Source organism: Halichoerus grypus, chromosome 14, assembly GCF_964656455.1.
Source record: "Halichoerus grypus chromosome 14, mHalGry1.hap1.1, whole genome shotgun sequence".
Lineage (NCBI taxonomy): Eukaryota > Metazoa > Chordata > Mammalia > Carnivora > Phocidae > Halichoerus > Halichoerus grypus.
In genome coordinates, this window is record NC_135725.1 from 24,411,841 (window position 1) to 24,537,627 (window position 125,787).

Consider the following 125,787-nt stretch of genomic DNA (forward strand, 5'->3'; position numbering starts at 1 on the left):
GGATTTGTAATTGCTTCTCTTTGACCTCTCAGATTACAGATGGTAACTGGTTTCTTTAAGAGGAAATGCCCATCTGTCTGTATTATAAAACAAACACATGCCAGACTTCCCAGTTTAAATGACTATGCTTTAAAATTTGTCATAAACTACTCTATCCTACCTCCAACATGTATCCTCAAATAGATACATCAAATGTGATGTTAGCTATGCTACATCAAATAATGGCTGTATATGTTCGAAATCTACATGAAAAACCTTAGGTATAACTTAAGTCAGCAATAATAGGGATTGCCTAGAGATCTGACAAATTGAAAATGAAGAGATTGCTTATAACTTAGAAAATGATGTACCATGTTATATACATAGGGACTCTGGAGTCAGATTGCTGGGGGTTGAATCATAACACCCATCTAAGGGGTTATTGTGAGGATAAGATATGTAATATATACAATATAGATAAGCGTTTAAAAGACTGGTTAGCACATATAAGCACTCGATAAAAGTTATAGTTATTCTATTATTGTACTATAATTCTTCTGGAATTGCCTATAACAATATTTTAGCTTTTTCTACTTAGAAGATATGTTCATTACATCTATACATGTTAAGACCTATTAATAAGGAGACTTCTGGTTAAATGTGGTGCATCAAACACACCTTTTTCTCTACTTCAGATACTTCATTAACAGGACAGTGAAGCAGGGGTGCCTGGCTGGCTCAGTCAGTAGAACATGCAACTCTTGATCTCAGGGTTGTAAGTTTGAGCCCCACATTGGATATAGAGATTACTTAAAAACCTAAAAAATAAAAAAATAAATAAATAATAAAATCTAAAAATTAAAAATAAAAAAATAAAATGAGGGGTGCCTGCGTGGCTTAGTCAGTTGAGCGTCTGACTCTTGATCTCGTCTCAGGTCTTGATCTTACAGTTGTGAGTTCAAGCCCCGTCTTGGGCTCCATGGCCAACATGCTCAGCATGGAGCCCACTTAAAAAAATAATAATAATAAAATAAAATGAAATGACAGTGAAGCAATAAAAAAAGTATAAACCCATAACATGAAGCAAAGAGGAAAAATCCCTGCTGAAGAAGGATGTCAACAAACCTTAGGAACAGGGAAAGCATATGGATGAGTGATAAGTGACTTACCAAAACTGAGAAAATTAATACCTAAGCCTTTGGGAGGGGGTAGAGCCAGCCAGAGTGGACCCATTCACATGACAAACTCTGATGTGTGAAGGCTCTGAAACTAGAGCTGCCATAACTCTGAAAGCAGAGGTGAAATGGGACTGAAAACCGGAATTCATTATGAAAGTTGAATAAAGAACAGTGGGATCCTTCCTTCCCCCGAATCCCTACCCCATTCCATGCTGCCTTACCTCAGTAGAAGATAGGATGTTTACTTTCTGAAGAGGTTGAGTCAGAGCTCATCTGGACCCCAGGCAGAGCTGAGGACAGGGGTGACTCACTCCACAGAAAAGCAGAATTAAATGAAGTTGTGCATATTGAATCACAAGACATATCCTGCCTGCTCTATTCTCAAATTCAGGTTCTAGGTATTTGAAGAAACCTCGCAGGAAAGATCTTCAGATGAACTAACAGAAGAAAGAAAGAGAGAGAAGGACAGAGAGGGATGTGGGAGGAAGGAAGAAAGAAGGAAGGAGGGAAGGAAGGAAGAAAAAAATAAGAAATAGAGGAAATAGAGCTAATGCAGGGAACAGAAAAAAATGTCAAAATGAAAAAAAAATCTCAAAAATTCTAACTCAGAAATTCTAACTCACATATGCTCAGGTGGCTACTGGAGGGAGGTACCTTACCAAGATCAGGGTGTAAACCAAGACACAGAAACACATAGGACCTGATAAAACAGGAGCTCCGACAAAAGGAGAAAACAGAGAATTCCTGAGATGAAGCTGAAGAAAAGGTCCAGGTTGACACCTGTGTAACAGCCTGGAGAGCAACCAGTCCATTTCAACACGGGAGGAGGGAGGGCTCCAGAAGGGATGTCACCAAGAAAACACAAAAACAAAAACACGGAACTGATCGATTACCTAATGTGCTCAAATCTTATGAACAAAATCTCAAAGCTCTGATGGAAGAGATGAAATGGTGACAAGTATGGAGAACAGTAAGCAACCCCAGAAAGAGGGGAGTATAAACTCCAGGGGAAACAAAAGATTTGTGGCGTACTGTGTGATGGTTTAAGAATATTCGATGTTACCTCCCTGGAGGAGAAGTATACTTCCCTGCCCCATCGTGAATTGCAGTGGCCAGTGAAATAGGAGCACAAGCGAATATGTGACTTCCAGCCTGAAGCTTAGGAGCCATGTCTCTGCCCCTGCCACAAGACAGGCACTGTTCGGAGGCCGCCTCTGACCGTCTAAGTCCTGAGTGAAGACACATGGGACAGAATTCCAAATGACCTGCCATTGGATAGGCAGTGTCAATGAGAAGTCAACCCTTATTGTCATAGGCCACTGAGGTTTTGGTGGTAGTTTGTTAATGTGGCATAATTAACCACTCCTGGCACAACACGGAGCAATGTGGACAACATATAATAGGCATTAAAATATATACGATAAATACTCAACAAGGTGATAGAAACATATTGAGCAATTAGTAAATGGCGTAAAGTGTCTAAAACTGAAAAACTAAGATGTGGCAGTAGAAATAAGATCTTTAGAAATGTGGAATTAAGTAGCAGAACAACTTTTTTGGGGGAAGCAGGCATCAGAGTGATGATAGATGGAGCAGGGACTTCTGTTCATCGTTATGAGCCTTGTAATCATTTGACTTTTAAACCATATACATTGTCACTTTGAAAAAAATAAAAATTACATTTATTTTTAAAAAATGAATTGGTAAGTGAAAGGAGGAAATGTTGTATTATTGTTTTTGATTCAGCCAGCTTAATAGACTGACCATTAATCATCCCACTGTAATACTAAGATTGTAAGTAGAACCTAATTCTTGGTTAGTGCTTTAAAAATACCTTTTTTCAAGAATATTGAATAAATTGAAGCACCAAAAGCTAAACTTTTTCATTGTACCTTCACACTGTCCACTGCAAAATAGAAATGTTCATGCTGCTTTCCTAGTATTTTGACTCAGCTACCTCCTTCCTGCACCCTTACTGTGGTGTTATTTATAGTGTACTATTTATATGAAGTCAAATGTCACTAACTTGAATTTAAAAAATGACCTACATGTATATGGAATTATCTTGTGAAAAACTATTTTATACTTTCAAAAATGATTATTTTTAAAAATACCCTTTGGTCTTACATTAGACCAAAAAAATTTTTTTCCTCAGATGCCTTGCAGTGATTAAAATTGATGTTATGTATAGTTACAGATATGTATATAGAGATCTATATCCTGCATATATATATATATATATATATATATATATATATAAATGTATGAGGTTCAGATGTATATCCATTATTCACCTATAAATTATTTGTAAACAATTTGTTCTACTTAATGGGTTTTTAACTCTCCTCTGATATTTTGTACACCATTTGTCTATGTCTAAAGGATCTGGAGCAGCAAAAGTAGGCTAGTCCAATTGCCATATAATAAATGCAGCAGGCTTTCCATAGCCTTTGGACTCTTTAGTGTGGCCCCTTTCTGATATGAGCTCTCTTCCTATCCTCATTCCCAGCCATCCCCTATACCCAGCACTAATTCAGTCAGTCATTCAACAGATACTTATTTGGGGTCCCCAGTGTACTAGCATGCAGTTCCCTGAGTATATGATGTCTCCCACTTCTTAGCCTTTGCAAAGGAGTTTCCTGATCTAAAATGCTATTCCTCCCATTCCTATACCTTCTAAAAGCCAACCTGTCCATTAAGACACAAGGGGCACCTTCCTGGGGAAGCCTTCCCTTAACTCTTGAAGTTAAAAGCCCTTCCTCTCTACTCCTATAGTACCCTCTATATTTTTACCAGAGCCATTATATTCTCCTTTATATTGTGAGACCCATTAAAGCAAGAACCTGGCCTGTTTTACTCACTGGTATGTCACTACAGTGCCAGATTCACTGTACACATTCAAATGGGCAAAATGTTATTGTCTGTCTTTTCTCAACGGACTATATGCTCCTTGATGAATGGGTCTGTGATTTATTCACCTTTGTTTCCTTTAGCATTTAGCACTCAGCACAAGACCTAGCACACAGAAATTTGTTGAATAAATTAGCTCTCTCTGCATTATCATTAATCTTTAAAATATATGCGTTGAGGGGGGTGCCTCAGTGGCTCAGTCGGTAAAGCATCTGCTTCTGGCTCAGGTCATGATCTCGGGGTCCTGGAATCGAGCCCCACATCAGGCTCCCTGCTTGGCGGGGAGCCTGCTTCTCCCTCTCTGCCCCTACCCCTGCTTGTGTGCTCTCTCTCTCAAATAAAATCTTTAAAAAACAAATATATATATATATATATATATATATGCATTGAAGAATATATACAAAGTATCTTCCTGATACAGAGAGACCATGTGCTGAGGATTATTCCTTTTGTGTTTTACTTAAATAGGAAAAGTACATGTGGAAGACCCAAAACTGGAGACCACAAATGCCAAATTACCCAGCTGTGCTCTATGATCTTACCACCCATAACCTAGATAAAAAAAAAAGAAAAAGAAATTCTTAAAGGAATAATCTTAAAATAACCAGCTAAAAATTTATCAACAACAGCAACAACAAGTTGGAATTTCTGCTCATTTAGTCAGTTTGTATGGGTAAACATTACCTACATTCCTTGATTCGTGGTATGGTATATTTCTAACCCAATTTACTATCAATCAAAACCAAATTATTATCAATATACAAAAATCAGTTATATTTCTATCCACTGGCAATGAACAATCTGAAAATGAAATTAAGAAAACAAGTCCACATATGATAATATCAAAAGGAATAAAATATTAAGGATCAAATTTAACCAAAGAAACATAAGACTTATAACTATAAAACATAGTTGAAAGAAAGTAAACAAGACCTAAAGAAATGGAAAGTTAGCCCATGTTCACGGACTGGAAGACATAATATTGTTGAGATGGCAGTACTCCCCAAATGCAGCTACAGATTCAAAGCAATTCCTATCAAAATTCCAGCAGCCTTTTTTTTTTTTTTTGCAGAAATGCATAAGCTGTTCCCAAAATTCATATGGAAACTCAAGGGACCCCCAAATAGCCAAAACAATATTGAAAGAGAACAAAGCTGGTGAATTGACACTTCAAAATTTACTATATAACTACAGTAATCAAGACAGTGTGGTATTAGCATAAGGAAAGACATAAGCCAAAGGAAAAGAATCAAGAGTCCAAAAAAACCCCAAACATCCGTGATCAGTTAGTTTTCAACAAAAGTGCCAAGACAACTCAATAAGCAAAAAATAGTTTTTCTCAACAAATGGTACTGGGACACCTGGATATTCAGATGCAAAAGAATGAAGCTGGATCCTTACCTCACATCATACACAAATATTAATTCAAAATATACCCAAGACATAGCCATAAGAGCTAAAAACTCTAAAACTCTTAAAAGAAACCATATGTGTAAATCTACACAATTTTGGATTAGGCAATGGTTTCTTAGATATGACAACTAAATCCCAAACAACGAAAGGAAAAAAATAAATTGGATTTCATCAAAAGTAAAAACTTTGTAATGCAAAGACCACCATCATGAAAGTGAAGACAACCCACAGAGTCGGAGAAAATATTTGCAAATCATATATTTGATAAGAGACTTATATCTAGAAGATATAAAGAACTCTTACAATTCAACATTGAAAAGACAAGTAATTTTATTTTATTTTTTTATTTTTTTAAAGATTTTACTTATTTATTTGACAGAGAGAGACACAGCGAAAGAAGGAACACAAGCAGGGGGAGTGGGAGAGGGAGAAGCAGGCTTCCCGTAGAGCAGGGAGCCGGATGCGGGGCTCGATCCCAGGACCCTGGGATCATGACCTGAGCCGAAGGCAGACGCTTAATGACTGAGCCACTCAGGTGCCCCGAAAAGACAAATAATTTTAAATGGGCAAAGAATTTGAATGGCCATTTCTCCAAAGATGATGCACAAATGGCCAATAAACACATGAAAAAATACTCAATGTCATTAGTCATTAGGGAAATGTGACCTAAAACTGCAATGAGAGGGGCACCTGGGTGGCTCAGTCAGTTAAGCATCTGCCTTTGGCTCAGGCCATGATTCTGGATTCTGGGGATTAAGCCCCACATCAGGCTCCCTGCTCAGTGGGGAGTCTGCTTCTCCCTCTGACTCTCCCCCATCTTGTGCTCTCTCTCTTTCACTCTCTTATTCTCAAATAAATAAAATCTTTAAAAAAAAACTGCAATGAGATACTACCTCATCCGCTAGGATGGCTATAATCCAAAAAAAGACAGACAATAACAAATGTTGATGAGCTGACCCTCACACACTCCTGATGGGAATGTAAGATGATATAGCTGCTGTTAAAAGTTAAACAGAATTATCATGTGACCTTGAAATTCCACTCGTAGGCATGTACCCAAGAGAATTGAAAACATTCACACAAAAACTTATACACAGATGTTCATAATAGCCAAAAAGTGGAAATAACCCACATGTCCATCAATTCATGAATGGATAAACAAAATGTGGCATATCCATACAATGGATTGCTATTCAGCCATAAAAAGGAATGATATACTGTTACATGCTGCATTAGTGAATCTTGAAAACATTATCCTAAAAACGAAAAGAAAAAAAACAAAACAAAACAAAAAAAGAAAACATTATCCTAAGAAGGCAAACACCAAAGGATACGTACTATATGATACCATTGCTATGAAATGTCGAGAATAGGCAGTGCCGAAGACAGACAGTAGACTGGAAGCTGCCAGGGGATGAGAGAAAGGGGAAATTGGGACTGATTGCTGATAGGGACAGATTTTCTTTTCCGGAGGGGGGGGATTCATGAAAATGCTCTGGAATTAGTATGATTGCACAACATAGTGGGTATACTAAGAACTACTGAACTGTGCACTTTAAGATGATAAATTTTGGTAAATTTTATGTGAATTATATCTCAATTAAAAAATTTTTTTATTTAAAAAAAAAGGGGAAGAATGAAGGGGGGTAAATCGGAGGGGGAACCATGAGAGACTATGGACTCTGAGAAACAAACTGAGGGTTCTAGAGAGAAGGGGGGTGAGGGGATGGGTTAGCCCGGTGATGGGTATTAAAGTGGGCACATACCGCATGGAGCACTGGGTGTTATATGCAAACAATGAATCATGGAACACTACATCAAAAACTAATGATGTAATGTATGGTGATTAACATAATAAAAAAATTTTAAGATTTTTATTTATTTATCTGAGAGAGAGAGGGAGAATGCACACAAGCGCACAAGCAGGGGGAATGACAGAGGGAGAGGGAGAAGCAGGCTCCCCGCTGAGCAGGGAGCCTGACGTGGGGCTCAATCCCAGGACCCTGAGATCATGACCTAAGCCAAAGGCAGACGCTTAACCATCTGAGCCACCCAGACACCCCGGCGACAGGGCTTTTAGTTCTCAGCTCTATCCTCAGTAATAAGAGGTTAATAGATAACACTAAGCAGGAAGAAAGCTTTATTTATAAAATAAATATCTATAGAAATTTTCAATCTGTTGTATATAGATGCCCTTTTTGTTATGTTCTTAGAATACAAGTAACTTAAGTTAGCAGCTCACCCTTTGCAAGAGGCACAGATTCTTCCCCACGTAAGAGCTAAGTCCTAGGGCACTGGCCCTGGCTCTGAAGGGTGTTTTGGTTTGCTGTGGCCTGGCCAGTTAAACTCACACAATCAGGTCCTTATGTCTAGTTTCCCTTCTCTTTACTGGGAGAGAGTAAACTTTGTAATAAACCTTACTGAGAAGACCTCAGTAACCCTGAAGATAACTCTTCCAGGAGAAGAACCCATTAGTATTCTTCCTTTCTGATTTATTTGTTCACAATCCACTAGAATACTTCTGATTGTAGGTTCCATTACTCTTGAAGTCTTGGCCTGTTCTTTGATTACTTGGCTGTGCAGATCATGGGTGCTCTGATCTAAATAGAGACAAAATATTCTGTAACACTGACAGATGCTTGCAAACTGAGGGGAATGAGCCTCCCTCAAAATGCCTGTGAAGGAAAGACCACCATGGTAATGTCAGATTTCATTCTAATATGTTTCTTGTATATAGTAGCTAGGAATATCAAAAGCCAAAGAATGAATGACTCTGCTGTTAATTTGATCACATACTTATACATGTCCCCAAAATTAACTTACATTTTTAGTTTCCTTGAGGGGAAAAATTAAGTTTAAAACATCTTTGTGACTACCAAATGGAAACCATTCTTCTCAGTTTTAAGAAGTTGTTTTCTACAGAATTCATCAATAACTCACAAATGTAATTGTTATTAAAGAAATAAGGAACAAATAGGCAAAAACCAGTGGTTAAAAACCCAGTAAAAACATACTCTTTAGGGGAACCTGTGTGGCTCAGATGGTTAAGTGTCTGCCTTTGGCTGGGGTCATGATCACAGGTCCTGGGATCGAGCCCCATGTCAGGCTCCCAGCACAGCAGGTAGTCTGCTTCTCCCTCTCCTTCTCTCTCCCGCTGCTTATGCTCTCTGTCTCTGTCTCTCTCTCAAACGAATAAATAAAACCTTAAAAAAAAACACCATGCTCTTTAATTCATAACTCAAATAGTCATGAAGCATTTCTTATGCCTATAAAATACTCAGCCAAGTCTTTATTTTCTTAGGAGTATAGTTTTCACATGAAACTTTTCCAGAGAGTACTATTATTCCCACTGTTGCTAACAAATATAACTAAAACTCAGAATTTGTTTAAAAATATTTTAGGATATATGTATAAAATAAGCAACCACATTTGTGCTAAAAGGTTATCCCATTTTGACAGCCAACTCTATGGAAAATCTACTTAAAATTCCATCATAAACATATATGTTTTAGTTTTCAAAGTGTTTTCATGCATTTATTTGATAAAGTAACAGACTATTTGCCTTGTAGAAAAATTAGCAATTTCCCTCCCAATTAATTTATTAAATAATTACTTTTAGTTGCATTTGAAAGATTAGATTTTTATTTAAAATGCCAGGGAGTGGGGGCACCTGGATGGCTGAGTTGGTTAAGCACCCAACTCTTTTTTTTTTTTTTTTTAAAGATTTCTTTGAGAGAAAAAGAGATAGAAAGCACGAGTGAGCACAAGCTGGGGGAGGATCAGAGGGAGAAGCAGACTCCCCACTGAGCAGGGAACCCAGGACCTTGGAATCATGACCTGAGCCAAAGACAGACGCTTAAATGACTGAGCCACCCAGACGTCCCAGCATCCGACTCTTGATCTCAGTTCAGGTCTTGATCTCAGGGCTGTGAGTTTAAGTCCTGCCATGCCCAGTGTAGAACCTACTTGAAAAGAAAGTGGGGGGGGAGGGGGAGGTGCCTGGGTGGCTCAGTCAGTTAAGCATCTGACTCTTGATCTCAGCTCAGGTCATGATCTCAGGGTCTGAGATGGAGCCTCATGTGGGGCTCCAGGCTGGGCATGGAGCCTGCTTAATCTCTCTCCCTCCCCCTCCCCTAAATTAAAAAAAAAAAAAAAAGTCCTATAAAATGCAAGGGAGTGACTCATAAATTGCTCCTTTTTTTTTTTTTTTTTTTTAAGGAAAGGCTCGTGTTTCAGAAAAATATAATTATTTAATGTACTCCCATTAAGATTATAACCTGGGTAATTCTGGTCGTGTTGTGGGCATGTTTTACAACTGGTGACACCTGGTGCTAGCTGGGAAAATGTCCAATGAAACAGACAGGCTTAGTTCCATTCCAGGCTTCAACTGGAACAATTCAGATGCTGCCCAACCCCCAGGTGATGGGCATTTCAAAAGGAGATTGGCCTCTCGGTATACAAATATGTTGCCCTGTTCCCGTTCTTTCCATCTAGAATAAAAAAATCCATGCTAGAGAGTAAAAACAAAACTTTGACCATTTTAATACTTATGCATCATTACATAAATCAGCCAAATTCAGATTAACTCCTCACTCCTTTTTATGGTGGACAGTGAAGTACCACTGCAGACAACAAACAGAAATGAATAACATCAATTCAGCCTCTCAGGCAGGCCAATCACTGCTGGTTTGTAATCATGAATGGAAGTCTTTTATCCAGGGGTCTTTCAGTAGAAAAATTCAGGGATATTTTAGCAGAGAGAAAAATTAAGCAAAATGGTTACGTATTGTATAAAGATAAATCCCAGTAAATTTGCCTACAGTGTTCGTTTTGGCATACTATTCATGGCTCTTCAATGGTAAAATCGCTTAAGTTTTATTTTCTTTGGTTTATGTATTGGTTGTTGGAATTTATCCAAAACTACTGTTTCTTGTAATTCTCTCTTGAATAGCTCCACAATTTCCATTCAAATTCTATCTAGGGTGGCTTCTTTTCATATAATTCTGAATTTTAGCAATCATAGGAAAAGGACCCGGTATAAAAACTAAGATGTGTATTTTCAAATGGCAAATCCAGTCATAAGTAGGAGTGTTCTTCCGGGTTTAGAGATAGCCAAAGATTGAGGTTAAGTTTTAGTGTTGTTGCCAGAGAAATAAAATATATTCTCTCAAAATATTTTTGAAAATCCTTTGCTGGTCTACAGAATGCTTTAAAATAAACCTTCTTATCTTCTGTTCTTATCAGAGCTATTTGAATCCCGGAACATGTGGGAAGTGAGAGGTAAGTAAGCCATAATTGTCATATAATTTGTTGTTGGTAATTGGGGAGGAGTGGGGAAGGTCCAAGAAGTGGTTCTTTTAAAAGACCTGTCAGATCAATTAAATTCTAACAGCATTTACCACTTTGGACTTGAACAGTTATACGTCCCTTTGTATATACTGTAGTAAACTTGAAAACACATTAATACCGTATAAAAACATTGTTTTTAAAATACATTTCTTTTGTGCTACTTTAATTATACAAGTATTAACTAAAAAATGGAGTTTTAAATTTCCAACAATCATAAATATGAATTTTTAAAAAATGTTTAAATAGTTTTCTACTCTGCGTGAATGATCTCGTTCTTTGGTCTATAAGGATCTTGCTCATAACAGTCTATGAGATTGTTGTATTTTTCTTTTAAAGTAATGTAGAGATAATTCAGTAGAAGTGTGTGTAATAATTTACCCATAGAACCTAAGAGTTAAGTCTAAGTCAATACATTTAGGTTCAATCATATTATACTGCTAGCATTTCACATACTGGCTATCCTCTTGATTCATTTTGGAAATTCCTAGGGAAAAATTATTTAAAGGAAAAAGAACTATGGAAAATACCAAAAGTCAATATTATAACATCAAGTTTTTCTGAGCTTTCTTTTCATAATTTCTCCTGTTCTGATTACTTCCATGTTGGGGTATTGTTGGAGTCATTATAAAAATCAACCGCCATTCTCCTATTTGGTGCCATGTATGCCCTGCGTCCCAACAGCAAGGAAGCAGTCACTCCTAGGGCAGGTGATGAAGGGGTGCATTGTTTGTAGAGGATTTAAAACATCAAAACTTATGAAAAGTCAGTTTGCTTTTTATTGTCAGCATCAAGGTAAACAATGACAGTGACCAAATATTCCTCCCCCTTGGGCAGATGTTTCTACTACTTTGAAAACACTACTGTCCATACAAGCTCAAAAATATTACAAATCCAATGCATTTGAGATGGTTACTGTGGAAGGATCTCATTCCCACCTTCATTTCCAATTGTCGAAAATATAAACGTAGAAGAATGAAGGCAACCTGAGGCCTGTTATAAATTTAAATGTAAAATATACATAATTAATATTTCTTAATATTCCAGCGAAGTTGAGAGAAGAATGGTGGACAAGTGGACACTGAACTTTCAGATACTGAAAGATACTCCAGTGTTTTAAACAGTCACAGATATGTGCCTAAAGAAATAACTGAAAGAGCAAAACATGTCATTCTTGCATTTGGTACATGAGAATTTATGTTGACTATAGAATCAAACTCCCAAAAAGGATCTGACTCCCTAGCAATTCACTCTAAGACTTAGTATAAGACTTTTATTAACTTCTTTCATATAAGACACCTATTCTTAAATGAGCACTTATCACGCTATTGACCTGAAAAAACCCATTAGCAGAAGAAAACAAACATTAAAGCACAAAATCACCTTCATTGATATTCTTGCCACCCATAGTTCCCATATTTATATAATTCTCCAACCCTGTTATCTTTAACACTCTGAAGTTAGGGAAGGAACCAGTACTTCACAGAGGCAAATATGTTTCCTTCCAAATGCTCCGTTGTAAGTGGGGGAAAAAACCCATAATGAACAAAAAAAAAACCACAGACGTATTTTATGTGCATACAAAAAGGCAAACATGGTGACAAAATGATTAGACTAAGAAAAGCACATGAAACAGAGGAAAATTTATTACTAGTATATGTAAAAAAAATAATTTTACTTGCCTTGAGGGAGGTGCCTTAATTTTTCTTTTCCTTTGTGAGGGCACTAAACTAGAATGATAAGAGGTTCACATCCAGAATGTATTTATTATTCAGGACATTACTTATATGTGTGTGTTTCTGTATGTACATGAAATCTATCATAGCCTATGGATATATGTTTAACCCAAAGGAAGAAAAAAATTGTACCTTTCTTATTTAGCAGTCAGTTCACATTTGCATTATCAAATCTAATCACTGTTGATTTGACATAAATTTTCTTGCTTTGTGAGTAGTGCTTTGGCTTTTAGAAAATTTATTTCTATTTCCACAGGTAAAACAAGTACGTGTCAATTTCTTAGGCAAACTAAGAATCCAGGGTTACAATATATTCTCTTTCTAAATTATTACTTAATTTTATAAGGAATTTATAATTAGGACCTTCATTAATAAATATGTATTCATTAATAAATATATCATTGTTGTGCTTTGTTAAGATACTGGCCTTTGCCATATCTATATATAGTATATACACACACATATTACATATGATATATACTAAGTATGTATCATACAAACTAGAGGCAAAAAGAAGAAACTAGCTTAAAACCAGAATCTGACCTGAAATAGTCTCTGCTAAAAATATATTTTCTGAATTAGTTTGTAAATTCCTTGTCTAAAGCAGTTTCTCATTGGGCCAATGCTTTACACTGTGGTTCAATTCCCAGCTAAGTCCATGGCAGTCTATTTAACCCACAATTTAAATAAATTTCAGTACCATGCTTAAGAGATACAGAAACTATTGACCGATTTAGAAGTTTGTTTTGGTTTGGTTTTCTTCTCCTCTAGGAACTGGTTTTTAGCAATGGGAACCAAGGAAGCCTACTCCCTAGGCACTAGAAACCGGAAAAAGGAAACCAGAAGTATTTGAGCGCAGAGTGGCAGTTGGGGTCTTAGGTAAGATGGGCAGGGTCAATAACAACAAAGGAAAAGGACGAAAGAAAAATATTAGTAGCAGCATCACCTAAGAAGACCTGGAGTCTGCAAGAATTGAGTAGACATCCGTAAGTCAGGGCGGCTTTACTACTGCCCCACCCAAACAGTAGTTAGTTTAAGAAACAACTTTATTTTACAAGTGAAAATTTGGAAAAGTGACAAAAATAACAACACAAGTAACAAAAAGTAACAGAATACCTCTGGTCATTATAAGGGGATGTTTTCTATGATTAAAAAGTATGATGAAAAAGTACAAACTATTTGTTGGGCAAATCAGTGTTTTAGTTCTTAATTCCAAACTGAAGTTTATATTATATAATAAGATTTAGACTGAAAAAATTCCATTTACATATTTACAGCCCCAGTGCAGTCTGGCCTGCCTGTGTGCAGGACCCAAGTAAGCAGGCTTTAAAGAAAAATCTCCGATTAGGCCCATCAGATTGTTAGCTAAAGAGCCTCTGGCGAGGCTTCAAGCTTTACAGGCGTACTCCATGTGACCAGATCTCTTTTCCTTGAAATGCTAGAATGCGTTACCATTATTCTGTTTCCCTGTGGCATGGAACCGCATCCTTTTCCCCTAGTCTAGTAGCCTAGGGAGAGACACATTGAATAGACAGGGTAGGAGTGAGATGAAAACTTATATTCCGTAATATTAGCAAACCAACAACATGACATTCTAAAAGCAATCCCAGAAAAAGAGCAGAGAACCGTGTTTAAAAAATCAAGACTGATCACTCAAGCTCTGTGGACTCTGAGGACCATAAATTAACTTCAACCCATAAATCTAGTTAGTTGCCTTAAACCCACAGACTGCATCTTGGCACAGATTTTCAGCTGTACCAAAAGATATGCAGCAGGTAACTCCCCCTCATACAAGCAATATTTAACTGGACCTCTTCGAAATAACAAATATATTTGATAACAGTATTATAAACTTATAAGGTGTAATTAATGTATTATAACATACTTCTACATTATATAGCAATATTACTATTCCACTCTTTGTTTTCTTCTTTATAAAATGCCTGGATTTTAAGCAAATTTGTAAGTGGAAATATTTAAATGTTCTATTACTTGACAGTATTAGAATACATGTTCTTTTGGTTATTATGGAAATATCTGCAAACAATTAAAACTCCCCAAATATACCGTAGAAGATATACACATCTACAGTATACAAAATGATTCCTTCCTCCCCTTCTTCATCCTGAAGGAAGAGCTAGTGAGCATCAACTTTCATTTCTAACAGGTTAGACAAAGGAATCTTACACCTCTACCAAATTAAAAGTTCTATTATTAAAGGTCTAAGTTTTTAAGTCACTCGGTTTCCTAGCTACTTCAATGGAATCAGCAGTCATAGATCCAACCCCAACTCCAAGACTGGAACGTCGTAATGATAGTTCCAAAGCAGAAATCTGACGTAACTCTTTACGACACAACTTTACAGACGTGACACCATGAAGCTTTCCCACATTTCCCGCCGGCTGGATTTGGGGTGATAGTCGACCGTGAGATTTTGTAAAATGATTTTCATCTATTTCTACTTTATCCTCGTTGTTTAACAAATGCCCACTAGTGGGTGCTAAAGAGCTACAGATCGAAGGTAATTCTGGGCCATCTTCCCAGAGCTTCTGAGGATTTGGTTGTGTTCTTAAACTGCTTGTTGAATTGTCCAATTCTCTTTCTCTTCCATTTAATTTCATACTTTCAGTTCTGGATGCCCATTTTAATTCTTCTGGAACCCTGCCTGCTTCTTCAGGGGTCGGAACTCTATCCCCAGCATCATGATCTAAAAATAATACAAAAAGAAAAAAATTAGAGATTTCCTCAAAAACAGGTATTTTGATCATGATATCCTAACATAACTATATTATTATCACTCAATATAAATGATGTCTTTCAGCTTTTTTTCTTCGTTAGGTGACTTAGACAAACAGAAGTTTCACTTATAGGCATTTTGCATGTCAATAACTGAGAACTTTTCATTCGAAGAACAAAGTTGAGAAAACAGTCATCTAGTGATTTTGTTTTTCCCTGGAACCGCAGGAGTGCTTTGGGCCTCTGGTGCCCTTCCACACCTGCCCCCCACTGCCTTGCCACTGGTGAACCACGGTCCACACCTTGGCTAAGTGAAGCCAGCACCAGAGAACACTGGCTCTATGTCTGGGCGATCTTTCGGGATGTGGCGTCATGTATGTGAAACTCTAGTGTTGGTTAGAACTCCCAGCATGACGGCAGGGTTCTGCTCCTTGAAGGTACTCTGGGGATCCACCATCAAAATGGAGATGACAGCCAACCCCCTCAGTGGGGATACCCTGCTGGAATGCTGGAATGAGTGAAGGAGGGAGTGAAGAGATCAAAGCTTGAGGTCTTCAAATCATAGAATTATCTAATATCAAAATTTACTTGAGAGGCGTCCATATAGGCCCGAGACCTAATATGATGAAAAATGCCAACTTTAACATACATTAGTTAATTAGATTAGCTAGTAATTAGTTAATTAGATTAGTACACTTCTAGTCCTATGAATACCAAGTTTAAAAAACAGAAGTTGCACACTGGCAATCCCTAGCCAAATCTGGCCTACAGACACGTTTTATTTAGCCTATGAAATAACACGTGACTGCCAATTTTTTAATTGGAAAGTTTCATATAAAAACATAGATTTCCATCTTTTCTAGAAAAAAAATGAGAACTGACAATTTCTGCCTGGCCACAGCAGCTGGAGCAGAGCTGGCCCTGCCTGTTTAGACAATTGCTACCTTCCCTCCGCTCACTCTGGCTCCCTGGTTCCTGAAGGCATTTCAGTTTGTGACCCCTGGTTGAAAACATAACTGGTTTTCTAACTTTTAACATACTCTCACAAACAAACCAGCTGAACTAACAAATGACAGCGATTCTCACATGGAACTAGCAGACATTCACAAAGTTGACCGTAGACAGTGGCTCCCAAACTTTGCCGCACATTAGTCACCGGAAGCTTTTAAGAATTGATGCTCAGGTCCCAGTGTCTGAGGAAGGGAGCCAGGCATCTTATTTTTGAAAGATCATATGCGAAAGAGCAGAGATGGGCTCACTGGAGAAGCTTACTCCCTACTCGACTTGGATATTTCACAGTGGAAAGTTTCCCTCTTCCAGAATTTTCCATTAGGGAACAAACCAGAGAAAGATTAGTTCACCTGAGGTCACAGAGTGAGGAAAAGAAGTTAGGATCCCTACCCCTCTTCTGACTCAAGTATCCTCACAGAGTTTTATAGTGATTTAAATTGATACAAGGATAGAGTTTTAAATATTTAAATAAGTACATCGACTGCATGTCCATATAAACTGATTTTATCCTTACATATTTTATCCTCACACCCTAATATATTTGTTAGAAAACAGATTCACTGTAACAGAGGCATGGCTAAGAGGTAACCAAGATATTTTAGTCCAAAGATTAATTTTTCTGCATTTGAAAATGCTAAAAATACTCAAGGTAAATATAAGTGTGGTATGCAGACAATGAAAAGACTACTATCAAAAACTAACGAACTGAATACCAAGACAGTTAAGTTTTAAGATCACTGATTATGAAGTGTATAATACTTTTTAGGGAACTCAGAATTTGATATATGTAAATTGCTATATTTATAAGTCAAACAAGTCTTGTTTAATGTCATTATATTAGAACAGCATTTTGAGATAGTATATACATAGTACAAGCTATATCTCTAATATGATTCCAACTGTAATATTTTTAAAGCATGGGGACAATAATGAAAAGAATTATGCTAAATGTTAATAGTTGTGGGTAGAATTATGGGTGATTTTTTTCCAGCTCTTTTCTATATTTTCAAATTTTTCTACAATGACTATTACTTTTATTACTTTTTATAGATGTTTCTAGGTGGGATTGCAAGTTAGCTGAAATAGTATCTTCAACATTAGTATCAAGACTAGATTTCCTGGGGGCACCTGGCTGGCTTAGTCGGTAGAGCATGCAACTCTTGATCTCAGGGTTGTGAGTTCGAGGCCCACGCTGGTGGTAGAGTTTACTTAAAAACAAACAAGACTAGGGCGCCTGGGTGGCTCAGTCGTTAAGCGTCTGCCTTCGGCTCAGGTCATGATCCCGGAGTCCCGGGATCGAGTCCCACATCGGGCTCCCTGCTCAGCGGGAAGCCTGCTTCTCCCTCTCCCACTCCCCCTGCTTGTGTTCCTGCTCTCGCTGTGTCTCTCTCTGTCAAATAAATAAAATCTTTAAAAAAAAAAAAAAACAAAAAAAAAAAACAAACAAGACTAGATTCCCAAGTAAGTTGGTCAGACAGGTGTCCTCATTTTACATAACTCCAAGATTACTTAACTTTTTCAGTTTTTTGCATTTGTCTCATTAAAGAGCAGGATGAAGATGCAGGACGAGGATGAAACCTCACCATCCCACACTGGCATTTTAAAAGATGTCTAGTTAACTCGTAATATAAACATGGGCCATTTAAACACTAGATATCTAATTTCGGATGTCTCAAGTTTGAAAGTGGGTTTTTTTTACAGCTAAAATGGTCTTATGCTGATTGTTCTGTTTGCTACTTAACGCCTGTTTACTTTTTAATTTTTTCTAAGTCGTGTTTCAAGTAAAAGGTTCAGCTATATAGTGCGGGCAGTATTTCAAGTATATGTTTTAATTACATTAGCACCTCTGCATCACTACGTTGAAAATCAGAAAATTTGGTGTCTCTGGCAGGATCTGTCTGTTTGTCTCACATCTCTGTCCTAAGACAAATTTTATCCTAGAATATTAAACCAGGAATCATAAGATGAAGGACCTTAGACCATGTTCTAATTACTGTTGTGTTTGTAAGTTACTTGACCTAAGTTTCAATTCTCTTTTCTAAAAATGGCATTAGCAGACACTGACCCACCTTGAGTTTGAGGGTTAAATAGAACTACTTTTGAAAATGTCTATAAATTATAAATATAAGTATAAGGTAGCATTAGAACCACTTTTCTAAGATATTACTGTTTTAAACTTTAAAGCTATGTTAATTCTGCTTACATTAGATATTCAGCATGTATCTTTTCATTATGCATACATATAGTTTTCACTAGTCTCTTTACAATTTTGTTCTACCCATCTTTAAATGGTCTTCTTTATAGGTACAGAATAGGTCTGTGCTCCTAAAAGGTTGTAAAGTCAACTTTGCATAAGCCATACTTGACTTAGTAGAAGAATACCTTCTCTAAAGGCAGGCGCCTTTAAATATAAATATATTAGGGCATCTGGGTGGCTCAGTCGGTTACGTAAGCGTGTGCTTTCAGCTCATGTCATGATCCCAGGGTCCTAGGATCAAGCCCCGCTTCGGGTTCCCTGCTCAGCAGGGAGCCTGCTTCTCCCTCTCCCTTTACCCCTCCTCCCTGCTTGTGTTCTCTCTCTCCTTTGCTCTCTCTCTCTCTCAAATAAATAAAATCTTTGAAAAAATGTAAAATATATTATTTTAGAAATATTGATTCTTCTCTAATTGGAAGACTTAAAGAGGGTATATTTTAACCATGGCACTTTCTAGTTTTAGTTATGTCACGTTTTAGGGTGAGGGTCAAGCAGACAACTATTTTTGTTTATAGAGACAAATACAAATTCAATATCTAATTCTAAATAACCAAATCAAAACATTTGTTTTGTTTCTTACATTCCACTTAGGGGTGAGATCATATGGTATTTGTCTTTCTCTGACTTATTTCACTTAGCATTATACCCTCTAGATCCATCCATGACCTTGCAAATGGCAAGGTTCCGTTCTTTTTATGGCTGAATTAATATTCCATTGTATGTATACACCACATCTTCTTTATCTTTTCATCTATCAGACACTTGGGTTGATTCCATAATTTGGCTGTTGTAAATAATGCTACAATAAACATAGGGATGCTCATATCTTTTCGAATTAGTGTTTTCACATTCTTTGGATAAATACCCAGTAGTGGAATTACTGGATCATATAGTAATCCTGTTTTTAATTTGAGGACCCTCCATACCGTTTTCCACAGTAGCTGCACCAGTTTGCATTCCCACCAACAGTGCACGAGGGTTCCTTTTTCTCCGCATCCCCGCCAACGCTGGTTGTCTCTTGTGTTGTTGGTTTTAGCCATTCTGACAGGTGGGAGGTGATGTCACATTGTGGTTTGATTTGCATTTCCCTGATGATTAGGACTTTAGACAACTATTTTTGTTTACAGAGACAAATACAAGTCCAATATCTAATTCTAAATAACCGAATCAATTGGGAAAGGCTAAACTATTAAGTCAGGCACAACTTCACCCAATACTAGATACATCAAATACTGTTAGCATGACAAGTAACACTAAAGGTCTTACGTCCAGATGGTACTAGTTGCTGCCGTACTGCTTCCCCTACCAATTCCTTAAGTTTCTTCTTAAGATCTCTGCTGGTTTTCTTATAGAAATAAAGATCTTTTTCCAGCTGCTGGATTTTATCTTCATATGTTTTTAACATTTCCATAAGGCCTTCGCCATCTTGCTCTATGAAACAGAGATTTGCATTTAAGATCGGTTTCAATTAAATGACTAAAAACTATGTTCTAACACAGTCTCCAGATTATGTTTAAAGGGTCAGAAGTATGTTACATGTATCTATTACCTGACTGGATTTGCTTTCAGCTACAGTTTGGATTCTTCTGCCCTAAGTCACCTTCTCTGCTCAACCCCCTATCAACTACCGCATCTTCATGATTCATAAGCACTTTTTGAGTAACATTAACTAGATTTATCCTTAGAACAGCAGAAATAAGGTGTTTTCTATAAAAAATTCACATTTGGAACTGTATCCATCAGTTGTATCAATATCTTATTTAAAGTTCATATCAGGGGGCGCCTGGGTGGCTCAGTCGGTTAAGTGTCTGCCTTCAGCTCAGGTCATGATCTCAGGGTCCTGGGATCGAGCCCCACGTCAGGCTTCCTGCTCAGTGGGGAGTCTGCTTCTCCCTCTCCCTCTGCGGCTCCCCCCCTCTTTGTGCTCATATGCTCTCTCTCTCTCTCTGTCAAATAAATAAATAAAATCTTTTAAAAAAATAAAAAATAAAGTTCACATCAGGAACTGTGGATATATGGAAAGTCATAGGCCCAGGTTTATAGGCCCAAGAAATCTACAGCCAAAAAACCCCAAATCCAAAAACCTGCCAAAAGAGGCTACAGAGATTAAATTACAAAAGAAAACACTCATACAAAAAGAGGGGAAATAGCAATAAATTGTAGCTTATGCTACCATATACCTTAAAGCTTCTAATTAATATTTATAAATGTATAAAACTGTCCCTATTGGGTGTTTTAGAACCAGTAAAACCTAGTTTATTGACCTTCTGAAAATACATACTCTCAGACCTACTCTTTCCTATTGGTATATTCATAAAATGATCCTACTGGGTTTTTTAATTTTTTAATTTTTTAAATTTATTTAAATTCAATTAGCCAACATATAGTACATCATTAGTTTCTGATGTAGTGTTCAGTGATTCATTAGTTGTGTATAACATGATCCTACTGGCTTTAATGTTGTTTTGTTGTAATTGGCTGTTTTTCCTGAAAAATTTGATCTAAGTATATTGGATATTTTATTTTATTTATTTACTTTTAAAGACTTTATTTATTTATTTGACAGAGAGAGAGAGAGAACACAAGTAGGCAGAGCAGCAGGCAGAGGGAGAGGCAGAAGCAGGCTCTCCACTGAGCAGGGAGCCCCTTTTGGGCTCAATCCCAGGACCCTGGGATCATGACCTGAGCCGAAGGCAGACGCTTAACTGATTGAGCCACCCAGGCAGTCCTGGATATTTTAAATTAACCCATTGTCTTGTATTTAAAAATACTTTAAGGGGTGCCTGGGTGGCTCAGTCGGTTAAGCATTGGGCTCTTGATTTTGGCTCAGGTCATGATCTCAGGGTTGTGGGATCAAGCCCCGTGTTGGGCTCCACGCTCAGTGGGGAGTCTTCTTGAGATTCTTTCTCCCTCTCCCCCTCCCCACCATACTCTCTCTCTCTCTAAAATAAATAAATAAATCTTTAAAAAATAAATAAAATAAATACTTTAATAACACAGTAAATTAGAATCCCCATAAAGAATATCATATATGTCAACTGAATTTTATACAACATATTCAGTTGAAATTAGAAAATTCATAATCATTTTTAGCTGTAACTTTGTTATGAAAAACTTATCCCAGGTATAGAAATGATTTTTAAAATGTTCTCATTTGGCTGTAGCATGAGCTTTTGTGGTGCAATGCCAATCACTTGAAAAATACATTAAAAATTCTTTGAAAATATCACTTTATAGAGACGCAAGGCAGAACTAAAAATAAGGAAAGGAGAGCATGTTTGAATGAAGTGATGTATAGGATCCTGTCAAGGAAATCCTGTCATCAGGCAACTGGTTGTTAATCGACTGGTTATAGAATTAACTTAGAAGCAAATTGCCTCAACACTCAAATTTATATATTTTCCGATTTTCTGCTTACTCAGGTTGTTTCTCCAGCTATAGACTCACAAGAATCAAGACTAAGCAGCTAAGCAGCCTGGATTGAAGCATTACCAGCACTGCTAGGCAGTGATTTTGTTGCCATAGCAACTCTTTGTGTACTGGCCAAATGCCCAGGTAACATGAGGACCAACTGCTCTGACAGCTCTTTCCACACCAGAGTTGACGGCTGAACTACTGTGCACTGATAACAGTATGTGTCCATCGGTGGTAGACTAATTTTGACCTAAGATATAACCTTAATGCATAAAATTTACAATCAACTGAAAATTATAACAAGAAATATAACTAGAAATCTGACAGGGCCTATCACTTCACTTATGTGAAGGGAAAGTAATTTAAATATCAAAGTACTCCATCCTTGAGAGAGAGACACTTCTCAACTGTACACCAGGAAGCCAGAAATCCCGCATTTGAACATAAAAAATAGACCAACAACCAACAGGTGGGAGTTCTTACGTGTGGCACTGGGGACAGGCAGAGGGCTGGCATTTCAAGCACCAAGAGCCCTACATCACAGTCAGCTATCCCCACGTACAGCAACCCAGACACGTAAAGCACAAAAACAAATATAAGTAGGAACTATTTATTCATGCTGGGCTTTCCTGTGATCAGATTCTGTCCTGTGTTCCTCTCCCAGCCCCTCCGACACATCACCTTTCTACAGCTGACCAGAAGGGGCAGGTACCTTGAAAATGATGTAACAGCAGCTGCATTTTTTGCTCATGTTCCTTTTGCTGAAGGGTCAGTCTCCGGTCGCACTGCAATTTCAGATGCTCCAGTGCAGACTCCAATTCACGAACCATATTATCCTGTTCCAGAACCTTCATTTTAATTTCTTCATTCTGTAACTGTAGCTTCCGTTCGGTTTCTCGCAAATTGACCACCTAGCAAAGACATTTTTTGACCTTTTAAGTGTGTCTTAAGATAGCCTAATGTAATAACCTACTTCTCTTAGGCTACAGGAACAACTTCCTTAGTCACCATGGTATAACTAAGCAAATGCTTTCTAACATACCCAACAAAATAACCTAACAGCCTTTTGAGTTTGTTGGGATTCTGAATTGGTAACAACTTCACTTTAAATATAATGTGGCTCTAACTATCACCCCTCCATCAGCTCTTAGACATGGTCGCCGCAATTTACATTTACAATCCTCTAACTCCATTTCTCTAGTCTAAGAAGAGAACGGGAACCTACAGACTCTTGTAACATCTAGATACCTCCCAGTTTTAACTCCAAAATGGATGTTATAAATAAGTAACAGACTTCTTAAAACTATACAGAGTTCAGTCTCAGATTGTGCATTTAGTCCAATGGGTTCTTCTCTGCACTGCTATGAAGTGAATATACTTCAAGGTATGTGTCACACAACTTGCTAATGGAATGACCTTCTCTCTAGAAAAATACTCATTTCTACAAAGGGTACCCAGGGTCAGAAAATCCACTGACCTTGGCCTGCGTGGTTTAGGTTAAGAACCCTTTCTCTAAAAACACCAGAAAAGAATTCTATCAAAGCTTCTGACAGCACCACACCATTTTTCTGCCATCCACACATGCAGTGATAGGATGCACTCTTATCAATAATAGTAGCTTACTACCACATTCATTACCCAAGAGGAGGGCTGTGTACAACATTTCCATTAAGTTTTTCATCTATATTTCACTTGTCTAACAGAATTGGGACTTTATTTTAAAACTCCAGGGTTTGATTTTTCATTAATTGTCTGATAGTCCCTTAAACTGAAGATATCTTTCAGAGAGAAGAGTTATTCCTTGCTTACCACTTCATAATATATACCTTAAGAGAAGACATTATTCACGTTTATGCTAAAATTTATTATTATCTTTGTCACTGATGCACAAGTTCATCTTCATTTAAATTCATAGGTATGATGATAAAGTACAGGTACCCCGACCTTATAGCAATGAAGGAAAGGGAGCCCGAACTTGGAAGGCCCTTGATTTTTCATGAATGCTGAGTAGCAACAACCAAATCTTGAAAATATCCAAGAAATAGTGATTGAGGAATATAACTTGAATCCTTGGGTTTTTAAAACTATTTCAAAAAGCCCTTCTTTCAAAAGGTCCTTCCAACTTTAAGAACCTCCCAAAGTGAGGCGTACATACTTGGATAAGCACACAGCTTTCAGATGACCACATTCAGTAGTGTAAGGAGAAATCATGCTTAAATCTGTAGTTACAACATCAGGCTTTTCAATTTCTGAAACGTGACATGTATAAGCATCTTGGCCCCCCTGTATAAGAAAATCCTCTGTCCCTCCGAAACAAACCTTATTGAAATATCTGAAAAGAATAGCTCTAATCTCAACAGGACTCAGGCAAATGAGTTTTTCCAAGACATTTGCTTCACTATGAGAGAGGTTTTGGAGTGAAGCTCTGAGCGAGTTCTGGCGACTCTGGATACTTTCATTCTTGTATTCAATTGCAGCTTCCAAAGCTTCAATCCCTTCTTCAAGTTGGAAAAGAACATGTTCTTCCTAGATATAATATAATAGAAATCATTCATTTCAAATGAAATAATATTACTTGGACTTTGTCATACACTAAGATCTCACTATGCTATCTAAGTCTAATGGACGTTACCATTCGTCTACTAAATTTTAAGAAAATGATGTTTACTGAGTGCTTGCAATGCTACACAGTACAATATGTGTATACACACACATATATAAAACATACAATCACTGAATCCTCGCACTAAACCTCATGTACGAAACGTCCCAAGGTCATTCAGCAAATGCTGATAACCAAGGAATACACTTGAACAAAGCCTCAGCCTCCAGGACCAGCACTATAGCCATGTATCTCCTTCCACAGCTCCTGAAATTCACATTATGTGTTAGAGAGATCTGGAGACTCCCTGGTGTCCCTTCAGGGATCTATTGAAACAATATACTGTCGGGAGGGAAAGAAGAAATAGATTTAGAATAAATTATTAAGAACTAGTCATCAGAAGAGGGTCTCTAGGGAAAAAAGAGTATGGCATAAAAAAAAGTAGGGAAGATTTAAGGACATGAAACATTTCATAAAATTCCTATGAGATATCATTAAAGAGCAAACAAAGGCATTAAAAATGTCGACGATGTAACATTTTTTTCATAAGCTAGAGGAGATTTTCTTTGTAGGGAGAAAAAAAAAAAAAAACTTGATGAATCCCTGTCAGAAAACCTAGCAGTTCTTTGAACTATCCAAACATCTTATTTGAGAGTGTCCAAATTTCTCGTAAGAAATTATTTCAACCTGGTGAGACTTGGATAGACATTTCTGTATACCTGTATGTGTGGTGGTGGTTACCACAACTTTAGGTTCCTTGAAGGCAGACCATCTTGTCCATACTCATGTCCTTATTGCCTAGTACAGTACATATCACATAGTTTAAACTCAGTAAGTATCTGCTGAATGGGTTAATGAGGGAAAAGGAGAAAAAAATATTTTCATATGTCTGATTAGATGACCCAAATACTTCTCTCCACTCCTTCCCCCAGCATTTCAAAGGAAAATTATGTTAATATATCTGATCTACCTAAAGAATAGTTAAAGTGACTTCCAGAACTCCTGTTTTGGAATTCAGGGAAAAGGTATGTAATAACCTATTCCAGGGGGAGGTTGAATAATACTTATTTTTAAAAGCTACTTTATATAAAAATCTCCTGAAAGAGCCATTTTGAAAAAAAAATATTTAACAGCCATTTTGTTAGTGCAATCACTAACCATCAAAAATTTGATGATTTGATCATCACTCCATCCGGAAGAAAATAATCACCTTTTTAAGAAAAACAAACTGGGGTGCCTGGGTGGCTCAGTTGGTTGGGCAACTGCCTTCGGCTTGGGTCATGGTTCCAGGGTCCTGGGATCGAGCCCCGCATTGGGCTCCCTCCCTGCTCAGTGGGAAGCCTGCTTCTCCCTCTCCCACTCCCCCTGCTTGTGTTCCCTCTCTCGCTGTCTCTCTCTTTCTGTCAAATAAATAAATAAAATCTTTAAAAAAAAAAAAAGAAAAACAAACAAAAGGTACATCAGTGAATGGATAAGAGGGACCAGAAAATAAAAGTGGATTATCCAAAGAACATATTTGACTTCTGAATAATGCATACTATGATATTTTACCAAAAACAAATGTGGAAAGAGTTTGCCTTTATATATGTGTGAGAACAATTTGGCAGAAATTTAGTTTCTATAGTTTTGGACCGAAGTTAGGGAAGTATTGCGATAGTATAAGGCAGTATGACTCCAGAACACTGAGGATGGCCCACTCCAGTGAGGCTGCAGCATGCAAATAATCCTGACGCCCTCTAATCAAGCAACAGCTGCGAGAAGATGAATGGCAATGAGAAACTGGTCCAGGATGAAAAATTTGCCACATGGCAAACAACAGATTATCGAGTTGACTATGCTTTATCAGAGAGCACTGCTTTTCACACATGCACCAGGGGTCTTGTTAAAATGCAGATTTCTCGGGCGCCTGGGTGGCTCAGTCATTAAGCGTCTGCCTTCGGCTCAGTCATGATCCCAGGGTCCTGGGATCGAGTCCCACATCAGGCTCCTTGCTTGGCGGGAAGCCTGCTTCTCCCTCCCCCTCTCCCGCTGCTTGTGTTCCTGCTCTCGCTATCTCTGTCTCTGTCAAATAAATAAATAAAATCTTTAAAAAAAGAAAAAGAAGAAGAAAGAAAAGAAAAACTGAGGTGCTAGACTATCCAATTAAAAAAAAAAAAAAGGCAGATTTCTCATTCAGCAGGTCTGGGTGGGGGGCCTGAGGCTCTGCATTTCTAACAGGCTCCCAGGTGATAGTTCTGTTGATCCAGAGACCTCACACTGTGAGCAACAAGGACCTAAAGCAGTGGTCTCCAAACAGTTTAGGTCATACATCCCTATCAGTAAAACAAACAAACAAGCAAAGCAAAAAATTTTAAGTAAGCACTGCATATATGCATATTTCTCCATAAATTATATGCATGTTCTAACGATAAAACATGAAATCGAAAGTGTAAAAGATGAAATAAACATAGATATAATAGTCTCATATTTTCTTCCTATATCCCACTTACTGAGCAACTGCTCTGCATTATTAGAAAAATGGAGTCGGGAGTATATTTTTTAAATTTGTTTATGGAGTTTTCCAAAAAAAAGGAAGTATTTGTCTATATTAAATTGTTGGGTAATCCTGTACTAGTATAGTGATCTAAAATCAGTCACTTCCCATTAAGTAGTATGATTATGAAACTGATTTTAATTTATTGTAGAAAGAGAAAATAATCCTAAACTAGTTTAAAGAGATCGAAGCAGCAGACTGTTCCACCTAGATGTTACTGATGTCTTGTGTCACATCAGAATCTCATGTTGCTGATCATCTGCTATTGGCAGATCTATCTGGTAAGAGTAATCTTGGCTTTAAGACAGTGATGAGAGCAGAGCCCACTGCAGAGTGAACTAAGAAGAACCAATCTTGTGGAAGAAGGCTGCAAGAAGCTCACATGGCTAATGGAACCCCACCAGTGGTAGGAGGCTCCCTCATTCCTCAAACCAATCCAGCCTGGCTGCTAAACAGGTATTATGCATGGTTTTCACCACAAACTACATCATGATTTGTAGTTACAGAATTCCACATGAAACAGAAAAGTCAATGTTTCTTGATGATAACAGGCCCTCTACCCTTCTGCAAACATCATTTGCTCATTCACTTCTTCATGCCTTATATAATGGTGTTCTAGCTGCAAAGGCCTTCTTTCTTATATCTACCAATATCATGGTTTTCATAATTCAGCTTGAGATTCCAATCCACCAAAGCTGCCTTGACGAATCTTCCCCCCCAAATGACCACTACATTGTTTTTTATAAATAATGTAACAAGTATAGTTTTAGTATATTATTATAACTTGTTTTTTTAAATGTTCTCCAGGGTTTAGAGTTTTCTTGTATCTGTCTCTTTTCCCCTGGTAGAGTATGAATTTCTCAAAAGAAGCATAATGCTTTTTACTTTTTTTTGTTTCTTCCATAGGGCCTAGTAACAGTCCTGGGCAGGCAAGAATTCCTTAAATACTCCTTTATTTTGCGGTATTTTAGGCTCTCATACCCTCAAATCTACAAGGCCAGGCTCTAATTTAACACCCTCGGGAGGACAGTCTGATTCTGTGATCCTCTGCACACCACTCAGGCTATGAAATGGGGCAGTGAGACTTATAATGCCATAGAGCCCCCAATCCAGTCAGTCTTCAGTTCATTTCATCCACACAGTGAACAACGATCTAATTTTATGAAATCCTTGCTCCTGTTCTTTCTTAACCAGCCCCCTTAACTTTCTCTCCCACTTGCTCCATTCTAAAACTATACAAGATTCAGCAAGGTGCATGATTCCCAACTACTCACTTTCTCTTAGCAGTTTTCTCTTGCTTTGGTCATGACAGGACATCCACAATAAATGTTTGCAGAGAAAATTCAGGCTCCAAAATTCATACTTGTCTGATAAAGTAAGGGACGGGATTGCCAACTGATGTAAAATTTTGAAAAAAGACAAAAGTCTGGGAGAATTTGACAATGATAAATGTACTATCTTTTACATAGTTTTAAAAAAGAAAGGTAAGAGGAGTCATATGCTCCTCATAAATGAGGACTCAAACTCAGAGGTATTTTTTTTATTTTTATATTGTTTTCATATTTTTTCTTTTTTTAATTTAAATTCAATTAGCCAACTTATAGTACATCATTAGTTTCAGATGTAGTGTTCAATAATTTATCAGTAACTGATAAATTATCAAAGGTATTTTTATTGGGATTTGAATTCCATGCATCTACTTGGCTGGAACATGCTCCCAAAGGCTGGGATTTTCTGAAAGAACTAACCGTGAATGCCCTAGCCATCCATAGTATGTGATAGATTACCTAGAATTGTTCGAGAAAGAAGCAGAGAGAAGGTAGGTACTCTCTTTGAAAGAACTGAGGAAGAGTCCCTTTCAAATCATCTTCTGTATTCTGTGATGTCAGGTGAGAAACCCCAGCTGAGAAAGGCCCTATTCAAGGGAAGTGTTAGTTTCCCAATCCCTGGCAATGCCAGCAAGGGGCCACGTTCATGGACCCGTGGGTGAGGATATCACAGTTTAGAGTCAAGCATGGCTTATGGCACCTAATAGGAGCCAGGTAAACTCAATACATCTGACAAAGCCTCAAGGAAACAAAACTTACCAGATTTCTCATTTTTATGTGTAAGTTAACAAAGACAGAGGAAATCATTCAAGTGACCCATCATAGAGCACTTCCAGTTCTAAGGAATACTGACTTACTTCAGGTGATAACACACTACCATTTTTAAGTTTCTCATCCACACTGTTCCTTCGTCTCTGTAGCTGATCCTTTTCTTTCTGGAGGGCTTGAACTCGTTCTGAAATCTTTACTTGCTCCTCAGCTGTGCTGCGTTGAAGCTCTACATTCTTTTCAGACAACTCTTGGTCCAACAAGTTCAGACGAGTTGATATTTTCAAACTATCTGTGTTTAAGACCTAAAAGACACAATCAACCAAACACCCCCAAAACAGTTACTTGAAATCCAGACGGCATATACATTAGAAAAATAGAGAAAATTACTAACTGAATATATTTTTAGCTTCCACATTGTTGTTTTCTCGTGGGGTTTTTGTTGGGGGTGGGGTTCATTTTCTAAACTCTTAAGTTGAATGTCTTTTTTTAAAAAATGGAGATTCAAGGGGCACCTGGGTGGCATTGTCGGTTAAGTGTCTGACTCTTGATTTCAGCTCAGGTCATGATCTCAGGGTGGTGAGATCAAGCCCTGTGTCAGGCTCTGCGCTGGGTGTGAAATCTGCTTAAGATTCTCTCTCTCCCTCTCCTCTCCCTCCCCCACCCCACTCATACTCTCTCGCAAAAAAAAAAAAAAAAATATGGAGATTTGAATGTTGAATTTATTGCCAAGTATTGCTTGGCCACACCAGACTAAAGAATATTGGTTTTGAGAGGTGGTATTTTTCTTTTTTATTATTTCCTAAATTAAACTTTCCTTCCTTGGCCTGTTACATGGTTATATGGCTTGTAACTAACTATATTATAATTTCCCTAAAGATTGAGATTTGGTTTGTTGCTGTTTAAATATATAATTTGTTTCTACTCTTATTTCATTCTGGTCAGAAAATATGGCCACTTAAAGTAATGGAGATCCTCATTATGGTGTAACCTAAGAGAATTTTTAAAATAGTTTTGCATCTAAGTTAATTATATGTATATATATTATATGTATATATATATTTTTTTAAAGCAGCCCCCTACCTCACCCTTTGACCTGAGTCCCACTCCCCAGAAACAATCATCTTCAACCTTTCTAGCCATTTCTCCTGGTGTTAATGTCCATGTTTCTAAATAACATGACCAATTTCAGGTACTACCTACGGACTGACTATTATGGAAGACAAAGACTTGGCACCATTATGCCTCCTCTACTTCCCTTCCTCTAGTCTCCCAATATGAGGTATATTGCAATTTTATGTTAAATCAATACTCTGTTGGGGTGCCTGGGTGGTTCAGGAGGCTAAGTGTCTGCCTTCGGCTCAGGTCATGATCTCAGTTCCTGGGATGGATCCCTGCATTGGCAGGGAGCCTGCTTCTCTCTCTCACTCTGCCCCTCCCCTGGCTTGTGCTCTATCTCGCTCACTCACTCTCTCAAATAAATGAATAAAATCTTTAAAAATCAATCAATCAATCAATACTCAGTTTGCATGGCTTTGTGAATATTATTCACAGCTGAACTATCTAGTATAAAATGACCCTTTTCCATAGGATATAACTTTTGGTACCATCTACTAATTCTTCCCCCATAGAACTATACAGTTCCTCTCAATACTGTTTTTTTCACTTGACCAAACTTAAATCAGGGGGTCTCTTTTTTTTTTATTATGTTATGTTAATCACCATACATTACATTATTAGTTTTTGATGTAGCGTTCCATGATTCATTGTTTGCGTATAACACCCAGTGCTCCATGCAGAACGTGCCTTCTTTAATACCCATCACCGGACTAACCCATCCCCCCACCCCCCTCCCCTCTAGAACCCTCAGTTTGTTTCTCAGAGTTCACGGAGTCTTTTTGTTTCATTCTTTTCTGGAAACGCTTTGCCTGAAGCCTCCATCCTCCTGCTCCAAACTAGTTGTTCTGGGACCTCCTTTTGGTGTTATCCTGGGAATTTCCATGTTGGATCACACTTTCAGGACCCTGAGTCTTCTTTCTTCATAGCTGATGCCCTCATGTTTGTGGAGCACATCCTCTAGTAGTTTTCTGAGACAGACTAGGTCGGAAACCACTTTTTCACCTGAAAATGTCCTTATTCTGCTTTCCTATTTATTCAGAATTAGGCTCAAGAGAGAAGTCTTGATTGGAAATCACTTTCCTTCTGAGTTGGAAGACTGCTGCAGGTCTCTTAGTTTGGACTGAAGAAGGTAGAGAAGTCCAATGTCATTCTGATTGTTGAGATTTGCAAGCGACTCATCTCTTCCGTCTGGTAGCTTTCGGGATCTTTCTTTCCCCTTAGCGTACTCAAAACTTCACAATGATAAGCCTTTGGCACTCATTTTGCTGGGCCCTTGATGACCTATTTCAATCTAGAGTCTCACGTCCTCAGTGCTGGGAAAATTTTGTATATTGTCTTCGATAATCCCCTCTCCCGTTTTCTCTGTTATATCTTTCTGAAATTCTTATTTCTTGGATGTTGGACTTCCTGGATTATAATCTGCCAATTAAATTTTTTTCTCCTATTTTCTATTTATCCTTTTATTTACTTTCTGGGATATTTCCTTAACGTTCTCCTCCAACCCTTAAAATTTCCAGCAGTTCCCATTTTATGGATAGAGCATCATCTTTCACCACCTTGAGGATATTAAAGTTTTGTTGGAAGTTTTTTCAGCTCCTTCCCCTATCTCTAATGTCTCTGGGCTGCTTTTCTTCTCAGTCTCTTTCATGTTAGTAGCATTCCTGAAATGGCCATCCCATGTAAGAGTCAGGTATGAAAATGCTGATATGCTGTGTGGTGGGTATGCTTTGTTACCATAGAATATATCTGGGGTCTGGCCACTTAGTTGGGGGTGCCCAAGGATGTTTTTAGGCCTTTTTTCAGGGACTGTTTCAGAAAATCTGCCAATGTCCTGCTGGGAGGTGTAAATCTGGCTGCCAGCATTCTGGGATCCAAGTCGGAGTTAGGAAATGGCTATCTCAGGATTCGTATGTAGACTGGACTTTCATTCATTCCCTGTTGTGAGTATTCTGACTTACCCCAACCCTCTGTTGTACCTGGTTCAACCTTCAGAAAATAAATTATCTAGTCTCAGAGTGGGAAAAGGATGGTTTCCTGATAATTCCCTGTTTTCATCCTTATGTCTCACTCCTGCTTTCTGAAAATCTTGGTCCATTCATTTCTGAGTCTTTTTTAAAAAAATTTTTACTTATTTATTTATTTAGACAGAGAGAATGCATGCATGAGCAGGGGGAGGGGCAGAGGAAGAGGGAGAGAGAATTCTGGGCAGACTCTGCGCTGAGCGTGGGGCCCCACATAGGGCTCGATCTCACAACTTTGAGATCATGACCTGAGCAGAAACCAAGAGTCAGACGCTTAATGAACTGAGCCACCAGGTGCCTCTCTGAGTCTTTTTTTTTACTTTATCTATGTGAATTCTATCTTATAAAGCTGTTATTACATTAAAAAAAAAAAAAGGCTAATACTACAGCCATGGCTCTCATTCATGTCCCTCTCAAGGCGCTTGGATTTCAGCCTCTTCTGCTACGTGAGTAACTACTTATCTATTGCTTTCCATTTTACACTTCCTGGTAATCTTTTGTCTTCTGTTGTCTTATCTTTTTTTTTTTCCCTTTATGGATATATAGCTTTTTTTGAGTAATAGCTTTATTGAGAGATAATTCACATACCATACAGTTCACCTATTTATTTTATTGATTGATCAAGATTTTATTTTTTAAGTAATCTCTACACCCAGTGTGGGGCTCAAGCTCACAACCCCAAGATCAAGAGTCATATACTCCACCAACGGAGCCAGCCAGGAGCCCTTAAGTCACCTATTTAAAGTGGTTTTTAGTATAGTCACAGAGTTGTGCAACCATCACCACAATCAGTTTTAGAATGTTTTCATTGCCCCCAAAAATGAAACCCCATGCCCATTCACAGTCATTCCTTTCTTCCCCAATCCCCAACCCAGCCTTAAGTAACCACTATTCTACTTTCTGTCTCTGGAATTGCCTCATCTGCAAATTGATATAAATGGAGCCATACAATACATGTTCTTTCGTGGCTGGCTTCTTTCCCTTAACACAATGTTTTGGGGTTTATCCATGTGGTAGCATGGATCAGAACTTCATTCCTTTCTATTGCTGAGTAATATTCCACAGTATGGATATACCACTTTCTGTTTATCCGTTTATCAGCTGATGGACATTTGAGTCTCCTGGATGTGTCCTACGAGTGGCATTGCTGAGTGATGCAGTAACTCTGTTTAACCTTTCGAGGACCTGCAAGATAGTTATCCAAGGCAACTGCACCACTTTACAATCCCACAAGTAGTGTATGAAAATTCCAATTCCTTCATATCATCACCAATACTTCTTACCTATTTTTCTGACCACATCTTAGTAAGTGTAAAGTAGGAGCTCATCTATGTTTTGATTTGCATTTCCCTGCTGGCTAGTGATGTTGAGCATCATTTCATGTTTCTTGGCCATTTGTATATCTTCTTTGAGAAATGTCTATTAGATTCTTTGTCTATTTTTTTTTTAATTTTTTTATTGTTATGTTAATCCCCATACATTACATCATTAGTTTTAGATTTAGTGTTCCATAGATTCTTTGTCTATTTTTTAATTGAGTTGTCTTTTTATTATTGAGTTAAGACTTCTTTATATATTCTAGATACTAGTCCTTTATCAGGTATATGATTTGCAAATATTTTTCCCCCATTCTGTGGGTTCAACACCCACTTTTTTGATGGGCCTTTGCATAACAAATGTTTTTAATTATGATTAAGACCAATTTATCTAATATTTTTTTGTTGCTTGTGCTTCAGGGGTAATATCAAAGAAACCATTGCTTAACCCAAGGTCACAAAGATTTACACCTTTGTTTTCTTTTAAGAGTTTTATAGTTTTATTTCTATATTTAGGTCTTTGACTTATTTTGAGTTGAAATTGTATATGGTATGAAAATAGTTTTTTTTAATATCACGTTCCTTGTCTGAAATGCATAGGATCGAACCTTGTATATTTCTTAAACACTGAAAAAAGATGTAATCTATTTATACTTTGTTCAGAAAAGAACCCAGCAATGTAACAGTCTCAAGTTTCTCTTCTGTTTCATTAAAACGATCTTCAAAGAATCCATTTTGCTTTGCTCTACTGGGGGTTTTATTTATTTGTACTCTCTCCTTATCTCAGTATGTTCTTGCTCCTAAATTTTACATTGTGTTGAAAGTGGAAAACTTCCTTCTTTTTTTTTTGCCTGGATCATGAAGTAAACTTATTTCAGGAAACAGATTTTCCTCCTTATTCCTTTTTCTTTTTTTTTTTCTTTTGTGATACACAACATATAATAAAGGTCCCAGTTTATTTTATTCTATTTACTCACTTGATATTTTAATTTGTTCATCTCCTTTGCTGTTATTGATGTGTTCTGAGGGATAGCTTTTAAAACTTGACCCTGACAGCCAGCAACTAGGCTGGTTGGAGGGGCTGCACCTACCCCTGTGTCCCACAGCCTGGTGCTAATAGCTATTCAACACGACTGGGGAATGGAGGACAGGGCAGAGGTAAGTACAGGTCTCCATGCTTGCCTACCTGCTATACTCAGGAGGAGAGGGTAAGAACACACCACCATCATCTCAGATCCTACTGGTCTAGACACTGGCTGAAAGGCAGGTCTAATAAGGAGGCAGGTCACTGATCCTCTCTGTTCCATTACTCAGTGTGTCCTTGGCTTGCTGGGTAAAAAGTCCTCTTCAAGTGTGGGGCAAGCCAGCTTCATTTTCAGATGCTGTTGGTGCTATTGTTGAAAATATCTATAGCTACATCCAAAAAAGCTATCTCCTGGTTCTTCTACTCCCACCACAATCATTCCTTTTTCAGAACTTGAAATTGAGGCAAACTCCTTCATAAAATCACTTTTTTTTTGGCTCACAAAACCTGAGTTCTCCAGCAAAAGTTCTTGTAAAGGTCCCCATGTCATTATAATTTGAAAAATGAACAAATCTTCATTACATAAAATCTTTCTTCTAAAGATACCCTGCAAACCCTAACTTTGGGTAGTAGTAGATCATTTTTAAGTCTATTTTTCCAAATTACCAGTGTTCTCTATACAGCATCAAACAGTACAATTTATTTCTTAAATATCCACCTATGTTATAATAGAGGTTGCCAGAGGAAATGAAGAGTTACGGCTTCATGGTTACAGACTTTCTGTCTGGGGTAATAAAACGGTTTGGAAATAGGATGATGGTTGTGTAATACTGTGCATGTGATTAAGGCCACTGAATCATACACTTAAAAATGGTCAAAATGGCAAGTTTTATGTTACATATATTTTACCATAATTTTTTAAATGCCAAAAAAAGTTAATAATAAATCATACTTGGCAGAACATTGAACATTTGATGTCAAAATTGCGATAGATTTTAGTGGTGGTCATTAAATAAGCACTAACATGCAAAATACACTGAAAACCGGAAGAGTTTTTCTTTGGGTTTTGAAGTTCACAGTGGTCTGATTTACTTCTTAGGGAAAAAAATCCTCATTCATTGGCTTACAACCACGATCAAAGAGCATAACAAAGAGAATACCTGACTTGATCTCAACTTCTTATTTTCTAGGTGGCTCTTCTCCTGTAACAGGGCCTCCTTCTTACAAACTATGGCCTCTCGCTTCTTTAAGTCTTCTTCCAGCTCCTCCAATTCTTGGCGTTGGTTCAGGACTTTCTCGACTTCTTCATCTAACCATTTCTTTTGCTCATCCAATTTCTACATTAAAATTCCAAAGAAATGTTACATCATTTGTTTTTCTTCTGCCATAAGACATATATGGTAATAGAACTTCTGATTGGCTAACACACCCTAAATGAACATTTTTAAACTCTCTGGAACACCTTAAGGGAACTTTTTTTTTTTTAAGATTTTATTTATTTGGCAGAGAGAGAGAGAGCACAAGCAGGGGGAGTGGCAGGCAGAGGGAGAAGCAGACTTCCTGCAGAGCGGGGAGCCTGATGTGGGACTCGATCCCAGGACCCTGGGATCATGACCTGAGCTGAAGGCAGATGCTTAACCGACTGAGCCACCCAGGTGCCCTTAAGTGAACTTTTATTTTTATTTATTTATTTATTTATTTATTTTTTAAGATTTTATTTATTTATTTGAGAGAGAGAGAATGAGAGACAGAGAGCACGAGAGGGAAGAGGGTCAGAGGGAGAAGCAGACCCCCCGCTGAGCAGGGAGCCCGACGTGGGACTCGATCCCAGGACCCTGGGATCATGACCTGAGCTGAAGGCAGATGCTTAACCGACTGAGCCACCCAGGCGCCCTTAAGTGAACTTTTAAAAACTTTCAGTGAAAATAATAAAACAATGTTCCTGTCTAAACCCACCAAGAAGTGGCTCCAGTTAACATCTTGCTGTGTTTTATAAGGAATTAAGATGTCTTCCCCAAATATGTTGGAGTCTGGGATTTTCTAGACTGACAAAGAAAGAGCTGACAATTTTCCACGTATATATTAAGAGTTAGTTCTGAGAACATGCTGGGATCTTCTCTGACATAGAGGAGCGTACCTTCATCACAGCACTTAGACTGCTGGCTGCCCTACAGTCTGCCTCCACTTCTTGAGCCCTTGATGGACTGCAGAGACTGTCTCTTCTTCCTCTCTATCCCCAGTGCCTGGTATACTTCCTAGCCTGTGACCGGCCTTCAATAAAATGTCAGATGACTAACTGAATGAATGCCTGATTCTATCAATTAATCAACAAAGTGAATAAATGAATCCATACAGTGGATGGCACATATGATGGAGCATGGGAATGCACTCTCACTGTAGCCTGTCAACATCAAGTAATTATAAAATAAACGGAGCTGGAAAGATTTCCAAAAGAAGCATCTTAGTATTCTCTTGAATTGAGGACACCCAGAAACAAAGAAAACAAAAATATGAATGGAATATGACTGTCCAAGATGAGCTCTACCAAGCGCCCATCTGCGCTGTGGACATAGTAACGAAGCAACGCCAGCTAACCAACAAGTAATAGGAAAACAAATCAATACAGTACTATTTCCCAGTTCTTCTCCAGCTTGATAAAAATGGTGCCTAGAAATCTATATTAAAACAATGAGATATAGTCGGTTGAGCGTCTGCTTTTGGCTCAGGTCATGATCCCAGAGTCCAGGGATGGAGCCCCACATCGGGCTCCCTGCTCAGCAGGGAGTCTGCTTCTGCCTCTCCCTCTGCTCCTCTCCCCCACCCTGCTCGCTCTCTCCCTCTCTCTCTCTCTTACTCTTCCTCTCAAATAAATACATAAAATCTTAAAAAAAAAAAATGGTTAAAAAAAAAAATGAGATAGTGAATACACATGAGAAAAAGAGAGCAAAATGGCCAAACCAAAGAAGATCCAGAGCTATGCAGTCCTCCATCCAGACCTACATAGCATGGTCCTATAAGCACTATCACATCCAAATAATACTGAAGCCTAAAATAGTAGCTCTACAATCAAAGGAACAGGAAGATATCCCAGAACAACTACAGAAATACTTTAGTTTTGTTATATCCAACTCTACCTTAGAAACTCCATATATGAGACCCTATGAAGTCTACCAATTAGCTGAAACACTCTACAAACACTCCTTGACTGTGAGTGGGGTTTGAAAGATGAGTAACAGATCTTTTGTAAGGTCCGTTCCAATAGGAGGGAAACCCGAAAAACTATGGTTATTGATAATAAATGCTATATACACCTAACTCCTAGGTACTGTGTCAGCAAAAATGGAGGGAGAGATTGGCTCTGTCTGAGAAATGGAAGAAATGTCAGTGCTGGCCTCACAGAGTAAGTAATATTTTAGTAGTGCTTTGAAGAATGCTACGGTAGGAGTACACATAATACAAGTTTTTTAGGGAAACTAATAAATGAGTAGATTTTTCTGCATTTGACATAATAAAGGTTATGATTTGTATAATTCACTGTATCTTAGTAAGTTTTCTGAAAATTTCTTGATTTGTTTTTTCTCTTTTAATAGCAAAGGTTCCTATCACACAGTTCCAATTTTAAATGCTTTCTTATAAAGGAGCTTCATGACAAATCAATGTCCTATTCTAAGCTCTTTGGATATTCATATGGATTACCTTATAATTTTGTTCTTATTTAGAGTCAAATTCTGGAAAGCGGGTTTTTGTTTTGCAGTATTGAAAAACATGAAGTTCTGTTTTTGTTTTATTAATATGTTTAACCCAACATAGTGCAAGCTGTGGGAATCTTTTTGTTATCATATTCATTTAAAATTTAGATCCTTAACATTTTGAAAAACAGGTCTCACTATTCTTTGCATTCCTACCTCTCCTACTCCCCAGCATACCCTTTCTGCCCAGAAATATTATTACCAAGCAGCACAGAATGTCAGAGTGACAGCACTTTAACCAATGTCTAAAACACACTAGTAAAATAAATAACTGGAGGGGTGCCTGAGTGGCTCAGTCGGTTGAGCATCTTGTCTGCCTTTGGCTCAGATCATGATCCTAGGGTCCTGGGATCATGCCCCCCATCGGGCTCCTACATCAGTGGGGAGCCTGCTTCTCCCTCTCCCTGTGCTCTCCTTCCTCTGGTGCTCACTCTCCCTCTCAGGTAAATAAATAAAAAATAATAAATAAATAACTAAATAAATAACTGGGAATACATTCATGTACTAAATTTTACTGTTAAGATACATAAAATTTAAGAAAGAGCAAATAAATTTTTCAGAATTAAGGTCATGTATTAGCTTTTGAGTGTAATTATAGTTTTCAGTGCTTGTTTTTCTTTCAGTAAGATTTTTAGAATGGCCATTTTGAATTTACATGAAACTAAGAGGTTGTTTCTTTGAAGAGATTAATTTATGGTTTTCTTTCTTTCTTTCTTTTTTTTTTTAGAGAAAGAGAGAGAGAGCAGGGGAGGGACGGGGCGGGGGGGAGAGAGAACGAATCCCAAGTAGGCCCCACACTCAGCACAGAGCCCGACATGGGGCTCAATCTCACGACCCTGAGATCATGACCTGAGCTGAAATGAGTCAGATGTTTAACTGACTGAGCCACCCAGGTGCCCCTGGATTTCATTTTTTTAAATGTGGCACTAATACAATAACTTTTTAATTCATCTTATATGGTGCATATATAATTTGGTTATGTAGGAATGGGGGGGCAGGGGCTCTGATTCTTAGACATATATTGTTTCCATGGGAATAAGCCAGCCTTTATTCCCATATTACCATATTACCAAGCAGCACAGACTTTAAAGACTGGTTTAGTCCCATGGAAACAATCTAGTGAAAACGGATTTCATGTTTACATTCTACAACATTCAAATAAATCCATTTCTACTGAAATAAGAACACAGCACATTTCTGGAGGAGAGAGTAATTTTTTAATGAGAGAAACGTTTCGGGAGAAATACTAGAAAATTTGTACTCAAGTGGCAAAGTCTAGTGTTTGCAGATTTTATTCAGAGTCCACCACTTTTTACCTCTATTTAGACCATCATCAGAGCAAAGAGAAAGCAGGAAACACTGAATAGAACAGACAAACCTGGAGCTGGTCTGTTCTTCCAAACGAATCTTTTCTCTTTTTCATCTTAAATGCATCGAGGTCCTCAGCTCTCAGTTTCAGAGCTTCTTCCTGTTCTGTTTTTAACTTTAGTTCCTGCAGAGAACAGAAATTGAAAACACCTTATTGCTTTTACTACCTGGCCATCATTAAATATTTATTTAATATTTTCTTAAATATTTTTGCAAAAGGAAAGAAAATAAGTAGATGAAGGCTGGGGCTATTTGACAAAAAAATAATGTCAGCCCCTCACTGAAGCAAAAATCAGGGTTTATTAACAAAACTAGGGGTTTTTTTCCCCCATGGTTTGCCAGTGTTACAAATCAGCATAACAGGGATAAGAGTCTGAAAATTACAAATGTGCTTTTCTAGTCTGCCTTTCTGAGCTCATGACCTTTAGTCGGGCTACCCAAGGCACCCATCTGCCATGGGGATATTAGAATTTATGACAGTAGAAATATGAAAAGTATTATTCCGTTTCTGGCATTCAGAAATAGGATTTTGCTGCATGAGAATAGCCTTTCAAGATAGATCGTGGTCCTATGAAGAGTATCTTCTAAATTCCTTCCGTTTCCATCCACATCTTAAGAGGCCCCAGGTGCTCTCCTAGGGGTTCAGAGAAGACGCTGCTGTCTACCACCAATGCTTAGCAGGACTAAGGAAGGAGGCCATGAACCAAAGTGGGCTGGTCCACATTACTGTCTCTTACTGGTCCGTGATGGGTAAGTATAGAAATTGAAAGTGTTTAGAAACCTTTAAAACAATTGGACAGAATAATTTTATGTCTGTTGAATATTAATAGTTATAATAATGAAAAGATGGACTTTTTTTTTTTAAGGATTTTATTTATTTATTTAACAGAAAGAGACACAGTGAGAGAGGGAACACAAGCAGGGGGAGTGGGAGAGGGAGAAGCAGGCTTCCCGCCGAGCAGGGAGCCCGATGCGGGGCTTGATCCCAGGACCCCGGGATCATGACCTGAGCCGAAGGCAGACGCTTAACGACTGAGGCACCCAGGCGCCCCTGGCCTTTTATTATATATTTTATTATTTCACTTTACGACTAGTTCATGTTTTACAAAAGTATTGGGCTGTGATGAACTAATAACAAGATTGAAAACTGCACCTTCTCCACAGGTAATTTCAGAAGTACCGATATAAAGAAAACAGAAGGAAACTCTACCATTTTCCAGCCGTGGGAAGGGCAGAAAGGAGAAAGAGATGGTAAGAAAGATGTGGGTCCCAATTTTCCTGAGATCTGGCCTTGTGAGTTTGGGCCCCGAAATGGGGTGATAAGGTATCACTGAGGACAGAGGGACAGAAAGCAGACTGAAGTGCAGAGGTCCCACACCCATATGGGACTGCCTGGCCTCACTGACAGAGCAGGGAAGTACAATCAATTAATTACAGACTCCTTGGCCTCAAGTGACATGGATCCTGACAGCCAATGGGAGTCTGTTATCCTGGGGCATTGACCCCAAAACTGAAGATGAGGACAGGCCACTGGGCTAGCAAGCTAGATAGAAGACCTAGTAGCCTCCATGAGGATTTATAATGCCACTGGGAGACGAGATGAAACCAAAGCACCTCCGTGCTCTAAACTGAAAGTGAGACCGGACTACAGTATACCAACTCTGGGCTTCATCATCAGGGCCCAACAAAGAAAGGTAGACAAAGGACAGTAGTCACACCCAAAAGACCAACTGAAATTCAGGAGGTCCCTTTCCCTATAACACCATACAATGTAGTAAAAGCTATATACCCAACCATGACATACACTGGACTCAACCTTAGGGAGAGAAGCACAGGGTGGAAGATGGAAGAGGCAAAGAAACTGAATATTCTTATTCAAGAGAGCCGGGAATTACTTAAAGAAAATGGTGAAATTACCAGGACAAGGTCTGAACAGATTGAGCATATGGTTAGTTCCTGTATTTCCAGCAATTATCATGATATGGGCTGGACAGGGCAAGAGGGGTGGTGGTGTCATAAAGAACATAGGTCTGCTATAGACTAAATAAAGACATTTTCTCTGCTCACCTGCATTGTATTACAAGTGAATTTGACCCCATTATATTGACCCATCAGTTCTTTCATGCTGCCCAGGCTCTGGTCCGTAGTTATAACTTAGCCCCTCTCACAGTCACAGCAACTACAAGATGCAGAAATAAAGACACCTTATAGCTACTGGGAGCAGACTCTCTGCTATTCCTCTCCCTCCACAAATGCTTTAAAAGTAACCGCAGTAGGTCTCACCCTCTCTGCTACATGTTGCTCCAGACATTATCGCCTTTACTTGTAATATAATCCCTGTTATAATATTAAAGTAACTGTTCACTGGTTATGACGCTAGGCTTTTCACATCTATTTAATTATCCCATTTAATCCTCACAATAATCTTATGAGACTGAGACTATTAAAAACTCCCATTTTGTAGATGGGGAAACTGGTATTTAGAGAAGTAAAAAGCTCAAGATCACACGATGGCCCACAATTTTGGGTTCCCGTACCTTTTCTTTATAGCTTATCCACAGACTTCAGTTAAGAACTGCTGCTCTAAGGAGAACCTATGCAGAAATCCTAGTATTCTCTGGAAATGGTTTAGTCAAATGGAGAATGGACAAACAGGAATGTTAGAAAGTTAGCTCCAAACAGAGGACTGTGAGCAGGTTTTCTATTTTTGCGTGAAGTAGTGGAAACTTCAATATATCTTTGGGGCAGACTGTTCCTTTTTCTGGATACTCGTTCTCCCTTTAAATAGGGTCGTTTCCCTAGAATGAGAGATATGGCTAAAAGAAGCAAAACTGCCCTAGATAAAAATGTAAAAAGTTTTAAGTTACAGGCAGATTTGCATTTCAGCACACTATGCATTATGCACTGTTTAGGGAAAAGAAAAAAACTCTTGTTTGGAGATTTAGAGAGTGCCATGTTTTGTTGGTTTAAACCATGGTCTATGAGATGAGAAGCTGAGACCCAAAGATCACATGACTGAGAGGCAGGCCTAATCCTCACATTGGAGGAAGGACCATAACAAGGAGACTAGGTTGTTGGCAGTAGTAAGGAGAAATGAACAGATCCAAGATATTCAGAAGATATCATCTATAGGACTTAGTGGTTCATGGGTAATAAGGAAGAAGACAGAGTCGAGGATGACTGCTAGTTTACCTATCCGAATGGATTGAAAGGTCTGGAAAAGCTCATGGAAAACTATATATTCTCTCCTAAGGGAGTAGGGAGAGGGAATTGTGGGGAGAGAAGTAAGGAAGATCATGAATTCATCTATAAGACAACTGCATGAAGATGTCAGTGGTTGGATACAGGAATCCAGAGCTCGAAGGCAAATCTGGGATTAAGGATTAAATTTGGAAGTTGTCAGAGTTTAACTGTAGCCATGGAAAAAGATGAAGTATCTAAGACAGTACAGAAGAGGCATAAAGCTAGAGCTTTGAGGAATTCTCATATGTGAAGGACTGATGGTGTAGGATGAGTTAGCAAAGACAGAGAACAAGCAATCAGAGAAAAAACAAAGGGCAAGGGGAAAATATTTCAAGATGGAGGGAGTGGTGAACTATGTTGGATGCAGCTGAGGTTTTAAGGACTTTAGTGACAGAGAGAGCACTAGTGAATTTCTCCAGAGCGTTGAAGTGGACGGTAAAACCAGGAGCCAGATGCCAGACTGGAGAGGATGAGAGAATGAATGGAAGCACAGGAAACAGAAACAGATGCAGTCAACTTTATAACGAACAAGTTTGGTTATAAAGGGGAGAAGAGAAAAAGAGAAAAGTATTAAGTTTAAAGAGGATAATTTTAAGATGGGAAAAATCGAAGATGTTAAAGAAAATCTAGGAGAAAAGAAAAAGTTGAAAATACTGGAGAAAAAAATTAATTAAATGAGATAAAGCATATAAGCGCTTAGAATAGTACTGACTGAAGATAAATGTTAACTACTGCTATAATAACTATTACATTATTAAGAATGAGTAGCTCAAGAAAATTAAGAAAATAATTCTGTTTACAATAACATCTAAAAGAATAAAATATCTGGAAATAAATTTAAGCAAGGAGGTAAAAAGACTGTGCACCGAAAATTAGAAAAGATTGCTGAAAGAGATTAAAGAAGACCTAAATAAAGGTTACCCCATGCTCAGGAGTAGGAAGACAATATTGTCATGATGTCAATACACCCTAAGAACTCTACAGATTCAGTGCAATCCATATCAAAATTCCAATGGCCTTTTTTGCATAAATGGAAAGGCTGATCCTTTAATTCATATGTAATTGCAAGGGACCTCAAATAACCAAAACCATCTTCAAAAAGAACAACAACAAAGTTGAAGGACTTATTTCCAATTTCAAAACTAACTGCAAAACAATGTGGTGCTAGCATAAGGATAGACATACAGACAAATGGAATAGAACTGAGTTTAGATATAAATCCATAAAGCTACAGCCAACTGATCTTTGACAAGGGTACCAAGTCCATTCAATGGGGAAAAAATAATGTCTTTAACAGATGGAACTGGCACAACTAGATTTCCACATGCAAAAGAATGAAGTTGGACCTCTACCTCACACTATAGGCAAAAATTAACTCAAAATCAATCAACAACCTAAATATAAGAGCTAAAACCATAAAACTCTCAGAAGAAAACAAAGGGGTAAATCTTTGTGACTTTACATTTGACAATGAATCTTTAAAAGACACCAAAAGCACAGGCAACAAAAGAAAAAATAGATAAATCATAAAAATTTAAATTTTGCTGCATCAAAGAATATTATCAAGAAAGTTTAAAGGGACGCCTGGGTGACTAAGTCGATTAAGCATCTGACTTTTGATTTTGGCTCAGATCATGATCTCAGGGTTGTGAAATCGAGCCCTCTGTTGGGCTCCACACTGGGAGTGGAGCCTGCTTAAGATTCTCTTGGGGCACCTGGGTGGCTCAGTTGGTTAAGTGTCCAACTCATGGCTTTGGCTCAGGTCATGATATCAGGGTCGTGAGATCGAGCCCCACATCAGGCTCTAGGCTGAGTGGGGAGTCTGCTTGAAGATTTTCTCTATCCCTCCCCTTCTACCCCTCCCCCCACTCACATGCTCACTCTCTCTCTCTAAAATAAATAAATCTTTAAAAAAAAAAAAAAAGATTCTCTCTCCCTCTCATTCTGCTCATAATAACTCCCCTAAAAAAAAGTTTAAAGACAACCTACAGAATGGGAAAAATATATGGAAGTCATGTATGTGAGAGAGTTTAATGTCTAGATTACATAAAGAACTCCTACGATTTAACAATAAAAAGATAATCCATTTAAAAAGTAGACAAAGAACTTGAACAGACATTTCTCCACAGAAGATATTGAAATGGCCAATAAGCACATGAAAAGATGCTCAACATCATTAGTCATTAGGGAAATGGAAATCAAAACCACCATGAGATACCACTTCACACACACTTGGATGACTGTAATAAAAAAGAAAGAGAAAATAACGTGTGTTGGCAAAAATATGGAGAAATTAAAACCCTCATACATTGTTGGGGGGAATGTAAAATGGTGCTGTTCTCTATTGAAAACAGTTGGTAATTCCTGAAGAAATGAAACAGAATTATATGACCCAGCAATTCCACTCCTAGGATTTGAACAGTTAACCTGTAGGCCAATTTTTACCACAGTATTATTTATGGTAGCCAAAAGGTGGAAGCAACTGGAGTGTCTACCAACAGATGAATGGATGGACCAAATGTGGTATATACACCCAATGGAATATTACTTGGCCACAAAAAATAATGAAGTTCTGATACATGCTACAACACGGATGAACCTTGAAAATGTTAAAGGAAGTGAAATAAGCCAGACACAGGATAAATATTGTAAGATTCCATTTTTATAAAATAGCTAGAATAGGCAAATTCAGAGAGACAGAAGTAGATCAGAAGTTACCAGGGGCTGGTGGCGGGGGGAGGGGAGGGAGAAACGGGAAATTACTGCCTAATGGTTACAGAGTGTCTGTTTAGAGTGATGAAAAAGTTTTGAAAATAGCTAGTGGTCTCAGTTGTACAACACGGTGAATGTAATCAATGCCATGGAACTGTACAGTTAAACTCGATTAAACTGGAACATTTTATGTTTATTTTACCAAAATTTACAAAAATAATGTAATATACCCAAACCCACTGAACTGTATATTTTATGTGAGTGAATTGTATGGTATGTCAAGAATACCTCAATATAGCTGTTAAAAAGAAGAATCAGTAACTTGGCTTAAATGGTATTTAACCTTTGTTCCATCACTAAATTCTATGTTCTGTTTTTTTTTTTAAGGTCTAAGAATAGACCATATTCCAAAGTTAAAAATCTAGAAACCAATTATGTTTCAAGCTTTCGGTTCAGCTTAACATTTCAATAGAAAAGAGCCTGGTACCTAGTGCCAGGTAAGTGTTTGTGATGGCTATCGCCCTCCTCTTTTCAAAAGAGCCCTGTGAGGTAAGTGTGATTAAGGCCATTTTCGAGGAGAATAAACAGACTCAGAGAGGGTAAGTGATTTTCTCAGTCAACGAGCCAGCCAGGACCTGAGAAAGCTGGGATCTGAACCCACGCTAGCCTGGCCCCGGGGCCCAGGTGGACAGCATCAGTTCTTCCCCAGACCAATCTGTTCTACACAGCTGCTGGCCAGATTGGTCTCATCATCCTTCTGCTCATTATGAACGAAATGGTACCATTTTACCTTGTGCTTTTTCCCATGCTGCCACACGCATGTTGAAGCACTTTGGAAATGGGAAATCCTATCAAATGTTAGATATTTTTTCAAAAGTCAGCTTTATATGTTTTTGACAGCCTCAGGTAAAGTTAAGGTCCTAGTTAGAGAAACCGTCTTCACTGTACCTTCTTTCATGAAGTCAAAGCCTTCAAGACAGTACTCAGAATTCAATAAATAGGTTTTACTATGTAGATGAACAAAGCTTTAAGCGAATGAGGACAGCAGCTGAGGACAGGCCGAGGGGAGATACCTCAGAAGCCAAGTGAATCGAGACCTTGGCTTCATCAGCCCTGAGCCATTTAACATTTCCTATTAGGCTTAGCAGGAAAGTAGGACAGTATTACTTTGATTTTTTGTTGATCCCGCTTGATCTCTGCATCCAGTTGCTTCCTTTTTTCATTTTCTTCGTGAAGTCTTTTTTGCAGCTGTACTTTTTGATATTTCATGTGATCTACATTCTGCTCTAGTTCATTAGCACGTTTCTCATTTTGGATTGACAGTGATGCCAATTTCTTACTATTCTGTTGCTTCTTCTGTAAGACCTGTGGATCATATGGAATATTTCAAAATGAAAAACTGCATCTCCAACAAATCTCGACTAAATTTAAACTATTCATTCTATGGCAAAGGTAGGCATTTTGCCTAGATTTTTGGCAGGTTCATAATTGCTTTCTACAGGTCTACTTTGACAATTGGGCCATCATAATTTTCACCAGATATCATGAATGATGAGACTCCCTGATACTAACAGCCAAACAGAACAAAACTAGTATCTTTGCTTTTTTACTGAGTGTTTTTAAAAATGATAAAAAATAAAATACAAAACTGTACTTCCATTTTATAAGACTTATCTCAGACCCCAAATCTACTGTCTGCTTCCTAACACCAAATTACCAATTTCTTAATTATTCTTCCAGAAATAATTAACACGCATGCAAATAACTTCATATATATTCTAAAGAGACTATTTTTCACTCACTTTTTTTTACTCATCTTAGAGATCTTTTCACAGAAATTTGTTCTATGTGATTGCAAAGTAGTCCACTGTGTTCCTCTTTTACATCCAGCTATAGCCTAAATAATTAATCCCTAAGTTAAGATGATCAGAACTGATACCAGTTTCCTTACAGTGACCACCGTTATCATTATCATTTTAATTATCTTAAAGCTTCTCCTCATCTTGCTAAAATTATCGATGAGTAGCATAAAAAATTTGTGAACATTTGCAAAGAGTTTATACTACTAATAGAAAATATCAGGTTCCAATTTAATCCTGATCAAACAAACATATATTAAACCTGTACTATATGGGGCGCCTGGGTGGCTCAGTCGTTAAGCGTCTGCCTTTGGCCCAGGTCATGGTCCCAGGGTCCTGGGATCAAGCCCCGCATCGGGCTCCCTGCTCAGCAGGAAGCCTGCTTCTCCCTCTCCCACTCTCCCTGCTTGTGTTCCCTCTCTCTCTGTGTTTCTCTGTCAAATAAATAAAAATAAATAAATAAATGAATGAATGAATAAATAAATAAATAAACAAACAAACAAACCTGTACTATGTGCTTTAGCATTGCACTGAGTACCTCTTATGTGACATAAAAAAGGTGGCCATTTGTAAATTATGCAGACTACAATTATCTCCCTTATCTTGGCAATAAATTGTTGGCAGAAACACATCTTGTTTTCATTAACCTAGGCATTCACAGAGGCGCTGACCCTTAGAGCAGACTAGAGTGTGGCCCCGGACCAGTACTGGCCGCAGATTGTCGTCAGCCTGTACCACTGACATCCTACTGGGTTCCGCTGACACTGTTGCATCAGGACCTTTCCGATGAAGGCAGCTGTGCTCCCATGTGCCTTTCTCTCGTCACAGACGCATAACGAACAATCTGCAGACAATGACTGAGCACCACCAGCCTGGAGGCCACAGGACTCTGCAGTTTCCCATTCCTAGATTTGGACACTAGCTTTGCCACTTACTTTTGATAGTAACTGCAATACTGGAGCAAAAATGATAATACTGGCATTTTAGTGTCTTTCCACATAATACTGAAAATCTCAGTAGAAGTACTGATAATCTTATTTAAAAGTGAGATAGGCTGCCATTGTCTTTTGCACTTATTCCACACATGCTCAAGAGTGCACGTTACTGGCAGCAGTAAAGTACTAATGCATTATGTAACTCTCTGTATATATGCAGATGTAAAGAATACAAATTTTAGATTTTTTAAATAAAAGAATTTAAGCTTTCAAAACTTTAAAAAAAATTCATTATACCAATAAAAACATTAGTATTTCAATACTGTAAAATGGCATGAGATGTCAGAGTACTGAAAACTGTTATTGTCACCTCAACTATGCGACTCTGAGTTACTTAACCTTTCTAAATCTTAGTTTTCTCATTTGTAAAACACAGTAAAAATACTCTCTAAAGGATTAAATAACACATATGAAACATCTGGTATGTAGACACTTAACTGGTAACTACCATGCTCCTCCCCTGCCCCGCCACCATCCCCATCCCCGTTGGGTGTGCCTGAATAGGTCAAAAGCACAGACATTTCTAAAACTACATGGGAATCCTGTGTCAGTCCCCTGCTGTGTGGATGTTTCTTTTGAGCTTAATTATGTTCTGTGTCTTCTTTCCTTTCCTTATCAATCTCCTTCGCAGAAAAGGATATGCAACAAGAAACATAGAAAGCAAAAGACCATGATAATTCTCAAACCCTATTAATAACCTTTCATTTAATCTTTTAATTCAATCATTGTATCTGTGTGAAATATAGAACATATAAAATAACCTTTGCTAATTCAGGCCTTCCTCAAAGCAAGAAAAGTCTCAAATACACAACCTAACCTTACACCTAAGGAACTGGAAAAAGAACAGCAAATAAAGCCTAAAACCAGCAGAAGAAGGGAAATAATAAAGATTAGAGCAGAAATAAATGATATAGAAATTAAAAAAAAAAAAAAAACAGTAGATCAGCGAAACTAGGAGCTGGTTCTTTGAAAGAATTAACAAAGTTGATAAACCCCTAGCCAGACTTATCAAGAAGAAAAGAGAAAGGACCCAAATAAATAAAATCACAAATGAAAGAAGGAGAGATCACAACCAACACCACAGAAATATAAACAATTAAAAGAGAATATTATTAAGACTTATATGTCAACAAATTGGGCAATATGAAAGAAATAAATTCCTAGAAACGTATAAACTACCAAAACTGAAACAGGAAGAAATAGAAAACTTGAACAGACCCATAACCAGCAAGGAATTTGAATCAGGAATCAAAAATCTCCCAACAAACAAGAGTCCAGGGCCGGATGGCTTCCCAGGGGAATTCTACCAAACATTTAAAGAAGAAATAATACCTATTCTTCTAAAACTGTTCCAAAAAATAGAAATGGAAGGAAAATTTCCAAACTCATTCTATGAGGCCAGCATTGCCTTGATCCCAAAACCAGACAGAGATCCCACTAAAAAGAATTAGAGCAATATCCCTGATGAACATGGATGCAAAAATTCTCAACAAGATACTAGCAAATTGAATCCAACAGTACATTAAAAGAATTATTCATCATGATCAAGTGGAATTTATTCCTGGGCTGCAGGGGTGGTTCATTATCTGCAAATCAATCAATCAGTGTGATACACCACATTAATAAAAGAAAGGATAAGAACCATAGAATCTTCTCAATAGATGCAGAAAAAGCATGTGCCAAAATACAGCATCCTTTCCTGATAAAAACCCTCAAGAAAGTAGGCATAGAAAGAACATACCTCAACATCATAAAGGCCATACACGAAAGTCCCACAGCTAATATCATCCTCAATGGGGAAAAGCTGAGAGCTTTTCTCCTGAGGTCAGGAACACGAGAGAGATGTCTACTCTCACCACTGTTGTTCAACATAGTACTGGAAGTCCTAGCCTCAGCTATCAGAAAACAAAAAGAAATAAAAGGCATCCAAATGGTGAGGAAGAAGTCAAACCTTCACTCCTCACAGATGACATGATACTCTATGTAGGAAACTCGAAAGATTCCACCAAAAAATTTCTAGAACTGAAACATGAATTCATCAAAGCTGCAGGATATAAAATCAATGTACAGAAATCTGTTGCATTTCTATACACCAATAATGAAGAAGAAAGAGAAATCAAGGAATAGATCCAATTTATAATTCCACCAAAAACATTAGATACCTAGGAATAAACCTAACCAAAGAGGTAAAAGATCTGTACTCTGAAAACTATACAACACTTATGAAAGAAATTGAAGAAGACACAAAGAAATGGAAAAACATTCCATGCTCATGGATTGGAAGAGCAAATATTGTTAAAATGTCTATACCACCCAAAGCAATCTACACACTCAATGCAATCCCTATCAAAATACCACCAGCATTTTTCACAGAGCTAGAACAAACAGTCCTAAAATTTGTATGGAACCAGAGAAGACCCCGAATAGCCAGAGGAATCTTGAAAAAGAAAAGCAAAGCTGGCGGCATCACAATTCCAGACCTCCAGCTCTACTACAAAGCTGTCATCATCAAGACAGTATGGTACTGGCACAAAAACAGACACACAGATCAATGGAACAGAATAAAGAACCCAGAGATGGACCCATAACTATATAGTCAATTAATCTTTGACAAAGCAGGAAAGAATATCCAATGGCAAAAAGACAGTCTCTTCAACAAATGGTGTTGGGAAAACTGGACAACAACATGCAGAAGAATGAAATTGGACCACTTTCTTACACCATACACAAAAATAAATTAAAAAAACAGGAGCCTGGGTGGCTTAGTTGGTTAAGCGACTGCCTTTGGCTCAGGTCACGATCCTGGAGTCCTGGGATCGAGTCAAACATCAGGCTTCCTGCTCAGCGGGGAGTCTGCTTCTCCCTCTGACCCTCCCCCTTCTCATGTTCTCTCTCTCTCATTCTCTCTCTCAAATAAATAAAATCTTAAAAAAAAAAAATTAAAAAAATAAATTCAAAATGGATGAAAGACCTAAATGTGAGACAGGAAACCATCATAATCCTGGAGGAGAACACTAACAGTAACCTCTTTGATCTCAGCCACAGCAACTTCTTACTAGACACATCACCAGAGGAAAAGCAAAAATGAACTATTGGGACTTCACCAAAATAAAAAACTTCTGCACAGCAAAGGATGGGAGAAGATATTTGCAAATGACATATCTGATAAAGGGTTAGTATAAAAAAAAAGGGTTAGTATCCAAAATCTATAAAGAACTTATCAAACTCAACACCCAAAAAAACAAATAATCCAGTTAAGAAATGGGTAGAAGAACAGACATTTTTCCATGAAAGACATCCAGGTGGCTAATAGACACATGAAAAGATGCTCATCATCACTCATCATCAGGGAAATTCAAATCAAAACCACACGGAGATACCACCTTACACCAGTTAGAATGGCAAAAATTGACAAGGCAAGAAACAACAAATGTTGGAGAGGTTGTGGAGAAAGGGGAACCCTCTTACACTGTTGGTGGGAGTGCAAGCTGGTACAGCCACTCTGGAAAACAGTGTGGGGTGCCTCAAAAAGTTAAAAATGGAGCTACTCTACAACCCAGCAATTGCACTACTACGTATTTACCTAAAGGCTACAAAAATACAGATTCGAAGGGGTACATGCACCCCGATGTTTACAGCAGCATTATCAACAATAGCCAAACTATTGAAAGAGTGTAAGTGTCCATCAACTGATGAATGGATAAAGAAGATGTGAGATATATATATATTATATATAAAATATTACTCAGCCATCAGAAAGAATGAAATCTTGCCATTTGCAACAATGTGGATGGAACTAGAGGGTATTATGCTAAGCAAAATAAATCAGTCAGAGAAAGACAAATACCATATGATCTCAACTCATATGTAGAATTTAAGAAACAAAACAGATGAACATAGGGGAAGGGAAGGAAAAATAAAATAAGATTAAAAAGAGACAGAGGCAAACCGTAAGAGACTCTTAATGTAGAGAACAAACTAAGGGTTGATGGAGAGGAGCGGGGTGGAGGGGAAGGGCTAAATGGGTGTTGGGTATTAAGGAGGGCACTTGTTATGTGAGCACTGGGTGCTGTGTGTAAGTGATGAATCACTAAATTCTACTCCTGAAAGCAATAAAACTCTATATGTTAACTAACTTGAATTTAAATAAAAACTTGGAAAAAAAATATTTACTAAATCCACAAACAAGGCTTAAACCATAGTTGTAGATGATAAACAACCTCCTTAGAAAAACAATCATTTTGGTTATTAATACTGAGTATAAAAATTACAATCAGAACTGAAGGTTGGGATATAAAACTATGAAATTTTAAGTAAAATTTCATAATAAACACAAAGGAAAAATCTTAATTGTTTTGTTCTACTAATGTTGTGTTAACACGAGTACTTTGTCAGACATTGCAGTCCCAATTTTAAGGGTCGAGAAGTGAAAAAGAACTGATCCCAAGACTCTCTGAGGTGAAGTGCTAAACGGAAACATGTATTCCTGAAATAAGTACTATGAAGGAAAGTAAAATGGGTGACACATACCACTACCATGTTCTCCTCTAAGCAGTTCATATGTTAAGTCATACTATGTTAGCTCTGTGTTGACAGGCTATTTAGGTAAAAATTTTAGCGGGGACGGCCAGATGTTTGAGGTGGGATTTGGTGTTTGGTCTGCTCATGTGCAGTGGACACTGACCTTGTTGAGAGAAAATAATTGTGGCACAGTTCCAAAAATAAATAAATCATGCTCTGAACAGGTGAACTACAATTCCACTCTCCCTACAGTGGAAACAATAGGAAAGTAATAGATGATGAATGAAAAAAATGGAGGGGCACCTGAGTGGCTCAGTCGTTAAGCGTCTGCCTTCGGCTCAGGTCATGGTCCCAGGGTCCTGGGATGGAGCCCCACATCAGGCTCCCTGCTAACAGGAAGGTGCTTCTCCCTCTCCCACTCCCCCTGTTTGTGTTCCCTCTCTTGCTGTCTCTCTCTGTCAAATAAATAAATAAAATCTTCAAAAAAAAAAAGTTTGTTTAAAAAAAAGAAAAAAATGGGGACAGCATTCTAGCAAATTCATTAGAATCGGACTAACAGAGCACTCCGATCATCCCAAAAGCATCTGAAAATGGCTTCATTATACACAAAATCTCTTGGTAATGGAGTGTTTCTCATAGAATGGCATTTTTAATGGTAGCTATTTCTGAGGCCATAGCTAAATCCAGCATTAGGAAATCAAGAATGAGATGTTAGTAGTCAATTATTAACCTTTCTTAAGGCAATCAGTGATGGTTCCAGAAAATGGTCTGAAATAATTAGCATTTGTTGAGTGTGTCTACAAGGTGCCCTACACCTACCAGATGTTTTCTATGTATTATTTAATCATCAATCTTTTGTCCTTCAGAAAAGAACACAATTTCTGTGGTTATCTTTATTTCTTACCATGGTTTCTGGTAAAAAGTTTAAAATAATATACTTTTCGAATGAAGATTATAGGACCCAGATTGAAAGGAGGCAAACTCGCCAGCACACCAGGAAAGAAAAGATGCCATCCAGTTTCTCTTGCTGGTGAAAACCCAATCCTACCTCTTTCCTAGCCAGCTACGAAAGCAGTAAGCCTTAAGTAAGTTTGCTCACAATTACATTTTGAGAAAATTACCTGGACTCTTAGCTTTGCGGCATCCATCTTTTTACGGAACTCCTTCTGTAATTTTACCTTCAAAGCAATATCAGAAAGATCTTTGCTTTCTAGCTCTTGTAGCTGCTTCTCTGTTTCAGTTAATTCCACCTTCGCGCGTTCTGCTTCGTGCTCAAGTTTTGTTACTTTCAGAGAATACTGTTTGCTTACAGACTTGGCATCATTACCTTCACCACAGTAATAAGAGTAATAACAATTATAAATTATGTTTAAAAAAATAAACTAAGTAAAACATCAAAACCCTAAAAATGCTCTATTCTTCAAAATCCAGCTGGGCATGTATCTATTTAAGACCCAGCAGTATGAGCCCCGCTGTCCTCGCCCAACCCCATCAAATACAACTCGACACCTGGCCTCTTACTAATCAGCTGCTTACTGACTGTTGGCACCTGGTGCCAGCCCAGCCCCTCAGAGGCTCATCTTTGTGTGTTAGTGTGACATTTCCGACTTTCTGAATTTGGGGGTTAGCTCTGCTGGCATCAAACTCTAGGTGAGAAAAATATTTGGAGTGACTCTTTGGCTTTTTGCTTACTACACGTTGGCTTCCTGCTACCTGTAATCGTGTTTTCTCTACTATGAAAAATTCCCAACATATCTAAAGTAAAAAAATAATATGATGAAGCCCCATCACTGAGATTCGAGAGTTAACAAGATTTTGCCATAGTTGCTTCATCTATGCCTTTCTTCTGTTTTAATTTGCTGAAGAATTGTAAAAACAATCTCAGATGTCATGTCTTTGCACCTACACATACTTCAGTAAACATCTATACCAAATATGGACATAGCCAAAAATTCTTTCACACCTCACGATATTAATCCCTACCTGACACTATTCAGACTTCTCCAATTGTCTCAAAATGTCTTTTACAATTGGTTTATTGTAATCACCATCCAAACAAGGCCCACAATACATCTGATTGTTGTCTCTCATGAATCTTTCATTCTAGAGCTGGCCCCCTCTTTTTCCATTCGGTTGAACTTGTCAAAGATGAATTTTTTCAATCATTTTCTTATATTTGGGACATAGAGAAAAACAGAATACAGATATTTCTGTCTCTCTTTTCATCCTAAGCTAAGCTACTGCCCCTAAAAACTTGGTTTTGATTTGTTCTGAGCAGCCAACTTATCCCTGAACTAGACTAGCAAACTCGTGGCAATGGAAAAGAGTCCAAAGCTTGTGGGATGAATTATCATCAGGGGAAGTGCGTTCTACTGCTATAACTGAATATCTCCATTTTTTAATAAAAAGCAATGACTGAACTAAATGCACTTTGAGTTGTCTTCTGGCTCTAAAACTCTCTGATTATCTGAGTAACTTTAAAATACACATGGCTACTATATTTGAATGAATTTAAGACCCCATATATTGTACAACACATCAGTACTATGTGAGTCACTAAGAAAAAAGGGAGAGTCCCATTTACACCAGTTACATGATAAAATGCCCGGATGCCACAGAGGGTAAGGTGCATCCTGATTGCAGAGATATGAAAATGTGAAAGAATGTGATTAGAAATGATGAAGTACAGTGTGGTTGTCACTTATTGTTGCCTGAAATAACTGCTACTTGGGGGAAGACTTCGGTGAGGAGGCTTTGAAAAGCAAGCACACACTGACCCTTTTGCGAGTCACCATCTCTAAGGAAAGCTCCAAACTGCCCTTGGTTCTAACGAGTAAGAAGAGGACCTTCTCTGTGTAAGTTCAAGTATCCTCTACTTTAAGGCAACCAGGATGAGTATACCGGGCTACAAAAGTGTGCTGATTTAGTGAGATCCCATGGTAGCCTCACCGATCGAAAAGAAAATCATTTGTTCCAGAGGGGCACATAGCCTTAACTTCCACAGGCAGTATCCCTGATGGAGAAGCTATTTAAACCCCTAAATCAGTTCCTAGACACTCCTGAGAGAGATTTACTGGCATCAATCCTGCCTGTGAAGGAGTAGCATGGTCAAGCTCAATTAAACATCTGGGACACCCGGAGCTGGAATGATGCACAGCACATTCATCACTAGGACTGAGGAAGGGAAATGCTTTGGGACAGCAGCTAGGGAGAGGAGGGTGAGAAAAGAGGACAGCCAGCCAGAAAGCAAGCTTGCCAGAAAGAGGAAGGAGGCGGGAAGGCAGAGTGCCCCTTGCTGGCAGAGGAGCTGGGAGCCACCAACATTCATGTAATCTGAGCATGATTATAGCCTTGGGCTTAAAGAAAAAGAAGGTAATATTTCCTTCAGTTCCCTTAAATGTGACCCATGTTTCACTGGAGGTGAGAATAAGAAATGCTACGGTCTATTATCCCTTCAATTCCTTACTGAATTTCAAAGTAGTCAAAGCTCACACTTTGAGTCTATAAAGGGCAAAACCCCCAAAAGCCTGAGACATGCTTCTCAAGACAAGCCTAAAAATGTAGCTAAGGGTGAGGAGAGGATGTGGTGTATAAGCCCAACCAGGCAGAATTTGAAACTAAGGGGAAGAGCTAAAAGCTCGGCTCACTAAGAGAGTAGCTCTCAAGGATAAATCCTTACATCTTTAGAGAAATAAAAAGGATCTACATTTGAGATATAAAGTTTATTAATGTTGAAAACAAACTACCCAAAAGAATGAGGACTAATAATATTAAAATGAGTTAGAAAAATATCTGACCTATTCCCAGATAGCTAGTGTAATGTTTCTTAAAAAGTGGCATAAAAGTGCCCCTAGACTTTCAGCACAACACAGGGTTCACAGTGGCAGAACCATTCATAGATGAAATCCCAATGTAACAAAGTTCTTCTGATAACTAACCTCCACCTATTGGCTGTGAAACACACCTTGTTATACCAAGTTCCAAACTACAGTGGACAGAGCTCAGTGTCAAAAGCTAAAATAAATGTTACAACATCAGAAGCAATTTTAGAAGCTTTTCTTTCTCATATAAGCTGGTTCACAGGACAGTATTACCTGTTTTTATTAATTCTTTAATTAGATCTTCCTTCATCTTGATGTTAATTGTAAGTTCTCTCATCTTTTGTTTAGCATCAGTAAGTATGAGTTCCGAATTCCTTAATTTTTGCAAATTCGTATCTTGACTCTCCTGGAGACATTCAATCTTTAAATCTTTAAAGAAAAAGAAGCAAAACTGAGAAATGAAACTACCTGCTTATAAAGTATTCAACAGCAGTGAAGTTAAATAAGAGAAGCAGACAGAGAAACAGTCTAGAGGTAGCAGAGGAAGAGACAAACAGAAAGGAAAAAATACATGGCAATTGGGACTTTAATTTTCTAGCTTATGGTGAGCTTTAGTCATATCCTGTAGGTTCTGATACATAGTATTTCACTGCCCTTAGATATGTGATTTGAGTGTTTCTTTAACCTGAGTTATTTTTTAAAAAGGTATAAAATCTCCAGGGTGGGTAGAGGGTTGAAATTTTTTCCCATTAACTTCTACATTTATTGTAATCCGAGAATGTGGTCTATAGCAGACTACTCAAAGTGTAGTCCAGCACTGCTGGCTATTGGAATGTAAGTCAACTATGTCACTGTTTTAATTCAACTAACTTTTTGGGTTTTTTTCACAGCAAGACTTCCTCAGTGAAGAGGTTAGTGTACAGAGTTACATTCTGGCATAAGTTTCTTTTTTTTTTTTTTTAAAAGATTTTATTTATTTATTTGTTAGAGAGAGAGAGTGTGGGTGAGAGAGAGTGAGCGAGAGTATAAGTAGGGGGAGCTGCAGGCAGAGGGAGAAGCAGGCTCCCTGCCGAGCAAGGAGCCCAATGCGGGACTCGATCCCAGGACACTGGGATCACGACCTGAGCCGAAGGCAGCCGCTTAACCAACTGAGCCACCCAGGCGTCCCTGGCATAAGTTTCTTACCTGGTTGTAGACCAGTACCAAACAGTTCAAGGATGGCTACTTGAGTAGGCACTATTTATACATTTATAACACTATCTATACTATTTATACATTTTAAAATGTGTTTTATTTGTGGTATAGTCAATTTTTGTTAATATTACATGCATAGGCTCTCTAAAAGATAAGATACTCTCTATTTTCATAGTGTAGGACTTATCTATCATGTGATTGATACTCCCTATGCTCTTTCTTTTTATGTTTTGACCACTCATAGGCCAAGAGAAATGAGTTAAAAATCACCATAGTTTTGGCAACACAAACATTTTGATGCTGTTTTTTGATAATAAAAATTCTCATCCGTTGTACACTAGAACATTATGAGCACTCAGCAGACTAACTTGGCTCTAACGTAGCATGCATCACTACTGGTAGGCAGGTGCGCCCTTGAAGCAGTAGACACCTCGTAAATTACTTTTTTTAAAAAAGATTTTATTTATTTATTTGAGAGAGAGCGAGAGCACACAAACAGGGAGGAGGGGCAGAGGTGAGGGAGAAGCAGACTCCCTCCTGAGCAGGGAGCCCAACGCGGGATCGATCCCAGGACCCTGGGATCATGACCTGAGCCGAAGTCAGATGCTTAACTGACTGAGCCACCCAGGTGTCCCTAGTAAATTAATTAAAATGTATTTTAAAGTAGTCAAGAGTACAATGCAAATATCAACTCAAGTCTGGCTACAAGATCCCCACTCTGAGACATTTAGCCTATAAGTCTAGCCAGGACTGATTGTTGGGAAAATTTTTTTATTAAGGAGGAGAGAATGAGGGACACCTGGGTGGCTCAGTCGGTTAAGCGTCTGCCTTCGGCTCATGTCATGATCCCAGGGTCCTGGGATCGAGCCCCGCAGCAGGCTCCCTGCTCAGCAGGGAGTCTGCTTCTCCTTCTCCCTCTGCCAGCCACTCCCCTGCTTTTGCTCTTTCTCACTCTCTGACAAATAAATAAATAAAATCTAAAAAAAAAAAAAAAAAAACAACCAAAAAAAGGGAGAGTGAAAAATTAGAGGTAGAACAGAGAACATGAAGTTCTACCAACCAGGAAAGCACTCCTACCGAGTTCCCATCTTCGAGAATTCCTAGATGCTTCTTAAATTATTGACTAAAGAAAAAGAGAAGTGTCATAAACATTAAATCTAAATTACTTGAGAAAGTCTATGTACCTTCATTCCCCAAACTTGACTTTTGTGTTTGATCCTGAATATCATTCAATTCAACAAGAGAACAAACAGAGCCTGGCTTTTGAATCCATGAGCGACTTCTACATCTAAAAAAAAAACATCAGGATCAAAGGTAACTTGTCTGTTAGCATTTTCTCCTCTGCCCTCAAATTAGTTCCCCAAAACGGACAGTAATGTTAAAAAAATTACTGCATGGAGCACTGGGTGTTATACGAAAACAATGAATCCATGGATCATTACATCAAAAACTAATGATGTATTGTATGGTGACTAACATAACATAATAAAATTAAATTCAATTAAAAAAAACCCCAAATTATTAATTATATAAACAGAATTTTACTAATATTCCTCAAAATAAAAGGATATCTCCCCCAAGATGAACTCAGTGGAAAATTTATGTTTGTTGCCCACTGTGGCAGCAAAATCAAGAAATCCAAAAACACTCTCTCTGAAAATTAAAATCCAACAACTATAAAAGCCCTAAATGCAATATTATTTTTCAATTTTAAGACTGATAACTTTGTTCAATTTTTTTTCATAACACATTAGCAGACAGTGCATTTAGCAAAAACTACTTACTCTTATATTAAGTGGTAAAGATACATGTTAATGAAAAAAAGCCCTACATCTATATATGTTTATTGCATCACATGTTTATTAAATCAGTCAATATTTAACATACCTAATTTCAGATTTCTCTTGGCCTTCAGATTCTTCGTCATCACTGTTGTCAGAAAATTGGCAGTGGAGGACTTCATCTTGTTCTTCTATGTGACCCAGCAGCATCTGACTTCGTGTTCGAAATCCAGCAACTACTCGATCCAGAGAGTACACAGAAGGACTTGTGTAGACCTTACAAGTGACCACCCAACAAAAAAAGTGATTTTTTTAACGTTTATTTTTATCCTATTACTCAAAATGTCTTTAAAGAGACATTTAGATAGTTACACTTAAAACAGCCAATTACTGAAAATATGCAAAAGTCAAAATAAATTTCACAATGCCGTTGTGCCCCATGGACACATACATCTTTTAGAATCTGCACAGCTCTTACTCCTTCTAGAAAGTTCTCTATCTTCAATTATACCTTCATGGAAAATAGTATTCAAAAATGAAACCAAAGAGAGGCAGGAGTGAGAAGATCACAGCTCCTAAACATAGCGCAGGCATGCCCCAGCCAATGTGAAACCTGCACACGGTGTGACAAGTGGCAATGACACGTTGTGTACTACCCTGCAGGAAATCCAAATGCATTTACTCACACCTTCCCGGTGGTGGTTAGGGGTAGCTGACTTAATGCTCTAAGTGACATAGTTCATATGTATCATGGATAAATAGATTTTCATGGGCTAGCCTGGGAACTTTCTACATTATAATGTGCTTCTATTGGCAATGCACCTTAAGCTCTCAAAAAATGACCTTGGAGGGGCGTGTGGGTGGTGCAGTCAGTTAAGCATCCGACTCTTGATTTTGGCTCAGGTCATGATCTCAGGGTCGTGGGACCAAGCCCCACATCGGGCTCTGCACTCAGCGGGGAGTCTGCTGGAGATTCTTTCTCTCCCTCTTCCTCTGCCCCTAACCCATGCTTGCTCATGTGCTCTCTCTCTAAAATAATAAAAAATGAATCTTCTTAAAAAATGACCTTGGAAAACAACAACAAAAATTAGAAACTGCCTTTATACATTTATTCTAGTTTTAGTTACCAAATATTTCCTTTTTCACCACCTCTTTGTAACCAGAGTTTTTTCTCAAAAAAGGTAAATAAAATATTAGAGGAAGCATTCAATTTATTACTAGAAATCATTACAAGCTATTAAAATTTTAACATATAGTGGAATATGTATAACACATGGGGTGACAAGATTCAAGTGATGTAGGTCTCTCACATAATCCCTCCCAGAAAAGCCCGCCTGATACTAAAGATTCCTTGATATCTGATTTTCATGGCTCCACAGTTGGCCACCTAGTAATACCATCTGTCATATCGGTACCACGATGGAGGCAGAGTAAAGTTTTCTAGGCGGACTCCCTATCCTGGGGTATGAGGGAGTGAGGAGGGGAATTACTTACAGAAGAACCAACTCAAGAAGTATTTATCTAGGGCACCTGGGTGGCTCAGTTGGTTAAGCGACTGCCTTCGGCTCAGGTCATGATCCTGGGGTCCCGGAATCGAGTCCTGCATCGGGCTCCCTGCTCGGCAGGGAGTCTGCTTCTCCCTCTGACCCTCCCCCCTCTCATGTTCTCTCTCTATCTCATTCTCTCTCTCAAATACATAAATAAAATCTTTAAAAAAAAAAAAAAGAATACTTTGGTTGGTTTTCTTAGCATACAATTATGTGAAGTACTGAAAGTGGTATTAGGGATGCCTGGGTGGCTCAGTCGGTTAAGCGTCTGCCTTCAGCTCAGGTCATGATCCCAGGGTCCTGGGATCGATCTCCAGGTCAGGCTCCCTGCTTCTCCCTCTGCTTGCCACTCCCCCCCGCTTGTGCTCTCTTTCTCTCTCTTTGACAAATAAATAAAATCTTTAAAAAAAAATGTATTAGTTACCTATTGCTTTTATTTCTGTTTTATATCAAATTTCATCAAATCTGAAATGTTATCAACTGTAAGACACACCATTATTTTTATTCCATCAAGAAAAAAAGCTGTCAACCATGACATGCCTCAATTATAAAACATACCCTGCCATCAAAGATGATAAAATGTGAAAAAAATGTGAGTCTTACAATCAATGAAACATGGCAGATTTTCATCAGCATTTTGATATTATATTATACCTAAGCATTGACTGGGACCACCTCTGTAATTTTTTTCTTTCCAAAATGCCCTTAGTATGTATAATACTGGCTCTTGGCTTCAAGTATATCATATTTACCATGTTAAGAAAGTAGAAACCTGTTATACCTTTTTATATAAGTTTAAATCAAGATTCAGTTTTACATTTCATCAGATGAGTTTTTGATATCTACTGAGACAGAGGGATTTTTTTCTCTTTTTTCCTATTAATTTGATAAATAATGTGGAAACTTTTTATTTACCTGTATACTATTTAGTTTTGAGGGGCAATTTCTTTAGGAATTCTGCATAAGTAGATATGTCCTATAATTCCATTTTGGTGTTTAACTTTTCAGGTTAAGAGATAGTTGAAAACAAATGTGTAACAATAGGAAAAAGTACACAATTGTATGCCCCCAGGATAAATATTATTCAGCTATTAAAAATGATGATGTTATAAAATATTTAGTGACTGTCAAATGTTCATGATATGTTGAGAAAAGCCAGTAATGAAAGTACATGCATAAATATAACAAATAATACTTTTAAAATTAAATAAGAGCTTTTTGCTCTTTCCCTCCAATATGTATAAACAAGCATATAAGAAATATTTCCTAAAAAAAAAAAAGAAATATTTCCAATGAAGAAAAGAACAGAAATATCTCCTCATAAGAAATGCAGACTATTTGCACTTCAAGAAAATATTAGAGCTAATGAACTCTAAAAGAAATTAGCAGAGCTAGAAAACATCAGCTAGACCTCTGCCAAGGAGGCAAAACTCCAGGGAGAAAATGAAATGGCATTTCAGATGTCCTCTGTGGTGTAATTTGGTTAGGTAGGGTATTCAGTACGAAACCCTCGCCTCACTCTTAGAACAATGAGCAGTAAGCAGGACAAGGCTGGCCATACAACGTGTCTTCCCGTGCAAGCCTGCCTTCTCACGTCGGCTGCAGCAACCAGTCCAAACAAGAGAGGTGGCCTGGATTCCTGGACACATGGTAGGAACAAGAGAACCCTCAAAACTGCTGATTCTATGACTTTTACATCTTCTTCCTTTCCTCTCCTTTTACTGGCTAGCAGGGCTCTTTTGGGGTAGAAGGAAAATTTTAAAAACAAAACAAAACTAAGGATTTGCTTATTTGAAACAATAACCACAAAAGTCGTTATTCCAGTCATGTCTGTTTCAAGCCTAATCAAACAGCTAGAGGTAAGAACCCCTAAGGGCCTAACCTTTTTCAAGAGCCCACAGAGCTCTATCTCCTCAAAGAGTGTACGTGTGTGTGAATGTCTAGTAAAAAAGAAAAAGAGAGACTGAAAGTATAAATATGTATGACTTTTGTAATCAGTGGGGGAAAAAAAACCCAGATGTTATTTTTAAAAAATAAAAGAATAGAAGAAACAGAAAATTCTTTCACATTACGAGCCAACAGTAAATAAATTAAATATAGAAGATATATAATCATAAAGTTGAATTAAGAGTTATCAAATTTGAACGCTTTTGTCATGTTCCATGAAAATTTACCATGTATTCAACCATAAGGAACATGTCAATAACTCTACAAAGTAAAGCTGAGATTGATAATAACAGTGATTTAAATGGTAAAACCCAACCGCTTAGGATTGAAAGCCACACGGGTAAGGGAGCATCTGTGTCACTCGCTCTGAGGCACCGAGCCTGGGACACAGTAGAGGCACCCCACGCGCATGTGCCGGAGACGCCGTGTGCCAGGCAGTTTCAGATTCCTCATCTCAGGTAAATCCTCCACACGCCCGACAATGTCTCCCCCAGTCTGACAGATAGGGACCCTGGAGCCCACACGGGTTTAGGCATACGTATAGGCCTATGCACAGAGCTGGTGTTCCCACCCAAGCCTGCCACACGGCGCAGCCTCGGACCCCTCTCCTATTGCTCATCCCTTTAACTGTAACCATCACAGAGACCTCAAACAACTCATTTCCCTTCATAAAATTAATAAATCGAAACCAAAATTCATGAATCTGCTACTTAGTCTTTTCCATTAGAGATTTCCATTCCAATAGAGATACCTTGTTTTTCTTTTTCTTTTTTAAAGATTTTATTTATTTATTTATTTGTCAGAGAGAGAGAGCACAAACAGGGGGAGTGGCAGAGGGAGAAGCAGACTCCCCACTGAGCAGGGAGCCCAACGTGGGACTCGATCCCAGGACCCCAGGATCATGACCTGAGCTGAAGGCAGACACTTAACCAACTGAGCCACCCAGGCGTCCTGAGATTCCTTGTTTTTCAAGAAAAATCTGTGTGCATGTATTTACCACCCACACACATATTTATCAACAAAAATTAAAATGAAACTTCGTATTGATCTTCATAGTCTTGATTATGTCAGCTTGGCATATCGAGTAATAGATAAATATCATTTTGAAAATAATAAAACAGGCCAAATAAATCAAAATAAATACCCTCCAATCTCCTCTCAACCTTGGTGTGGTTAAAGAAAGAAAAAAATTCATGCAAGATATCAGACTAAAGCACGTTTGAAAATATGATGGCAAAGGATAGCTTTTTCTCCTCGGTGAATACAGACATCATCTTCAACTATTCCTTCCAAATATAACTATACATTCTCCTATTTATTAATTTATTATTTAAAAGAAGCATGATGGAAAAAGAAAGAATATGCATAAAAATCCATGAAATCAAACAGAAAAAAACCCTGCTGAGACCATACAAATACACTGTGATATTATACAGAATATTTTTTAAATCCCAAAATCAGAAAGAGATCAGTGTGTCGACATTACCTTCCTGGAACCGGGTCTGGCTGGGATATAAATATAATGCCCCAGACGAGTATCAAATGGTACAGTACACGGCCTCTTTGTGGCTGTCCTGGCATCTGGCCCATCTCCACAAGGTTCCGTAGCTGAAGAGGTCATTGACAGGTTAAATTTTGATAGTTCCTCGCTCAGTTGATCCACAAGAAGTTGTTGTTCTATTATTTTTTCATTCTTTGTAGAAGAGAGATGAACATTTTTAAAATAGAGAACCTCCATATGTGTGTAATGGTTAAAGATAAATTGTACATTGCCCCAAACCACAACTACCTTAACAGTACCGTAAAACCTCATTTCTCCACAGATTAGTCTTCTGTTCACCAGCATCTAGGATCACTCTGAAGGGTAAAAACTTTTGAAAAGGAAGCAACAATAAACAGAGCCTGAAGAGTTAAATATTCAAAGAAAATGTCCCGCACACTGTGATTGGTTGGTTTGCCATCCTGAAGCACTCTGATTCGTTGATCTTTATAAATGGTTGGCCTTTCTGAGGGAAATCCAAGCAGTAACAAGAAAGAAGAAAGTTGCAAAGTGGAGAATGAATTGCAAATGGCAGAGGTGGCACCAAAGGAGATGAGCTGGTCACAGGTACAGTGAAGTGAGAGCCTTTCCTCAGTGCAAAGAAAGCCAAAGCACAGGGCGCCTGGGTGGCTCAGTTGGTTAAGCGACTGCCTTCGGCTCAGGTCATGATCCTGGAGTCCTGGGATCGAGTCCCACATCGGGCTCCCTGCTCAGCGGGGAGTCTGCTTCTCCCTCTCACCCTCCTCCCTCTCGTGCTCTCTGTCTCTCATTCTCTCTCTCAAATAAATAAATAAAATCTTTAAAAAAAAAAAAAAAAAGAAAGCCAAAGCACAAAGAGATAAAAGGTAACTGATAGTCCTGGGAGAAAGAGGAACTTGGAAATCAAAAGCTGAACAAATTGTGTATCAGGAGTCAGTGTGTGTGTGTGTGTGTCAAAGAGAGAGAGAGAGTGTGTGTGTGTGTGTGTGTGTGTGTGCGCACGCCTGTGGCTTAGCTTTCTATGTATCCTCTATGTATCCTCTAAAGAAAGTTTTTCAAGTATATCCAATCCAGCAAGCTCTAACATCAATCTTTGTTTTATCAACACAAAATTATATAAACAAGAAACTGTCATTCATCTTAATACTTCACATGTACTACAATGCTTAAATAGGGAAAAAAAAACCGCTAAAGTTTCATCATGCTAATGCTAAGCTATAAAAAGGCAACCTTGGGCGCCTGGGTGGCTCAGTTGGTTAAGCGACTGCCTTCAGCTCAGGTCGTGATCCTGGAGTCCCGGGATCGAGTCCCACATCGGGCTCCCTGCTCAGCGGGGAGTCTGCTTCTCCCTCTGACCCTCCCCCCTCTCATGCTCTCTCTCTCACTCTCTCTCTCTCAAATAAATAAAATCTTTAAAAAAAAAACAAAAAACCAAAAAAATAAAAAAATAAAAAGGCAACCTTATTAAAAATTCACATATCCAGATAATTAAAATATATGCCAATGGCATATATTGGAGTCTTTATACTGTCTGGGAAAGGGTAAAAATACCAATAATATTAGACTTTATTAAATCAAGAGTGTATGGTATACTCTCCAGGATAACCACCAAAACCATAAAGAGTAAAAGTATAATACCTAAGCTAATGAAGTAAAAATTGAAAAATTAAAAATACACAATTAATCCTAAAGAAGATAAGAAAAGAGAGAAAAAGAACATAGAGCAGGATAAGTAAAAGGACAACGGTGGGATTATAACCAAAATATAAGAGTAATTATATTACATTCCTAAATAAACTAAGTAATCCAATTAAAAGATTATAATTCATCAGAGAGGATTATAAAATTATCTAACTTGCTGCTTACCAAGAAACACAACTAAAATAGACACACAAAAATTGGAGAAAGAGACACCATGTAATATTAACCAAAAGAAAGCTGGTAGGGCTATGTGAATACCCAAACAGACTTTAAGGCAAAAACCATTAGAAGAGGTAAAAAATATTAAAAAGGTGAATTCACCAGGATGCTGTAACAATCATGCATTTCTATGTACTTAATAACACAGCTTCAATATGTATAACGCAAAAATTGTCACTACTTCATGGAGAATAAGGAAGACAAATCCAAAATCATAGCAGGAGATTATAACATCCCTCCAAATTACTGGTATAACAAAAAGACCCCAAGAATAAGTAAAAATATAGATGTGAAGGGGAGCCTGGGTAGTTTAGTCGGTTAAGTGTCCAACTCTTGATTACAGCTCAGGTCATGATCTCAGGGTCGTGAGATCCAGCCACACCTTAGGCTCTGCACTCAGTGCAGAGTCGGCCTAAGATTCTCTCTCCCTCTCCTTGGCCTCTCCCCCCACTCATGCGTGTGCTCTCTCTCTCTCACTCCCAAGTAAATAAAATCTTTAAAAAAAAAAAAAAGAAAATGTCCATCACCAAAAAAGTCCTTCAACAGTAGAATAGAAAAATTAATTGCAATATATTCATACAATGAAATCCTATATAGCTATAAACTGTAACAAACTACAGTTACATTGTGGATGAATTAGAACAAAAAAACATTCAATAAAAGCAACTAGATACTAAAGAATATATATACTGAATGATTAAATTTACAAAAATCCAAAATGTAAACTGTAGTGTTCAGGGATACATAGTAAAACCACAAAGCAAAGTAGGGAAAGCATTACTATGAGGTAAGGAAAGTGACTCTCTCTGAGCCGGACGAACCAAGGACTTTTGAGGGGCCGACAGTTTACTATTTCTTTTTTTTTTTAAATTATTTTTTAAGTTTTTATTTAAATTCCAGTTAGTTAACATACAGTGTAATATTAGTTTCAGGTATACAATATAGTGATTCAACACTTTCATACAACACCCGGTGCTCATCCCAGCAAGTTAGTCCCCACCACCTGTCTAACCCATCCTCCCACCCCCCTCCTCTCTGGTAACCATCAGTTTGTTTTCTATAGTTAAGAGTCTGTTTTCTTGGTTTGCGTCTCTCATTCTTTTTTCCCCTATGCTCATTTGTTTTGTTTCCTAAATTCCACCTATGAATGAAATCATATAGTATTTATTTTACAGAGAGGGAGAGAGAGAGAATCTCAGCAAACTCCCCACTGAGCACGGAGCCGAGCACGGAGCCCTACACGGGACTAGATCCCACAAGCCCAAGATCACAATCCCAGCCAAAATCAGAAGCCAGACGCTCAATAGACCGAGCCACCTAGATGCCTCAAAAGTTTACTATTTCTTGACCTGGTGGTGGTTACCCAGCTGCTCTCTTTGCGATCTATCACTGCACAGTACCTTCTGTTTTGTATATGTTTTATGTTTTGAAATTATTCTAGAGGGGCGCCTGGGTGGCTCAGATGGTTAAGCATCTGCCTTTGGCTCAGGTCATGATCCCAGGGTCCTGGGATGGAGCCCTGCATCGGGCTCCCTGCTCTGCGGGAAGCCTGCTTCTCCCTCTCCCTCTCCCACTCCCCCTGTTTGTGTTCCCTCTCTGGCTGTGTCTCTCTGTCAAATAAGTAAAATCTTTAAAAATAAATAAATAAATAAATAAATAAATAAATAAAATAAAGTGCTACTGTTTAGTGAAGTACTATTTCAACTAAATCTACAGCACTAGATACGTTAAGAAACTCTACCTGCAATCTATTCACTTTCTGTGCTTCTTTCAAAGATACCACGTGGCCTTTGTTTTCCTGGACCATCATTTGCACTTGATTCTTTAGCTCCTTCACCTCCAGTTCTCTCTGATTAAATACAACTTCATCAGCAGCCAGTGCACACTGGGAGGAGGGAAAGAAAGCACAAGAGATTCATCATGGAAAATACTCAAGAGAGCCCAGAAAATACCATGAAAACTGGGATTTATTGATGGTTTGATGATGTCTCTTGAAATTTTTCTTATCCCATTCACTTTCAACTTTTTTCTGTTCTCTAATGTCGAGGACCTATCATGGCTACAACCTAAGAATTAATTACTATATAGAAAAATTTTTCCTGGTTTTATTTTAAAACAAAAAAGTTACTCAGTTTCTAGAGTACACTCAGTAAGATTTTTTACAAGTTTGCTAGAATTGCCATGAGATTTTTAATGTGGGTTTTTAAAAATCAGAGGTCACATTTTCCAAACTGACCCACAGAGTTAAGAATGCATTTGGATTTCCAAATAAAGAATATTTGCTAATTTTATGCACTTTCACTACGAAGAGATATTTTGAAGATGTCTAAAAATATGGTTAAACAAAGAGTTTTCTTAATTTCTAGTGAATTATGCCTGTTTTCAAATAAACTTGGGATATGCAAATAATACTTTAAAACAATTTTTAAATTAAATAAACAGAAAGAAATTTAACATTTGTCAAGAGTCTATTCTATGCTAGATAGTGACTTGACATTTTAAAAATATCTCACTGAATAGACAGGGTTCCTTTTTCATGAAGAAACTAAGAGATTAAAACCTCTCCCCAAGATGACACAGTGGATAAACCCAACTCCTGATCTTCTACCCCAGGGCCTATCTGGATCTAAAGCTCATGCTCTTTCTACTAATCTACAGGAAAAGAACAAGTAGCTGATTTGCAAAAACCAGTGTTCACTTTACATAAGATTTAATTCACAGAAAGAGTATGTATGTGACTTCTCAGGCGAAGGCATCGGGGTAGATGGGCCCCAGCACGGAGAACCCACAGATGGAGGCCTGCCTGGATTTTGTCACGGCCTCATAGTAGCACTTAGGGCAAGGCCCTTCTTTTCTCCGCTTGGGATCCTCAAATGACCAAATAAGGAAAGGACGGATGACCCTGATGGTCCTTATGACACTATATGTTTATAGGACCTATGTGACTTCTTTCATAAAATAAGATATAACTAATTCTCATTGGCTAATATCCTCTTATGGTAAAATTAATTGTGCATTTGAGCTTAAAGTGTAATTGTCTTGGGCGCCTGGGTGGCTCAGTCGGTTGAACATCTGGCTCTTGGTTTCGGCTCAGGTCATGATTTCAGGGTTGTGAGACTGAGCCCCGAGTCAGGCTCTGCACTCAGCGGGGACTCTGCTGGAGATTCTCTTTCTCCCTCCCTCGCTGCCCCCCCGTCTCTAAAATAAAATTTTTTTTAAAATGTAGTTTGTCTCCCAGTACTGCATACTCAATTATTTTTACATATGCTTTATAAACTACAGTTATTTATTATTTATTTAAAAGTGTTTAACTGTTGAGTAAACTCATGTTCACATACTGTTCTTGTACTCAAAATTTGGAATAGAAAGGCAATGGAGTCCTTTAAGAGGTATTTATTAGGGGATGGAGTGTTCCAATAATTGACTAATAGCAAAAACCAAGGCTTCCGACACAACCTGATGGCGTCTAAAAAGAAGAATATGGTAACTTCGAAGTGACCCTTACTTCCCTAGCAACAGTCTGGCAGTAATTCTACCTGCAAGATGGCCCACATCTCATCTTGATTAGGAGTTTTTTTTTTAAAGTACTTACCTGCTTGTGTAATAGGCTCGAGGAAGCAGGGCTGAACGAAAAGAACATCCACGCCTCTCCCTGCACAGAGTTGCTATCTCCCTGCACAGAGTTTATCAAGTGGCCTTCACAGTAATTCCTGGCATGTGGCCCTACGTACCACTACTAAGTCCAATCACTTAGCTGCCGCTGCTACGTAACGTCGGCCCAGGCAGGTGAAAAATAAATGGGGAGACAATAATGACCTGACCTTTATGGAGCCTTACTCCTGGCCAGGCATCCCTCTCAGCGCTTTATGGGAACTAGTGCTTTAATAATCTTCACAGCAACCCTACAAGGTGCTTGTTAGTATTGTTTCTATTTTACAGATGGGGAAACCGAAGCACAGAAAGGTGAAGTATTCGCCCAAGGTCACAGAGCGAGTAAGCAGAGGAGTCGGGATTCGAATCTTGGGGGTTTGGTATACACGTTCTTAACTATTATGTTATTCTGTCTCTCACAGAAAAGAAGAACAGAAAAGAAAGTTTAAAAAACAACTTTTTAAAGAGACATACGGGGTGAGGAATGACAGCTGTATTTCTCGATTTGCTACTTAGTGGTATCCAAGATTACTAGTCCTGCAAGACTGCAGACCAAAAAGAAGGAATCCATTTTTTTTTTAATTTGGAAATACTGAACGTTCTTTCTCTCACTTTGAGATTAATAACATACACTAGCACTTTCAAAGTCCTGAGAAGTCTTGGGATTTCTGCAGTCTAGCCAGCATCCTCGAAAACCATCTGCTCATGAATGATACCCTTTTTCACCAAGACTGTTAATATCTTTGGGAAGTCTTAATCTAGAATCCATCATCTAGAGCAAGTTTAATTCAGAGTTTCCAACAGATGGAGAGAAAAAGTTACTATCCACTCCCCATCCTCAACCAGGGGGTTTTATGAGGTTCCACTTTCAGCCACCTTAGGAGCAGGAAGGAAAGGCACTGTCTACTGCCAGCTCCTACAGCATCCCAAAGTTCAAGCTTCCCATCAACCTTACTCCCCGTTCTGCCAGCTTCTTACACCAAGGAGGAAGGGCCAGACCTGCTCTATCTACGAAGAAGGTAGGGCAGACTTCCTGCTTTCAAAAAAATCCATGATTTTAGAAGTATTACTTTAAATGCTTATATTTAAATATCAGAAGCTCTGAGATAGAACAGCAGTGATCATAGCGTTTCAGTAAAGACCCTTTTGGCGTATCCCTTAGGTCCTTTCAGGGTATCCAGGAGATCAAAACTCTTTTCCTAATAATACTAAGACAATATTTGCCCTGTTTACCATGTTGACATTTGCACTGATGGTACATAAGGGTGGGTAAAACTGCTGGCTCCTAGCGTGAAAAAAGGAAGTGTCACCAGACAGTCCTAGGAGTCACTGTATTCCTCACTGCCATGCACTCACAATACAAACAAATGCCAGCTTCACTTAAGAATATCTTGATGGGGGCGCCTGGGTGGCTCAGTCGGTTAAGCGTCTGCCTTCAGCTCAGGTTCATGATCCCAGGGTCCTGGGATCGAGCCCCGCATCGGGCTCCCTGCTCAGTGGGGAGCTTGCTTCTCCCTCTCCCTCTGCCTCTCCCCCTGCTTGTGCTCTTGTGCTCTCAAATAAACAAATAAATTCTTTAAAAAGAAAAAGAAGGGGCTCCTGGGTGGCTCAGTCGGTTAAGCGTCTGCCTTCAGCTCAGGTCATGGTCCCAGGGTCCTGGGATCAAGTCCCACATCGGGCTCCCTGCTTGGCGGGAAGCCTGCTTCTCCCTCTCCCACTCCCCCTACTTGTGTTCCGTCTCTTGCTGTGTCTCTCTCTGTCAAATAAATAAATAAAATCTTTTAAAAAGAAAAAAGAATATCTTGATGAAGCAATAAAAATTATTTTATTTATTTATCTCAACATATGAGTACTTTTAGTATCCCATGTGACAAAATGGGAGGTATTCCAATGGTAGCTCTGCTGTATAATGAAGGGTGATGGTTATCTATAGGGAAAAAATTTTGTGCAACTGAGTTGCAAGCTGAACTAGCCACATTTTTCATGGGGAACTATTTTTATTCTAAAATATGACAGATCAACTATGGTTACTCACACCCGGGACTGTGACAAACATTTTCTCAAAAATGAAAACCATCATTTCAAGGAAAACAACAATATTTGTTGCAAATGATAAAATTCAAGTTTCATGCAAAAATTAGAATTTTGGAAAACATTTCTGCTATGAGTTTGACAGCTTCCAATACTTAAAGACCTTGCTGGTAAGATCAGTGGGTAAGATTAGTGAATGTAATTATTTGACACTGTCTAATGATATGTGTCAACATTTAGAAGATCTGCATAATTTAGGAAACAAGTATTTTCCAAATGACCAATAAGTGACAATTCAGAATCATGTGATGAAAGATCCATTCAAAGTACAACATATAGATCAATGAATTTTAAGGTATAAATATTAATATAACAAAGACAGTTTCAAATTCTACATGGCAAGTAACCTTGAGGAAATCTCTACTGGTTGAGTTTTGGTGTAATAGCAAAGACGAACATCCATAATTATCTGAAAAAGCCATGAAAAGATTCCTCCCTTCCAACTACAAATCTATGTGAAGCTGGATTATCTTCACGTACTTCAACTACAACAACATATTCAACAAACTGAATGCTGAAGCAGATATGAAAATCCACCTGTCTTCTATTAAGCCAGACACATGTAAAGTGTGAAACAGTTCCAGTCTTATTAAACTTCTTTTGTTTTGGAAAATAGTTATCTTTCATGGAAAAAAAAAGTACTTTATTTAACATGTAATCAGGTTATTATTGTTAGCTTTGAGCGAGTTAATCATTTAAATTTTTGTGTTTTAATTTTAATGTGGTAAATATCAATAGATACAATCCCCATAAACAAAAGCTCTTTAGGGGACCTCAATTTTAAAAATGTAAAGAAACCTTGTGAACAAAAAGTTCAAGAACTGCTGTAATAGAGGTTTCTTTCTAATACATATAGAAAGGTATTGAGGAAAGATTTCTAACTAGAAAGCTATGTTTTTAACTATACGTTTTCCTATTTTCAAAAACTGGCAGAATATCCATTTGCTCACCAGACTCTACCATGTAAGGAGAACTGGATATATCTTGTTTTCCATGATTTCCCAGTGACATAAGATCTTCACATACTGTGTTTGAATGGAAAGTGAGAAACATAATTCTAAACTCAACATACATATATATAATATGAATAAATGTACTTATGTCCCTTAAGTACTGTCAAATAAGATGATTTGTTTGTTCAAAAAATCAACATTCCACACTCAAGGGATGAAGTATTTTTTTCCCTTCAAGAACCACTGACCCAAAGAGGAATAAAGACTCACTAACATACTTCATTTTGTTTCTGAAATTGGGTTTCTCTTCATCCTCTAAATTAATGAGCGGGTCTGCAAGATTCTGCTTCATAAATATAACCAGTTAAGATACTAAAAGAGAAAGGAGAAGGAGCTGAGAAGGGTGTGACTTAAGAGGACAAAGCAGTAGGAAAGGGGAAGAAGAAACTGAGCAAAGGCAAATGAGATTTTACACATAATCCTTCTGAAAAACTTCTGAAATTCCAAAATGACCCTTGCCCAAATAAAAGGAGTCCTTCAACAAATCACTAACAAAAGGCGTGCACGTACCTGGCATTTCTTCAGCTCTCGCTTCAGCTGGAGAACCGTAACATGCTGAGGCCCTTCTTCCAGGTTGCCAATGCCGTGGCTCCCTCGGAAGGAGGTGAAAACCGCCTTCCTCACCTCCTGAGTCATGTTCAACCACTCCTGCAGTTTGTGTTGCTGCTTCTGGTTCAGTCTGACAGCATCCTTTAAGTCCACCAGGAAGGTAAAGGCTTCCTCTACACAATTCTGGTAACTCAGACATTCTCCTTGTAGCTGAGCTACTTGCTCCTCAAGAGAATGGATCCTGTTTTTATCAGGAGTCTCCTCTTGATGGATCTGGCTGGTTTGGCTGATGCTAGCCTGTTGGCTTTGCAAAGCTTCTCGAAGCAACTTGATTTCAAATTCCATTTCGTCCATGCGGTCTGACTCGGGGCTGAAGTTTAAGGTGGGCTTGTTTCTAATGTTGCGGGCTCTGTTGGCATATTTGAGGGAATTTAAGGACTCATCAAAGTCTGAGGAGGATGGGCTGACACAAGTGATCATGACAGTCTTGGCACTGCCTCCCAGGGAATCTTTCAGGAGCCGGGTGATTTTCGCATCCCTATATGGAATATGTGAACTCTTCCGGCGGGGGTCCCCAAGAGCGCTGATGACGTTGCCTAAAGCCAGCAGCCCACTGTTGATCTGAATGGATTCTTTGAACCGTTCACCAGTATTTCCTGTTTTGGTTACTCTTTCGGAGCCAGCCAAGTCCACAAAGTGGAACTTTGAGACAATCTGCCGACGGGAGTACCACGATCCATCTTCACCCGCCTCCATGTTTTTCTCCACTTGACAAATACTGATTGTAAAAATTGCATGTGATCTACTGGAGTGCTCGTTCATTTGGGTGGTACCTGTATGCCGGGCTGCATTCCCCATCTCCAGGAGACTCATCACCTCATCTGCGCTCTCCACCTGGCATTCTTTGGCCCCAACAATCACTTAAAAGAGCAACAGCAAGTTTTTAAACCAAATTTTAATCAAAACCCAGTATAGTTACATTAACCACACAACAGTTAATATTTGCTAAACTGCCCAGGCTAAGAAAAGCTCTTAAAAAGAAAAAAATCAATAGCATTCCAAACAATAGTGATGTCAGCAATATCATTAAGTAATTTTAGATAATCTCCCAAAGGAACTATTTTAATAGACAGCACTCATTTTGATATTTACATTCTAAGAGATGTAATATAGATATATATATTTTTTAAACAATCTGGTTTCTTTGGGGTCCTACTCAATTCTTTAAGATGACTGACAAAAGAAAAACTCTTTATTCCAGTATTTTGACTTGTAGAGCCTAATAGACTTATTTTTAAAAATAGATTAATTAAATTAATTAAGAATTAGTAGATTAATTAAAAGAAATTAATGTCTTTTGAGTTTTGTTAATATTCAAGCCATCCTTAAGTTTACGGTTTTTGGTATTATGTGGTCATGACCAATGATAAATGACAATTTCAGTATAAATAAAATTGGTTATTCATTTTAAAAACAGGTATGCCCTACGTAATAGCAGAGTACAAGGTAAACAAATGTGATGGCAATTAAAAAAAAAAGTTTCTATTTCAAGAACAGCAGAATAAGAACCGAAAATAAACCAAAGCTTACTGCCCACATTATTTGTTTATATTCAAACATATTTCAAAAAGAAGTAGGTGGATTTGGGATTTGAATCAGAGCAGTAAAGCTCCTGATTCTGTGCTTGAATTACAGGTCATGTTTCCTCTTTATTCAGATCCTGTTATGTCACTGTCTTCCTGAAAAATAATCATTTTGCTTTCATTATTTCCAACATGACACCTTTTTTAACAACCTAGTACATTTAAAGTTCTAAAGTACCTCCACTACAAACAGGGAATGCTAAAATAGCAGCAATTATAAAATATGACAATGTAACTGTAAGTCAAAGGATAACTTTCATAAAACTCTTCTGTTAGGCTATAGCTTAGCACTATCTATGGTCCTCACACCCAGCTGAAAATCACCTGGAAACTTTGTAAAAGAGAATGTAGCAAGTCCCAGGCCCCATCCAGACAAATTCACCAGAATTTCTGAAAAGTGGGGCCCAGAAGTCAGTATTTCTTAAAAAGCTTCCACAGTGATACATGGTGCAGCATCCGGGTTGGATACCAACCATTGCTTCACACAGAGGATCTAAATAAATATGTCAAACAAATACACTTTGGTTGTGAGTGGAATATTATATAAGACATACGGCAATTTGGCTTAAGACAATTTGCTGCATCTTTCCAAAACTTTTGCAGAATTGATATTAGCTATTAAGTTTATCAGGAGTGATAGTGTATACTTCTGCATTTGACTATTTTATAATAAACATGTGTTATTTTTGTATCTTCTTAACCAAAGATAAAAACATTCAATAATTACATTTTATACGATACAGAAGCTCAAAACATTGGCCTGAATTCTGTCCAGAAAAGATAAACTATACTGAACTATCTACTAAGACCATAAACTACCATGTCTGCTTTCTTTCTAAAAAACAAAACAAAAACCAATTTCTCCAAATATCCAGGAATGCCAGGGCTGCCAAAACAGGGCCAATAAGGTCATAAACTTCACTGCCCCCTGCAGGCAGTCTGAGTGATCTTCCTTTCCTAACTGTTAGGAAATTTCCTCAAGGAGTCTGTGACTCCTTTATGTCCAAAAAGGGTTCTACCTAAGTATCTTTTCTAAGAGAGAAACACACCCAAGTCAGTGTTATTAATAATGGTGAAAATCTAGAAACAGCTTAAATGTCCAATAATGGAACATTAATTTTAAAAAGTATAATACATTCAGAAAACAAAAATTACCACGTGACCTGAGTCATAAGTTTGAAAAGTATTTAATGGTGTGTGAAAATGCTCACAATATAAATATTAAGTGAAAAAATAAGATGCAATATTATACGCAGGGTTCTAAGTATATTAAAAAAGATTTATATGTGCACAGAAAAAGAAATCTGGAAGGAAACACCAAAAACAGAAGTTGCTCTTTCTGGGTTCTGCGATTAAAGACGATCTTCAACTTTCTTCCTTAAACTTTCCTGTGTTTTCAAAGTGTTCTATGCTGAACATATTACCCTTTAAATCAGAGAAGCAGAAAGTGTTATTCTTTAAAGTTTTTTTTTTTTTTTTGACAGAGAGAGATAGTGAGAGCAGGAACACAAGCAGGGGGAGTGGGAGAGGGAGAAGCAGGCTTCCCACGGAGCAGGGAGCCTGATGCGGGGCTCGATCCCAGGACCCTGGGATCATGACCTGAGCTGAAGGCAGACCCTTAACAATTGAGCCACCCAGGTGCCCCAGAAAGTGTTATTCTTCAAAATATTTGTATTTTGACCCATTCTAGCTTTCTCCCATTTCCAAACAATTGGATATTTAATGAAATTAACAGGTTGTTAGCACAGAAATTCAGACCTTGAGAAGCACAACAAAAGATAGGTAAGTGTCAATATGGAGGAGCAAACACATAAACTGTCCAAATTAAAAAAAAAGAGAGAGAGAGAGAGAGAGGAGACAATAGATGTGCTGGGACAAAATCAAAGAGGAAGAAAGGAGAATTCTGGAACAACTTGGACAAACACCAAAGGAAGAAGCCATCCCCACTCTGGGGAAAACTGGGGGAAAAAAAAAAACATGAAAACTAATTCAGCCTATTTCAAAGTCTCGCTGGAGATGAACCCAGAGCGGGGGCAATTATAAAAAATAAGTACCTTGAATTACAACTTACTAACTTCATCTTACCAACCTGTTTGAACTATGCTTCACCTGGGTGATTTAACGGATATTGGTAATCAAAAAGCTACTCAATTTTAAAGTAAAAACAAATGCATTTTGCTTCGATATCTGTTTTAAAGATTCTTTGGAATATATCCAGAAACTGAATTAAATCACATATATTTGCTAATGAAGGCTATCAATTAAGTAGGTTACTTTACCTGTGTTGCCTTTTTCATCTTCTCGGATGTGAAGATCCTTTATAGATGTTTCCAATTCTAGAAGATCTCTTAGGTCTTCCTTATATACTTCTATATAAGACACTTTAATACTAAAGTCAATGCTAGGATTTTCAGAGATGTTTTGAAATATTTCTTGGATAGCTCGAGGGATGATACCCTTTTGTCCTTCCACAACTGAAGCTAAAAATTTAGAGAAAGAAAGCACATGTAAAAATTAAGATATAAAAAAAGCTAAAACACAAAATTTATATTTTCTTATACAGATACATTACAAATTTTTTAAAACCATAAGTACAAAATTCATGTGTAAAAGTTTCCACAATTTTTTAAAAATAGTTTTAAAATATTTAAACAAGTGAAAGAATCAATTGAGACTTAAGGTTAAATATGTTAGGCCAATTTAGAAACCTACCCACCATTTGTAGCATTGTTCCATGGAAAATACATTCCAAGCTACAAAAAGCTGCCTTGCAAATGAACCTTAAAAACAGCTTCCAGGTTGAAAATGACCAATGTTTAGATCTTGGGCAGCATTCTGAACATCTGAACCTCTATTAACGTGGACTGCCTTTCACCTAATTTAAGATGCAAGACTGCCATCATGTGGCAAGTAAAGGAAGCTGTAGGTTTTTCTAATACAAAGGAAAAAGTGAAGTTTGAAGATTTCCTTTTTTTTTTTTAAGATTTCTTTTATTTATTTTAGAGAGACAGTGTGTGTGTGCGAGTGGGGAGAGGGGCAGAGGGAGAGAGGAAGCAGACTCCCTGCTGAGTGTGGAGCCAACACAGGCCTCCATCCCAGGACCCTGAGATCATGATCTGAGCAGAAATCAAGAGTTGGTCACTTAACCGACGGAGCCACCCAGGCGCCCCTGAAGATCCCTTTTGAAGAGTTTCCAGGAACTAGCCAACAGCGTTATGTATAAATTACAGTGCAATATATGCACTGTAGATTAGCCAGACCATAAGGCTGATTTGAAACAGCTCATTCATTTCCTACTTCAACAGGTAACAAAGCACAATAATTGAAAAGACTTATCAAAATGCTGAATTTCAAATAATATTTAAAATAAAGCTTCAACATATATTTTAGTAACCTAAATATCACATTTTTCAATGTTATAATTACATTCCTGAGACAGACTGTTTCAGAGAAAGAACTTGTAAAGTTTTATATCTCAACAGCCATTATTTAGCTATTATGTTACTTAGAGAACACACAAGAGTTTCTAAAGAATGTTATACCTGGTACAAGTCAGTAAATCCAAGGTTCTGAGAAGTAGGAAAATGAATATTAGTAAATAAGCGCCGTACTGAAAAATAAGAGATTATTATTCTGCCACAGTGCCTAGCACGGTACCCTAGACACTACAAATGTTCGACAAATTATTTAATGGAGAAAAAAAAAACAGCATTATTTAAAAATCAAACAGCAGATGACTGACCCAGAATTGGTGTCCTTAACAGCCTGGGAAATAAAAAATGCTACCAATTTCACTAATATACCAAGAAATGTAACTTCAAACAACAAAGTACAATTTTTCACCTATCAGATGACAAAAGAAAAATAATTTGGATTTATAATATCCAGTAAGTGACAAGCATATGAGCAAATGGCTTTCATATATTGGTGGGAGGCATCTACAGCCTTTTTGGAGGGTGATTTGTCAGTATCTATGTACATTTTAAATGTGCACTCCCTTTGACTCAATAAATCCACTTCTAGGAATCTGTTTTATACAAATACTAACTCATGGTGCAAAGTTAAAGATACAAAGATACACACTGCAACTTTTTATGATAGTAAAAATCAGAAACAACCTAAATGTCCATTAATAGTGGAGGAACTATGGTCCATTCAAACTGTGGAATATTATATAGTCCAAAAAACGAGGTGAAATTCTATGACCCATATGGGAAGTAATGAAACATTGTCAAATGCAAAAAGAAAGTTATAGAATCACAGGTATAATAACTCAACTCATTAAACAAAACAACAAGAAAAAAAACTACATGTGTATTTCTAAAATGCCTAGAGGGGCGCCTGGGTGGCTCAGTCAGTTAAGCGTCTGCCTTCGGCCCAGGTCATGATCCCAGGGTCCTGGGATCGAGCCCCACATCGGGCTCCTTGCTCAGCAGGGAACCTGCTTCTCCTTCTCTCTCCTGCTTGTGCTCTCTCTGTCAAATAAATAAAATCTTAAAAAAATAAAATAAAATAAAATAAAATGCCTAGAAAAACGTCTAGAGACAGAGACCCAAATAAACAAAATTACTAATGGAAGGGGAGAAATAAAAACCAACACCACAGATACACAAACAAACATAACAGAATAGTATAAAAACCTATATGACAACAAATTGGACAACTTAGAAGAAATGGATAAATTCCTAGAAACATATAACCGACCAAAATCAAAGCAGGAAGAAATAGAAAATTTGAACAGACCAATTACTAACAATGAAATTGAATCAGTAATCCAAACACTCACAAAAAACACAAATGCAGGACCAGACAGCTTCACAGGAGAATTCTACCAAACATTTAAAGAAGAGTTAATACCCATTCTTCTCAGGGCACCTGTGTGGCTCAGTCAGTTAAGCATTCAGCTCTTGATTTCAGCTCAGGTTGTGATCTTGGGGTCCTGAGATCAAGCCCCACATCGGGCTCCCCACTCAGCAGAGTCGGCTTGTCTACCTCTCCCTTGCCCCTCCCCCAGCTCTCACTCGCTCTCTAAAATAAATAAATAAATCTTAAAAAAAAAAAGTTAATACCCATTCTTCTCAAACCATTCCAAAAAAATACAAGAGGAAGGAAATTTTCCAAGTTCATGCTTTGAAGCCAGTATCACCCTGACACCAAAACCAGATAAAGACCCCACAAAAAAAAGAGAACTACAGGCTAATATCTCTCATGAATATAGACACAAAAATCCTCAACAAAATATTAGGAAACCAAATCCAATGATATATTAAAAAAATCATACCACAATCAAGTGGGATTTATTCCCACGATGCAAGGGTAGTTTAATATTCACAAAACAATTGATGTGATACATCACATCAATAACAGAAAGGATAAAACCATATGATCATTTCAATAAATGCAGACAAAGCATTTGACAAAGTAGAACAACCATTCAAGATAAAAAACCCTCTGCAAAGTAGGTCCAGAGGGAATATATCTCAACACAATAAAGGCCATCTATGAAAAGCCCACAGCCAACATCATAATCAATAGTGAAAAACTGAGATCTTTTCCCCTAAGGTCAGGAATAAGACAAGGATGTCCATTCCCAACACTTTTCTCAACATAGTACTGGAAGTCCTAGCCTCAGCAATTAGACAACATAAAGAAATAAAAGGCATCCAAATTGGTAAGGAAAAAGTAAAACTCTATCTGCAGATAACATGGTACTATATATAGAAAACCCTAAAGACTGCACCAAAAAACTACTAAAACTGATAAATGAATTCAGTGAACTCTTAGGATACAAAATCAATGTTCAGAAATCTGTTGCATTCCTATGCACTAATTATGAAGCAGCAGAAAGAAAATTAAACAACCCCATTTAAAATTGCACCAAAAATAATAAAATATCTAGGAATAAACTTAACCAAAGAGGTGAAAGACCTGTAATCTGAAAACTATAAAACAATGATGAAAGAAATTGAAGATGACACAAAGAAATGGAAAGACACTCCATGCTTATGGATTGGAAGAAGAAATACTGTTAAAATACCCATATTACCCAAAGCAATCTACACATTTAATGTGAACCCTATCAAAATACCAACAGCATTTTTCACAGAACTAGAACAAACAATCCAAAAATTTGTATGGAACCACAAAAGAGCCTGATGAGCCAAAGCAATCTTGAAAAAGAAAAACAAAACTGGGGGTATCACAATTCCAGACTTCAAGTTGTATTACAAAACTTCAGCAATCTGGAGAAAAACTGAGAGCTTTCCCCCTAAGGTCAGGAACACAGCAGGGATGTCCACTATCACCATGGCTATTCATAGTACTAGAAGTCCTAGCCTCAGCAATCAGACAACAAAAAGAAATAAAAGGCATCCGAATTGGCAAAGAAGAAGTCAAACTCTCACTCTTTGCAGATGACATGATACTCTGTGTGGAAAACCCAAAAGACTCCACCCCAAAACTGCTAGAACTCACACAGGAATTCAGCAAAGTGGCAGGATATAAAATCAATGCACAGAAATCAGTGGCATTCCTATACACCAACAATGAGAAGAAAGAGAAATTAAGAAGTTGATCCCATTTACAGTTGCACCCAAAACCATTAACATACCTAGGAATAAACCTAACCAAAGAGGCAAAGGATCTCTACTCAGAAAACTATAGAATACTCATGAAAGAAATTGAGGAAGACACAAAGAAATGGAAAAACATTCCATGCTCATGGATTGGAAGAGCAAATATTGTTAAAATGTCTATGCTACCCAGAGCAATCTACACATTCAATGCAATCCCTATCAAAATACCATCAACTTTTTCCATAGACCTGGAACAAATAATCCTAAAATATGTATGGAACCAGAAAAGACCCCCAATAGCCAAAGGAATGTTGAAAAAGAAAACCAAAGCTGGTGCCATCACAATTCCAGACTTCAAGATATATTATAAAGCTGTCACCATCAAGACAGTATGGTACTGGCACAAAAACAAACACACAGATCAATGGAACAGAATAGAGAACCCAGAAATGGACCCTGACCTCTATGGTCAACTAATCTTCGACAAAGCAAGAAAGAATGTCCAGTGGAAAAAAAGACAGTCTCTTCAACAAATGCTGCTGGGAAAATTGGGACAGCCACATGCAGAAGAATGAAACTGGACCATTATCTTATACCATACACAAAAATAGACTCAAAATGGTTGAAAGACCTAAATGGGAGACAGGAGTCCATCAAAATCCTTGAGGAGAACACAGGTAGCAACCTCTTTGACTTCAGCTGCAGCAACTTCTTCCTAGAAACATCGCCAAAGGCAAAGGAAGCAAGGGCAAAAATGAACTATTGGGACTTCCTCAAGATAAAAAGCTTTTGCACAGCAAAGGAAACAAAACAGTCAACAAAACCAAAAACGGAGAAAATGGGAGAAGATATTTGCAAATGACATATCAGATAAAGGGCTAGTATCCAAAATCTATAAAGAACTTATCAAACTCAACACCCAAAGAACAAAGAATCCAATCAAGAAATGGGCAGAAGACATGAACAGACATTTCTCCAAAGAAGACATCCAGATGGCCAATCGACCCATGAAAAGATGCTCAACATCACTCGGCATCAGGGAAATCCAAATCAAAACCTCAATGAGATACCCCCTCACACCAGTCAGAATGGCTAAATTAACAAGTCAGGAAGTGACAGATGTTAGCGAGGATGCAGAGAAAGGGGAACCCTCCTACACTGTTGGTGGGAATGCAAGCTGGTGCAGCCACTCTGGAAAACAGTATGGAGGTTCCTCAAAAAGTTGAAAAGAGAGCTACCATACGATCCAGCAATTGCACTACTGGGTATTTACCCCAAAGATACAAATGTAGGGATCTGAAGGGGTACGTGCACCCCAATGTTTATAGCAGCAATGGCCACAAGAGCCAAACTATGGGAATAGCCCAGATGTCCATCAACAGATGAATGGATCAAGAAGATGTGGTGTGTGTGTGTACACACACACACACAGGAATATTATGCAGCCATCAAAAAAATTGAAATCTTGCCATTTGCAATGACATGGTTGGAACTAGAGGGCATTATGCTAAGCAAAATAAGTCAATCAGAGATCAAGACAAGTATCATATGATCTCACCGATATGTGGACTTTAAGAACGAAGGCAGAGGCTCATAGGGGAAGAGAGGAAAAAATGAAACAAGATGAAACCAGAGAGGCAGACAAACCATAAAAGACTCTTAATTATAGAAAATAAACTGAGGGTTGCTGGAGGGGAGGAGGGTAGAAGGATGGGGTAACAGGGTGATGGACATTGGGGAGGGTATGTAATTGTATTGTAATGAGCACTGGGTATTAAATAACACTGATGAATCACAGAAGTATACCCCTGAAACAAATAATACATTATATGTTAATTAATTGAATTTAAATAAAAAAAAAACACTTCAGCAATCAAAACAGTATGGTACTGGCACAAAAACAGACACATATATCAAAAGAACAGAATAGAAAACCCAGAAATAAACCCATACTTATATGGTCAATTAATCTTCGACAAAGGAAGAACTATTATACAATGGGAAAAAGACAATCTCTTCAACAAATGGTGCTGGGAAAACTGGACAGCTACATGCAAAAGAATGAAACTGGAACACCCTCTTTTACCGTACACAAAAACAAATTCAAAATGTATTAAAGACCTAAATGTGGGACCTGAAATCATAAAAATCTTTAAAGAGAGCACAGGCAGTAATCTCTCTGACATCAGCTGTAGCAACATTTTTCTAGGTATGTCTCCTGAGGCAAGGGAAACAAAAGCAGAAGTAAACTATTGGGACTACATCAAAATAGAAAGCTTCTGCACAGAGGAGGAAACAATCAACAAAACTAAAAGGCAGCCTACTGAATGGGAGAAGATATTTGCAAATAACACCAATAAAGGGTTAGTATCCAAAATATATAAAGAACTGATACAACTCAACACCCCAAAACAAATAATCCAATTAAAAAAGGGGCAGAAGACATGAACAGACATTTCTCCAAAGAAGACATCCAGGTGGCCAACAGACCCATGAAAAGATGTTCAACATCTCTCATCAGGGAAATACAAATCAAAACTACAATGAGATACTGCCTCACCTGTCAGAATGGCTAAAATCAACAACACAAGAAACAACAGGTGTTGGTGAAAATATGGAGAAAAAGGAACCTTCTTGCTCTATTGGTGGGAATGCAAACTGGTGCAGGCACTATGGAAAAGAGTATGGAGGTTCTTCAAAACTTTAAAAATAGAACTACCCTATAATCCAGTAATTGCACTACTGGGTATTTACCCAAACTATGAGAGCAGCCCAAGTGTCCATCAATAGATGAATGGATAAAGATGTAGTACACACACACACATACACACACACACACCACACACACACACAAGATGGAATTATTCAGCCATAAAAAAAGAATGAAATCTTACTATTTGCAAGGACCTGGACAGAGCTAGAGAGTATAATGCTGAGCAAAATAAGTCAGTCATAGAAAGACAGATACCATAAGATTTCACTCATATGTAGAATTTAAGGAACAAAACAAACAAGCGAAGGAAAAAAGAGAGAGAGAGAGACAAATGAAGAAATAGGCTCTTAACTATAGAGAATAAACAGATGGTTACCGGAGGGGAAGTGAATAGGGTAATGGGGAAATAGGGATGGGGATTAAAGAGCACACTTATCATGATGAAAAAAATGATTAAAAAAAAAAAAAAAGAATAGGGCGCCTGGGTGGCTCAGTTGGTTGGGCGACTGCCTTCGGCTCAGGCCATGATCCTGGAGTCCCAGGATCGAGTCCCGCATCGGGCTCCCTGCTCAGCAGGGAGTCTGCTTCTCCCTCGGACTCTCCCCCCTCTCATGTGCTCTCTCTCTCTCATTCTCTCTCTCAAATAAATAAATAAAATCTTAAAAAATAAAAAAAATTAAAAAAGCTAGGGGAAAAAAAATCAAAAACTGCTTCTAATGGTGTTATCAAGTATAAAGTATTTTATAGCAGTTAAAATATTTCAGGATAATAGATAAACTTAATAACTTTTTCCCTTAAGGTATTAAAATTGTATGCATGGCCTCTTAATAAAAGCAATATAGCGATAATTAAGTCACCAAGTTCTAACCATTTTATAACTCTTATTAGTATAAAGAACATAGTGAGTCTTAAGGATCATAAAACATTTGCCCGTTAAAAAAAAAAGCTAAGATCCTAAACAAAAACAAAAACAAAAACAAAAACAAAAAAACACAACTTATAGTAGAAAAATTGAATTTTTTATTTTGAGACCCTAAAATAATCTAGTATCTTTAATCTCCTAAATCCTTCATAACAGTGATTCTAAAAATGGTGGTGAGGGGGGTGGGGGGTATTGGGCACTTATGGACCCTCCATTTAATCTTTGCAATCAGGGCTTCCTCAAACCTCACAGCCAGCCTCCAACTCTCCCCCACAATCCCTACATGTAATGAGAAATGTTTCTCAAAGTCACATATTCCATATTTGAAAAGCATGAAAGTAGAAAATACATTGAGAGTCATTACACATATACAGAATACTAGCAATAATTTTATTTTATTTTATTTATTTATTTTTATAGATTTTATTTATTTATTTGACAGAGAGAGAGAGACACAGTGAGAGAGGGAACACAAGCAGGGGGAGTGGGGAAGGGAGAAGCAGGCTTCCCGCGGAGCGGAGAGCCTGATGCGGGGCTCGATCCCAGGACCCCGGGACCATGACCTGAGCCGAAGGCAGACGCTTAACGACTGAGCCACCCAGGCGCCCCATACTAGCAATAATTTTAGACAATAATACATATATATGTACAATACTCAAGTTTGCTTTTAGTAGAAAAATACCAATACAGTAAGCATCTCTTTTTTTTTTTTTTTTTTAAGATTTTATTTATTTATTTGACAGAGAAAGACACAGCGAGAGAGGGAACACAAGCAGGGGGAGTGGGAGAGGGAGAAGCCGGCTTCCCGGGGAGCAGAGAGCCCGATGCGGGGCTCGATCCCAGGACCCTGGGATCATGACCTGAGCCGAAGGCAGACGCTTAACGACTAAGCCACCCAATACAGTAAGCATCTCAACAGAGGACCTGACTTCAATCCCAGCTGTCACTAGCCCTCTAAGTCCTTCATTGATCGCTCCATAGCTGGAGTGCCACACTTACAAACAGAAATGATTTTCAAGTTTCCTTCCAGCTCTACAGGAAATCCTAAGGATCCCACCTTTTCCAAACTAGAATTACAAGCAGGAGAAATTATATCCTAAAATATTTAGTATTTAAAATAGAAATCCAGGGTGCCTGGGTGGCTCAGTCGGATAAGCGTCTGCCTTCAGCTCAGGTCATGATCCCAGGGTCCTGGGATCGAGCCCCACCTCGGGTTCCCTGCTCAGCGGGGAGTCTGCTTCTCCCCCTGCCCCTCACCCCGCTCATGCTCTCACTCTCAAATAAATAAAATCTTTAAAAATAAAATAAAATAGAAATCTGTATTTACATGTGAGTTGATGGATGTGTTAACTAGATTGGAGGAATCCTTTGACAACATATACATTCATCAAATCATCATGATGTACACTTTAAATATGGTACAATTTTATTTATCAATTGTACCTCAATAAAATGGAACAAATAAAATAAAAATTTGATTTAAAAATGGGGAAAAAAAACACCTTAAACCACATAATAAATTCCTCCCATCGCCTTGAAGTTCTGGTTGTAGGACTCTTGATATTTACACGTGGATTATGTTAAAAGATCAAAATCTGGTCATGCTAACGCATTTCTTTCTACTTTAAGTTCTGTTCAAAACAACAAAGGGTTGCCAGAGGCAGGGAGTGGGGGAAATGTAGTCAAAGTGGGTGAAAGTAGTCAAAACATAAAAGCTTCCAGTTATAAGTTCTGAGGATGTAGTGTATAGCATGGTAACTGTAGTTAACAATACTGCATTGTGTATTTGAAAGTTGCTAAAATATTAGATCTTAAAAGTTCTTGGGCACCTAGGTGGCTCAGTCAGTTAAGCATCTGCCTTTGGCTCAGGTCATGATCCCCGGGTCCAAGGACTGAGTCCCGCATCAGGCTCCCAGCTCAGTGGAGAGTCTGCTTCTCCCTCTGCCCTTCACCCTGCTTGTGCTCTCTCTAGCTCTCTCTCTCTCAAATAAATAAATAAATAAATCTTTAAAAAAAAAGTTCTTATCACAAGAAAAAATTTATAACTTGATGTGATTGATGTTAACTAAACCTACTGTGGTAATCATTTTGCAATACATACATATATCAAATCCTTATATGTAAACCTTGGACTAATACAAAGATATATGTCAATTATATCTCAATAAGACTGGGAAAAAATGGCAAAGGGCTGAACACTAAACACTGTCTTAAACTTGTTTCCTTAATCAAATATAATCATAAATTAAATTGAATGAAAACTTCAATATTTAAAAATAAATCTTTCAAAGATGACGATATTACAAACACATCTTCATATTTTAGCTTCATTCCAGTGTCTCAAATAAAAGTCAAAGAATATGAGAATCTTACCAACATGGCCTCCTCCAATGGTGTAGGTCTTCCCGGATCCAGTTTGTCCATAGGCAAAAACAGTTGCATTATAGCCCTCAATGAGTGACAACACTAGTGGTTTTATACATGTATTATAAACTTCATCTTGAGTGGAATTTTTGCCAAAAACAAAATCAAAAGTAAAGACTCTATCTCTCCCAATGACAATTTGCTGGGTGTTTGGAATAACTCTCACACAAGCTTGATGATTATGAAGAACTTCTTTGCACAGCAGAGGTCGGATTCTTACAGCAACTTTTACTGGTATTTCTTCCATAGCAGCTTAGATTTTAACTTTCTACTTAATATTCAGTATCTAGTGTGAGAAATATCCATTTTATGTAAGATCTGGACTCCTGTGTATCAAAATAAAAACAAAACTTAATTATGGACTTCTTTATCCTAATAAACTAAGCATCTTCTAAAACAAAGTCAATTAAAGCAGGTTTTGTTCCATTGAGAGACAGTTACAACAAGTAAATCTGTCTTATAAAAATATACCTATAATTTACAGATGATATGAAATGTCTGGATTTGCTACAAAACAATCTAAGGGGTAGGCGCCATGAGTTGGCAAATGATGAAGCTAAGAGATAAGTGCCTAGGATTCCATCATGCCATTCTTTCTGCAGCAGTAATATGTTTCCCAGTTCACTAATCTAAATATTGAATAACTGAGGAGTTAGAAAATTAAGGCAAGGAAATAACTGAGTAATTGTACACATGTGTTGAAAGCAAACCCTTTATTAGATTTTATAGCTATATCTCTTTGCCACAAATATTAGAGATAAATCCAAGAAAACAGTTTTAAGGATTTCTATAACTTTAAATCATTTCTTTTCAAAAATAATCAGAACTAACTGAAAAACTGCTTTTCCACTCCTCACTTATGTTGTACTTGTTTCTGAAAATCGCTGGTAGAATTAATATATTAAAAATTAAATTGGATTTGCAACGATGTGGATGGAACTAGAGGGTATTATGCTAAGTGAAATAAATCAATCAGAGAAAGACAAGTATCATATGATCTCACAGATATGTGGAATTTGACAAACAAGGCAGAGGATCATAGGGGAAGGGAAGGAAAAATGAAACAAGACGAAACCAGAGAGGGAGACAAACCATAAGAGAGTCTTACTCTCAAGAAACAAACTGAGGGTTGCTGGAGTGGAGGGGGGTGGGAGAGATGGGGTGGCTGGGTGACGGACATTGGGGAGGGTATGTGCTATGGTGAGCACTGTGAACTGTGTAAGACTGATGAATCACAGACCTGTACCCCTGAAACAAATAATATATGCTAATAAAAAAAAAAAGAAAAAAGAAAAAGAAACACAAATCAAGAAAGCCATGGGGGGGGGGAACCTAAGTTGGTAGCTATACTTACAATGAACCTGAAAAATAAATTAAGAAAACAATTCCATTTATAGTAGCATCAAAAAGGATAAAATACTTGGAAATAAAAATTTAATGAAAGACATGTAAAACTTATACTCTGAAGACTATAAAATATTGTTAAAGAAAGTAAAGAAGATCTAAATACATCAAAAAACATCTCATGTTCGTGGGTTGAAAGACTTAAAACACTGTTAAGATGACAATATTCCCCAAATTTTTATCTACAGATTCAATGCAACGCCTATCAGAATCCCAGCTGACTTCTTTGTAGAAATTGACAAGCTGATCCTAAAATTCTTTTTTTTAAAGATTTTATATATTGATTGATCCTAAAATTCATACGGAAATTCAAGGGACACAGAATAGCTAAAATAATATTGAAAAAGAACAAAGTCAGAGGACACACTTCCCCAAGTCTAAAGACAAGCAACAGGAATCAAGACAGTATGATACTGGTATAAGACAAACTTAAAGATCAATGGAAAAGAACTGAGAATCAGAAATAAATCCCTATATATTTTTTTAAGATTTTATTTATTTGTCAGAGAGAGGGGAGAGAGAGCACAAGCAGGGGGAGTGGCAGGCAGAGGGAGAAGCAGGCTCCCAGCCAAGCAAGGAGCATGACCTGAGCCAAAGGCAGATGCTTAACCAACTGAGCTACCCAGGTGTCCCAATAAATACTCATATTTATGGGCAAATGATTCTTGTCAAGAGCGCCAAGACAATTCAGTGGGGGAAAGAACAGGCTTTTCAATAAACGGTTGACACAAACTGGATATCCACATGCATAAGAATGAAATTGGACTCCTACTTCACATCATATACAAAGTTAACTCAAAATCATTCGCAGACCTAAGTGTAAGAGCTAAAACTCATAAAACTCTTAGAAGAAAACATAGGGGTAATTCTTGGTAACCTTGGGTTTGGCAACGGTTTCTCAGGTATAACATCAAAAGCAAAAGCAATAAGCTTTATAAGGAAGAACAGATGAAATGAATTTGAGCAAATTTAAATCTTTTGTTCCTCAAAGATATGAAAAATGGCTAATAAGCACATGCAAAGATGCTCAACATCATTAGCCAGCAGGGAAATGCAATCAAACCCACAATAAGGTATCACTTAACACCTGTCAGAATGGCTAGAATCAAAAGACAAGAAATAACAAGTGTTAGCAAGAATGTGGAGAAAAAGGAACCCTCAAGCATGATCGGTGGGAATGTGAACTAGTGCAGTCACTCTGGAAAACAGTATGGCGCTTCCTCAAAACATTAAAAATAGAACTACCCTATGATCCACTAATTGCACTACTGGGTATTTTACCCAACGAATACAAAAACACTAATTCAAAAAGATCTATGTACCACTATGCTTATTAGCATTATTTACAATAGCCAAGATATGGAAGCAACCCAAGTGTCCATCAACAAATTAATGGAGGGCGCATGGGTGGCTCAGTCGGTTAAGCGTCTGCCTTCAGCTCAGGTCATGATCCTGGGGTCCTGGGATCGAGTCCCACATCGGGCTCCCTGCTCCGTGGGAAGCCTGCCTCTCTCTCTCTCTCTGCCTCTCTGTGTCTTATGAATAAATAAATAAAATCTTTAAAAATAAAAATAAAAATAAATTAATGGATAAAGAAGATGTGGTATATATATGCAATGGAATATTACTCAGCCATAAAAGTGAATGAAATCCTGCCATTTGCAACAACATGGATGAACCTAGAGGGTATTATGTTAAGTGAAATAAGTCAGACAGAGAAAGACAAATACCATATGATTTTTTCCTTTCTTTTTAATGTTTATTTATTTAAGTAACCTCTACACCCAATGTGGGGCTCGAGTCTCACGTGTGAGACTAAGAATTGCATGCTCAACAGACTGAGCCAGCCAGGTGCCCCCCATATGATTTCCCTTATATGTAGAATCTAAAAAAACAAAACAAACAAATAAACAAATAAAAAGCAGAATCAGACCCATAAATACAGAGAAAAAACTGATGGTGGCTGGCAGGTAGCAGGTTGTGGGGTGGGCAAAATGGGTGAAGGGCAGTGGGAGATACAGTCTTCCAGTTATGAAATGAATGAGTCACAGGGATAAAAAGCACAGCATAGGGTCAATGGTATTGCAATAGCATTGTACAATGACAGATCATAGCTGCACTAGTGGTGAGCACGGCATGCCATATAGACTTGTCTGTACACCTGAAACTAATGTAACACTGTGTGTTAAATACACTTCAATTTTTAAAAAGGTGGATATTAATATTTAAAAAAATTTTTTTAAGACAGATCAAAACAAGTGTTGGTGAGGGGTGCCTGGGTGGCTCAGTCAGTTCAAGTGTTGGTGAGGGGCACCTGGGTGGCTCAGTCAGTTGGGCGTCTACCTTTGGTTCAAGTCATGATTCCGGAGTCCCGGGATCGAGCCCGCATCGGGCTCCCTACTCAGTGGGGAGTCAGCTTCTCCCTCTCACCCTCCTGCCTCTGGTGCTCTCTCTCTCCCACTCTCTCTCTCAAATAAATAAATAAAATTTAAAAAACAAAACAAAACAAGTGTTGGTGAGAACATATAGAATACGGAAACATCACATACTCCAGATGGAAATGTAAAAGGCGAAAGATTTATGCGATCTGAAGAGAAACCAGAGTATCCAGATGGAAATGTAAAATGATGCAGCCAGCTTTGGAAAAGAGTCTTCCACAGTATCATTAAGTAGCCTAGTAGAGCATTAATAGACTAAAAAAACATTTTCAGCCCTACTTGCTATGGAAATGTTAATACATATTTAATATTCACTAGCCTTTAAAAAACTCTGCAGCAGTACTGTGCATTATAATTTTGTGAGTGGACAGTCTGAAAAGGATCACAATAACAAATACATCACTCTAAAAGCCCACTGAGAGTAAAAAAGAAAAAAATCAGCTCCCTTGGGCTGCAAAATCCTGAGTCAACATGCTATATTTAATGGCCACAATAAAGAGATGCACCTAACCTTGGCAGTTTTAATCATTCTAACTAAAGTCAGCTGTGAAAAAATACTCATATGTATGATATACCTTTTCTTGGATCCTAAAGGACTCCGCAATCACTTGGTACTAGAAACTTTTCCAAATAAACTACAAGGATGCTGTATGAGTTGGTTCTTCCAAATGTCTTTAAACATCTACATTTGAAGTTTTTATTATACAGATTATTTTTTTTATTTATGCCATTACGTTAAAACAAAAGTCATGGTCTTTGTTAAGCCAAACCTATTTCCAACAAAACTGCTAATAAAAGGTGCACTGTAACTGGGATATTTTCACTTTCTTGGTTTTTATAATGGGAAAATTTTGCTAAAAAGGCAAAAGAAATTCTATCTTTTCTAATAAATAAGATCCCCTAAATCTATGGCTTGCCAAAAATTAGTATCCAAGAATTTAAGTATTAAAAAATCCATAGTTGGGGCGCCTGGGTGGCTCAGTCGTTAAGTGTCTGCCTTCCGCTCAGGTCATGATCTCAGGGTCCTGGGATCGAGCCCCGCATCGGGTTCCCTGCTCCGCAGGCACCTGCTTCTCCCTCACCCACTCCCCCTGCTTGTGTTCCCTCTCTCACTGTGTCTCTGTCAAATAAATAAATAAAATCTTAAAAAAAAATCCATAGCACTTAAACTTTAGATTCTGATCAACTGCAGTCATCAGAAGCATATGTATTATGTCACCAATAAAAGTAAAGAAAGGTGAAATCTGATTGGCTGGTAATATTTAGGCATACTCCCTGGAGTTTTGAAATCGGAGAAAGGCAAGAGAATCTTTGATCACTGATGCCATGTCGCTGATCAAAAAGAAGTGTCTCCAAATACTGTTGCCATCCAGTGCCCGTGATTTTTCAGAAGTAGTGGTTGTCTAAAAATTTTGGTTTGCTAATATTTCCGTAAGAAACCTCCCAGCAAATGGACAGTGAATCGCAAAAGTATCTCAGAAAAGGTCACAAATGCATAAATAACTAGAGAGAGAATAGAGAACGTAAAGTGGAAAAACAAAAATTTGAAAACTTGGAGGGGGCGAAGGGTTATTTAAAAGGTGTTTCAACGAAAGAACCTGGGCACCGTTCTTTCTCAACGAAACCTGCCTCTGAGGGAGGAGACTTTCAGACTTCTACGGCGCTTGGGTTGCACCAAAGTTTCAATATCCGCATGGAAAAAGGAGGCCGGTGACAAAACGAAACCCCCATGAGGGTGGGCCTTCCCATCCCCTTCAGCTCCCGCAGCTGGAAGCGCCAGAAACACAGGATCTGACTTAGTGAGGTTCCGTCCGGCGTTCCCGCGCGTCCCTAATCCCCGGGCCCTTCTATCTCACGGGGGACCCCACTTCCCCCGGCCGTTCGGCGGGGTTCCCGGCACCGACCCCAGCCCCCTCCGGCGCCCTCCTCGGCTGTGCAGGCGCCCCAACCGCCCCCCACCCCACGAGCCGTCCCGCAGCGGCGCCCGACCCCCCACCTCTGGGCGGCGCCCCCTCTCCGCAACGGCGGGCTGGAGCGCGGGCGCGGCGGACAGTAGGGCGGGAGGGCGCCGCACCGCACCGTGCCCCGCCAGGCCGGCCCTCCACTCACTGACCAGCTCGAGAAAGCCCCGGTCTCCGGCGGCTAGCCCAGGGCAGGACTACCCAGCTTCGCTCCGCCCGGCCGCCGCCGCCGCCGCCGCTCGGGCCTTTTGTTGTCACGGGTTCTCCCGGCAACCGGCGAAACCAGTCCCGGACGCGCCCCCTCCCGGCCGGGCGCTCCGCCGCGCCCCAGACCCCGCCCCCGACGAGGCCGGTCCCCGGCAAGCCCCGCCCCCACAAGCCCCGCCCCACCGAGGGGGAGGCCAGCTCCGGGCGTGGCTACAAAGCCAACTCACTGGGACCTGTCGCAGAGTGCGGAACCAAAGTAACTCTCCGCCGGTTTGCAAAATGAATGTGAGAAAGACTCACGTTGTTTCAGTATTTTTGCAGCCAATTCCATTTCTTTTTATTGCAGTAAAGTTCACATAACATACATCAAACCGTTTTAACGTGTACATTAGGCATTCACAAAGTTGTGCAACCATCACCTCTGGTTCCAAAACATTTTCATCACTCCAAAAGGAAATCCCCGTGTCAATGAACAGTCACTCCCATTCCCCTCTCCCACAGTCCCTGGCAACCACCAGTCCGCTTTCTCTGTATCGATTTACCTGTTTGGGGCATTTTTGATTCACCAAATCATACAATTTGTGGCCTTTTGTGTCCGGCTTCTTTTGCTAAACAGTGTTTTCCTCGTCCACCCATGTTGTAGCATGTATCAGTAATTTTATTCCTTTTTTTGCTGAATAATATCCCATTGTGTGGGCATACCACATTTTATTTATCAGTTCATCACTTGATGGACATGCGAGCTGTTTCCACTTTTTGGCTAATATGAATAATGCTGTTAGGAACTTTCACGTACCAGTATTTGTTTAGTATCTGTTCTCAGTTCTTTTGGTATAGACTTAGGAATGGGATTGCCAGGTCATATGATAATTCTATGTTTAACTTTTCCAATCTAGTTTTAAATGCCTTAATGCCTCCCCTTAAAGAGGGGATGGTTTGCCCAACTCCTTTGCCTGAGTTAAGAGATAAGTTGGAAAGAAGAACTTCATTAGAAAGTTTGAGGTCAATGGGGCACCTGGGTGGCGCAGTCGTTTTGGCTCAGGTCCTGATCTCGGGGTTGTGAGATCAAGCCCCGCATGGGGCTCCATTTCTGGAGCCAGGCTCTGTGCTTCAAGCCCGGAGTCTGCTTAAGACTCTCTCTCCCTCTGCCCCTCCTCCACCTCTCTCTAAAATAAATAAATAAATATAAAATAAATAAATAAAAAGAAAAGAAAGAAAGTTTGAGGTCAAAATGGAGGTAGTTGAAGTCCACGTTCAAAGCCATGGAGATATTACCTTTAGTAGCTGAAACGAGAAAGTGCTGTCCAGAGAGACACAATCTTGCTGAGGAGACCCTTTGGAGCCTACAGCTGGGTTTGAGTTGGTTGGTACCCAGGCTTCAGAAAAAAGGATAATATTGTTCATATGAGACTAGGAGAAGAATTATTTGACTGCTCTTGAAAAGAAATGAGTAAGATGGAGAGAGGGGAAGGTGTTGGGAAGAGGCTGAAGCAGAGAGGAGGGAGAAGACAGCTGGTAAGGGAGGTTCAGGAAGAATGGAAATGGCTAACAGGGATCCTTAGGCTGTATGCTGAGAGGTGTGCAAAGTGAACCCTTCCTCCCTCTCTCCGGCAAAATCTTCAGTAAAGTCAGCATTGCTAACTGAGGCATTTGTGACTGAGGGTTTTTTGTAGGAACTTAAAGATATGCCAGTCCCCAAGTCCAGTCTAGTGCTGGACAAAACCAGAGATTGGCCCTGTGGACCTGGAAGGCAGAAGATTAGAAGAAAACTGAAGTCTGGCTTGCATGCCAATGGCATTTTGCTTCACTAATAAACCAAGCAATGCAAATTAAAATAATAAACCATTCTCACCTGTAAAGTTGGCAGCAACTTTTCATAATGTAACCCACAAGCATTTGGCAAGAGTCACTTTTATACATAATCCCACCTCTTGTCATCTCTCTGAGAAAATAGATACATGGATAAAGAATGACATGCTTGGGGCGCCTGGGTGGCTCAGTTGGTAAAGCGTCTGCCTTTGGCTCAGGTCATGATCCTAGGGTCCTGAATCCGGCTCTCTGCTCAGCAGGAAGTCTGCTTCCCCTCTCCCTCTGCCCTTTCCCCCTTCCCACTTGTTCTGTCTCTCTCAAACAAATAAAATCTTAAAAAAAAAAGAATCGTGTGCAAGAATGTTTATTATACTATTTGTAATAGCAAAAACTTGGAAATTACATAAATGTTCAATGAAAGGGATTGATAAATTAATGGTACATTTATAAAATAGTATTATCTATTCATTGAAACTCATGTTTACAAAAAATTGGTATAGGAAAATGCTTCAAATAAGGATACAAAATAATACCAAGTTTTTTCACCTGAAGAATTGGGATAAAACTCATCCCTACTTCACAGGGTTGTTGTGAGGTTTGAAAGTAGGAATAATTACTCAAAAATTGTTAGGTAGCTAGAATGACAATAATTTTTTCAATTTCGTTCAGGGGAGAAATTCACATGTAAGAACACAAGATAGTAAAAATATTCAACAAAATTCACCAAAATGATAACCATCAGCAATACTGGGTTAAAGTCATTTTTATAGTTGAATCAATTAGTCTTGGTTCCAAGGAACAAAAACCAACTCTGGGTTACTTAAAAATAAAAAAAGACTTTGTTGAAAAGTTTATCGTTAGTGTGCTTTATGTTACAAGTAACAGAAACCCCAAATCAGATTATCTTGAATAAGAAAATATATTTCATATAAGTTCATACAGTTCATATAAGTTGAAGTGAAATGTGAAAAAAAATTGTCTTAGAATCAATGAAATGGGACAAATTCCCACATATTCATGGGCTTATTTGAGGGGTTCTTTATTCTCTTGCATTGATCAATTCTCCAGCATCCGCAGAGACCATGTTTTATTTATTTTTATGTCCACATTGTTGAGCATAGTCAGTATTTAATAGATAGTAAATATTAAGCTCATTGCAGAGATTCAGTAAGTGTTTACAGAAATTTAAAAAATCAAAACCAGAAAACAAGTAATTTGCTCAATGCTACATGGTTGGTAAGTGGCAGAGGGAAGACTGCAGCCTATGTGTGTTGGATGACAAAGTCAATGCTGCCTCCCGAAAGGCTGAGCTGAGTTGTGGCTTTCTACATAATGCATCGCTCTAACTCGCTCACTCTCTAACAGTTTATTTGCTCAAATCAGGATCCAAACATGGTCCACATGTAGCATTGGATTGATATGGCCCTTCATTCTCTCATAATCAGTAACAGTTACCCTCTGCCTTTTTCAAATTTGTGGTTAAATACACATTACATGAAATTTTCCATCTTAACCATTTTTAAGTGTACAGTTCAATAGTGTTGAGGACATTCACACTGTTGTGCAACCAATCTCCAGAACTCTCTTTATTTTGCAAAACTCTATACTCGTTAAACAACAACTCAAGGTTCTCAAGATTCATCCATGTTGTAGCATGTGTCAGAATGTCCTTCCTTTTTAAGGCTGAGTAATATTTCAGTGTATGGATAGACTACATTTTGTTTGTCCGCCCATCTTCCATTGGACAATTAGGTTGTTTCCAACTTTTGACTATTGTGAGTAATGCTGCTATGAACAAGGGTGTGTACATATTTCTTCAAGATCCTGCTTTCAATTTTTTTGGATGTATACCCAAAAGTGTCATTGCTGGATCATGTAGTAATTCTATTTTTAATTTTTTGTGGAACTGCCATACTGTTTCCAGAGTGGCTGCGCCAATTTCCATTCCCACCAACAGTGCACAAGGGTTCCCTTTTCTCCACACCCATGCCAATTCCCGCCTTTAAAACACACACAGACAAACAAACAAATGATCTATTGAAAAAACAGTGCCCATTTGTCCTTTAGAACATCTCACATTCTTAGATTTGGCAATTGCATCTTTGTGTTGTCATTTCATTTTACCTTGTTCTTGTATTTCCTACATTTCCTGAAAACTAGTAGTTAGATCTAGATTCCTGATTAGATTCAGGTTCAATTTTTCTGCCAAGAATAATTCATACACAGGACTGTGTACTTCCTATTGCAACACACCAGGAGGCACATAGTGTCTGCATATCCCACTTTCAGTGTTGTTAAAAATTACAAGTGAGGGGCGCCTGGGTGGCTCAGTTGGTTAAGCGACTGCCTTCGGCTCAGGTCATGATCCTGGAGTCCCAATATCGAGTCCCGCATTGGGCTCCCTGCTCAGCAGGGAGTCTGCTTCTCCCTCTGACCCTCCCCCCTCTCATGCTCTCTCTCTATCTCATTCTCTCTCTCAAATAAATAAATAAAATCTTTAAAAAAAAAAAAATCTTAAAAAAAAAAAAAATTACAAGTGAGGGGCGCCTGGGTGGCTCAGTCGTTAGGCGTCTGCCTTTGGCTAGGGTCGTGGTCCCGGGGTCCTGGGATCGAGCCCTGTATCTGGCTCCCTGCTCCACCGGAAGCCTGCTTCTCCCTCTCCCACTCCCCCTGCTTGTGTTCCCTCTCTTGCTGTCTCTCTCTCTGTCAAATAAATAAATAAAATCTTTAAAAAAAATAAAATAAAATAAAAATTACGAGTGAGTTCAGATGCCTCCAGCCTAATCCATCCATTTAAAAAGTTCCCCATTAACATTTTACCTAATGGTTTTAACAGACACTGATGATCATTTTCTGGATCTATTATTTTATTAGGGCTTCCAAAATGGTAATGTTCTAATTCTAATATCCTTTTTCACATTTATTAGCTGGAATTGTTATATAAGAAGAGCTTTCCCTCTATTGGGTTATCCTGAAAATAGTACAGCAGTTAGGAATGACACGATGCATGCTTGATTTTTTTTTCCCTTTCACTGATTGATTTTGAGAATAATGAACTGGTCCCTACCAAGCTCTAAAGTCAACCAATAGGGTTCTTCTTTTGGAGTGGGGGCAGAGTGATTATGAACTCATAGGTTTTATATTTTTTACTTGCCGTCCAAAGGCCATTTTCACCACTCCTCAAAGTATTTCTAGACTTCTTATTAAACACCATTGGGAGCTATTGCTTCTTTTCATTTTAACTCAGCCTTCATCAAAGTTACTGAGCCTTAATAATTGAATTCCATTCCCACAACCAAAGAATACTAATTAATTCATCTACCAACCAATCCTTAGTCTATCCTGAGAACATTAAAATCGAATATTGAAGGAAGGGAGTTACTAGGTTTTTCCCACCTCCAGACAGGAAATTGGATTATTTCTTTCCTTGGATCAATTCAGAATGCAGCCTTACCCTTTTCCTAGCTCTTCCTCGGCAGTTGCCAACTTGAAATGATCCCCATCTGCCGAAGAATTCTGAACATACAAAGGTGTAGAAGACAAGGTTTTGGGGCTACCTACCATTCCTCTTCCTTTCTAGAAGCAGACCCCCTCTCTATTTCTTCAAGAACTGCCCCTGCTCCACCTGGTAGGCCAGCCAATTACTTGGCCTTTGCCTCAGGCCACAGGGACCTGGGACCTAAGCCAGGCTTGTCAGCCAAGCCCCGGATTTTTGCTTGTGCTACTGGCAAAGATTTGCATTCTGTGGCCTGGAATCACTAGCTATTAGAGTGATCTCCTCCAACAGAGCAAAAAAGAAATACAAGATGTGGTCTTTGTGCATTTTAATCCCTGGACCATAACTGGGTATGGTGAAGGCCAGCTCTTTCCCTGGACTTATCTGGGTTTTGGGGTGGTTTTTTTATCATTACATTTCCTTTTTCATTAAGCTGGTTTCAGTCTGGTTTCTTTCACTTGAAACTAAAAGATCCTAAACCCAGTGGGATAAATCAAAACAGAAAGGAAAAAGAAAAGAAGGAATGTAGTTTATAGGAAAAAGAGAAACTTCGATGAATGCCACAATAATGTATTTCTACAAACTTCCAATGACTTGAGTCAGTGAATTTTATACGGGAAAGGAATCTTGCAAATGATTTAATGTTGCCATGCATTTATTAATTTTTTATTTTATATTCAATATTCTTGAGTTAGACAAGAGTTATTTTGCCACATTACTTATTCATACCTGTATTAGGGTTCTCCAGAGAAACGGAACCAATAGAATATATAGAGATAAAGATAGACATAGATATATAATCTATATCTATCCATCCATCAATCCATCTAGACAGAGAGAAAGTGAGATTTATTTTAAGGAATTGGCAGGGTGCTGGCAAGCCCAAAACCTGGTGGGCAAGCTAGCAAACTGGATATTCAGATAAGAATTGATGTTATAGTCTTCAGACCAAAATCTGCAGGCCAGGGGTCCCTGGGTGGGTCAGTCAGTTAAGCATTTGACTCTTGATTTTGGCTCAGGTCATGATCTCAGGGTCAGCCCACATTGGGCTTCATGCTGGGTGTACAGCCTGTTTAAGGTTCTCTCTCTCCCTCTCCCTCCCTTCCTCCCCACTTTCCCCGCCCCCAAGTGCTTGTGCATGCACACACTCTCTCTTTCCCTCTAAAAGAAAAAATAAAAAAATAAAGAATAAAAATAAAATCTGCATGCCAGCAAGTGGAGAACTGAGGCAGGATTTCTATGTTTCAGTCTTGAGGTAGAGTTGTTTCTTCTTCTGAAAAACCTGGTTTTGCTCTTAAGGCCTTCAACTGATTGGATGAGGCCCACCCATTCAATAGAGTGTAGCTGCTTTATTCCTCTATTGATTGTAAATGTCAATCACATCTAAAAAGGACCTGCACAGCAACATCTAGACTGGTGTTTGACCAAAAACTGGGCACTGTAGCCTAGCCATATAAAATTAACCACCACAGTCTCATCCTACCTCATCCTATAAATGATTTGAGGCATGCATACATTCTACAAAATGATTAAAAAAGGAAATTGTAACCAGAACTAAAAAATCGGAGTTAGATTATCCCATTTCATATGTGAATTAAACAGGCACAGAGATTTTAGCTGATTTGTTCAAAAGTTGATGACAGAACCAAGGCAGGGAGCATATAATGATTCCCCTGAGGGGAGCCCAGAACTTTGGATCCTAACTCTAGACATTTTATACTGTGGAGAACTCACAACTCTAGACTTCCTTACTTTGAGAGTCATTACCTCCCATGGTTTGGGAACAAATAAAATAAATGAGCAAATAAAAATGTTGCCCAGGCCATGACAGCCTACTTTGTTTCCAGCCAATACCCAAGCACAAGAAAGGGTTGATGGTGACAATGTTCAACTTTACCTGGACTCTGTATTTCCAGAAAACAGTGACATTAAGAAATCTCTCCAACCTTTTGTTTAATGAAATCCCGCACCCTTTTATGTTCTGGGAAACAGTCTATCCAAAAGGAGCACCCTTCTCTAAGTGACTTAAACAAGGCTATTAACTCTTTCTCACGTTTCCCTTGTTTACCTGTGACAAGGCCCAACACAGATCCTTCCCCTTTTGCTTAAACCTGCTAACACAGCCAGACACTGCCTCTCTAATCCCTCATTCTTTGTGTTGTTAATGATTAGCTGAGGTTAGAACCGTCTGTCCCCCTGAAACCAGCTAGACAGCGAGATAAGCACTGGGAAATCCCGTTCAGTGAAGTGAGCCTTCTGACTGCAAAACAACCCCACCTGTAAATTCCCTCCCCCCCAACCTGTAACGTGTCTACTCCTCCCTAGAAAAGTCTAAGGCACCACCACCCTGCCAGGAGACTCTAATCTTTGGATCTGGGATGTTCTTCATGGTGCAATGTGCGGTACAAGACCAACTTCCTTACTTGAGCAGGTTTTGTCTTTGACAATGGCATCCACCCAACGGCTAAGAATCAAAAACCAAAGTTAAAAAAAAAAGAAAGAAAAAGAAAAAGTGACCTAAGTACACTGAGAGAGATGGGTCACAGATACAAGGAAAAAGGTGGTGAAGTTGCCTCAAGGCTGATTCCTACAGCATCTGCTGTGGTTCATTCAACCTGTACCTCCTCAACCAGATTATTAAAGCATGACCCATTCAGCCTCAGGGGAGGGAGCACGGGGAGGGAGCTCAATAAATGATTTCTGAATGAAATCGAATGAAACCTATTCATTTCTTTAGTGCTAGCCAGGGGGAAGGTGAAGGTTGTGAAAGGAACGAACGCAGCCCTTGGGAAAGCTGGCCCTCACAGCACCCCATGGTATGCTCCTGTTGAACAGTCTCCCAGAATACCAACATCAAGACTGAAAAAGTGAGATGAAATAAGGCTGCTTGATAATGTTGTCCAAGCACAGACAAAAACAAGGCCCTTGTGCCACACACACAGTACCAAACATCCTTCTATCTTGGTGAATGAGTGGCATCTGCTGGACGGCTTCCACTTCTTCCTTGCCCTAGCCCTCTCTTTACAGATGAGATTTACTGAGAGAGCCAAAGGTCCGATTGCCCGTTTTCTGACAGCATCCAATCTAGAGAGAGCACTGCATCCTTAGACCCTCCCCCAAATCATCCTCTTACTGGGACACTTCATGCAGTGACAAGTCATTAACCCAACCTGTTTGCTTCGGTGGGAGGGCACTGACTTGGTCCCATGGCCGACTTACTTGAGTTTATAGAGGGAGGCAAATCATCAGGCAGCCACTGAAGAATTTATGAAATATGAAAAAAAAAAAGCCAAAATGTTTTTGAACTTGTTACAGAGCAAAAGCTTTATTAAAAGGAATTGAGTCACAAAGGAATAAGAACTAATGTTGCAGGATTTCTTTTCCCTTAGTGCCAGAAGTTCTTGGTCCCGCCGCTTCGAGGAATGAAGAGGTAGATCAGATGAAGAGCGGTGGGCAGCAAAGCAAAGTTTATTGAGGGTTAATACAGAGCTCCCAAGGATGAAGGGGACCCGAGGAGGTTGCCGGTTTGGTGTTTAAATCTAGGGGGTTTTATGGGCTCTTTGGTGTGGGCTGTTTTAATCTGATTAATCCTCCATGAGCCTGTCACCCAACCAGGTTTTTGTCCACAGCTCATCTACCTATCAGGTCCTTGTTCAATGGGAAAGGGCGGAGGGCTCCTTCCAGGGTGGTGTTTCGTAGCCTTGGGGACCAAGAGGGCAGCCGCTCCCACCGCCCTAAGACAAGCCAGCCAGCCGCAGGTCACCACATCAAATTCTTTGTTTAAATATCCCACTGGCTGTTGAGCTGGCCCTGGGGCCTGGGTTAGGACACCCAAGCCCATCCCCTTCCTTTCTGTCTGGTACAAGTTTTAAGAGTTCCCAGTAGGAAGACTTAAAGCTGGGGCACCGAGTAAAGCCTAGAATAACAGGATGGGGTCTTTTTCCTTTTAAGGTTAGTTTCCTCTTAGGAGGGAGGGGGGATGCCCTTGTCCCCGTCTGCCTCTCTTCCAACTCTCCTTCATTACTAATGTTCCATCTCTGCTAGAAAACTAGTTTAGTGACAGTAATAAAGGAGAGTCAGGAGAAAGGCGCGGGGGACAAGGCTGCTGGCCCTTAGAGGAAACCACCCTTAAAAGGATTTTACACCACCCTGGAAGGAGCCCTCCACCCTTTCCCACGTGATAGGTAGATGACAAAAACCTGATTGGGTGACCGGCGCATGGAGGGTTAATCAGATGAAAACCGCCCGCCAGCAAGCCCATAAAAACCCCTAGACTTAGAAATGCCAGTGGCAGTCCTCTCGGGGTCCCCTCCCTCTGTGGGAGCTTTGTACTGTCACTCAATAAACTTCGCTGCCCACCACTCTTCGTCTGGTTTACGTCTTCATTCTTCCAAGTGGGGTGACCAAGAATCGCAGGCACCGAAGGAAAAGAAATCCTGTAACAACAGTAAACCAAGGACCTCTCTGAATGGAGGGCTGTGATGAGGGGACTCCTGGAGCTGTGCACATTTTCATTAACTGTTTTTAAGAGGGTGCGCAGAATGAATCAATACCACAAAAACAAAAACAAAAACCCTTTCCAGGGCACCTGGGTGGCTCAGTCGGTTAAGCGACCGCCGTCGGCTCAGGTCATGATCCTGGAGTCCCGGGATCGAGTACCGCATTGGGCTCCCTGCTCAGCAGGGAGTCTGCTTCTCCCTCTGACCCTCCTCCCTCTCATGCTCTCTGTCTCTCATTCTCTCTCTCGCAAATAAATAAATAAAATCTTAAAAAAAAAAAAAAACCCTTTCCAGATCCTATTTCAATATTCTCATCTTCCGGAATGCCGAGGGCCAGCTCCATGTTCATTATGTTCCCCCAGACCACCCTGAAATCCATCGAGGGGTACCCTTGCACAGACCCACAAAACCAACAATGTTAGAGCATTACCATTTTGCAATCCCCAGTGAAATAATAGGTCTGTAAAATAATCATCAGCTGTTAAAAACTGTGACGTGAAATGTTATTTAAATTCTTAGCCTGTATCAGGTATGAAAATCAGAAAATCCATGCATGGTGGTGAAAACTTGCTGTTTGCCAATATCCATCCATACTTCTTATATAGCTTGGCTGGTACCCAATGCCTACAAGAGAGACTACTCTCCTGTCCTCCCTGGCAGTTAGTTGTGGTCCATGTGACTAAGTTCTAGTCAGTGACATGAAAGCAAAAACACATGTGGTAGCAGCTAGAACCTTCTGGCAACCCCTGCCCTCTTCAGCTTCATTGCTTCTTCAATCCTGCTGCCCAGATTAGAACGTCATTTTGGGTCATGAGTCCAAGCTGTGCTCAATGGCACAAGAGAAAAGACAGCTGTGTCTTGGACACAAAAGTGCACCATTGGACCACCTTCCCTGTCTTTCCATGATGGATTAGGAAAACAGGAAGCCCAGGGCTGGCTGAGCCTTAAGAAGGAAGGGGAGAGAGGGGAGAGGAGAAGAGAGAGAAGTGGGAGGAGGAAGAAGAGAGAAAAAAGAGGAAGGGGAAGAAAGGGGACATGGGTAGGCAGGAGAGGGAGAGGGGCAGGAAGGCAGCAGGAGGAGGAGTCCCCTGAGAGCGGGTTAAGTTGCAAACTATTCATTTTGATACATTCTACTCCAAGTTACAGAAGACCCACTGAAAATGGTGGCAATCAGGCAATATGTCCATCACCTCAGGAATGAGGTCAGTAGCTGGGACAGGTGCAGCAGGGGAGGGGCGCCGGCTCTGGCTCCACACAAGCGCTACTAACAGCTTCAGGCATCGAGTTCAGACAGAACTCTGCTCAGAGGAAGAAGAGGGACCTTCTCCTCTATCTCTTTCTTCAAAGTGAAGAATCCTTTTCCCAGAAGCTTCCCCCGCAGACTTTCCTCCAATGTCACTGGCCAGGAGATTATATACCCATTACTAAAGCAATCACAGGCAGAGGATAGGATTATCAATAAACCTTTCATATTAAGCCAGTCTACCTTTTGAGATGAAGACGGGATCACCTTCCCTGAGTCACATAAGGGAGGGATAAAAACAAAGCACTGCTTATGGTGGTGCTAGTTGTGCAGTGCACAAGGGCGGGGGGGGGGTACCGGGAAAGGGGGAGGGGTGCGGGCCAGGCACCCTCACATTCAGTCACTGTCATTTGTAAGGTTAGTATGACAAATTTTCAGCAGATGGCAGTAAAGTGCTTGGGGAAAAGGATGCCTTTTCGAATTCACACAAAGTCACGGCGAGCTGACAAGGTTGGTAGCTAACAAAAATCAAGATTATGTTAGAAGGAAGGTGGGGCTGAAGGTGGGAAATGAGTGCTTGGTAGGCAACAAAATGTCTGCAACATAAAGCAAATAATCAAATTCACTTAAACCTTTTTTTTTTTTTAAAGTAGGCTCTACACCCAGCGTGGAGCCCAACAGCAGGGCTTAAACTCACAATCCTGAGATCAAGAGTTAGGATGCTTAACCAACTGAGCCACCCAGGCACCCCTCACTGTAAACCTTTTAAAATTATATGTGGTAAATTCTATTTTAATGAAATAATCCATTCCGGTTTAAGAAAAAAATTTAAAACCTTTATTCAATTTCAGTATAGTTACACTGAAAAAAAAAAAAAAGAAAAAAAAAGGAATATTAGATAGATTTCCTAAACTGAAAATCACTATGTGCAAAACCCACTGTCAATACCAATAAAAAGCTTAAAATAAACTGTCAAGATTGATTTATACAAAAGCCGCAGCATTCATACAGCTAAGACCCTACCCCCCCATATCAAAGGATCAAGGTATATAAGAAATTAGTACACCCTGAGAAAAGATACCAATTGAACGGATGAAATATTATCACTCATGACTAATCACATTATAAGGCATGATTAATTTTAAGAGATGTGAGATTTAAAGAGAGCATCACAATTCCTTCATTTTTCCTGTCATGTGCCCACAGAAAAGGAAAATACGATCAAAACTCAACAAGCAAAGGACAAAGTTGGGAATGCAGAGTGATGGGTCAGGAAAAATTTTTTTTTTTTTTTTTTTTTAAGATTTTATTTATTTATTTGACAGAGAGAGACACAACGAGAGAGGGAACACAGGCAGGGGGAGCGGGAGAGGGAGAAGCGGACCTCCCGCCGAGCAGGGAGCCCGATGCGGGGCTCGATCCCAGGACCCTGGGATTATGACCCGAGCCGAAGGCAGACGCTTAACGACTGAGCCACCCAGGTGCCCGTCAGGAAAAATTTTTTAAGTGAGACTGGGTAATCACTTTTCTTGTTGCTGTAACGTCTACTACCTTCTCTTTTTTTTTTTTCCTTTTTTTTAAGATTTTATTTATTTGACTGCGAGAGAGGGAACACAAGCAGGGGGAGTGGGAGAGGGAGAAGCAGACTCCCCACTGAGCAGAGAGCCCCATACGGGGCTTGATCCCAGGACTCTGGGATCATGATCTGAGCCGAAGGCAGACGCTTAACCGACTGAGCCACCCAGGCACCCCTACCTTCTCTTAATATTAAGGCGAAACTGTACAAATGATTATGTGATACAAAAATGCAAGTTTACTTTGGATCAATAATATATGCAGCGCGTGTGATGAAAGGGAATTCCCTTCATATCTTCCCTGTGGTCACGGGCGTAGTCCCACAAGTAATAATCCAGAAGAATAGAATTGATCTCTCCGCTAGTTTTTTCACCCTTTTTTTCAATAAGCTCCAGAAGGCAATCCCGGATCAGTTCAACACACCAAAGTGAGCACCCTCTGATTTCCACCTCTTGCCTATCCCCATACGAAAGCATTTCTCCTGCAAGGGGGAAAAAAACAGAGCAAGAAGTACTAAGCATCAATAACATAAAATCTACACAGACTTGATTTTGGGTCATTTAAACCACTTCTAAACTCAGGCATTAATTCAAAATTGCACATTCCACAAAGGCAGGGGCCGTGTCTGGCTTGCGTCACTATTCCTGGGAGGTGGCAGAGCACCTTGCACATACAGCTCCCCAATAAATAGCTGCTAAATGAACATGGGGTCACCAGAAATTTAAAAATATGACAGCAAGATTATTAAATTCTTGAAAACAAAGGATTTAAAATTGGATTTGATGTCAGGAAAAAAAAAACATTGCAAAATTTGGAGGACTCCAAAGGGGCCAAATAAACAATACCTCCCTTTCTCACTTGAAAACTGAACATTGTCTTAGGTACATCCTAAGTGCATCAAGGAGAACCTAAGAAATCAAAGTTGTTCACCTGAGCAAGGATTCAGGATCTTTGGATCCTGTTCTGTTCTTTGGATTCAGGATCCTTTGGTCAAGCCCTCCCTGAATATGTAGCTGAGAGCTTCACAGGCCCCGCAGTCTCTTCAGTGCCCATCTCCGGGGTGTAGCTGATCCCGCAAGATGGGTACTGGCTGTACTTTGCCACTGAGGCTAAAACTGGGCTCATCAACTCAACTGCCTCTAAGGATCAGGGAGGCAGAGTAAGGGAATGCCACAGCCAGATGCAAACTGTCGTGAGCTACAGAATGTGGGCTGCCCTGTCTAATGGTAGACCCAGTGTTCCCGTATTTCTCCCCCTTTTACAAGTGAAGTCAGAAAGTTTGATTTTTGGGGTGCCTGGCTGGCTCAGTTGGTAGAGCACGGGACTCTTGATTTCAGGGTCGTAGGTTCAAGCCCCATGTTGGGCGTGGAGTCTACTTAAAAAAAAAAAAAAGTCTGATTTTCATGTGAAATCTCCTAATTGTCAAGGTTAGTAAGTAACTAAAAGTGCTTAAAACACTGGTCAGGCCAAACAAAACACACCTGCAGGTTATATTTGGCCTCTGACCACCAATCCGCAGCCTTCCACAGAGCTTCATAGTACCTAAGAGGCCCTGTGATCCACTGAAAAGTAGGACAATGCCCCAGCCCCACTAGGGCCCACTGTCACACCTGGGATCTTAAATAGCATTACTTACGTCCCCTCCATCCAATAAGTAACTGTAGTATTGAACTGTGTCCTCCAAAAAGTCACATTCAAGCCCTAACTCCTGGTACAGGTGAATGTGGCCCTACTTGTAAATAGCATCTTTGCAGATGTAATCAAGATAAGGTCATACTGGATTAGGGTGGGCCTTAAATACCATGACTGGTGTCAGCCCTAGAATCACAGTGAAGAATATAAATTTAGCCAAACTGGATTGGCAGTATTTATAACTGGCTAAAAAAAATATGCCTTTGGTGAAGAGATGGGTTAAAGATAAAATGGACAGAAAAAAAAGAATCTAAATTCATATTAAAATAAAGTGAAAAGACTGTATTTACCACCCCCCCCAAAAAAAGATAAAATGGATGGAAATCTGGGTAGGTCTTCCAAGGGCTAGCCTAGAGATATTCAGAAGAGGAGAGAGGAAAAAAATATACATATATAAGTGTAACCTATCCTCAAATTTGGAAGAAGTATCACTGAAGGCCAGTTAAGGAAGGTTCTACCTCATCTAGTCAAGTTACCTGGTTCTAGATTTCACTTCAGATAGTTTTTAAAAACTAGTGTGCTATCCTTGTGTGTACTCCTTTACGTTTATAGTTTCTGTTTCTCCTCTAAGTTTGCTAATGAAGTACTTTTTGAAAAAAATCCAACTCTGCTTAAATAAGAGGCAAAGAAATGAGATCACGCTCTGGACATAACAGAGGCAGTAACAACAGCTGCAGCTGGACATCTGGAAGAGGGCCTCTGCAGTTGCAATGGATGGCAGAAGAAAATTCAGACCACTCTGTACGGCTGTGCCACATGATCCATTCTCAGCAGGGTTTTCCCCACAGTAGCAGAGACAATTGGGTGCTATAAACATTCAGAAGGAGGAGGTGCACAAATCATGAAAAGCTGGAAAAAGCTATGTGGAGGAGATGGTATTTGAGCTAAGCTCTCGTGGATGTGTAGGACTTGAACTGGAAAAAAAAAGAAAATGTGGGTGAGGGAAACCAGGCAAGAGAATGGTTACGGATAGGAACCAGCAGTGGACAGACCGGCCAAAAAAAGATCAGCTGCATATGGCTACATGGAAAAGAAGCCCTGAATGCTTAAATGTTTGGTATCCAATAATTAATGATCCAGGACATGATCATTACAACATAAGATAGCTTTATTTTCAAATGAAGAAACAGAGGGATAAAATGGATTGCCCAAGGCAGCATAAAAACTGGTAGAAGCAACCACAGCAATAATTTATATTCTTTATATTCTGTGTTATTCTTATTTTGGGTGACTGAAATCTATTTCACAAGAGAAAATTATTCAGTCATAAAAACTACCTGCTTTGGGGCGCCTGGGTGGCTCAGTCAGTTAAGCGTTTGCCTTTGGCTCAGGTCATGATCCCGGGGTCCTGGGATCAAGCCCCACACTGAGCCCCATATCGGGCTCCCAGCTCAGCAGGGAGTCGGCTTCTCCCTCTTCCTCTGCCCCTTCCCTTGCTTGTGCACGCACGCTCTCTCTCAAATAAATAAATAAAATCTTAAAAAAACAAGCAAACAACTACTTTCTTCTAAAATTAAACAAAAAAATAGCTGAAAATACTGCATCCAAAAGAGAGAAATTAACGTGAAAATTATATAATTATTTTTCTTATACAAAGACATGTTTAAAAAACAAAAAGCTAATCATTAAATTCTACCCCTGAAACCAATATTACACTCTATGTTAACGAATGAGAATTTAAATAAAAACTTTAAAAAAAGCTGATTTTCACACAAACATAATTTTCTATGCTCATTTATTATAACAAGGCTCCCGCTCTTGAGAATCAATAATTGAACCCAATAATGATAAATAAATGAGCCTAGAAAAGCAAATGACTCATGCAAGGTAACCCAGTGGCAGATGCTGGAGCCTCCTGACTTGAAACCCACTGCATGTTACCTATCTCTCAGGCCACCTTTTATTTCATAGTGTAGTGCGCTCTTCACTGCTTAATTAACACTCTTCAAATACTACACCTGATGGACCTAGCATCCATCACACACCTTCAGGTAACAGAAACTTCAGTTTCATTTTAAGATGAGGCTCTGAAACTATGACTAAATAGTGTAATTCCCTACATTCTACAGTGTAAACAACAACAAAAAGCAATTTTCGGGGCGCCTGGGTGGCTCAGTCATTAAGTATCTGCCTTCAGCTCAGGTCATGATCCCAGGGTCCTGGGATCGAGCCCCCAGTTGGGCTCCCTGCTTCTCCCTCTCCCACTCCCCCTGCTTGTGTTCCCTCTCTCTCTGTCAAATAAATAAATAAATAAAATCTTTAAAAAAAAAAAGTGATTTTCTCTTACTTCAATTGCCCCTGCATTTTTCTTTACATGTGCTTTTTTTTTTTTTTAAGATTTTATTTATTTATTTGACAGAGAGAGAGCACAGCAGGAAGAGCGGCAGGCAGAGGAAGAAGGAGAAGCAGGCTCCCCGCTGAGCAGAGAGACTGATGCGGGGCTTGATCCCAGGACTCTGGGATCATGACCTGAGCCGAAGGCAGATGCTCAACTGACTGAGCCACCCAGGTGCCCCTTTACATGTGCTTTTAACAATAAACAGTGCTTTTTTTTTAAAGGAAAGGAGAACTTCTGTGAAAGAAACAAGACAGAGACTCAATCACAATTCATAGTATAACAAAGAATGTCTTAAGCTGGCAAACCTTTGAGAAGCTTTTCCAGTAGTTCCTCGGAGTAGTTCAGCGCTCCGAGGTGAACAAGAACCTGAGGTAATCTATAGTCGGCAAACATGGTGATACTGGAGATGTCTTTAAAGCAGCCGTCTCCTTTCCCCTCTAACACACTCCACGTATCTGCCACGAGGATTTGGGCCCGTTTGTAAAAAGAAATTCTTTTCCCCTGATGAATGAAGAGAATATAAATGTTACCTGGGTATCCGATAGCTTTTATGTATGCTATAAAAAAAAGGGCACACATTGAAAACATTTCTCAAGGGTGCAATAATTTTAGTGTTGGTAAGAATTTATGGATCTTTTATAGAAAAAAAAGGGACTCTAATAAATATTAAATTATCTCTTTCACTCCAAATTTACTTCCTATATTTTTCAAGGCACATAAAATACAACTGTGGTAATTGTGGTATTTAGTGTTCTTTTTCAATGACATTACCTCATATATATATTTCTGTGTCACTATAACCCACCTGCTTATTCTTTTTAACGGCTAGACAGTATTTCTTTGGAAAGCTTCTTAAATTTTTCTGATTGCAACATAATTCATGAAGAGTATAAAGAAGAAAACAAACATCCCTTTAAAAAAAAAAAAGATTTTATTTATTTATTTGACAGAGAGAGACACAGCGAGAGAGGGAACACAAGCAGAGGGAGGGGGAGAGGGAGAAGCAGTCTTCCCACGGAGCAGGGAACCTGACAGCCTGACACAGGGCTCGATCCCAGAATCGTGGGATCATGATCTGAGCCGAAGGCAGACGCTTAATGACTGAGCCACCCAGGCACCCCGAAACAAACATCCTTAAACTCATCTCTGAAGAGAATCACAACATTCGACTTTTAACTGTTGTCTTTCAGATAATATGATAAACATATTTCAGAGATAAAGACATAACTGATCAACACAGAATTTATCAAGTCTACCTTTTTGGAAATGGTCAAAATCAGTATGTAAGCCCACAGAACAAAATAAACTTCCAATTATATTTATACAACAAAGAAACAAATTTAACCAAGCGTTACAGGATAGTGGGTTATAATTTAACTCAAAAATTCTCTATAAAATTACAAACACAGATCAGCATAAACTATGGAAAGACATGGATAATTACAATCTAATCCTAATCCTAATACCAAAGGTAATAATCTCAAATCATCTTTTATAGCTGCTTGTCTGCTAAAGGAGAATAATCAATATTACTGAGTCCCAAATTTATTCTGCCCACTTTGGAGAATGTTTTAATAAGTAAATAACATAAGTAATTAAATAAAAAAAGAAATTAAATCCTTCAAGGAAAGGCTCCATGTGAAAATTCCTTAAGATGATAACACAGATTCCTTTATTTACTAAAAACAAACTCCAGTGATACTCTGTCCTAATGAGAAATAACCTAATTTTGCCTAACCTTAAGGTGTACCTATTGCAATCAATCCAGAACTACTTTTACTAAGTAAATTACCTAAAACCACCTTTAAGAAATTCAGTATCTTGTTTTCCAGAGCAAACACATATGCTCATTTTTTTACAGGATGTAAAGTCTATAAATGAGAGTGCTGCGGGGAACAAATCACCATTAAGTATCCCTAGGGGCGCCTGGGTGGCTCAGTCAGTTAAGCGTCTGACTTTGGCTCAGGTCATGATCTCAGGCTCTGTATTCAGCTTCAGCGGGGAGTCTGCTAGTCCCTCTACCCTCCCCGCACTCGTGCTTGTGCACGCGTGCGTTCTTTTTCTCTCTCAAATAAATAAAACCTTAAAAAAAAAAAAGTATCTCTACATCATTTGGGAATAGCCCATATTTCCAAACCTATCAAAATATGACAACCTGGCAATTGTTGGACTGGAAATTACATATGATAACTAGGTTTATATTTAAGTCTAGTGTATTAAAGAGTAAGACATAAAACTTAATATAAAAAATAAATCTGTGCATCAAACACAATTATTACATCATGTTTACTGTAAGAGATAGAAGCTATTATCTATTTTTTTTTTTTTTAAAGATTTTATTTATTTATTTGACAGAGAGAGAGACACAGTGAGAGAGGGAACACAAGCAGGGGGAGTGGGAGAGGGAGAAGCAGGCTTCCCGCGGAGCAGGGAGCCCGATGTGGGGCTCGATCCCAGGACCTGGAATCATGACCTGAGCCGAAGGCAGGTGCTTAACGACTGAGCCACCCAGGCGCCCCTATTATCTCCTATTTTTAATAAGATCCATAGATCAAAGTGGAAAAATACAGGAACCAGACTTACGTAACAAAATCAGTGCTAGCATCTAACAAAACATAAATTGTCACATCATGACCACTGTTTCCATGGTAGCCAACTAGTATATCACAAAGATTAGATTATAATACCCTTGAAAAAAAACAAAACAAAAAATAAGATTCAAGTGAGGAGTCTAAAAATAAATTCAAGTCATCTATAAAACATTTTCTTAACAAGCTGATATGGTTTTAGTAATCAAATGATTTTAGTAATCAAATTCTTCACCTCTAAAATATTAACTGATATCACTGAAAATACCAGCGAATCCCAAAATAACAATTCCCTACGTGTTCCATAATATTGCTTGGTGAATAAAATATTTTCAAAATAGTACCTTTATAAAACAATTATTATCAATGAAAAAAAATCCATGACCATTGAGTTGATTCTCTTCAACAAATGTATCATGAACAAATTAGAAAGGTCAAGAATTACAAATGCTTGGGGTGCCTGGGTGGCTCAGTCGCTAAGCGTCTGCCTTCGGCTGAGGTCATGATCCCAGGGTCCTGGGATCAAGCCCCGCGTTGAGCCCCGCATCGAGCTCCCTGCTCCACGGGAAGCCTGCTTTTCCCTCTCCCTCTGCCTGCTTGTGTTCCCTCTCTCGCTGTGTTTCTCTGTCAAATAAATAAAATCTTAAAAAAAAAAAAAAGAATTACAAATGCTTAAGAGTAACATAAAATGTTAGTGATTAAAGTATCAAAAAAGACCACATTTTTAGGGGCACCTCGGTGGCTCAGTCCTTAAGCGTCTGCCTTCAGCTCAGGTCATGATCCCAGGGTCCTGGGATTGAGCCCCGTGTCCGGCTCCCTGCTTCGCAGGAAGCCTGCTTCTCCCTCTCCCACTCCCCCTGCTTGTGTTCCCTCTCTTGCTGTGTCTCTCTCTGTCAAATAAATAAATAAATAAATAAAATCTTTAAAAAAAAGACCACGTTTTTCATGCACTTTGTTAGTATGTTACAGCAAAGACAATAGCCTGAGGGAAGCTGATTTATTCATTAGGACTTTTACATTGTTATTATATGCTCTAAATCAGAGCTGCTTTGGAAATGTATCTGAATTTTAAAGCTTCCTGGCTGATTCTGGTGTACAACCAGGTTGGGAAATCACTGATCTAAAATCTGTCCAAATTAAAAGTTTATTAATTTGTTTATAATGTTTAAAAATGAGTGATAATCTAAGTAAATATACATTAAAAACAATTATGACTATTTTATGCAACTTGTTAAATATTAAAAAATATAGCAACCAATACTATCACCATGTTAAGAAGGAGCTGGGAAAAGAGCACTCTCCTACGCTGCTGCTGATCATCTTCGTTATCATCTTTCTAGAGAACTGTTAGCATTTTTATGTATTACAAGCCTGAAAATCCAGGCCGTGCTCTGACTCAGCAATTCCATTACTATGATTCCATTCATTCTAAGAAAATAATTACAAGTGTTAAATGATTGTGCAGTATTGCATGTTATCACATAAAACTGAAAACAACATGACATAAAATTCAATTTAAAAAATAAAACTGTGTATTAAACACAATTGTTGGGCAAATAATTATGGGATTGTACATCCCTATAGTGGAATACTACTGTGAAGTCATTAAAAATGGTACTATGAAAACAATTGGGCTGTGAATTATTATTATTATTGTTTAATGGGGTGCCTGGGTGGCTCAGTAGGTTAAGCATCTGACTCTTGGTTTTGGCTCAGGTCATGATCTTGGGGTCCTGGAACTGAGCCCTGGGTAGGGCTCCCTGCTCAGCAGGGAGTCTGCTTGTCTCCCTCTCTCTCTGCCCCTACCCTACCTTGTGCTCTCTCTAAATAAACAAATCTTAAAAAAACAAAAACAAAAAACATACACTTGATTTTAACACTTTCTCAATTTCAAAAGCAGTCCTAAAAGGCTCAGAACTCCTCTAGATTTGGAGTTAATTGCCCAAAGTACGTTATGTATATTTTATTTTTAAACAATCTCTACACCCAACATGGGGCTTGAATTTACAACCCCAAGATTATGAGTCGCATGCTCCACTGAATAAACCAGCCAGGCACTCCTTACTATTTACATATCTTTTATTTTATTTATTTATTTATTTATTTATTTGACAGAGAGCGAGATAGCGAGAGCAGGAACACAAGCAGGGGGAGCGGGAGAGGGAGAAGCGGGCTTCCCGCAGAGCAGGGAGCCCGATGTGGGGCTCGATCCCAAGACCCTGGGATCATGACCTGAGCCGAAGGCAGACGCCTAACGACTGAGCCACCCAGGCACCCCTATTTACATATCTTTTAAATGAATATGTGCTCTGTGCTATGTTAGGAATCATAGGAAATATGTTGCTTTTGGGTAACACTAATGATAATCTTTTGGAAAAAAATAAATGAAAAAATATAATACTCCTTTAAGAAAGTGTCAGAATCCTTAAGTATGATTTTTGTTACATTTTGGGGATTTTTCTTTAGTAATGTTTTTTAGAAAAGAGTACTGATGGGAAACGGTCCAGGTACTAATATTCATTTTAAAATATATCAGCCTTGGAGCGCCTGGGTGGCTCAGTCTTGACCCCAGGGTCCTGGGATCGAGCCCCGCAGCGGGCTCCCTGCTCTGCGGGAAGCCTGCTTCTCCCTCTCCCACTCCCCCTGCTTGTGTTCCCTCTCTCGCTGTCTCTTTCTCTGTCAGATAAGTAAATAAAATCTTTAAAAAAAAAAAAAAAAAACTGTGCCAGGATATAGATTAATTTTAAGGCTGATTTATTTTATTTATTTATTTATTTATTTTTAAGGATTTTATTTATTTATCTGACAGAGAAAGAGACAGCGAGAGAGGGAACACAAGCAGGGGGAGTGGGAGAGGGAGAAGCAGGCTTCCCGCAGAGCAGGGAGCCCGATGCGGGGCTCGATCCCAGGACCCTGGGATCAAGACCTGAGCCGAAGGCAGACGCTAACGACTGACCCAGGCACCCCTCCCGGCACAGTTTTTAAAAAACTGACCTTTTCAGCAAAGTAAATCAAAAGCACTGTGCTGTAATAAAATAGAAAATCAGTAAGTTGCTTACTAAATTGGTATTACCATCTACCAAAAAAGTTTACTCTTTCTTCCACAAAAACAAAAACTCAGGACTACTTCAAGACAAACAAACTGCATGTCATGAATTTATTCCATCCTGAAGTCATCCTAAATTTACTCTTAGCCCTTCTGCTACAACCAATGTTGATTCTGGAATACATGGATTCTTAGCCACATGAATGGCAGTTTCATTTTTTTATACACGAATACACTTAGATGGCCTGAATCACGAACCAAGGAACTTGATCCACAGTTTCTTTAAAAAAGGTTGAGACAAAGATAGGGGTGCCTGGGTGGCTCAGTCGTTTAGGTGTCTGCCTTCGGCTCAGATCCTGATCCCTGGGTCCTGGGACCCGCATCAGGCTCCCTGCTCAGCTTCTCCCTCTGCCCCTCCCACTGCTCATGCTCTCAACCACCACACCACCACCACCACCACCACCACCACCACCACCACCAGTGTGTGTGTGTGTGTGTGTGTGTGTGTGTGTGTGTGTGTGTCGCTCTCTAATAAATAAAATCTTTAAAAAAAAAAGACAAAGATAAATCTCAAAGTAATCTGCATCAGCAAAACGGTTAGTCAGAACAAAATGAAATTTAGCAGTGGCCTAGGGTCTCTTTTCTAGGAACTGCCTCTGCCCCACCCACAGCCCCTTCAGCCACACTTCATTGATCATAATCCCTGCCGATTTGATCAGTATTTAGCCAGGAATTTTAGAACAGTACCTGAGAAGGTGTCTACCCCTCCCTCCCGCTCTCTGGTGGTTGAAGCAATAAGATGCAAAATTCATGAACATCTACTTCATGGAGAAAGCTAGTCTGCGAGAAATACAGAGTCAAGAGAATCAAAGAGTAGTGACTGAATCCTGATGGCATTGAGTCCTTGATCCTTGATGTTCCTATCCCCAAATTCTTCATTTTGCTTAAGGTTTTTCTAGTTTTGTGTCTGTCACTTGCAATTAAAAGAATCTTAACTGAGGCGCCTGGGTGGCTCAGATGGTTAAGCATCTGCCTTCGGCTCAGGTCATGATCTCCTGGTCCTGGGATCAAGCCCCACATCTGGCTCTGCTCAGTGGGAATCTGCTTCTCCCGCTGCCTCTCCCCCTTGCTCATGCTCGCTCTCTCAAATGAATAAATAAAAATAATATCTTTGAAAAATAAAAAAATCTTAACATAATCAGGCATCTCTCACTTTACAGAATTGAAAAGCTAGCTATTTATTTCCTGACTAAATGATGTAAGATAAACCAATTAACCTTTCTCTTTAGACTTTGGTTCCTGGTCTACAAACAGGGCAATAATGATCCTTGTCCTTAGGCCCCACAGAGCTCTTCTATGGATCTAATGAGAGTGTACATGCAAACACCTTGTAAATCATAAAGAGCGACTTAAACAATATCATTGGGAATTTTTGTTAGTCGTTGAATTGTGATTTCAAAAGGGTAGCTTTAAAATTTCAATATGATTTAAGCATTCATGAACTTATAAAATAGATTTATATCATGTGATTCCTCTGAAGTTGCTTTCAATTCTTTGCCACAGTTAAAACACACAATGATAATGAATTCTAAAAGAATTTTACAAAAACAGAACCCAGGTGTACAGTGGAAAGGTATACCAAATGTTTACCATTTTAAAAGTACATCTGTTTAAAGAAAAAGAAAATAACACTGTTCAAGTATTCCACGTGTGAAAAAGAAAACACAGTATATATATATATATATATATATATATATGTTAGAGCCTCAAAAAATACTTTTTATTAGGGAGGATTTAGAAATACATTCTGATTTTCATCCAATGAAGTAAATTTTTTGAAGTTGTAAAAGGACCTCATTGTCCCTGAATAGCATCATATTGAAGGTTCAGTGTTTTGTAGCTTTGAAACATTTTAAAAGGACAAAGAAAAAAAGAAAAATAAAGGAAATATATTAATTAGAAAACTAAGAAAAGTAATGTCTTTGAAACACTAACAATTTTGTTACTGTTCCTTGTCCACAAGGAAGGAACTTCAAAACTTAAGTTTTTAAATCTCAAAAGGAGTTCTGGAAGTTAAAAAGTTAACTGAGAAGATAATTAAGAATTCTAAAATCCCCAACAGAAGCAGCTCACCTCAAACTGAGTCACATCTCTGTAAGAAGGAAAGCTTTCAACTACCAGGTGCATTAACTTCTGTGCACTTTTTTCACTTTTTCGGACGCAATTAAGAAAAGAGCCTTCGAACTTCTCAAGCAGAATTTTCCCGGTTTCATTAAGAATCCGATGCCTCTCTTCGATCAAAGGCATGGGAACGTCCGTGTCAGAACGGAATATATGCTGAACCTGATCCAGGGTCACTGTGGCATAGTAGGAAGCACTGGTTATAGGTATCCCTTAGGGAAAAAAGAAAATGCAGAGGAACAACGTCATACTTTTATATTCATCAGACCCTTGCTTTTACAACATACAATAATAAGAAAGCAAATGACTGTTACAGAAATGCACTAAAAATGGGTGAAGAATTAAAAAATGAGAAGCATACCCTTCATTTTCTATTTTCTCGTCTGTACTTATTCATCCGTTTCTAGCAATTGTTATACTACACCAGATGTATTTTGACTGCATAAAATGTGTTATATCTGTCCCTTTGTTCTTCAGATGTCATCAAAGTGGCGTTCTTTAGAAAACTTGTATACTTAGCTATGATGATAAACAGGATCATTTCTCACTAAGGACTTAACGCCCGCTTCTTCTCACACTTGTATTTTAAGCAGGTAAGAACTGCAATGAAGAACTTCAAAGTTCGCCTTATGAACACGTATGCCATTTCCCGACTCGTTCCTCGGGACCCTGCCGGTAAACCGAAACCTCACAGGCCGTTCGCGGGGTCTGACCGGGAGAAGGGGCACCAACCTTCGTCGAGGGCTCTGTTGACCGCGGCGCACAGGGACCAGTACCCGCTGTACGTTTTCCCCCTGTACCCCACCAGACATTTGTGCTCGTCGTGCTCCGACCAGAAGGAGAAGTTGAGCGTGTCTGTCACGAACACCCAGTTGACCGCGGCCTCGTCAGCCGCCCTGGGATTCAGCTCGTGAAGGGCCTTCCAGCCCCCCAGGTGCAGCTCGGGCCCCGAGACCTTGGCGAGCAGCAGCTCGGCCACCCTCCGCACGCCTCCGTCGTCGATGAACACATCCCGACTATTCTCTGCAATGAATTTTGCGGACTCCCTGGGAGTTAGGGGCCCGTCCATCCCGCCCTTCCCTTTGGGACTGATGAACCGCGCTTTCACCCGCGGGCTGGCCAAACTCGCTTCCCTCCCTGAGCGGGGCAAGGGTGCGGGTCCCTCAGCAGCAGTCCCCCCCTGCCCACCGCGGGATCGCTGCCCTCACAGGGCCCCGCCCTCCCAGAGCGGCTCTGAAAGCCAACAGCGCGGGCGATTTCCTGGTTCCCTCCCTCCACCGCGCAGGGCAGCTGAGTGGCGCACGCCGCGGGGCCGCGCGCCCGGCCTGGACCGGAGGCACTTCCGGGAGGGCGGCCCCGCCCACTCTCGCCCGGGCGCGCGCCTGGGACCCGTTTCCGGTTCCGAAGGTCCGGAAACTGGCCGGAGGGTCCGGCACCCGCCGGTCCGCAGTTGCGCTCCCTCCCGCCCAGGCGTGCGGCTCTGCCATTTTGTGCACGTTTCCACCCTCCCTTCGGGCACGTGGTACTGCGGCTCGCCGCCGTGGCCCGAGTCGCGATGACTGCACGCGATGTACGGCGTTGCTCTCCCTCGGCTCCCGCCCCTCCCCTCTACCCAGTGGGCGAAATGTGGGCAAGCAGCCCTTGGCGACGCTCCGCATCCGGGTTCCTGGGCCGCGACGAGCCTGGCGGCGCCCATTCCACTGCGGGGGGGTGGAGGGTGGGGTGCGGGGGGCTAAATCGCCCCCAGGCTGTGACACGGAATGGCGGGTCCCCCACAACCCCATCTCCCAGGCAGGCCTCTTGTGCTAAATTACTGGCGCATTCGGAGGCCGTATGGACGTTTAAGATTAGCTGAGACGTTTGGAGAAATGGATGAGGAAACCAATGTATTGTTAAAATTAACATTGTGTGCCTGGAATTGTGCTTTCGTACTGAATCGCTATTGTCCTGGCCGTGGCAACAGCGGCGGTTGTACTCCTCGTTTTGCAAGAGAAGCTGTATGGTTCAGCGGTGAGACCCTGGTCACAGCAGTGGCCTGGGTTGGGATTCAAACCCTCAAGTCTGGGGCACTTTCTATGAACCAAACCACCAATGCCAACCATTCTGGCCAAGTAGTGACTATATTAGTGGCCCTAATGAGGAGACATTATTAGAGGAAATAAGTATCACCTTACAGCCCCAAACTTTTTTAAAAAATATTTTTTAATGGGATGAGGAGAGGTACCCTAGTCAATTAGTGATGATCCAAATTTGCCTACTGATGAAATTTTAGTACAGAGGTAATGTATTTGTGCTCTCCTTCAGACTTAAATCTCCATGGATAATATGAAATATTCGTGCCTTTTTGAAAATCAACTATTAAAAATAACAGTAGTCATCTCTAGTTATTGACAGTAAAGAATCTTGGAATTGGAGAATTTTTGTAGGATTTAGAATTTTTAAGTTTGACAACTGTGCCCCCAGAGAAGCAGAACATCTTCATCTCTCCAGTTTCTTCATTTTGGTAAGAAAAAGAAACTTTTAAGGATTTCATTATGATTTGCTTTTACAGAAGAAGTCACTAGTACATTAATGCGTTGTTGAATAAATGTAAATCTGTTGACTTGGGATTTTTCTGTCTACCCCAGCAGCTCTAAGTCTTTGGAGTCAAATTGATTAGCAAAAGGGGCACCTAGGTGACTCAGTCAGTTAAGCATCTGCCTTTGGCTCAGGTCATGATCTCGGGGTCCTGGGATCTCGAGCCCCCATGGGGCTCCCTGCTCAGCAGGAAGTCTGCTTTCCCCTTGCCCTCTGCTCTTCTGCACCGTGTCCCCCCACCCCGCTCGTGCTCGCTGTCCTCTCAAATAAATAAAATCTTTAAAAAAATTGATTAGCAAGAAAATCTGGCAATCTACAAAAGAATTCAGGAGGTTATATAATTTAGGCCATTTTCTCTCACCGAGACTTATTGACAAATGAAAAACCAACAACTTAGATTCCTACTATGTTCAGGATACTGAGTTAGACACTAGGAGTAGTATAAATAAGAAAATAAGCTTCCTTCTCTCAACTTACTGTCGAGATAAAACATAAATTTTGCGTGGTAGTTGGGTTTATTTTTTAAATATGTGTACAAGCTGTTAGGAATACAAAAAGGGAGTTCTTTACCTACTCAATATTCTTTCCCTCCTTCTTCCTTCCCGACAGAATCCTGATGTTGTTCAGGAATCCCTCTTACCCACAACTGGTGTAGCTCAGCATCCTGATCTCCAAGAGTGGTCTGGACCGGTCTAAGGGTAATATCACCCTCTTGCAAGGGACTGGGTAAGGATCATGTATGTTCCCTAGTTCACCTCAGTGAATTGCAAAGATAGGTTTGTAGGATGCTTCCAGAAAAGCTTTTCCAGGAGAACTTCCAGAAGAGATTCACGCTCCCTCTGGACATGATTGAGCTTGGAGATGAGGTGTGAAATTGTTACCATCCTTTTGATGGCAACCTGTGTATGAGGTCAACACATGGGGGAGGCCAAAAGAATAGTCGAGAAATGGAGCTGGAATAATGGGATTATGTCAGCTCTTAAGTCTGTCCCACTTTTGGATCTCATTATGTGAGTTAGTAAACTTCCTTAAAGTTTAAAGCAATTTTGAGTTGGGTTTTCTGTAACTTGCTGTGAAAGTTTCCTATCTTGCACAGGTGGCAGATACAGACATGGTCTCTGACATCTTATGATTAGTGAGGAAGGCAGACAGTCAAATGGGTAGTAGTATACTTTAAGCAACAGAAAACTAGATTATAGTGACTAAATACAAAGGGGGTTGTTTTTCTCATATAATAAACCCATAGCAGATGTACCTGTTTGAGAATGTCAGCAAGGAACTAGGCTCCTTGCTTTCTGTGTCACTAGGGATACCTAGTATATGACTTTTGTCTTTATGGTTGTAGGATGACTCTACCCTTATGGGCATTGTGTGCGCAGAAAGAAAGATGAAAATAAAAGGGGCAAAGAGCCAAAGGAACATGCCTGCTGAGTTTTTTTTCTTTTGAAAATCTTTGCCGGAAGCTCTACCCTGCAGGCATAGGCTTTTGAAGAGAAGATCAAGATGACCTCTAAATAGTCCCTAAACTTGTATTTTCAGGGTTAACAAAGGGAGGAGGCATGATAAATGGTGTGTCCCTATCACCTTTCCCCCTCCTACACAGTATCCACAGTAGATTATTCCAGTCATCAAGAAAGCCATCATTCTGAATAGCTAAATTAAATGTCAAGCATTGGCAACGATCACTGCTACATCTGCTATTTTCTGTCATGATAGGCTATGGCAGAAACTTAAAGAAATAGTGGGTTAAGAGGTATTGTTGAGGAAAAGTTGCAAAAGTTGGCAAGAGCAATGGATGGACACTAGACATTGCTAGAGAGGAGGCTGTCATTCTTCATATATGCGGAAGGAGGAAAGCAGAGAAGTGAAATGGATTTTTGAAGATAGGACATCTCAACTATTTTCATTTCCCCCTGGACTCTCCTAAAGTGATCAATAGACTAAAGCCCCAAGAAGTCTTAGCAGAAAAGAGATACGGTTCGCTATTGTGTAGTAATTTTCCTCTGTTCCTTTTCTCCTTGATTTATCCATTTATAGCATTTAAAATTGACTACTTCCTTGAAATTCACTCTTCACTTTTGGGCCATTATATTATCCTGGTTTTCTTAGTACCATTGGAAGCTCTTCTCTTCCTACTCTCTTCTTATTGTGTGTAAAATGTTCCATCTACAGGCCTTGGCTTAGGGACAGAATGGACCCTTTGTGGTGAAGACTCTGGCTCTTAAATAATTTCTGTTTTAAAATATTTAGTTATAACGGAATAAATATATTATCTCCATTATATAGCATCAACATTACTACAGTTCAAAATCAATTAGAATTTTTGAACCATAGTTTGCCTTTAACTAGTGAAATTAATATTTCCTACTTAGGAGAAAGAACTAAATTACATCATAAAAAACAGTGCAGAGCTTCCAGTTTGATGAACCCTTAGAGATTTGGGGAGAATGACATGCTCAGAGAGCATGGAAGCTCCGTGCCCCTTCCCAGGTAACTTGCCCTATACATCTCTCTATCTGGTTGGTTCCTGAGTTATATCCTTTTATAATAAACCAGTAATCTGCTTGTTTTCCTTGCTATCTAAAAAACACAACAGGGGCGCCTGGGTGGCTCAGTCGTTAAGCGTCTGCCTTCAGCTCAGGTCATGATCCCAGGGTCCTGGGATCGAGCCCCGCAGCGGGCTCCCTGCTCGGCGGGAAGCCTGCTTCTCCCTCTCCCACTCCCCCTGCTTGTGCTCTCTCTCTTGCTGTGTCTCTCTCTGTCAAATAAATAAATAAAATCTTTAAAAAAAATAAAAATAAAAAAATAAAAAACACAACAGAGTTGTGGAACGAACTACACAGTCCTTGAGAGGTTTTCTGAGTTCCATTAATGTTCCTTTATAGGTTATGCATTTAAGTAAATGTCATTGAAGAGGTGATTTGAACGATGTTGAAAATCATCAGTTCCTGCCTGACAGATTCTCTTCCCCACAATCCAAACTTGGTGCATGCACTGCTTTACAAATGAGATCTCTTTGAACAATCTTGACCTCACCACTTCAGGATATAATGCAAAATACTGATCTGGTAACCACCTTCTTTCGCTCAAGGTTGCTAGAAGCTGAAGCTGAGCTGTTAGTGGAATGGGTCCTGGAAATTATCAAGCAAGGGGTTGTTGCACAAACAGGCTGAAGAAATTTCCAGAACTGAAATTCAACTATGTAGAAGAGGGGCAGTAGGCCTTCCAGTTATTGTACTTCTGGGAAAGAGAAGTAGACAGATTGCCCGGTGTATCTTCTATTAAAGAGGATCACACAAGTGTACTTCCCTTGCGCACTTTGATTTGGAGAATTGGTGCCAGTTGGCAATAGATCACTCAGCTAGACTGTAGTGCAAAAAGTGAGGGGGACACAACAATCATAAATGTAAAAACCTGCTTTTAAAAAAAGTACAGGGGTGCCTGACTGGCTCAGTCAGTAGAGCACTTGACTCTTGATCTCAGGGTTGTGAGTTCAAGCTCCACATTGGGTGTAGAGATTACTTTAAAAATAAAATCTTTTTTTTTTTTTAAGATTTTATTTATTCATTTGACAGAGATAGATACAGTGAGAGAGGGAACACAAGCAGGGGGAGTGGGAGAGGGAGAAGCAGGCTTCCCGCAGAGCAAGGAGCCTGATGCGGGGCTTCATCCCAGGACGCTGGGATCATGACCTGAGCCGAAGGCAGACGCTTAACGACTGAGCCACCCAGGCGCCCCTAAAAATAAAATCTTAAAAAAAACCTACAGGGGTGCCTGGGTGGCTCAGTTGGTTAAGCATCTGCCTTCGGCTCAAGTCATGATCCCAGGGTCCTGGGGTTGAGTTCCGCATCCCCCACATCGCCTGCTTCTCCCTCTCCCTCTGCCTACTTGTGCTCTATCAAATAAATTTTAAAAATATTTTTTAAAAAGTACAAAAAGTAAACAGATACAAAGGAATATTTCTTTTGAAAAGGGGCAGGGATTTATCTGAGGCAGAGATTAAGTGCTGATGTTTTATCTATGAGGTGCCTTCTGAGGACATCAACAGTGAAGGAAAGGAAAAAAGGTTCAGATGGAAAGTAATACAAGGGGACATGATACTGTGTTAGCTGCTGCTTCGTGGTGAGCCTCAAAGAGACACAGCTAGTCACAGTGTAGGAGTGTTGTCACAGTTCCATTACACTGGACAGACTATATGGAGAAACTGCCTCAGAGCAGTTTGAGAGGAAATTCTCCTTTCTCTTTCTGTCTCTGTCTCTTTCTTTTTAGATATTTTAGGATTTTAATG

The 125,787-nt window shown here is 39.1% G+C and overlaps 2 protein-coding genes and 1 long non-coding RNA gene across 7 annotated transcripts; 1 reads left to right on the forward strand and 2 right to left on the reverse strand.

Annotated features, from left to right (window-relative positions):
- The first annotated feature begins 10,250 nt into the window (after positions 1-10,250).
- On the forward strand, positions 10,251-41,050 carry LOC118534608 (uncharacterized). Its single transcript, XR_004916782.2, has 5 exons — positions 10,251-10,338; positions 10,725-10,760; positions 38,011-38,088; positions 40,423-40,555; positions 40,970-41,050. It is a non-coding gene; the product is annotated as an uncharacterized LOC118534608 (long non-coding RNA).
- KIF27 (kinesin family member 27) lies at positions 11,583-94,509 on the reverse strand. Of its 4 annotated transcripts, XM_036090574.2 has the most exons (18): positions 94,401-94,509; positions 88,395-88,771; positions 78,091-78,291; positions 74,130-75,088; positions 68,606-68,749; positions 64,912-65,118; positions 60,038-60,207; positions 59,335-59,438; positions 57,230-57,385; positions 54,257-54,462; positions 46,928-47,125; positions 39,816-39,929; positions 35,849-36,025; positions 29,298-29,513; positions 24,297-24,503; positions 22,690-22,888; positions 19,830-19,994; positions 11,583-15,269 (listed from the first exon to the last, which is right to left on the reverse strand). In XM_036090574.2, the coding sequence occupies exons 2-18, from the start codon at positions 88,690-88,692 to the stop codon at positions 14,785-14,787; spliced, it is 4,206 nt and encodes a 1,401-aa protein (XP_035946467.1). In that variant the 5' UTR covers positions 88,693-88,771; positions 94,401-94,509; the 3' UTR covers positions 11,583-14,784. The 4 variants fall into 4 exon arrangements, with proteins under 4 accessions (XP_035946467.1, XP_035946469.1, XP_077917405.1 ...); XM_036090576.2 differs by lacking the exon at positions 68,606-68,749; XM_078061279.1 differs by lacking the exon at positions 57,230-57,385.
- A 12,543-nt stretch (positions 94,510-107,052) lies between these two features.
- QNG1 (Q-nucleotide N-glycosylase 1) lies at positions 107,053-120,247 on the reverse strand. 2 transcript variants are annotated; one of them, XM_036090585.2, is made up of 4 exons: positions 119,655-120,247; positions 118,875-119,134; positions 111,413-111,608; positions 107,053-107,558 (listed from the first exon to the last, which is right to left on the reverse strand). In XM_036090585.2, exons 1-4 carry the CDS (start codon positions 119,989-119,991, stop codon positions 107,326-107,328), a joined length of 1,026 nt encoding a protein of 341 aa, XP_035946478.1. In that variant the 5' UTR covers positions 119,992-120,247; the 3' UTR covers positions 107,053-107,325. The 2 variants fall into 2 exon arrangements, with proteins under 2 accessions (XP_035946478.1, XP_077917407.1); XM_078061281.1 differs by having other exon boundaries at positions 119,284-119,790.
- Positions 120,248-125,787: the final 5,540 nt, after the last annotated feature.

What these genes read in the sequence shown, in the direction of transcription:
- KIF27 (XM_036090574.2), bottom strand. Translation starts at nt 88,692, where the DNA reads ATGGAAGAAATACCAGTAAAAGTTGCTGTAAGAATCCGACCTCTGCTG. An exon ending in GTCAAGTTTGGGGAATGAAG is followed by an intron (nt 57,386 to 59,334) that starts GTACATAGACTT and finishes TTTTCTTTAAAG; the next exon opens with ATTTAAAGATTGAATGTCTC. An exon ending in AGAAGTTGAGATCAAGTCAG is followed by an intron (nt 29,514 to 35,848) that starts GTATTCTCTTTG and finishes TGTGTCTTTTAG; the next exon opens with GTCTTAAACACAGATAGTTT.
- QNG1 (XM_036090585.2), bottom strand. Translation starts at nt 119,991, where the DNA reads ATGGACGGGCCCCTAACTCCCAGGGAGTCCGCAAAATTCATTGCAGAG. An exon ending in GAGATGTGACTCAGTTTGAG is followed by an intron (nt 111,609 to 118,874) that starts GTGAGCTGCTTC and finishes TTCATTCATCAG; the next exon opens with GGGAAAAGAATTTCTTTTTA. An exon ending in ACTGGAAAAGCTTCTCAAAG is followed by an intron (nt 107,559 to 111,412) that starts GTTTGCCAGCTT and finishes TCCCCCTTGCAG; the next exon opens with GAGAAATGCTTTCGTATGGG.